We start from the raw sequence: 144,179 nt of genomic DNA on the forward strand, positions 1-144,179 counted from the left end.
GTTCATGCCCTAGAATGCAAATTAGGTATGGAGGAAGCATATAGGATAGATATAGTCTCTGCTCTCTTGAAGTCTGTAATCTGGTGGGAATGACTGTTTTCATGTCAGTTCATGTTTTCATGTCAGTTCATGTTTTCATGTCAGTTCGGTTCAGTTGCTCAGTCATGTATGACTCTTTGTGACCCCATGGACTGCAGCACGCCAGGCTTCCCTGTCCATCACCAACTCCTAGAGCTTGCTCAAACTCATGTCCATCAGGTCGGTAATGCCATCCAACCATCTCATCCTCTGGCGTCCCCTTCTCCTCCTGCCTTTCAATCTTTCCCAGCATCAGGGTCCTTCCCAATGAGCCAGTTTTTCACATCAGGTGGTCATGTAAATAAGTATAAATAATTGTACTTGGAACAAAATCCAATCTCCTTACCTTGCCCTGCCTATTCTTTTCCTCTACTGCTCATCTCCTTTCTCATTGAGCTTCGACCATTTGACAACACTGGCCCTTCCTCCCACACACCAAGCTCCCATCTCCCTCGGGACCTTCCACTTCTGTTCCTGGAATGCTCTCCAGATCTTGGCACAGCCAACTCTTTCTTGCCATTCAGGTCTCTTCATTTAGTTGCCACATGGTCTTTTCTGGTTTTGTCATTCAATTCCTCCAACTGGAACGTAAGCTTCATAAGAACAGAGACTTCATTAACCTCCAGACCCAGAGAGCACTTGTTACACACCAAGTGATAAATATATGAGCATATAATGAGTAAATGAAGTACCTCTTTCTGACATGGTTCTAAAATTGTATAAAATCATCCTTCTAAAATGTTGTAAACCGAAGCTCCAGCCCTGTCTCTTGTTCATCTTGCAATCCAAACCAAGGTCGGTGAATTGCAGGCCTACCCAAAATCTAACCTTGCCGACTCCTCGACTCTGAGCAAACAACATACCTCTGCCACACCTGATCTTCTGCCACATCTGAATTCAACGGATCCAGTCTGGTCTGACTGTGTTGCTTGTGTTTTCCCTCGGAGTGGGATCCTCAATTTCTGATTGCTTTTGCTTGGCTTCTGGAACAACTCCCCTCTCTCTCCCCTCCAAGGGAAGGGCCTTCCAGCCTGTTTTGCTGCACTCATGTTTTCAGCTTTCCTGGGCTGAAATATTGAAAACAGTTGCTCATTAATATCCCAGCTTTCCTGCTTTTCAGGAGAAACAATATGACAGAGATCCCCACGCATATTCGTTTTGAAAAAATGGTTTTTAATTTGAAAGTAAATGGATGCTGCTGGTCTGCAGGTCTTTTCACCTGCTGTGGTGTGTGATTAGTGAGGCCTTTTCTCTCTGGGTGGTGGTGCCAGCTAATGGACTCATGCATCCTCTGTATGTTTATTTATCTCAGTTAATTAAAATTTTGCCAAGTCTTCCTCACTGCCCTTGTGCATGGCAAGGCCAAGCATTGGCTTGTGGCACTGATCCAGGCTGGCAGGATGGGTGGGGGCAGCCATTCTATTAAATATTAACTGAAGAGGGCAATTAGGCCCGTGGGCTTCCACCCCTGGGGTTCTCCCGCTGGGAAGTCCAATTCGATGCCAGAGCTCAGTGCTGGTGGCAACTGTCCCCACCAGGCCTGAGTCAGCATCAGATGCAATTATTTGGAATGGTTATTTGACAATAAATCTGAACAGAATTCTGGGAGATGTCTCTTAAAAACTAGAATGAATTACATGCACATCTATCTTGAAAGGGGATGTTAACCATCATGTGAAACTCTATCTTATAAATGATGACGGAGTCAATTTGCCAGCATTAATTTTGAAGTGATGGGTTAGATTAAGGCTAGAAGAGTATCCCACACTTCAGATGTTATGAAGCTGTGCCTCCACCAGGGCTGAGGGAAGAGATTAAGAACTGAGTGGGCACTCAAAGCCTCTGCTGCCCCATTTTTGGAAATGCTCGCAAGTTCACCTTCTCACCAGCCTCCTCCCTTCAGTCACTGTTAGTTGTGTCCTAGCTTTTGAATCATTTCAGCAGGTTCCACGGCTGACAAACTAGGAATAGCACTCTCTATATGAGCAGAAGATGAGTTGAAGTCTGAAACCCCAGGACCTGTGAATGTGACCTTATTTGAAAATAGAGTCTTCAAAATGTCAAGATGAGGCCATACTGGATTGGGCAGGCCTGATCCAGTGACTAGTGTACTTATAAGAAGAGATCACAAGGACCTACTGTGCTGAAACTAACCCAACATTAAACATCAACTGTACTTCAATAAAAAAAAGAAGAAAGAAAATAAGAATAGATCACAGAGCCACCCAGGGAGACCACCGAGTGATGTGAGAGGTGCGGATTGCACTGATACATCTACCAAGGATCCAAGCTGTGCCAAGGATTGCCAGCAATGCCAGAGGTAGGAAGAAGCAAAGAAGGACCCTCTCGTAGAGCCTTTGGAGAAAGCAGCCTTTCTGACACCTTGATTCTGGGCTTCCAGCCTCCAGAACTCCAGAGAGGATAAATTTCTGTTGTTTTAAGTCACTGCGTTTGCAATACTTTGTTACAGCTGCCCAAAGAAACTTATACACACTCTCCTCCAGCCCCCATGCTGCCTGCCTCAGCCAGCTTGCCTCTCTGCTGGACCGCTTGATAGGCTTGGTCACCCTGGTTCCTTTCCCTTTCTGAGAGGTCTTATACAGTGAAATCCCAACAGCTAGTAGGTTTACAAAGTGGGAAGTCAGACTAAGAAGAAAACCTCATCATATCTCAAGTCTTGTGGATGACTCTTGAAACATCGTAGTCTGCCTTCTTGCCTGACTGGAGGTCAGTGAAAATAGTAAGATGGTTCATTGACAATAGAGGGTGTTGCTCTGCCTCAAGAGTCATCACTCTAAATTCAAGTCTCCCTGGTTGGCATCACAGATAGAGAGAAAATAAGATATTGGCATAAAATTGTACTGACCTCAGCACTTATTCTGGAAATTGAATTTTTATTTTCACATTCCTGACTAGCTCTTTGTCTCTTCTAAAATTTGAGTGTATAACAACAACAAAGTGCAGTTAGATTGAGAGTTAGGTGAGTTTCTGGTAACCAACCTATTGTTAGGTGAGTTTCCAGCAAACAAGATTCTATAATATTCTGCTGTAGCTGGGGGGAGGGATATTGAACTTGAGGTCAGAAAATTTGGACTCGAATTCTAGCTCTGCTCATCCTTACAACAGCCTTGCAAGGTGAGTATAATTATCCCCCAGTTATGCATGGCAGGATGGACTGAGGCTGCCCCAGCCCCTCTCCAAAGAGATACACTCAAGAACTAGAAGGATGGCTTCTGCTTGGTCTTTGTTTTGCTGAGTGGGGCACACCCACTGAAGGCAAAGGCGAACTACTCCCGACAACAGGGAGAGTTTTAAGAAGATATAAAGGTGAAAAGGAGAGAGCAGGAAAACAATTGACAGGGAAGAGGAATTTTGGAGGGTAGGTGGGAAAGAAATGTGTGATGCAAGCGCTTAAGCTCCAAAACATCCAAACACCCATACAATTCAACAAAAAATAAATAACCCAATCAAAAATGGGCAGAGGACCTTAATAGACATTTCTCCAAAGAGGACATACAGATGGCCAGTAGGCATGTGAAAAGATGCTCAACATCACTAATTATTAGAGAACTGAAAATCAAAACTATAATGAGGCACCACCTCATACCAGTCAGGCTGGCCATCATTAAAAAGTCTACAAATAACAAATGCTGGAGAGGGTGTAGAGAAAAGGGAATCCTCATACACTGTTGGTAGGAATGTAAACTGGTACAGCCACTATGGAAAACAGTGTGGAAGTTCTTCAGAAAACTAAAAATAGAATTACCATATGATCTAGCAACCCACTCCTGAGAATATACCCAAACAAAACCATAATTAAAAAAGACATATGCACCCCTGACATGGAAATAACCTAACTGTCCATCAACAGATGAATGGATGAAGAAGGTGTAGTACATACATACAGTGGGATACTACTCAGTCATAAAAAAGAATGAAATAATGCCAGTCGCAGCAACATGGATAAACCGAGAGATTGTCACACTAAGTGAGGTAAGTCAGAAAGGGAAAGCTAAATATTATATGATGTCATTTACATGTGGAATCTAAAATATGGCACAAATGAGCCTATCTGCAAAATAGAAACAGACTCAAAGAGAACAGGCTTGTGGTTGCCAAAGGGGAAGGGGGAGGGAGAGGGATGCACTGAGAGTTTGGGGTTGCATATGCAGGCCATTACATTAGAATGAATAAACAGCAAAGTCCTCCTGTACAGCATAGGGAACTATATGGAATAATCCTGTGATAAATACTCTTTTCCATAAAGAGTATTAAAAAGAATATATAAATATGTATATAACTGAGTCACTTTGCTGTATAGCAGAGATTACCACAACACTGTAAATCAACTATCCTTCAACTAAAATTTTTTTTAAAAAGGTGTCTGATGGAGAATTTGATTTAGTATCTATTATGCAGTATGTGTGTGGGCTTCCCCGGTGGCTCAGATGGTAAAGAATTCACCTGCAATGCCGGTTCAATCCCTGAGTTGGGAAGATCCCCTGGAGAAGGAAATGGCAACTGTGTAGTATGTGATCTGTGTCTTCTTCCCTATATCCCCCCCAAAAGATTTCTAGCTAATATGTTATTGAGTTGGATCTGGTTGGGCAGTAGGAATCTGATGAGGAACAAAGACTACCCATGAGGATTCAACTGTCCCAGGGCTAAAAGGGAGCTGAAGTTCAAAAAGTGCCTCACACAGGGTTTCACAGCCTCAGGTTCTGAAATCAGATCTGTCTGACTCCACACCTATGTTCTCTCCTATAACATACAGCTTATTCTCATCGTCAACTTGCCAAATTATTTCAAGCCCCAGAAGCAGTGCAGGCTGAAATTTTAAATATTTCAAAACTATTTATATAAATGCCCTGAACAACAAGCAATAATGACTTATTAATTACAGTTTTCATATGGCTAGACCTTTGCAGTTTTGAGACACAGCCTTCATTTATTGAGCGTTTACTCAGTGTCAAACCCTTCCCTGTGCATTTCATGATCTAATCTTCTGAGTAGGCCTGAAAGTAGACATTTTTATCCCTATTTTACAAATGAGGAAATATTAAAGAGTTACTAAACCAGGTTGCTGGTGAAAAGCAGCAGATCTAAGACCTAAACACCAAAAATCATGTAATTTACTTTTTCAATAGGTAACATATACACACAGTACAATGTTTACCAAGGAAAACGTCAACAGTGAAAAGTTATAGCCTCTCTCTTTACCATCCCCCAGAGACCCAGTTCCCTTTCCTGCAGCCTTATATTACCCACTCTGACCATTACCCACTCTGACCAGTTCTTGGGTGTCCTTCAAAGATATCCTAGGTATTTACACATATTTCCCTGAGGGTGCAGCCTTCAGGGAAAAAGAATGTTTGAAGTTAACCGGAGGAAACAGTGCCTCCCCTCAGCCCTCTCTAAGCTTCGGTTTTAAACTTCTGGAGCTCAGATACAATGGAGTACGTTTTTATGTTTTCCTAGGAGCCGGTGTTCTTGCCTGGAGAATCCCAGGGACGGAGGAGCCTGGTGGGCTGCCGTCTATGGGGTCACACAGAGTCGGACACGACTGAAGTGACCTAGCAGCAGCAGCAGCAGGAGCCAGTGAGGGATACAGAACAGAGCATGCGGTCTGGAAATCTGATAGGACTAAGTTCAAGTTCATGCCGAGAGCTGCTGACTTGACCTCGCTAAGGCATTTCCACACCTGAAAACAGAAGCAAATATCCCTACCTCCAAGGGCTGCTAGGAGGATAAGAAAATAAAACATCTGGCACATCAGACAGCCTTCCTCCCTCCCTCCTGAACAAGAGCCTACAGCTTTCTCAGTGCATCTTTAAGAACACAGACAAAAGGAAAAGCAAACTCCCCACATCTACGTGCAGTTTAGTGATCTGCTTTGACCCAATTCTACTTCAAAGCCTTTCCTTCTCTTTCCTACCTCCCACTACCTCCCACCCAGCTGCCAAGTATAGAGAATACATGAAAACTTAGGCCAAATAGGAACCTGGGATGTTAAAGCCTTTGAGAAAACAGCTGTTTGTTTGTTCATTTATCACCATACTTTTGCCCCTGTCTCAATTGATTACAAGAGTCTGTGGGAAAAATAAAAATCCTTTGTGCTTAAACTAGTCTACACAGGGATAGCCCACCCTTGGTTTCACTGCAGCAGCTCTGTGAAAGAGGCAAAACTGCGACTCAGGTATTAAATGCTTTGGCTAAGATGCGCAAGGCAGAAATGGGGCCAGAACCCAGGTCTTCACTGATTTCCTTGCCTTTTGGTTTCTCTAGTAGTTTTTTATGTATAATTGCTACTGTATTGGTTAGGATCCATTTGGCTGCAAGCAACCGAAAAGCCAAGCAACACTTGCTCATATAACTGGAAATGCAGAGGTTGGATGTCTTTGGTAGGAGCCAAGGACGGTGACTCTGTTCTCTCTGCCCCTCTCTTGTTTCTTTCCTCATCTATGTACTGGCTTCATTCTCAGGCTGGCTTCTCTCATGCCAAAATTATTTATTGCACTCCAAACACCACACCAACACATCACAATGTCCAGAGGGAAAAAAAGTCTCTCGTCGCGTCTGTCTTATAAATGAGGAAGATTCTTCCTAAGAGATCCCAACCAACAATGCTGTTGGGCCTCATTTTCCCAAACTGGAGCCAATCTTGTGGCAGAATCTGTCATACGTGCAGTCTCTCTGTCTCTCTGGAACACTCATCCTTTATTTGGACAAGGGTAAAATTTTAAGTCCCAAACTTCCCTGGTGGCTCAGTGGTTAAGAATCCGCCTGCTAATGCAGGGGACACAGTTCGATCCCACATGCCACAGAGCAACTAGGCCTGCATGCCACAACTACTGAGCAAGACAGGAGAAAGGAAGAAAAGTTAAGATGGCAGGAATAGAGGGGCAGATTAGTCTGGGCCCCAACGCGGGCCATCCTACGGCTGAGCCTCTCTCCCCTGCTCTCCTCGCCTCCTCCTATCTCTGCATATCAGTCAGCCTCCTCTTCCTGCCCCAGGTTTGATAGGTTCTGCTACTCCAGGAGTCCTGGACTTTCCCTCTCAAAATCTGGCCATGTTGCAGTAGATGTTGGTCTTTTAGGGGGTATCCATCATTCCCTTCAAGTTTAACTTCATAACATATATCCATGCACAAACTTGTACATCAGTGTTCTTAGCAGCATTCATCATGACAGCCAAAAGTGGAGATGACTCAAATGTGCATTAACTGATAAATGAGTAACTGAAATGTAGCATGTCCTTACAATGGAATACTACTCGGCCATCAAAGAAATGAAGTGCTGATAGATGCTGCAACATGGATGAACTCTGAAAACACACACTAAGTGAAAGAAGTCGACACAAAAGACCACATACTATGTGATTCCATTTATGTAAAAGGTCCAGAATAGGCAAACCTATAGAGACAGAAGGTGGATTAGTTGTTGACAGGGGCTTGAGGGGGAAGGTGATTACCAATGGATATGGTATTGCAACCCACCCAGTATTTTGCCTGGAAAACTTTTTGGACAGAGGAGCCTGGTGAGCTATACAGTCCATGAGGTCGTAAAGAGTTAGACATGACATTGTACTGATGTTGATAGTGATAAATTTCCTAATATTGACCATGCTATTGGTTATACAACGCTGTGAATATACTAAACCCCACAGAACGACACACTTCATAAGGGTGAATTTTATGGTACGTGAGTCATATTACAATAAAGGATTATTTAAAAACAAAAGAGCTCTGAGGATTTCTTGGTTCAGTGGTAAAGAATCCACCTACCAATGCAGGAGATGTGAGTTCCATCCCTGGTCCAGGAAGATCCCACGTGGAACTAAGCCCATGTGCCACAACTACTGAGCCTGTGATCTGGACCCAGGGAGCAGGAACCACTGAAGTCTGTGCTCCCTAGAACCTATGCTCCACAACAAGAGAACCACTGCGGTGAGAAGCCCATGCACTGCGATTAGAGAGCAGCCCTCGCTCAATGCAACTCGGGAAAAGCCTGTGCAACAACCCAGCACAGCCAAAAGTAAATAAATAAAATTATTTGAAAAAAAAAAAAAAAGAGCTCTAATCAAAATGCCTTCTGGTTTAAAAAAAAAAAAAATTGTCTTCTGGTGCAAGGAGCTCAAGGTGGGAAGGTGGCCTGGACTCCTGAGAAGACCACTACCCTGGGCTCTGGAGGGTTCAGTTCTCAACCCAGTTCTGCTTCTCGACAACCTTAACCTTCACTCCTTTGGACCTCAGTGTTTTCAGTGCTAACAAGAAAGGGCTTATAAGATCAGTGTTTCCCGTACTTGAGTCATTCATGAACCACCTTCATGATTATTATTATGTCAGCTGAAAGATCATTTACCTGGTTCTTTAAACAAATGCATTTTTTAAAACCTAGCATCATTCTAGACAAAAATATTTATAAAATCATGCATTTGCTGTGCTGGTTGCATTTTCCCAAAACACATTAAAATCAACATTAGGTGGTAAAGTTAGAAGTGTTCACTCCCCACATCACTGTCTGATTCCTACCACTTGGGGATCCGGGACTGGAGTCTTCAAGGCTCATCTGCAAATTAGCCCACTAGGAGGAGGACCAGGCCTTGCCTTTGTTCCTCTCTCAGCTTACATGGATTTTTAATTATTGCCTCTTAGGACATGGCCTTGTCCTGTGGCCATCCCTCGCTCCAGCTGTGGGAACTTCTAGTCAGAGAGGATGAAAGCTGTCCCAAGGCCACTCAAGGGGTACTTCCTGAGATACTGGGGATGGTTATAGTTAATTTAATCTTACAGAGTGGGGAGATGGTCTCAGAAGAGACAGGATTCAAATCCAAATCGTTTCAAAATTCCTGTATTCTTTATATCATAATAGATTATTGAGTCAGATAATTTGGGGTGGATGTAACTCTCAGTTGCCATTAAACCAGGCCCTACACATAACTGCCACCTTTGCCTAAGGGCTGGAACAGCACAGAGGGAATGGGACACTAATGTGGCTTCTGAGATGAAAACTATATCCATCAAATTTCTATCATTTCTCTATAATAGTAATAAACAGTAACAAACTCTGCTGTACTTCCTTCATTATATACATCCCACTAATATTTCCTTGTTCAAAATCCCTATTCCCCACTAGTCAAGGGCCATGTCTTTCTTATTCATTGCTGCTCTGAACACTGGACCCAGCATTTGGCACAGAGTAGGCCTGGCTCGGTGGTAAAGAATCCACCTGTCAATGCAGGAGATGTAGGTTCAATTCCTGGGTTGGGAAGATCCCCTGGAGAAGGAAATGGCAACCCACTCTAGTATTCTTGCCTGGGAAATCCCATGGACAGAAGAATCTGGTGGGCTACAGTCCATGAGGTCACAAAGAGTCAGACACAACTTAGCAACTAACCACACACAGGTCCCTAATAAGTTTCAACTATAAGTTCAACTCACTAATAGTCCCTCACCTCAAAGGCCCTGTAGCCTAGGTGCGTACGTTTGGGACGGGGAATGAGATGGGCCGAGACAAGCCCACAGGCAAGAGCAGGACTCACCGCTGTGTCCCAGCACTTGCACAGCAGGCAGGAGGGGGTTGGTACGGCCTTCAGTCGTGTACCATACATAGATCGACATGGATCCCACATCCTCTGCCATGGAGCAGACGGCTGCAGCCACCTAGTTTTGATCTGTCCAGATCAGAGAACAGAGCTGAGCAGTGATGCATTTATTCCACCCAACAAGTAACTGTTGACAGTCAACCCCATGCAAAGTCCTGTGCCAGGTACTGTGGAGGAGACAAATGCAACTCAGGCTTGCACTGAGTCCCATGCCAGGCTTCTGGGTACACAGATCCACCAGCCTAAGTCTGCCAATTCCTTGTGCGGTATTCTTTCCACAGCAGCACTGCCTTGCAAAGAGGATGTCTGAGCTGCCAGGACGAGGAGCATTCTTCCCTTCTGTATCCTCTGGAAAGATGAACCGGGGACTTCTGCACAAGGGTTCTACAGTGAGCCGGTGAGAGCATTCCTGGAAAAACAGGGCTTCTCCTATCCCAGGATCCTTCCAGTGGTGCCTGGGTCAGTATCTAGATGAGATGGAGAGGGGAAGAAGGACCTGCTCTCCGAGGTCTGGAAGAGGTCAGATATAGGGTTAGTACCGGGGCAGGGGGTGGGTGGGTGCAGGTATGCAGGGCCTGTGAAGTGCTGTGTTCGGGGGCTTCAGTGACCTGGGGCTTTTTGGTTGGTTCCTGTCAGGGGAGAGGGGCACTCCTTCCTAAGGTAACAAGCCCACGAACTCCTTCAGTAGCCTCTGCCCTTTTGGGACCAGCAATGACAATGGACCTAAAGGCTCTTTGTTTTCTGCGTCTGGCTCTCAGCATTCTTTCCCTAGGAGGTTTCTGCCCTTCAGGCTCCCAGAGAGCCAGGTGTGCCCTCCAGGATGAATATAGTGGCTCACCCCCTTGGGAGGCATTTCAGCTGCACAAGCTGATCAAAGATGAAGAACCAGGTAAAAGAGTTTCCAGGGAGTCCTAAAGGAATGATGGAATGGTTGATCTACATGGGATTTCTCAACCTTGGCACTGACATCTGAATCACATCATTCTTTGCCTTGTGTAGTGTAGAATGTTCAGCAGCTTCTGTAGCCTCTACTTACTACATGGTAGTGAGCAATTCCCCAGTTGTGACAACCAAAAATGTTTCAAATCATTTCCTATGTCCCCTGGTGGGTAAGATCGGCCCTTGATTAGGAACTACCGCTGTACAGGCTTCAAGGCTTCAGGTCTGAATCCTGGCTCTATCATTGGCTGCTGCGTGAGCACTGCAGTTTGTTTAATCCAGGCCTTAGTTTTCTTATCTGTAAAATGGGATAATAGTAATATCTATCTCAGAATATTGTTATGAAATAATATGTGTAAGGAATAGTGTCTAGCACATAATAACCACTCAATAAATGCTATTGTTCTCATCACCAGAAACCAAAAGCAGATAAAGTAGAATATCAAAAAGATTGTTCCATAAACACTTACTGTAGTACAAAATAAGAAATTTAATTAGTTCATTCATTTTCTGCCCTGCTTATTTCTGGAAAACTATTTGAAGCAGCTTAAAATAAAAGCACACACTCTATTGGGCAATTAAAAATTTTTTTTTACAACACAAGGGTAATTTTTATATTTAAAGAAATCTTACAGATCAATAAGTAAGCACTAACATCACTCAGATTGATGAGGACAGGACATAAAGCACAAAAATTTATAGGAGAAAATAACATGAAAAAGTGCTCAATAAAGATAAAACAATTTAAATACCAACCAAAAAACAACCTACTAAAAATGTCAGATTAATAGAGGAGGCAATGAAAGTGATAGTTTCATATATTGTAGTTAGAAGCATGACAAATTAAAATTGATTCAGAGATGAAACTTCTCTGGTGGTCCAATGGTTAAGACTCCATGCTCCCAATGCAGGGGGCATGGGCTGGGGACTAAGATCCTGCATGCCGCATGGCATGACCTAAAAAAATTGATTCAGAGATTAATACACTTTAAAATTGGAGGGAAAACTAGACAGGGGGAAGTTAATTTCATCAAGAACTCAAAATTGGATAGAGTATTCTCTTAAGCAACAAATAGAAATCCGAGAATCCTAGCAGCCACTGCAAAAATAAAAACATAGCCAAGAGAACTCACCACCAGGACTTCCAAGATCCATCTAGATTTACTTTACTTAAGTGAGTATAGTTCACCATCCAACCATCTTTCTTTTCCCAACTTCCAAATGAGATAAACTTTGTTCATGAAACCTAAGAGGAGCTTTTATCAAGTGAGTCTTAACACAAGGGCCTTGAGTAACAGAGTTAGATGTTTCAAAAGGAGTTCTGAGGCCATATAACATGTGCCTCAGCTAGAACAAAAATTCATCTCAGACACTACATACAAGTCTATGCCTCTGCTCCCGCCCCTCTTCACCTCAAATGCCTTCCCTGCATTTGCTTGCTCCTCTAAGCACAAGTTGGGGCTGGCAGGAGAAACAGGCTCTCTCCACTGCCTGCTCAGCTGGCCTGCAGGCCCCCTTCCAGGCTGACTACAGGACTGATGGCTAGGACATGCTGCTAGCTGCTGAAACCATGTTGATGGCTTGGCTCTCTGACTGTAGCCCCTCAGTGAAGGGAGGCCCACAGCAGAACCTGGCACTGGGGACAGCACTATAGCCAAACTCCCCCAGTGCTATTCTGAGTGAATCCCTGGGGACAAGAAAGCAGGGGAGGGACCCAGCTCTGTGTGTGGAATAAAAGACCTAGAGGCTAGGAGTGCCCCCAAGGCAAAGGAACACAGTCACCTGAATAGGACACGATGAAAGCAGCTCCTTCCCCTCTTAACCTTGCTGTGCCTCAGTTTTCTCTTCTGTAAAATGGGGATAATATTGACTCATGGGGTTATTGTGAGGATTAAGAGTTCTACACATGAAGTGCTTAGAGATACAGTGCCTGACACAGTAAACGTTCACTACTATTATTATTATTTTTATTGTTGCCCTCAGCAGTCTTCTGGGTATATCCTAGACTCAAGCAATATATCTCCTGGTCGGGCTCACAATGCAGGGAGGTGACAGGGAAAGATTTCTGAACCTTTGAATCACTGTAGCCCTCAGCCTGGGGACAAGCTCTGGGGCCAAGTACTAGATCATGATACACTGGAGGAGCCCTAAGCATGGAGGACTAGTCCAGTCCTACCACTTAACTAGTGCCCTGGTGCCAGAACCTAGGGCCTTGGGCACATGCTTGCTCTAGTCTGGGCCTCAGTTACTCACCTGCAAAATGAAGAGAAGGGACTCAGTAATTCCTAACTTTGACTATGCATCCACATCATTTCAGTTCAGTTCAGTTGCTCAGTTGTGTCTAACTCTTTGCAACCCCATGAACCGCAGCACACCAGGCCTCCCTGTCCATCATCAACTCCCAGAGTTTACCCAAACTCATGTCCACTGAGTCAGTTATGCTATCCAACCATCTCATCCTCTGTCGTCCCCTTCTCCTCCTTTCCCCAATCCCTCCCAGCAGCAGGGTCTTTTCAAATGAGTCAGCTCTTCACATCAGGTGGCCAAAATATTGGAGTTTCAGCTTCAACATCAGTCCTTCCAATGAACACCCAGGACTGATCAGATCTCCTTGCAGTCCAAGGGACTCTCAAGAGTCTTCTCCAACACCACAGTTCAAAAGCGTCACTTCTTCTGTGCTCACCTTTCTTTATAGTCCAACTCTCACATCCATACGTGACCACTGGAAAAGCCATAGCCTTGCCTAGATGGACCTTTGAGGACAAAGTAATATCTCTGATTTTTAATATGCTGTCTAGGTTGGTCATAACTTTCCTTCCAAGGAGCAAGCATCTTTTAATTTCATGGCTGCAATCACCATCTGCAGTGATTTTGGAGCCCAAAAAAATAAAGTCTGACACTGTTTTCACCATTTCCCCATCTATTTGCCATGAAGTGATGGGACTGGATGCCATGATCTTAGTTTTCTGAATGTTGAACTTTAAGCCAATTTTTTCACTCTCCTCTTTCACTTTCATCAAGAGGCTCTTTAGTTCTTCTTCACTTTCTGCCATAAGGGCGGTGTCATCTGCATATCTGAGGTGATTGATATTTCTCCTGGCAATCTTGATTCCAGCTTGTGCTTCTTCCAGCCCAGCATTTCTCATGATGTACTCTGCATATAAGTTAAATAAGCAGGGTGACAATATACAGCCTTGACGTACTCCTTTTCCTATTTGGAACCAGCCTGTTGTTCCATGTCCAGTTCTGTTGCTTCCTGACCTGCATACAGATTTCTCAAGAGGCAGGTCAGGTGGTCTGGTATTCCCATCTCTTGAAGAATTTTCCACAGTTTATTGTGACCCACACAGTCAAAGGCTTTGGCATAGTCAATAAAGCAGAAGTAGATGTTTTTCTGGAACTCTGTTGCTTTTTCGATGATCCAACAAATGTTGGCAATTTGATCTCTGGATCCTCTGCCTTTTCTAAATCCAACTTGAACATCTGGAAGTTCACGGTTCACGTATTGCTGAAGCCTGGCTTGGAGAATTTTGAGCATTACTTTACTAGTGTGAGAGATGAGTGCAATTGTGCGGTAGTTTGAGCATTCTTTGGCATTGCCTTTCTTTGGGATTGGAATGAAAACTGACCTTTTCCTGTGGCCACTGCTGAGTTTTCCAAATTTGCTGGCATACTGAGTGCTGACTTTCACAGCATCATCTTTTAGGATTTTAAATAGCTCAACTGGAATTCCATCACCTCCACTAGCCTTGTACATAGTGATGCTTCCTAAGTCCCACTTGACTTCACATTCCAGGATGTCTGGCTCTAGGTGAGTGATCACACCATCGTGATTATCTAGGTTGTGAAGATCCTTTTTGTACAGTTCTTCTGTGTATTCTTGCCACCTCTTCTTAATATCTCCTGCTTCTATTAGGTCCATAATATTTCTGTCCTTTACTGAGCCCATCTTTGCATGAAATGTTCCCTTAGTATCTCTAATTTTCTTTAAGAGATCTCTAGTCTTTCCCATTCTATTGTTTTCCTTTATTTCTTTGCATTGATCGCTGAGGAAGGCTTTCTTATGGCTCATTGCTATTCTTTGGAACTCTGCATTCAAATGGGTATATCTTTCCTTTTCTCCTTTGCTTTTCGTTTCTCTTCAGGACATCATAAAATGCAGATCCCCAGGCTGCAGCAAGTTTGGGAAAGGACTTTCCCAGACTTTGGGAGTCTGGAAACGGAGACGAGAATCTGCATTTTAATGAGCTCCTTGGAGAATCTGGTGTTAAGACATGTTGGAAAGCTATTGACTAGATAACCTTGAAGGCCCTTTCTGATAGTCACGTGCTAAATTAAAATGATAGACTCCTGGAGCAAAAGGAGATTGGAGTGATCCTACACCTTAGGGGCCCAGAGCAAGTGGCTGCTCGCCTGTGAGAGAGCTCCAGAAGAATAAGGGCACTAGTGCCCTTGGCGCTCTCCCAGGGTTTAACCACCCCCAGAGGTGAGAGGTTATACTTTCTGTCTAATCAAACATTCTGTCTTGGCAATCTGCCTCCCACCCTGCAGGTTTTGTTCCCGCAGCTGCAGAGCAGGGCCAGTTGGTGCTCTTCACCACAACCTGCATGACCTTGAGTGCTGCTTGAAGTCAGCCTGGTCCTAACAATACTACTGGGGAGATGGATCTTGATTTGGGCCCTTTCTCTCCATTCTTGCTGCCCTAGTTTATAGGCTGTTAATTCTTTTTTGTTTGGACCATATAACAGCTTCTCAGCTAATCTTCTGCCCTTTAATCTCTCCAGTCTTCAATCTCTCCCTCATGGCACCAAAAGTTATTTTCCTAATCCCAATTTTGGTTGCATTACATGTCCCACCCACTCTCCTCCATGCCTACCAATTCAAACCTTAATTCAGCCCATCATTCAAGGCCTTCCTGATTTAAAACCAAGCCACATTTTTGCTTTTATAGCTAACTGCATTTCTCTTCCATAACCCCCCTCTGGCCAAGAGTCATCTTGGGCTCCCACTGACTATCTTGACTATTTTTGACAGAAAGTTCCCCAAACTTGCATACTGTGGAACTCCACTTCCCCACTACTGCCTGTTTTTTGTGGCAAAATACTGACAACAGCTCATAGATACCAAGTGATTCATGGAACTCAGTTTGGGAAACACTCCCTATGTGCTTCTACCTGCTTATCAATAGCCTGACTCTGGGGTCTGCCCAGGTCTTGAACTCCAACTCAGAACAACTGCTAAGGTTGTCATGCCATCTGACATGACAGGTTTCTCTCCATCTGGCTGCTTTTGAACACCATCAAGGTTCTACAAAGACATGAAGCCAGAACATTATTCTGTCCCCATCCTTATTCCTCCTTTGCCTTCCTTCTTGAGCTGGTACTACACTTCCGCCCCCCCATCCCCACCCCGTGTTGAATTTCTCAAGGTCCATCTTGATTTACTTACATGAGCATAGGTGACCATTCCACCATTTTTGTTTTTCCAACTTTCAAATAAACAGCCTCCTCTTCTAATGAGCAATTTTAGCAGGTATATATCTGCCTTTCTTGGGGTTACTCTCCTTTCCCACATCTACAATGGACACTGTTGATTGATCACAGCACTTGCTCCCAAGCCCCAGGTGTGATGATGTAGATTCAGAATCCTTTTCAACACTCTTCCCCAAGCAGGTATTATCCATCAACCAAAGTTGGCATGCCAGTTGAGACAGTCCTACTTACCATCAGTGACCTAGTTGATTAAATAGCTAATGTGTTTACTAGAAAAGCTGTGTTGAGTTTCACTTTCAACTCTCTTATGGAAACTTAAACTAGACTAGTCTCTAGTTACATTCTATCTACTCTAGTCTTTGAGGCTGGAGGATCTGGGCTGTGGGAGAGGCTCTATTAGAAGTTTCATTTGGCATAAGAATTGAAATAAGATTGCCAAGGTCAGAAGGGCTTCAACTAAGAACTGTCTTGGGGCATTGTCTATTTCCCCTCTCCTCCTGCCAAGACCCACAGAAATGTCTGGTGAGCTGGCTGGTCTCTAGTCATTAAAAGTAGCACCCGAGAGGTTACAAAACAAATAATAAACTACCTCTAGAAAGATGAATCTCTGGGGCAGAGAACAATTGGAGATGCCTTTGATGTCCCTGAGCAGTGGCAAGGTTTTCAATTTGGCCTGAACCAATGGAAAAATCATCATTGGAAACACTGATATCTTTGGTCAGATAGCAGGCTGCTCCAGTTTCTTCTCTCTCCTCCACCCCCTCCTCCTCCTCCAAGCTGATCACATTTCCTTGGTGATTTTCATGCTTAGTCAGTAGGTCTTAGGGGACAAGTGTCAACTCCAAAGGGACCTTGTCCATATAAACTGCTGGGTACTAATGTTATCCTCTGTATGGTTTCTTCCTTCCTGTCCTCCTGCCAAAAGCGCTGATTAAACTACTACTATGTGCTATCTGGTGAGCCCCACTATGGAAAGCATTTGAACTGCAAATAGGAGTCAGCAGGGGAGGCTCTGTTGAGACAAAGATAATAGCATTGCACAGATCAGCAGAAAAGTGCATTTCAAGTTACGTTCTCTCTTCTTTAGATCTCAAAAGAGCTGTAACTGAGTGGGAGCAAATTGAGAGCCTGGCAGCTAGAACGCAGGAATTCCAGGGATTCCACAAAATCATGAAGACGTGAACATAGGGCGAATACAAAACAGTCTCAAATCCAGAATATAACTGAGAGAGGTCAGCAGAATACTTTCTAGCCTTTAATTGTTACCTGGGACTGGTAAATTGTTCTATATTAACTCTCTAAATCCCGACAATAATGCTCTGAATTAACTATCTCATTATCGTCACTCCAAAGATGAGAAATAGAGGCACAAGAGGTTAAACGACTTGCCCAAGGTCAGCAACTAGGAAGAAAGTGGTGGAGTCGGGACTTGAATTTATGTAGCTCTCATTGCAGAGTCCTAAACTACCTGAAATATGTACATTTAAACAACAAAGAAGGTTTGGAGTGGGATGGGGTGGATAATAACTGGATGGAGTTTTTGACCCAAAGATATTCTGTCAGTCAGAGAGAGAAGTTTGGGGGACTTTCCTTGTTTCCCAGGAAAGAATTCATCTTGCAGTGCAGGGGACACTGGTTTGATCCCTGGTGTAGGAACTAAGATTCCACATACTATGGAGCAACTAAGCCCACACATTGGCCACAACTAGAGAGTCCATGTGCCGCAATGAAAGATCTCTCATGACAGAACAAAGACCCCATGTGCCTCAACTAAGACCTGACACAGCCAAAAATAGGTTGTTTTTGTTTTGTTTTGTTGTTGTTTGTTTTGGCTGCGCTGTGCAACTTACAGAATCTTAGTTCCCCAACCAAGGATTGAATCTCGGCCCTCCGAAGTAAGAGAGTGGAGTTCTAACCTTTGGACGGCCAGGGAATTCTTGATAGAAGGGTTTTGATAGATGGGAAGCTCAGAGTGCCTAGCATGCCTTCACGCTTCTAAGGAAGGACTCACAAAGGCCAGTCACTCCTCTAGACTCACTCAGATCTGCTGGTGTGCCCTTGACAGATGGTCGACTGGGGCTCCAGGGCCTGAGCCAGATTATAGTGTTCATGTTCTTTAACACCAGACATGGAGACAGATCTGCATGGGTCCCTGTAAAAGCAACCTATATTTTTTACTAGAAAAACATGTGATGTAATTAGTAGTGCAGCTATGTTACTGGTTCTAGGAGCCTGAAACCCTGCTCTCTACCCTGGACTCTACTACCTACTGTCCCTTGATTTGGTTTCTACAACTGTAAATATTTATTCATTCAGTAAACAATTTTGAGCACTTCTCTGTGCCAAGTACCACATGCTAAACTCTGAAATCACCAAGTTGGATTCGGTAGTTGGCCCCCAAATATCTATTTACTGGCAGAGACAGACAGGGAAAGGGGTCTCAGGGAAGGCCACACTCTGGAGGGCTGCACCCTGCCCCTCCTCCCTGGGAGTCAGTGAGCAGCAAGTGAGATCACACCGCGGAAAGTGCTTGGTAAACAACAGAGGGTGAGAATGAGGTGTGCAGGGAGGAAGGAAGGGCTGTAACCCAGGAACTGTCTGCAGTGTCTGGAGACCTTGGGCAGGCAGCTGATCAAGAGTGCTCAATTTGAGGCTGGAAACCCGAGTGAGGCCTCCTGGATGCGAGGGGACCAAACCTGAAGCCCCTGAGTTGCTGTCCCAGCAGGCTGAACCCAAACCCTGCAACCTGGCCAAGCTTCTCTGGGCTCTGCCAGGCAGGAACCTAGACCCGTGTGATGTTGCCTGGGACTAGGTGCTTTTGTGGCATTGCGCCACCCACGACCTCTTCTAGGTGGTAGCTTGAACGTGACAAAGGGCAGGTCACCCCTCTATTGTGCAGCCCATGAAGCCCGACTCCCACGAATCCCCTTGTATAATGAATATCTCCAAGAAACAGGCCCTAGGTGACGCCAGTTACTACCATTCTCTGTGCTAACGCGCCACCTAGAGGTCATCTCTAGCTCAAACGATTGTGTAGGTTCGTCTCACCATTTGCCTCGGCCAGGAAAACGTGGAAAAGAAATGTTCAAAGGACTAAAAGGCAAGAAAACGGCAGGTAATGACAGGCAAGAATACCCCATCATTCCTGCACCAGGCCCCCTGTCACTTGCTGATAAGACAGCCAAGGGCTGAAATGTCTCAGCTTCTCACTGGACAGGGTTTCCTCTATGACTAGGGACCAGTGTGAGAATGTCATTGTACCTCATATACTCTAGATCCGAAGAGCAAACAGGCCAAGAAAACCCTCCAGTTTGCCCTGCAGCCTAGACCCCAGTCCATCTGCTCCTCCTCTCCTACCCCAAAGTTTAGACTCTCTGTCTAGCTTGGGAAAATAGTTTTTCAGCTGATGAGCCCTCCTCTTAGGAAGAGTTTGCTGATGCTGCTTACATTTCTGGGATCAGCTACCCTACGCTGAGCATGAACACATTTATCGTGGGCCATTTATTCAGAAGTAGCTAGATGAATCTACAGAGGCATCAAAGATAAGCCAATACTTCATAATCAGCACAGAGTTTTTTTTTTTTTTTCCTGAAGAAAATCCAAGCCAGATGGTAGTAGAGTATCAAGAAAAGTAAGCCAAAGCTCCCAAACTGAGCAAGGATCCCTTTTTTAAACACTCTTGCTTTAGGTTTTTCTCTTCAATCTTTTGCCAGACCTGCAATTTAGTTTCCTACTACTAAGCTTTTTGAATTCAAGTATAATTGGAAAACAAGATGCATAAAATATTCAAGCTCCCATTATCCATCAAAGTGTCCTAGTTGATGCTGCTTGGAGATGGCACTATGTGTAGTATCCATGGAATGCCCACAGAGCTTCTGGGCATCTTCGCCTGAAAGCAGCTTCTGGTCGTTCTTCAAACCAAGGACAATTCAAACATGGGGTAAACCCTGAGGAGCCTTAGGCAAACTACAATGATGTTTTGAATCTATTTTTAAAAAGCTATAGCTGTTTGTCATGGATAAAGTGCAGTCCACTGACTGGCCAAAGGGGCCAGAGGAAGTGAAGTTGAAATTTCCCTTCACCTATACTCTCAACTAAGGTGGATAAACTGAATTCCTGGGTGGTACAGTGGTAAAAAATCTGCCTACCAGTGCAGGAGATGCAAAAGACTTGGGTTCAGTCCTCTGGGTCAGGAAGATCCCCTGGAGGAGGTAATGGCAACCCACTCCAGTATTCTTGCCTGGACAATTCCATGGACAGAGGATCCTGGTGGGCTTCAGTCATGGGGTCACAAAGAATTGGACATGACTGAGCAACTGAACACACACACATGCTAGTTTGCTTCTCCTGGTAGCAACAATTCACTCAGTGCTCACAGCAACCTTGATGTGAGATCCTGAGATAAGTAGTGTTATCATTGCTGTCTTTCAGAGAAAGAAACAGAGGCTAAAAGAAACTGCATAATTTTCCTATAAGTGAAGTAGCCAAGATTCGAACTCAAGTGTTCTGCTTCCAGTTTTCCCAAGGTCAGCATCTCTCTTGGCATGAAGTCAGTGTATTAAGTACTGAAAAGAATGTTCTGAAAAACAATTCAGTCTGCCACAGATTGTTGCAAGAATTCTTATAGTCATCAGTACTACACAGTAAGTGGAATTTGTAGACCAAGGATGACCTTCATTCAGGGTCACTGGAGGTCAGTTCATACAAACCACTTTCTGGGAGGATCAATATTTCTCCAACAAAAAGACTTCCTTAGAGTTGGTTCCCACTTCATTCCTTTCACTTAAGCGAGACAGGTTCTTTGCCCCCTATAAAATCCCATGCAAGTGTTGTAATTATTATTCGCTGATAAAGTGAGTTCCCTCCTGGGGCTGGGAGACTGGGTGGGGCCACCTGGATGCAAGGGGACAAAACCTGAAGCTTTTAGCTCGCAATCTCAGCAGGCCAGGCCCAAACCTTGCAGCCCTGGCCAAGAATGAGGAACCACTAAACAATAACTGGAAGAAACAAAGACACAATAGGGACAGTGGTAAGAATGGGTCTCTGCGCCCAGAAAAACCAGTATTTCAGAGCTGGAATGGGGCCTCTGAGAGCATCTGATGGCATTCCAAATGCTCTCTTGGCAGATGATATCAAGACCCAGCAATTAAGCTACTTTCCAAGATCACATGGTCAGCGAGTGGCACAGCTGATCAGAATGTCAGTCCAATTGATTTCTAGCTAAAGCCACTTTTTCGTTTAACCATAGATTCAGGAGATTGTATCTTGTTTCTAAATAAAATCCAACTAGGAACCCAAATCTCTAGGGCTACCCTTGAAATGACTCTTGAGGGAAACTTGACATTGCTTATCTTGAGCTGTTTCAGATGGGATGGGATGGGGATGGGATGGGATGGGGAGCGCAGGGACAGGAGGGGAGGGGAGGGGCGGGAAGTGTTCTTGGGTGCCCATAACAATAGCTAATAGCTGGAGTTTTTCCCACAGTTTGCTGGGAACTGTGCTTAGTACTTTAAACGCATTGCTGCTGCTGCTGCTAAGTCGCTTCAGTTGTGTCCAACTCTATGCGACCCCATAGATGGGAGCCCACCAGGCTCCCCCGTCCCTGGGATTCTCCAGGCAAGAACACTGGAGTGGGTTGCCATTTCCTTCTCCAATGCATGAAAGTGAAAAGTGAAAGTGAAGTCGCTCAGTCATGTCCGACTCTTAGTGACCCCATGGACTGCAGCCTACCAGGCTCCTCCGTCCATGGGATTTTCCAGGCAAGAGTACTGGAGTGGGGTGCCATTACCTCCTCACAACAACCAGATATGGTAGGCATGATCCTTTCTACTTTACAGAAAATGAGAACAAGGCACAAGGCTTGAGCCTTCACAATGTGTAAGAGGTGAAGGCAGGACTAGAACAGCTCTGTTCTACATCAAAGACGGTGCTTCAACTCATCGACTTTAAAACCGTATGGTTAATGTAGGGCCCAGGGAAACTCAAAATTTTGTTGGTCATAAGAAATCCTCACATACCAGTCAGTTGTCCCTGGAGAAAAGCACAACTCTACTGAGCTTGAAAGAGGGTATTTCCACCATGGATGGCAGACGGGGTACTTAGGAATTTAGTTTTTTTGCTTCTTCTGCCCAAACTCTCTTACTGGGGCATGAGAGAAGAGTAGGATGAGCAATACAGAAGGGAACATTCAGGACTGGAGGTTTAGTGGAGACAGACAGGAAACAGGTTTGCTTTCTAAGCCAAGGTGTGCGTGCTAAGTCACTTCAGTTGTGTCCAATTCTTTGTGACCCTACGGACTGTAGCCCTCCAGGCTCTTCTGTCCATGGGATTCTCCAGGCAAGAATACTGGAGTGAGTTTTCATGCCCTCCTCCAGGGGATCTTCCCAAGTCAAAGGTATTCTAAAAGCCCACTCTGCCTTCAAGAGCTACAAAAGAAATTCTGTGCCATTCTTTCTATTATTTTTATTTTTCAAGCCCTCCCCTGCCTCCTCCCTACCTATGCCATTCTGTCACTTCCCTCAGTAGCCATTTCACTAACAAATCCTGCATCTGCTAGAATTTGAATTAGACACAAGGAAAGACTTCTGGGGAAAATGAACCAGTCACCTCTGTAAACTGGAAATTTACAGAGGGAGTAAACAAAGGGAGCCTTTATAGACTCCTTTCCTGGAGTAAGGAAAGTAATATACCCAGCCAGTTCTTAAGGGCTTCTCTAAATTAAGGCTGAAAGGAAGAAACACGGAGACTTTCAACAGGGGAAGACAAGGAGGTAGTTTTCAAACTTCTTTCCTCCTTGGGTATTAGTCTTTCCACCTCAAAGGACCTTCCAAAAATGGTACATATTCACAGGTAAGACAGGTGACTAAGGGGTCAGACAAAACTGGTGCTTGTGGAGGAGTGGGGCCCAGGAAGTAAAACTCCAGCCGACGGGATGCATTGCTTTTTCCCCAAACCTGCAATTCATTGTGATTTATTCTGTGCTTCTCCAAAAGTCAAAAGTCCTCATTAGACACTTGAGTCTTAACCTGAAGTTCCTCTTCAGTAAGAGCTCATCTGTGTGGTCCCCATGCCACCTCCAGATTACTCATATAAAAAACAGGGCCCTAGAAGCAGCAAATTCACTGTTTGATGATAATTGTATTCTCTGCACTAACTGTTCCTAGCATGGAACATATACTTGTGCACTTGTCTCTGGAGCTTGCCCAGAATAATAAATAATTCAAGCTAGCCTCTAGCACTGCCGACCTTAACAACATGCCTATTGTTTTTGAGAGAGAATTCACACAGCCTTTGATGGCACATTTAAAAAAGACAAAAATTAAACTACTTGATGTGGCATATGACTCAAAAGCAGCCAGTCATTCCACATATGGGATTCTACTTACTGATTTAAAAACCTGGCTTCTGCTTTGGAAAGAATAAAACAGAAGCTTAAAAGCACTTACTTCTAAATGCTTCAAATACCTTGTTTTTGGTTCCAGATGCTCTCAACATACAATCATTTATGCTGTAAACGTGTCACTTTTTGTGTTCTGGCAAGGCATCGTTCAGCACTGCGGTCACTGTTGCTGCAACTGCTGTGAGGTTGGCGATGTGCGATAGATACTCCAGAACTCCAAGCATGCCAGCCAGTGTTCACCGGTTTCATCTCCAGTCTGTCTACAGTGCATTTCAGTAGATAAAACATCAACTGGTGTCAGAGAAGCAGCAGCAGCTCAGTAGAAGACCATGGGCTTCGGATCATGTGACTACACAATTCACTTAGCCTGAGGTGTAACCTAAGTCTACCAACCTGGCTGGGTTACTGAAAGACTGAATTAGTTTGCTGGGGCTACTATACCAAAGACCACTGAGTGGGTGGCTTAAAGGACAGTTTATTTTTTCACAGTTTTGCAGTCTGGAAGTCCAAGGTCAATATGTCAGTGGGTCTGGTTTCTTCTGAGGCCTCTCGTTGGCCTGCTGATGACTGCTTTCTCACTGCATCCTTCTTGCACGTGGTCTTTCTTCTGTGCACTTGCAAGTCTGGTGCCCAGATTTCTTCTTGTTAGAAAGACACCAGTTATACTGGATTAGGGCCTACGCAAAAGACTTCACTTTAATATAATTACTCTTAAAGACCTTATACAGTCACATCCTATGGTACTGGAGATTAGGGCTTCAACATGTGAATTTGGGGGGTAGGGAAGTGGGGCACAGAACTCAGCCCATAACAAAGACTAAATGACAAAGTAAGGCCTTGATAAAAAGTTCATTTTTTCCTTTCTAGGCATGAGGTAAGAAATTGTGCTTTGAAATCATGAAGTGTCATTTTAACTCCTGCTTCTATTGCATGTTAATTATGTGAATTTGGCTAAGTTTCTTGTTTCAACAACTGTAAAAACCTCCTGCAGGGCTTCCCTGGTGGTCCAGTGGTTAAGAATCTGCCTTGTAATGCAAGGGTCCATAAAGATCCCTTCTGCTGTGGGGCAGCTGAGCCCCATATGCCATAACTAATGAGCCTGCGCTCTGGGGCCCGCACTCTGGAGCCCACACTCTGGAGCCCGTGAAACACAACCACTGAAGCCTGCGTGCCTAGAGCCCATGCTCCGCAAGAGAAGCCACCACAGTGAGAAGACTGTACACAACTAGAGAGTAGCCTCCTCACCCCAACTTAAAAAAAGCAGCAATGAACACCCAGCCAAAAGTGAATAAATAAAATTAAAAAAGAAAAACCAACACACCTCTTCAAACCACTGTTGTAAAGATGAAGTGCTGAGTAAGGGCTTAACAATACCTGAAAGGGGTAGGCAGAATATGTTTGCTAAAATTGCATTATTTGTTCCTAGCAGTAACTGATTAATGCTACCAGACCACCTTCCTTGTCTTAGAAACCTGTATGCAGGTCAAGAAGCAACAGTCAGAACCTTACATGGAACAACTGATGGGTTCAAAATTGGGAAAGGAGTAAGACAAGGCTGTATACTGTTACCCTGTTTATTTAACTTACATGCAGAGTACATCATATGAAGTGTCCCATGGATGAATCACAAGCTGGAATTAAGACTGCCACAAGAAAAAAAGCAACAACCTCAGATATGCAGATGATACCACTCTAATGGCAGAAAGCAAAGATCAACTAAAGAGCCTCTCGATGAGGGTGAAAAAGAGTGAAAATGCTGGCTTAAAATGCAAACATTCAAAAAACTAAGATCACAGCATCCTGTCCCATCACTTCATGGCAAATAGAAGGGGAAAAAATGGAAGCAGTGACAGATTTTATTTTATTGGACTCCAAAATACCTGTGGTTGGTGACTGCAGTCATGAAGTTAAAAGGCACTTTTGCTCCTTGGAAGGAAAGCTATGACAAACCTAGACAGCATATTAAAAAGCAGAGATATCACTCTATGACCTACATGTTTATAAAATACACATTGCTAACAAAGGTCCGTATAGTCAAAGCTATTGTTTTTCCAGTAGTCATGTGAGAGTTGAACCATAAAGAAGGCTGCGTGCTGAAGAACTGATGCTTTTGAATTGTGGTGCTGGAGAAGACTCTTGGGAGTCCATTAGACAGCAAGAAGATCAAAGCAGTCAATACTAAAGGAAATAAATTCTGAATATTCATTGGAAGGACTGATGCTGAAGCTCCAATATTTTGGCCACATGATGCAAAGAGCTGACTTATTGGAAAAGACCCTGATGCTGAGAAAAGATTGAAGGCAAAAGGAGAAGGGGGTGGCAGAGGATGAGACGGTTAGATAGTATCACTGACTCAATGATCATGAGTCTGAGTAAACTCCGGGGGATAGTGAAGGACCAAGAAAGCCTGGTGAGCTGCAGTCCATGGGGTCATGAGGAATCAGACATGAGTTAGAGACTGAACAACAGTGCTTCTTACTTGTCTCTTTTTGTCAAGAGCTTTGGAAACTGGCTTTGATGTTGGCCTATGACCTAAATAAACAAAGTGACCAAACTTGGCCTTAGAAATTTCAAGATTTCTTGATTGGCTGAAAAAAGCAGCAGAGGTGGCAGATGAAACATTCCCTATAGAGCCTTGATGACACAAGGCTTAGTGTATTTTACAAACATGTAGGTCATAGCAACGGGCTCTGCAACACAGACAGCTTCAGCACTGGGTTACAAGCTTCTAAATAGCTGAGTGCAAACAAATACCTTTTATAACTCAGCAGGACTATTACTTGGGCCCTAGTACATCACACTTCAAGGCAAAAAAACGATAAAATCATGGCATTTTTCTTCATTCCACCTAATAAGAGAAGAAAATGAGTGTGTTTTCCTATCAGGAATAAAGTAAAAATCAGCTTCCACTGTACATTTCCAGTCTAGACTTTGACCATATTGAAAGTGATCAATGCCCAAGTTTTTATTCCAATGTTTGTTAAGACTGTAAGCACTCTTCAGAACTGGAAAATATCACAGTGGGAAAAATCCTGAACATGAGTCAGAAGTTCTTAATTCAAATCCTGGCTCTACTGCCTAAAAGCTTCTTAACACTGTTTGATGATCTCAATGAGCCATTTTTGGTAACTACAAAAAAGTAGAGATTAAAATCCTCTGCCCAATCTACATCTTAGGAGTACTGTGTGAGTCAAACAAAATAATGTTTGTGGAAATGCCTCAAAGAATAAATGGCAGCAGAGGTGACGATGGGATCGGTATTATGAGGTTGGCCTTCAAAGAGTTGACAAACTCAAAAGAAATAGCCCCTAAAACTGTATAGCAAGGAGGCTAACCAGAATACTGACATTCTTCAAATATCTTATTAAAGATTTACAAGATTAGAAAACACAGTCTTCAAATTCTTGATGCAGAAAGCACTGTTTATTTTAGTTGCACTGGATCTCCACTGCTGTACACTGGCTTTCTCTAGTTGGAGAGAGCAGGGGCTACTCTCTAGTTGCAATGCGCAGGCTTCTCATTGCCACGACTCCTCTTGTTGTGGGGCACAGCCTCTAGGCACACAGGCTCAGTAATTGCGGCTCTCAGGCTCTGGAGCTCGGGCTCAGAAGTTGTGACACATGAGCTTAACTGCTCTATAGCATGTGGGATCTCCCTGGACTAGGCATCCAACTAAAGTCTCCCACACTGGCAGGCAGATTTTTTTTACCACTGAGCCTCCAGGGAAGTCCAGCACTCTTATTTTCTAACAAACTGTCAGATGTGTTTCTTTCCATCCACCAGGCATACAGCACCACACTGGGTAGCATAAGGGAGGAAGAGGAGAACCAGCAGTGCCTGCCTGGGGCAGCTCACAGTGCAGGCTGCACCCAAGGCAGGCTGGAGGCTGTGTGTGACTGTTAAACATGGCAGGAACTAGAGGAGAGCAGCTCTTCCCCATTTTAACTTGTACAGCTATTTGGAGACCCTCTCAAAAGGACCACAAACTTTAAAATGCACCATTTCATTCCTGTCCTTTAGGCAAGAAAAGACCAGAACATCATCATGTATTTTAGCTTTATTGAAGACATTACAGTAGACAAATAAGTAGACAAACACATGCTTTATAAAATATACATTCTCATGTGTGAGAAAATATAAATAGATACTAGGGAAGGGCCACACTGAATGACAACTTGGCTTATAATTCTCTTTACATACATCGAGTACCACGGCTGCTCAGACTGACATCCTCTGACAGGTAAAAAGGGAGAAGGGGAAAGGAGAGGGGAGAAGTCGTCTCTCAATGGATCAAGAGGGCACTTTATGTAGCCAAGATATCCAAGGAGCACTTGACCACCTGCTGATCAACTAGAGCTGACAAAAGATCACTTTACTCCTTACATTTGAAAACAGGTTCAAATCAAGCTGTTCCTTTACCTTCACCCCACCTGTTGGTAGAGATTATTAGAACTGCTAAGAAACACTCAACATACAACCTTGAGGGAGGAGGTCCAAGTATTACTCCTCACACATGCACATGTGCACACACACGCACACACACACGTCCCTCACTACCCACAAAATCTCCAGGTGATTCATGGGCTTTCAGGTGTTGTTAAGAGAAGTTTGTAACATCTCTCAATTCCGAACATGTTATTTTTGTCAACAAACCAAGCAGCTGTGAAAGAAAGGAACTGAGGAAAGGAAGGCGGGAAGGGAAGGAGAAGGAAAGAGGAAGAAGGAGTAAATTAAGCTTAACTGATGTTGACTTAGACTGTACTCCAAACAGAAAAGTTTTAGGTTAGAAGCAAGAGGGGAAAACATCTGCCACACTGAACTAGGAAAGAGACCACATAATGGAAAAATGAAACGTTACTAACAGGTTGCCTAGCAATCTTAACTCAACTTTCTGAGGTCCAATTGCTTCACAATTACGTCTATAATTTGCATCAGAAGCAAAATAAGAAATGGAAGATGTAGCATAAAGTGACAGCCAATTTACCTCTGTTACTTAGCCACTCTTTTGGCATTTCTGGGGCTACTAACATGATTAGAAGAGGCCACAACACACTTGGGTAAAACAGTGGCTACAAAACTGACCACCCCAATCCCATTCCCATTCCCATGGAGTCCCACTGACAAAAAAAGAAATGGTGGTGGGGTGGGGAATAAAAAAAAAGAAACAGGAATAAAATAAAAGAGTAAAAGGGTTATAAGCTGTAATATTTCTGTAATATTTTTTATTATGGTAATGCCATTTGGGTTAGGAACATTATAGATTTTCTCAAAAGAATAAGCCCAGTTTCATGTTTGCCATTATTAACACAGAACAGGCTCCTTTTGTCAACCAAAGAACATAATCTTTTAGTTAAAAATAAATTTTTTTTAATTATACAGTAAACTTACAGTATACAAAGGGTTCTAAAGGACGAAGATTTTAGACTGTCTGACTGCTTCTGGAGAATTCCAATGATAAAACTAAAAGAGGGTTTAAGTCATCTTGTCCGCATCCCATTTCAATACAGAAATTTCTCCAATGCTCTTAACAGATGATTACTTAGCTTCTGTGCATACTTCGCCCATGAAAGGCTGATTATTCCTACTGTCAGACAAATCTAATTTTTGGAGTGTTAGGGTATATAGAGTTACTGGCAAGTGTATATACTCTATTTCCCTGTAACTTCTGTCCCACTGATATGACCCCTGTCCAATGGAATAAAAAGAGTGCATCTCATCCTTGTTTCCTATGACAACCCTCTACATAACTAAAGACTTTCTCTCTCCTTCTTCTTAGGAAAATGGGTAAGATTCTTAAGTTGCTTAACATCTTATATGTTTCTTTTACAACCTCCCAATGGGCAACATGAAGGCAACTGTTTTTAAACATACTATTTACCTTACATAAAAAAACACATTTAAAGCATTATAAGATGGCACACTAGAGGGGACCGCACATTGGGCTGGGTTTCTGGTACTTCCTGTTCTACAGATTCACTTGCATCTAGGGAAAGCACATCAGAGGCTGAATGACAGAAAGCCAATGGGGTCCACTTGTAGATCTGTGGCAGGGAAGCTTCAAGTACAAGGAAAACATTTCTTCTTCTTCAAAGTAGACCTTCAGAATCAGTCTCAGAGGGGCACAAACAAATGAAGAGAATTTATGCATCCCTACTGATATGAAGGGGTAACTGGGTGGAGGACAGAGTAGTTCTCTCGGCATTTGTTTGCCTTGCTCTTACAACATTTCTGATTAAACTGGTGGCAGGCAGACATTACACCGCTGGCAAGAAACAATGACGAGCCACTAATCCTGTTTACGGCAGAGCATCTGCTTGTTCAAGAACATGCAATGATGAGAAATTTCAGGAATTCCACCCCCTAAGATTAGAATTTATTACATTTACTATTTTTAAGACCAGGGGTAGACTATCCCCATTTAATCAAATTCCTGACTAGTTTTTTAGGCAAGTGTTTTTATTTAGGAAAGCTAGCAATATCTGGGAGGACATCTCAACCAGCTGACACGACAGAGAACCCGGCTATAGAGGAGCAGCCTGACACCAGCAGCAGCAGAGGGACCACTGCTGAAGGAGAGGCAGCAACTGCAGATTTTAAGTTTTCTAGAGCACTGGTTTTGTCCTCTCACATGTAACAGCTGATGCTCTTTGCAGCCTTGCTCTAACTCCACCTTTTTCACTGAAGAAAGTCCCTCAGAATGTGAGTCAGAGTACTATAATTAGAAGAATGACCTTGAATACATTAGAAAGGTGAGTCGTACACTGGCCACATATTAGCAGTGGCATACCTCTCAACAGATTCAGACACTCTGGTGTGCTGTAACACATCAAGGGTAGTTCTCAATCTAATCAAGATTCTTCACGTTTACTGATACTGTTTTAGAAGCTGAAGGTTTTTTCTCCTCATGAAAGGTTCTTATAGCATTACTCTTGCTATAGAGGAAATAAATCTGGCTCAAGTCAGAGTAAGCAGCATCACTCCTGTTCTACTCTAACAAATATTTCATGAAAGCAGCTTTTTATTAGAGTAGATAATCCTCCTGATTCCTGGAGGGACCACAGATTCATAGAACGTTACAGCTGGAAAGGGCTTTAAAGCATCTAGTAAAACGTCATTTCATAAATGAAAAAGTCAGGCTGAGAAGTAAAGAGACTTGCCCTTGATTATACAACTTGTAAGCAGCAGAGCTAAAACTAAATCAGGTTTCTTGATTCTAAGTCAGCCCAGTACAAGCTACACTATTAATTCAACCTAGTAAGTAAGAAGAGGGATCCAAAACTGAAAGGAGAGGAAAATAGCGGCACTTAAGAAGTTCAAAATGAAAATGAAAGAGGCTATTTAAAAAGAAAAAGAAAAAAGAGAAAGACATGGTGGTATAAAACAGCTAAAAAAGTGCTGCTGCCTAAGGGACAAAAACTTAGGATTGAAAACTAATATGAAATTCAGCCAAACTTCCTGGCAAAGAGCTGAGAAATTACATAAAGTTTAAAACCCTTGAAATGTACAATGACTTAAAAATTGATATTTTCATTTAAGTGACTGAATTCATCTAGTACATAATTACTCCTCACTAAATTCAGAGGACAGAATCCGACAGCCTTTCTTTCTGAAAGCAGAAAGAAAGAAGAGCTTTAGTTCATTACACTTTATTACAGCACTAAGTCTTTTGTTAACATAAAGCTTTTTGCTATCAGAAATTCAAGAAAACGTTTTGGCTTAAATAATCACTTGTACAAAACAAGGACCATGCTGAAGTTTTATGAGTTTCTGCATGTTCTTCCCCAAAGCAATATTCCCTTAAGATATACTGTGCATTAGTAGAAGAGATATTAAACTGTTTAAAACAAACACACACACAGAGAAAAAAAGCAATCTTTGGTTTCCTCATCAACAAAGTACTTTGCTCAAAGAAGATATTCCCCAAACAAGTTTTCCTTTATCTGTGTGTATATGGCAATAATAAGACTACTAGTCTTTTGAAAGTCTTTTTATGCTAGAAAGATTATATTACCTGGCACTTGTAAACAGATGACAAATGATTAGATGTATGAATCTTTAGGTATCAAGAAAGTAGTTAATTACACCAAGATTGTGTTTGTGTGTATGCAATCACTAGGTACCGTGCTTCTATAGTTATTATACTTCTTAACAAGTATGTATTCAAAACTTGAAACAAAATCTTTGGATTCACTAAACCAAGCTGTACAAAATCTGTGGTCTGAGAAGCTGTTGTCAGTATTATAACTGGATATTATATATATAATTTTAGCATATCAAAAATATTTACATTGCAACACATATGATCAGTGAATACAAAAATTATTTATAAATGCACATATATTTACAATGAGACCCCTGGATGACAGGGACCAGAAAAGAGAGAGAGATTCACAAGAATACAAAACTCTTGACCTGGTAATAGCTGGTCAAGTCTGGGATTCCTGTCGACGACCTTGAATATCAAAGCCCCACTCTCAACTATACATTTAAAATCACTGCAGAATCGCAGGCACACTTCCCAGGGACCTCCAAAGTTATTTCTCTTCCTTGGAAGGCAAAACAAAATGGCGCTGTTTATTCAGGGTCATTCTGCAGGTTGAGACAATCCAATGTGTTAAGCAGCAAGGAGACTCTTCCTAAGAGGCTATGCACACCTGGGCACATCCCGGTAGAACCATCACAAAGCACTTTGTCCTTTATCTTCCTCTGCCCGGGTTGCACATTTTCTATTAGATGTACCCACTTCTGTCAACAGTTCTTACCCTTTCTTCATCAAGTATAAGCCAAACGAATGCCTGGCCTACCTTGGTGTGGTCAGAAAGAATTGCAGATGTAAGTAAAGCAAATGCTGACTTTGGGGTTTCTTCTGAACTCTGAGGTAGTAAATACAAAATCAACTAATCTGAGTCTGCTGAAATTGCATCCTAGAGTGAGTTTCATGTGCCCTCACTGCCATCACGAACGTTCCGAGTCCTACTAAAATCAAAAGTGTGGTCGTGCAACCTGTGACAGGGCGTGGGGCAAGTGGAACAGTCTGGATCACTCTCTGCCAGGCCCTTGTTTTGATGGAGTTGTGATGACTCAAGGACTGACTGCTGGGGAAAAGGAGGAGGAGGCATACCTGGTTCTCTGCTTATGTTCCACAGAGGCCGCTGCAAGGTTTCTGAAAATGAAAGACAGTAATAATTACCAGTGGTGAACGGAAGTTTAAATTTTCTAAGACCTAATTTTCTTCTACCCAAGTCTTCAAAGAAATAAAGATGCCCAATATTCCTAAATAAAAACGTTAAGATCAAATGTATACTTGCCATTTTTCTTTCAACAACCAAAAAAAGAAAAGAAAACAAAAACTGGAACTATGGTCTCTCAAACCCTTCTAACCAACAACCTCACCAATTAATTCCTGAAATCGTGCTATGTGTCATCTACTTTCACCTATTATTGGTGTTTCTGCTACTATAAAAATGAAAGCTTAAAACTCTTTATACACAGGGAAACAGACTAAAAGAGAATTAGTATCCAAACAGTAATGAAAGTTGCATAATACATAGAAAAAAAACATGGATTAAGCAGTCATTATATCGTTAAATAACAAATATCTATCTTTAAAAAATCATTTTAAAAATAACCATTCCCCTTCAGCTTCTAGCATGCCAGTAATTCTAAAAACAAAATAATAACCAAAAGCTGGTATTTTAAATCAGGTTATCTGTATTTTGGTTTAAAAAATATGCATTTCTCATTATTATTTACTGCAGTGGTGAGCTCTTTCCCCAGAGAACATTGACTGAAAATTATTATTAACTTCATGGAGCTGCATTTTGAAAAAGGCTAGCCCACCATTCTAGAAACGAACACTCAGAAATAAAAATAAGACCATGTGCAAAATAAGCTAGAGCAGGGTTTCTCGAGCTTTAATACGCATAAAATAACCTGGAGATTGTGTTAAAATACAGACTCTGGTTCACATGTTCTGCATCCCTAACAAGCTCCTAGGTAACACTAATGCTTTGAGTAACAACAAGCTACAGCACCCTAGGTAAGGAACAAGCAGCATACCAAAGCACTCTCATTTGCTGATTTCCTCACCTACAGACCAGATTAACAATATAGATAACCCCAAAGTTGGGGAAAGATACACTGTGTTTTCAGTTCTACTTAATATTTTCTGTGTGTACAGCTCTTCTAAGACATGGGGAAATGGAGTTAGTGTTGATGCCTTTCTTTCACAGGCACAGAACTTTAAAGATGAGACTAATAACAGGATATTTCTCTCTGACCTGTATGCACACTCTTCAGAAAACTTAGTTAAGAGAACAACAGAACACATAGCAAAAGTCCATGCTATTTCATTTATTCCAGCCAGAACCATCCCTGGAGATACCGCCGCACAACGCCTCCCACTGGAAACCTGCAGTGCCCAGCCCCACCCTGCTTCCAGTGCTCTTCCATTCCAGGCTGACAAGAGGGTGAGCACTGATGAAGAGCCTGGATGGGTAAGAAGACATACTCAGGAGTGCCCTTCATGGTCTAGACAGAGTTTCATTTGGCTTTGTTTTGATTTGCTTTACTGACAGGGTTGTTTCAAATGCCCCATCTTCACAATACAACCTGTGTTCCTCTTCCTCATCTGCACAATACAACTGAAAGCAAACACCTGCCACGTCATACTGACATTCAACATTTACCTGATAGAGAACAGCAACCAAATAAAATGTTTTTAACTCATAGAAGTGAAAATATTCACCAAATTATGCCCAAATTATTGTATCCTTGGTATTTCAGGTCTCCATTATTTAAATAAATATGGAAGAAAAAAGTACTGCCTATGTGAAACTTTTTATATAAACTTTTTCTGTAACTTTTCCTGAATCTTTATAAATAAGATCTTGCTACTCCCACAAAAACTGTTTTCATCCTACAACTTCAGACTTCTTTCCATAAAAATCTCTGGCTCTAGTTTATAACTAGCTAATTATTACAGTATACCAATTTGTTTGTTTCTGTCAAACGAGAGTGCTACGGACATGACAGAAGGAGAAGTCAAGTAGGGGAAAGCGAAAACAAGTCAAAACAACAAACAACACTGTGCCCTTTACCACTGCTCATCTGTGCGGAGGAAGGTTTCTTCTCATTTATCCTCTCATGGTTGGTGGGAAAGGCAGATCTCTCTCTATCTGCTGATGACACCAGGCCCTCCAGGGTAGTGGCATCTTGGGGAAGATGTGCCAAGTAAGTCTCTTTGGGCATCTGGACCATGAGGCTGGACAGCGTCTGATCCAGAACATCCTCTTCAGTGATATAGGTGTACGGACAGTATTCTCGGGTCCGGGAGTAGATGTTAGCATTGTCGTAACAATCTGAGCAGATAACTCGGGTGCCAGTACCACCTAATGACAACATGGGAAAGAAACCAAACATCCTTCAGTTCAGGACTCAGTTTTGCCAATCATTAGTTTTCTCCAACAATTGTCATCATTGTCATCACAGCGGGCATTTGTTCAAAACTTACATTATAAACATGATGAAGTTTCAAGGTCTTTCTGTGAATTAACTTATTTAATCCTTATAATATGCTTATGAGGTAAGTACTAATTATTATCGCTATATTATACACAGAGTAACTACAACACAGAGAGGTTGGGTAACTTGCCCAAAGATGTATTGCCCATTGGAAAGCTGAAACTTAAACTCTGGTCCTCTAACCAGAGTTTATTCAGCACGCATGCTCTTGAATAGTACATTAAATCATCCTTGTCCAGCCTGAATAAAGTCATGCTAAAATCAAGAAAGCCAAGATAAGGTTGGCACTGTGCTACAAGACACATGTTTGGCTTAAGCAAACTAAAGCAGAGAACAAAAAGCTAGGATGACTTCACTTCACAAAAGCCCCTATGACTTTCATGAGTCAAGAGGTTAAGCAACACTAATTGCTAAAAGGACTCCTAGAGAAAGTTTCTGACGGTCAAGGGTCCTGCCTGACAAGTGTGTGTTTGGTAGAAGTAAAACCTGAATAATGAGCTCCCTGGACCATTAAGTGTTTGAAAATTGAATGATAAAAGAAAGTAAGAACTAGAGAGTGAGTTACTTATGATCAAGCAACAGAATTGTCAGAATTGGAAAAGAACTGGAAGTAATTAAGTTTAACCCAGAAAGTAGTGTTATTTCCTACCAACTGCAAAGAGTAGAGGCTTTTAAGGACTTCGCTGTCAGTGCAGTGGTTAGAACTTGGTGTTTTCACTGACATGGCCCCCGGTTCAGTCCCTAGTCGGGGAACTAAGATCCTACAAACTGCTGAGTGCAGCCAAAAAGAAGCTAGAAATACCCTTCTTTCCATGGAAACTCTATAGAAAATCCAATTTGTGGATTTACATAGAAGTTCTAGTAACACCCAGTCTAAAAAAAAATCTCTGTAGAAATGAAACAGACCTTCCATTTGATTAGTACTTGAAGTACTACAGAGATTCATTCAAAGAATCTTTGAGAATCTTGAGATAAATGCTTTATAAAATAGTTGCTTTATTTTTAAAATGAAGAAATTAAAGCTCAGATTTTAAATAACTTGTTCATGACCACATGGCTGGAAAGAATTGAGTCAAACCCAATTCTATCCCTTAATTCTCCTCCCTGCGCTCTGTCACTCCCCATGGGAAGGGTGGAGTGGAGAAAAGTACTGTTGAGAAGTTAGATTCTTAATTATTAGAACTTAATTATTTTATATCTCTTAATTATTATTTTATATCTTAACTATTTTATCTCTCTCTGATGCTCTCCAATATATACTGAGAATCATCAATGCCCTTTAAACCTGAGTGAATGTCTACCTGTCAGCAGATAGAACAAACTTCCTGGACATGGTCTGAAGGTTGCTCATGCCTGAAAAGGATAAAAGACACCTGAAAGAAGTTTCTAGACCATCTCTCTCCCATAACAATACTTTGGTTTGGAAGCCTTTGCTGTGTTCGCCAATCCCTTGTTTAAGAATGTGTTCCTCTGGAGTAGGAAATGGCAACCCACTACAGTATTCTTGCCTGGACAATCCCATGGACAGAGGAGCCTGGCAGGCTGTGGTTCATTGGGTCACAAAGAGTTGGACATGACTTAGCACACACACAAGGAAATAATTACTGTATATGTGTCATTTTCTCTTTATCTGCTTATAATTTACATTTGTCATGTAGTAGATTAGCTAATGATATGGGTTGTAGAAATAGATCACCTAGGTTTGAATTTTTTCTCCCTCTCAATGATCACTAAGTGTAGTCTTGTATAAATGTCTTAATTTCTCTGTACCTCAGTCTTCTAATCGGTGCATTAGTGATTATACTGGTACTGAATACATAGATTGTCATGGGGACTGAGTCTGCAGATGTAAAAATATTTAAATGGCTTCTGATACATAGTAAACATCATTCAATATATGTTAACTATTTAAAAAAAAAAGAAAGAAAGAAAGTGTTCCTCCTGTCAAATGATTTTCTCCTCCATTAAGAGTCTAGTCAATTTTCATCCTATCTTGCATGGATCCAAATGTTTTCAATGTGTATCTTATTTTAAAATACTGTTTCAAGTTAGTGGGGAAGACTATCCACTGAAAACTAAACCCAACCAGGTAGACAATGAAGAGTGATTACCATCAGTGCCTCTGTGTAAATATCCATTGGCAGGAGGCATAAGTTGCTGATGACTGCCTGCCTCAGAGTTGCTGTAGCCTTCCTGTGGCTCAGACAGTGTTCCTTGGGAAGACAAGTAGCTGGGAATGTCTGCAGGCAGATTGAGTTCCTCTGTAAAAGAGACATCTGTAACTCTCAAATAAAGTTAAGTAATTTAGGTCAACATTCAGAAGACTATTTTGCAAATGTATTCTACTTCTGTACTAGTGACCAGGAAAATATATGTACCCAGGAACTCAAAAGCTCTTAGAATTTTCTCTTAAAATTATTTCTCATTAGAATTCTCCCCCAAGCTTCATTTTAAAAGTATTGGCAAAAGAAACAAAACCTAAGGTCTGAAATCCACAGATGCACTTTCACAATCTATCTGGCTGTATTGTACCTCTTCTCTCACAGGGCTTAAGGGTGAGTGAGAGGTGTCAAAGACTAACCGCTGTCAGAAGGACTCCACTCTTCCCCACAGGAAAATTACAAGAGAAATAAGCCTTAAGAATTAAAGAAAGAAGGTGCACTGCAACTGTTTATAAGAGCAAAGTCTGGGGGGACTGTCTAGAAATTCTTAAAATTATTCACTAGAGAGGTTCCATCACATCAAGGAAGTAGGACATTTTAACAGAAAAACTCTTCCTCTATCACACATAAAGTATCAAAACTCTTCACTACATTTTGACTCAGACAAAAGCCACAGTAGTTAACCGGATACCACTTACCTGTGTTTGTAATACTATAGTCTTCGTTTTTCCTTCTCATGTGGTAAATAACAATGACCCAGATCAAAGAGGTGCCCACTACACAGCAGACCACAACAATGATCACAATGCCGACTGTGGTCCAGCCATCATCTTCATGTCCAATGCTACTCTGGGAAGAGTCACAGTTGGGGGATGAAATCACATTTAGGTAAATGTGACCACGTTCTGTCCCAAGGGTGTTTGACATAATGCAGGTATATTTCCCAGCATCATCTAGCCCAGCATCTACGATGATGAGAAGCTGGTTGGCTGCAGCAAAGAAGTGCCGTTCTGTCACCAGCAAAGGTCCATCATCTTTGGTCCAGTTGAGGCGAGGGGCGGGACTCCCTCCAGCTATGCACTGTAATACTGCAGTTTCACCTCGAGTTACTGTCTTGTCCTCCAGGGGTCTAATAAATGAGGGTGTCTCTAACAGAAAGATACATTTAAAAAATATCAGGCAATTTTATCCTTAAAATTCTACTGAATTAGACTAATGAGGTTATGATGAAATAAACACTTTCATAAGCTCATGGGAGGATTAGAAGTTTTTCAGAAAAGCAAAAGCCTCAAAAAATCTAAATCTCCTCTTAGGAATTCTACCTAGAGCAAGCGATCCTAGGTGAAGAAGTCAAGATTCATATACAAAAAATGTTTATTACAAAATTAATTGTAATTTTTAAAGATGAAAAAATCTAGCAGAAAAATGAGTAATTTACAGTACAGTCACATATTTCATGAAGAAAATGACAATGTAACCCTGTGATATAATATTAAGTGGAAAAAAGTAGGTATATATAACCACATGAAGATGAGTATTTTTAAAAAGTCCAGAATATATCAAAATCTAAACAGGGTTTGAGTGACTTTCCTTTTTTCAAATTTTCTGCATATCTTAAAATTTTTAAACAATAAGTTTATTTTCCTGGTTACACAAGTAGTTAAACAAACCAATGCATTTTTAAAAACCCTAACATCTGGAAGCAAACAGAATTTGCCTCGATTTGAGCCCCATAAAGACAAGTGTTCTAATAAGAAAAAACTGGCTTATCAGGGGAAATCTACAGGGAAAAGACATTTTGCCAGAGCACAGGATTAACAGGAGCACACTGGAAGGAAAATAGGAAATCCAACCCGAAGACAGGTCTTTTCGTCTTTTACAAAATTTTTTTTTAATGAAGTAAGGGGGAAAAGTTAAATTGTCTCAAGTTCTCTGAAGCAGTATGACAAAAATTCACTATGAATCGTAGAAAAAACATATACATGAAGTAGAAAACTGACAGAAAGAAACAGAACAGGGTAAAGGGATTTGAATTTTCAATTCATGGGATAAAAATCTCCAATTCTGCCCTCAAAACTTCCCCAGATTCCAGTTAACTGTTCCACTAATATCCAAGCTTGACACATACCTGTATAAATTGGCAGAACAATGAAACAAAGATATAAGGATCCCAACTGAAATCTAACTTGAGATTTTTCTTGACATTAAGACCAAGAGTTGATCCACAATAAAAGGACTCCCACAGAAGTATGGATCCACAAAGCAGTAAACATACCTAACACGATGAGCGAGGCATTTGCTGAGAGACCGCCTGCTATATTCTGTGCCATGCAGCTATAGATCCCCATGTCTTCTATTTTCACATTGGCAATGAAGAAGACATCATCCTCAGGCATGACATGCATGCGTCTCTCTCGAGCCGCAGGAAAGTCAGTACCACCATCTTTCTGCCAGGAAATCTGCGGTGCAGGGTGCCCCTCTGCAGCACATTCTAATCTGGCCATGGCACCAGTGCGAATAGTTAGATCCATTGGAGTTTTCAGAAAAGATGGCATCTCTGTTCCAAAAAAGATCACCAAAAGATAGTGGGTGGGGAAAAATATACATACACACACACACACACGCACACAAGGGAGACTCTATTAAGCAAAATACCAACTGTTGTGCTGCTCCATTTCTTTGAGAAGACATGCTCTCTGCATTGACAATAAATACAACTTCAGAGGCCATCTTTTCTCTAAGAATCTCAGAGATGGAGTACAGTGATGACTAACTCTTCCAGAATGCATGACAAATCTACCTGATCTCCTTGACAGGGACAGAAAAAGCTGAGGCCATAAACTTTTCTGAACCCATATTTTAGCACTTAATATTTACTATTCCTTACTTAAGAGATGCATGATAAAAAAAAAATTTATGCCTTCAAACAGCTCATAAAACAGCCCAGAAGCAAGACACATGTATATCTTTTGGTTGCACAAAGCCTGAAGTGCTGTAGTTATTCAATCTAATAGGCAATAGACCAATCAAGCTGTTGTTTATTTTTTCAACAGACTCAATGAAAAAGAGCATTATTTTCAAAAATGGTTTCATTGACTACATTTAGACAATGATAATGATCAATGGTCCCAGAAATGTTAATACTCCCAGTTATTGGATGGCCCTGTGAACAGTGCCAGGAATACATTTTACAGTTTTCAGAGCAGAATTACAGTTCGAGAAAGAAAATGGAGAATTAAAAAAATTTTTTTTTCAAAAACACAAAAGAGAGTAGTTCATCTCCTGAAACCATGGAATTCACCTTTACCCCTCAGTCAAAGACTAATTAGGGACAGCAAGTGGGTAAATTAACAATCCAGCCTGTATACTACCATAATCCTAAAGACAAAAACAGTAAGGACCCTCACCCAGTATCAGGTTTAATGTAATCTTCTTGGTCAAAAGTTCAAAAACTAAACATGAAAAATCCTTCTAACTATAAAACCATCAGGGAGAATAGTTTCTTACCATTCACCGTCAGTTTGGCTTTATGAGAATAGTTAGAACCGAAGTGATTAGTAATGATACACTGATATTTTCCTTCATCTGTGAAATTCACACTGAAAAGGTGTAGGACACTAGTATATTCCAGAGCTTCTCCAGCCTGCTGCTGATAACGAACAAAATTCTCAATATCAGCATCATACAAGACTTCACTGTCTTTGCGCCACAGAGCAGACATGGGTGAATCACTGCTGCTCACCGCAGCGCATGTCAGAGTCACATTCACGCCTCTCAGAGCAACTGTGGTTTCAGGATGAGTTCTTATCTGTGGCTTGAGCAAATCATCTAAGAGGAAAAAATACAGGGCAAGAGCCAAGTCACTTAATTTATTTTTGCTTCTACAGATTCAATTTAAAATATATATATATAAAACTGTATGTTCTGTTGACAAAATGTCATAAGGTTGAAACTAGAACCCAATTCCCTTATTTCAACATGAGGAAAATGACGCCCAGAAGGGTCAATGACTTGCTCTAAGATAGATAAATCAGCAGCTCAGCCTGGAATGGAACCCAGGTTTTCAAACTTCAGGGCTTAGTATTCTTCCCACCCTCCCTTACTGTCACTTATGCTTAGAATGCACTATCTTAAGTATTACCAGTTACTGGCAAAAGCAAAAACTTAAATTAGAATTTTAAAACAAGCTTTAATTCTATTATGTATGTATGTATATGTGTTTGTGTATATATAACATATATAAAAATAGATATTATATTAATAAAACATACTATCTGAAAGTACTTTGTGCATAACTTTCAACTAAAATAGTGAAGAATTTCAAATATGTTGAAAGTCCAACTGAAGACTGGCTTAGGACTGGCTAATAAACTATAGATTCATAAATAATATGTTGTTGAATTGATTCAGAGAAGCAGGTATATAAATTTTTAATGAAATGTCTTTTACTCAGTAACATTTCACTGTGTCATATATAGGGTATGTTTACATTTAAAACTAAGTAAAGTCAGAAGGGCATTCATGGCAATGTAGCTAGGCTCTTTGCTTGCTTCCTTAAAATTTGTTTTACAAATTTTACAAATTTAAACTTAGTAAAAACAAGTTAAGTATTTTATGCACCTTAACTTCCAAATGTCCTAAGCATTTTTAAGTGATCTGGCAATATACAGGTATCTAAATGCTATCAGTAACACAGATACACTGATCTAAAAGTTCCATTGTGTAAAAGTTAAGAATTAACTACTTTAAAGGAAATGTAAGTGTAAAAGAAAAATCTCCAAAATGAGAATACAGATGTATACTTGAAATGGCGATTAAGCGTTAGAATTAAGATAACTCGTCTATAACAACTTGTCTATGTCCCCTCTTCTCCTCCAAAAAACTGCCAGACCTTGCTGTTCTGTCTTAAGAAAATGTATTAAAAGTAGAAAACGAAATTGGTACATCCATATATTGTTGGTAACCACATAAAGTAGTGCTATCTGTTTGAAAACGCCTGGGTACTTTTTCAAGATCTACTAAATATAAAATCATATTTTTGAATGAACTCATGAACAAACAAACTCATACTTTTTGATGCAGGAATCTTACTAGATATTTACTCTAAGGTTAACAATCCCCTAAAAAGAAAAGGCTTACATTCATGAAGATGCTATTATACTGACATTATTTTAAATGATTGTTTAAGAATACATAGAGGAAAAAAGACTGCCTAAGTTATATTAAGTCAAAGAACACAAAATTTAAGCTACAATTACAATATTAGAGAAAAAAGTAAAGAAATGGAAACAAGCTAGTGGGAAAGCATTCTACTTTACATTTTTTTAATTCTGTTGTTCAGACAGTAAGGAATAAGAAACAAAATTTAAAACAAAAATACAAACCACAGACAAAATCTTTCAGATCCACATTCAGGATGCTTTGCCCTGCAAGCCATTCAGGGTGTGCACAGCTTACATTCACAGAATGCTGAAAGTTATTATCAACCAGCCACTGAAGCAACCACTTCGAATGACAGTCACAGAGCAAACTGTTTGTGTTCAGAATCCTGTAGAAATAAAGAGGAAAATAACTGCTCTTTATTTTTCATTCCAAGTTTTTCCAGCATTATAAAGCTTACTACATATCTATTCAGATTTCTTGCCAAAAAAAAGCCTAACCTGACTCTAACCATAAGAAAACAAATTCAAGCGGTCAACCTTGTTTCCTGAAATAGGACAGTGTGATGAAAGACACTAACAGAAGGTGTTGGGGAATAAGGGTAAGGGATCTATTTTTAGTCTAAAGGAAACTAAAGAGTCATTACAATCAAATGTAGAGTGAGATACTTCATTAAGAAAATATATCTACAAGGGACATTTTTTGGACACTGGGGAAATCGAAGTATTGACTGCATATTAGATATTATTTTATCAATGTTAATTTCATTAGGTGTGATAATAGTATTGTGGTTATGCAAGAAAATAACCTTGCATAGGAAATTACATGCTAAGATATTTTAGGAGTAAAATGTCATGATGTCTATACCTTACTTTCAACTAGTTAAGCAAAGTTTTAGTATATATATGTATATGAGTGTGTGTAGAAAGAAGGAAAGGGATGGAGAGAAAGGGAAGGAAAAAGAAGGAAGGAGGGAGAGAGAAAAATACGTAACAAATTCAACAAATAGTTCAGAATTGATGAGTGCAGGTAAACGGAATATGGATGTTCACTGTGCCTTCCTTTAAATTTCTGAGGTCTAAAAATTTTCCCGAAGAAATTTGGGGAAGAGCTTACTATATATATAAGAACAAAGAGACAACTTTGTTGTGGAGAGGGTATAATTACTCTCAAATTATTTCATCAAGATTAAAAACATTTCAGCCCTATGGCAACATGTACTACAACTTAAACTAAGAAGCACTGAAAAATGGTTTGTGGTCATAATAGGCCTATAAAATACATTTGAAAAGTCAGCGTTTTCTTTTAATCACCCTTAAATATCCCATCCCCTTGGAACCAGGGAAAGCAAGTGATTTTGACAATATTATAACTGCTTTGTGTGCATCTCTAAACTCCTCAAGCAGTTTTACAGTTTGGTATAAAAATACCTAAGATCTGATTTCAAAGAAGTTTCAAACAGTCTTTAAGGGTACCCCAAAAGCCATATTTTATCAAGGGCAATTTTAAGTAAGCAGGCCAAAGACTACCTTCTGCATTTAAGAATTCTTATGCTATACACATTCATTCACAGAGAAATATCTGAGACTACTATATGCCAGGCACTGTTCTAGGCTGTGGCACCATCACCCTCTCAAAGCTTGTATATTTAGACTCAAGCAATAAACAAACAAATGCAAAGTAGAGTTACAAAGTTAAGTCCTATCAGGGAAAAACAAAGCTGGGCAGAGACAGAAGGAAAGCAGCTACCACTTTAGAGACAGCAGCTACCAGTTTAGATAAAGCAGTCAGGGAAAGAGTTTTTGAAGAGATGGCACTTGGGCAAAGACCTAAAAGAATCAAGAAAGCAAATCACGTGATCTGGGGTAAGAGTGTCACAAATGGAAGAAACTGCACAAACACCTTGAGGCCAATGCTTTGGAAAAGCATCTACCAGGAAAAGCTCCAGGAAAAGAAAGGGGGCCGCTGACGCCAGAGCACAGAAAGTGAAGGGACTAGGATGGAAATGAGCTCCAAGAGCTGGGCAAGAAGGACCAGGCCATGCAAGTGCTTTATAAACTTAGGAAAGAACCTGAGTTGTTCTTTTCCTACATGTGCTGGATACACTGGGAAGTTAAGAACAAAGGAATAATACGGTCTGATTTATGCTTTCTTAGGTATAATGTAAGCTGGCTCATGAGACCTGGACTCATAACCTACTTTCACTACTTACCTTAGACAAGATACTGAATGCCTCCAAAATCTGTTTCTTTTTCTGGAAAATGGGATTGAGAATGCCTACCTCAAAGATTGTTTTGAATAAAGCATTAAGCACAGTGCCTGGCCAGATACCACAGAATCCACATTAGCTCACTTCACTTCCACTTTGTTTGCATCTTTCCACTCTTCACAAGCTAATGAACCCTGTCTCGCCAAGGGAGTACACCCTGTGTTCTCTCTACAAGTATATGGAGATATACACATCAAATACTAACAGTGGTTGTCTTTTCAGTACTGAGGATTTGGGGTCTTTCTCTCCCTTGGTTTAATTATCAAATTTTCTACCATGATTATATAACTTTAATGCAAAACAATTTTTAACTTATATTTGACTCTCCCATCTCCCCTCAATATTTTTGCAAAGCACTGTGAAGGATACAAAAAAGTATCAAGAGATATTTTAATAAATGGTGATGTCAAATTCAGTATTATAAACATGACTTAAATTTAAGAGCAACTAAAGCTTATCAGTAAAAAAAAAAATCGGTATTAGAATTCCTGCATTAGCAGCCTATTGAAACCAACTCACAAAATTACCAAATGACTCTCTTAAGAATGAAACTACAGTATTTGCTTTCACCTACTATATAAATATATATAATTATATTTAGAATTAAAACTTTCTTGCTGGCCCTCAGATTATCACAACCGAAAACTGGTAATACTGATATACTGTTATGCAGTTAAGTTGTGTCTTTTCAAGTTCAAGTGGCCTTAAGAGAAATAACTTAAAGTATGTCAAGAGACCAAAAACAATAAAAAGGCACTGTAAAAATCTGGTAAAAAGTGACAAAAAATGATCTCTATATTTTAACTTTTGCTGTTATCTTTTTCGTCTCTTACTGTGTGCCAGGCTCTGTGTGAAACATCTTCTCAAAAGCTTTCTAAAGCATTTGTGGGGGGAATCCTAACTATTCATGGCCTATTAGGCCCTACATGATCAGGGCAGCTTAACTCTCTGCCCTCATTTCCTACCACTTTCCCCCTCGCTCTTGTCTTCCAGCCATACCCAGTGTGTCTGCTATTTTTCAAGCACAAAAAGCAAGTTTCTACTTCTGGGTCTTTTCACCTGCTCTTCCCTGAGCCTAGAATGCCCCTCACCCAGTATAAAATGCCTTGCCACTTCATCTCACTAAGGGCCTGGCTTTAAGGCTGTTATCTTCAGGAAAGACCTCCCTCACTATTTCAAATAAAAACCCCTGTCACTCTGTACCACCTTTGACCCAGTTTTTTCTCCAGAACATTACCTGATGAGATATTATATGCCTACTTGTTCGCAATTTATTTCCCTTTAGAATTCACTGCAACATGCTGTGAGGACAGAGGCTTTGTCTTATTCACTGCTGCATTTTTAGCATTTAGAACAGTATCCTACATAGCAAGTGACAATAAATATTTCTCGAACAAACAAATTATCACATTTTATCCTCACATAGCCCTGAGGACAGTGCTATTCCCATTTTGAGAAGGGAAACTGAGTCTTAGGCTAAATACATAGCAATAAAGAATGGAACAAGAATCTAAACCTAGACAGTTTGAACTCATATACTTCCAGTGTATCGCGAACTATATGTGGAGAATGACCAGTTTTTTAAATTCTCAATCTGTTTTGATCAATACTTTTATAAAATTCAACAAAAGTGTCAGAGTAATGTCAAATTGTTCTTAAAGTTTCTAAAACCGTGTGTTTGAATTTCTGTCCTTATCTCATCATGAATCCATTCTGAATTCACAGACCTCCCTTTGAGTAGCCTTCTGGCAAAACAAGATAAGTTGATATACCTCATTGATTCTCACCAGTGGCTAAATATTCAAATCACCAGAGCTTAAAATTAACAGCAGTGCCCAACTAACCACCCTTCCCCTGGGAAATACCCCCCTAGGAAATAAGAATAATTTTTTTTAAATCATGAATAAAAAATGGTTAAAATGATATGTATGTTTCTATCATAACTATTCAATAGTTTCGGAATTTTAGTAGTTTGAACAGATTACAGACATCCTTTCTGACCGTTAAAATGAAAGTGCTGTATCATCTCCAAAAAATTATGTAATATCCACCCCAAGGGAACACATGTCTCCAATAATCCAAAAAGGAACAGAAGGATAAACATCAAGCATGAGCAGTGGTGCTAAGGACTCTTTTAACTATAAGCAGCAGCAGCATAGGAAAAGACACAGAAGGTCTTGGAGTCACACACTCTGGGCTTTTCAATGTTGAGTTATTTTTAAATTACATCCAACTACCAAAATAACTGAATGTTACCATTTTCTTTTTTCCTGCCTGAATTGTGTGCTTTGGGAAATATCTGGGTCACATTCATCACATGTACACAACAAGCATGGATAACTAATTTAACTAATAACTAATAACTAATAACTAATTAGTGACAAAAAAGACTTAAGTTACTTACAATTCTTTCAAGCGAGTCTGGGAAAAAGCATTTTCTTGAATAGACATTATAGCATTGTTGTTCAAATCTCTGAAATGAAGAAAAATGAAACATTCCCAGTCACCATTTCTACCATTTCTGTAAGTTATATCAACACTTTAAATGGTCATGAAAACCTCTGCTAATAGCAAAGATTATTTATATACTAATCAAAATAAATGATAAATACTCACAGATGCTCAAGGGACTCAAGACCAATGAATGCTTTCTTTGTAACTGACTTAATCTGATTTCCTTGTAAGATTCTGAAATACAAACAAACCTTTCTAATAAAGCTCTCCACTAAACAAAATTAAGTTCATTAAAATAAACATTTACCTATAAAAAGTGAAAATAAGCTTAACATGCATGTTTAAGAAAGTTGTGAATCTTTATTATCAACCAATGCAAAGCATAGAATAAAGGTGTCTATTAACATGTTGGTGCTCAGTGAGGTACCTGTAAACAACTATCCCGACCACAGATAATGCTTGTGGTTTTCAATAATAAACTGGATTATACTCCCAGTTTCCCCCTTCTCAGCAAAAGATCATTCAGTCAAAGAAATTCAGGCAAGTGTGAAGCCTTGGAGACATTCTTAATGGAAGATCTAAAATCACACTTGAGAGAATTCTCTTTTGCTGGTTAAATTACTCATAAATCTCACATGATTAAAAAGATCACTGGTTCAATTGTGGTTTCAGTGCATTTCTTTTACTTAAATTGAAATTTTAGTTCCACAAATAACTTCTCTTTATGTGACCTTAGGAATGCTCTTTCAGAGAAAGTGCCCCACCACACACAGAAAAAAAAAAAGAGAGAGAAAGAAAAACAAACCAAACCACAAAAACGTTAATAAACAACAAAGCTTGTTCCTTTAGTGGATGAGTCAGAAGGCTGACTTTCTAGCCGTAGTAAATAGATACAATCTAATCACATTTACAACTGATTCTTGACCTTTGTAAACATACATAAATGTGAAAAATACATACAATTTAGTGAGACTTGTGAGTCCAGCAAAGGCTTCACTAGCATCTTCTATGGCCCATGAAATTTCATTGTTTCTTAAGTTTCTACAAAAATGTCAAGGATAGACAGGTTATTTTAGTCAGCATGACCATCACACCATCAGGCATCATCCTGACATAGCAATGCTAATTTTGACCCTTATATTAAAGGTTATTTATGATAAACATTCAATTCCTCTTTTTAAAGAATACTGAGATAAGCATGTAAGCGCTAATTCTCATAAGCTAAGAATTAAAGCCAACCTTGATAAATACATTAAGCAACCTGCTAAAAGTATTAATCTTTCTAGTTAATAGCTGTAACTGTGTTAGCATAGTAGAAATTAATCAAGGACCTACAAAAAGCAGGAGGAATTCAAGATGCAAGGTGTATGGCTTACCAATCTGATTTCAGACTGATGGGATTTGGGGTGACCCACACCTTCCCCTGAGACCTCAAACCTGACAAAAACTAATGTCAATAGAGAGCTTCACAGCTCAACAACAATTAAACATGACCCCTGGGAAGTAACAATGATATACCCATGTGCTAGAGCGATCACTCTGCTTTCTTTAAAAGAAAAAATACGCGTCTTTAAAAAAGTCGTTCTTCCATTCTCAGAAGGTGTAACTGCACCGCATCTTGTCCTCATGGAAGAAATCCAGTTAAAGATCTTTAGTCACTTTTGTTTCTTAAGTCATCTCAGAACAGAGCACAAAGCTTTCTGCTTTGTAAGACATACGTAAAGTTATGTGAATAACAGTAAGGAGATAGATCACTCTTCCCATTTAGCTATGTCTTTACTTGAAGTGAAAGCTACAAAAGATCATCTTATTTTACCAAAGAACAAACAACTGATGGCTCAACTCTGCAGGACTCTGCACTCCTCCACAGAACTCACTCACCAAAGTGAGTAACAAGTGTATCTACTCTGGCAAGAGCATTGATCCAAAGCCAGAATATTTCAGATCTGTTCCTAATTCTGCCTTAACTATCTTTGTAGCATTAGTTACTACTGCTGCAATTACTCTGCTAAGCTTTAATACTAAAAGCAATAATCAGTGCTGTACTGAAAGAACCTGTCTGCCATCCCATGCACTGCCAAAAGTCTACAGCTGCTTCTAATATAAATTCCTAAAGAAATAAATTCCTGAGATTGCACTGATCTAATTTAACCTCTGATAATGTAGAAAAAAAAATCATTTTTAATTTTTCAAGGTCAAATCTAAAGGAGGACTATTTCATTAAGTTAAAAAAAAAATCACACACACACTTGTGCACCCATAGACACCTTCACAAAATTATTTCTAAGTCCATTTATCAATTAACCCTGATGACCAAAGAGTCCCCTATTCAGGAACCTAACAATCTACAAATTCTACTGATTACTCTTACTTTATTATGCTCTATGTTTGAGATTACTGTATCTCATTAAAATATCTCTTCATTCAATTATATTCCATGATAAAGATAAAACATTCAACTTACAGAACCACAGAGCTGAAAATGCCTTTTGCAACTATCTAATCCTATGTCCATCCTTCACTGAACAAAAAGATAAAGAAAAAAATAACACCCAGGAAAGCTTAAGTGATTCTGTTTGTCTGGCAGTAAAGTAAAAAATCACACAAGCTTTAGTATAAAAAAGACCTGGGTTCTCTACTACACTGTTGGTGGGAATGCAAACTAGTACAGCCACTATGGAGAACAGTGTGGAGATTCCTTAAAAAATTGCAAATAGAACTGCCTTATGACCCAGCAATCCCACTGCTGGGCATACACACCGAGGAAACCAGAATTGAAAGAGACACATGTACCCCAATGTTCATCTCAGCACTGTTTATAATAGCCAGGACATGGAAACAACCTAGATGTCCATCAGCAGATGAATGGATAAGAAAGCTGTGGTACATATACACAATGGAGTATTACTCAGCTGTTAAAAAGAATACATTTGAATCAGTTCTGATGAGATGGATGAAACTGGAGCCGATTATACAGAGTGAAGTAAGCCAGAAAGAAAAACACCAATACAGTATACTAACACATATATATGGAATTTAGAAAGATGGCAATGATGACCCTGTATGCAGGACAGCAAAAAAGACACAGATGTGTATAGCGGACTTTTGGACTCAGAGGGAGAGGGTGAGATGATTTGGGAGAATGGCATTGAAACATGTATAATATCATGTAAGAATCGAATTGCCAGTCTATGTCCGAGGCAGGATACAGCACGCTTGGGGCTGGTACACGGGGATGACCCAGAGAGATGTTGTTGGGGGGGGGGGGGGTTCATGTTTGGGAACGCATGTACACCCGTGGTGGATTCATGTCAATGTATGGCAAAACCAATACAGAATTGTAAAGTAAAAAAAAAAAAAAAAAAAAAAAGACCTGGGTTCTAATCCTGGCCCAAACATTTACAAGGGATATGACTTTAAATAAATCATTTTAATCTCTCTGAACTTCAGTCCTCCCATATGGAAAAGAGCAATAATATCCTATACTCTGAAAGCCCTTGACCCATATCAGATCATTAATAAATGTTAGTTTTTTCTGTCCAAAATCATGCAGCAAATTGTTAACAGTAGCAGGTCTCCTGCCAGGGGTGTTCCCATAATACATCCTGCATTCTTCTGAATGAGAAGCGGTAGTTCTGGAATACTAGTATTATAGCGGAAGGTCAGAAGAGTAAGAAAATGTGCATTCTTGACACTAGCAACTGTGTATTATTCCACAGTAAGAGATGATCTGTTGTTTAGTTAACTCAGAATTCAAGTAAAGCTAAAATCACTAGAGATAAGTAAAATTTATGTATAGGGATACAGATAAGCAAGACTGTCTTGCCCCATGGCACAGGAGAGAAGAACTGCAAAATATTAACATAAATAAATTTGTAGATTCATTAGTTATTTTGCTTCACTGCTTTAAAAAAAAGTCAGCAAAAAAACCCCCAAAGGGACAGATGTACTTACAGTGTTTGTAGATTGGAAAGAAACCTAAATACACCATCAGCAATGTGAGTGACTCTGTTGTCCCCTAAATTCAATCTCTCCAGTAAGCTCAGACCCACAAAAGCAGATTCATCCAGACGGGTCAACTGGTTATAGGATAAATCACTAAAAACAGGAAACATGGTAAACAAGGTAAAGAATTCACTCTCTTTCAGTTCAACTTTCATATTCTTACTCTACTTACATGATAAATTTAGGGCTTTCAAACTTCTAATAAAAAGGGATATTAGATTTCATTACTAGCCATGGGAATGACTTATTCAATCTGCTCTAGTCTCACAGCCCCCCACTGAAATCCCATCCCACACTCACAGTTCAGACAGTTTTTGGCAGAACTCCCACGCATCAGGGCTGATTCTTTCAACAGCATTCTGGCTCACATAGAGCTGCTGTAACATTCGCAAGCCGTACAACCACCCCTTGTTCACTTCTGTAAGGTTATTATGCTCCAGTTCTCTGCAGAATTAGAGAAAGAAAGGAGGAAATATGTTTCAAACAAGGCACTGCAATGGGAGATTCCAAAATCTTCATTAAGGCTTGAACAGAGAGCCATACACTTTTGCTCAACCCAAGTGAACAAATTCTTTTCATAAATATGTTACTTTAGATTTAGTGCAAGAAAGCAGTGAGACTGTCTAAAACGTATCTATAAAACAAACTCACCGAAAGATATAGTATACCTGGTTCTACGTAAATTCTGATAATTTTCACCTACCAAACTATTAAGGAAATATAAACATTTTGGATGAAATGTTTGGAAAAATGATAACAAAAATACTGGTTAGATAACAAAGCTTAAAGTTTAACTTATTTCACAGAAAAGCTAAAATACTTTGTTATAATTAAAGTTACTATCCTAGCTGTTTAGCACTGAAAAGTCCAAGACTCCTTTCCTAACAATCTCCTATTCCAGTTCACAGTACTTACAATTCTTCCATGTTATCCAAGCCAAAAAAAGCTCCATCCTTAAGTTTGCTAATTCCATTCCGTTGCATTTTCAAAGATCTTAAGGAGTCAAGCCCTTGAAATGTGAGACCCTCCACAACTTTAATCCTGTTTCTTTTAAGTTCCCTTTAAAAAAAATTGTTTTACAGTCAGAAAACCGGTTTGCTGCTTTGCCCTAAAAATAATAAAAAGAAACAGACACTATAAGAAAAAATGATCTTCTTATAATCAATCTATTCAGTTACTCACAAGAACTGGAGGTGAGGTAGCTTGAAGATCTTGGGTGGAATCATGCTAATTCTGTTCCTGTTTAACTTCACCACTAATAAGGAACTTGACAAATTATCAAAGCAACCAGCCTCCAAGATGGTTATCCTATTATTACTCAAATTCCTAAAATGAACAAGGTAACGACAAAAAAATTTAATGAAACTAAAGAAACATTCTATCACCAGAAAGCTGCCCCAAGTCTATGACTGAGTCCCAGTTCTACCACTTAGCAACTGTAAACAACTTTACAAATCATGTAACTGCTTTTGTGCTTCTTCAACACAAAACAAGGGTAATACCTACTTCATTTGGGCTGAAACAGTGTGAACATGTTTTGTAAACTGTAAAACACTGCTGCTGCTGCTGCTGCTGCTGAGTTGCTTCAGTCGTATCCGACTCTGTGCAACCCCATAGACAGCAGCCCAGCAGGCTCCCCCGTCCCTGGGATTCTCCAGGCAAGAACACTGGAGTGGGTTGCCATTTCCTTCTCCAATGCATGAAAGTGTAAAGTGAAAGTGAAGTCGCTCAGTCATTCCAGGACCCTTAGCAACCCCATGGACTGCAGCCCACCAGGCTCTTCCGTCCATGGGATTTTCCAAGCAAGAGTACTGGAGTGGGGTGCCATTGCCTTCTCCATACATACTAATTATCATCATCACCACACAGAGTAAGCTGCTATTTAACAGACCACTACCATTTATCTTTTACAAAACTGTTAGCAAAACACTATCCACAATTAAATCTCAAAACTTGCCCTGGATACTTAATATTTTCTGTAAATAGGGTACTCTTTCTTCAAGGGCAGGGAAAAAACCCAAAAAATCTAACCTAGGTTTGTTTCACACAAGCAAAATCACAATAAACAACAGACATTATCTGGGTATCAATGAATAATAAGCATGCACTTCAAAGTAAATCTAGTTTAAACTCTTATTTTACTTACAGATATTTAAGCTGCATTCGAGGAAATGAAGATGTCTTGATTTCTGATATTAGATTTGAGCTGAGATCTAAAGTCTCGAGAGCAGGGTAAAACTGGAACACTTCTGCATTTATTTCTGGGATTATATTATGAACTCTACAAAACAAAGATTACATTGAAGCTATTGCCAGGGATCCACCCTAGAGCACAAAAATAACTACGGTTAACAACAAGGGTCCCTAAAACAAAAATAGAAAAACTGTGTACTATTCACAATTTAAGTAAAAGACCTGACATCTTATTTACTTACAATGAGAGGAGAGTAATATTGGAAGTTGGTTCTCCAAAATATGGGATTTCTGTTAGTTCATTATAATTCATTTTCCTGGAGAGGAGGAAAAATAGATTTAAATATATAGTGAGGGAAATGTTACTTCTCGAGTTCTAGTTTCTAGCTAATACATATTCTTTAGAATAGATGCCACATTTGGAAAAAAGCCTATGACCGAGAATGAGTCAGACGAAATGTATTCTACTGAGAAGCTAAAATTTTAATTAACAAGTTTTCCTAGTATAGAACTATAATTTGATACCAACATTTGAAAGGTTAGGAAATATTTTGCAACACTATATATTTTTAATTCCCAGCAAGGTTCTTTCAATAGTTATATTAGTTATTAAATACAGTTTTAAAATAAACACACACAAATTTTTTTTTAAGTTACTCAAAGTTAGGGAAAGCTGTTTGAGACCACAGACCTAACAAATTATCTCAGTTGTTTTAGTAGCAAATCTAATGCAATCACATTTCACCAACCTGGTTTTCAACCTAGAATACAGCAACCTCAACATCTAGAATACAGAAAAGAAGCCAGGAGTAAAATGCCTCCAATCAACCAAATGAAGTAACGAGGTCCATGCAATATATAATAAAGCTCATGTACTTCCCACTGAGCATTTTCCTTTCCTCAGGGCCTACTCTTTCAGCTAATAAGCTTGTTAATTGTTCATTCAGTCCACAGCAGATTAGAGGTGGTCAATTTGAGGCAGGGAAGAAGAGAATGCAGAAACAATGAGAGCACGAAGTACCCTTTGACACAAAGATATTCAAAAGAAAAACTCATCTGAGATTCTGGGAGTGTTTACTTGTGCCTCTGAGAATATCACAATGCAATAACTACATTAATAATATTTTAGAAAATCCTCTCCAAAAACTACGTAATAATACATTTCAGAACTAAAGGAAAAATGCCAATGAAGTAGAATATTGAATTACATTAAACAACACACTTCTATTGATACCAAAAATATTGTATTTCATATAAATTTACTTCAGACATGACACTCCCACCTCAGACAAGTCAAAAGGTAAAAATTAAATAAATTTACACAACAGAATTTTAAGGCTAAAACTCTCGCAAAAATATATATATCCACACACACACATCACTCTAAAGAGGGGAAAAATCTTACTTTAGGGCCCTTGGAAATAGAATAGTATTTCTATGCAGTTTACAACTTGAAATCATCAACTCAATGGCATAATACCCAAAGAATTTGTGATAGTAACAAAGCTAAACATAAGTTTAGGTTTTTAAACATATTTTAATCTAAAGTTTCTTTCCTTCAAATTTTTTTTCTTCTTTGACATTTTTGGACTGAATATCCTGCAATTCCCAATTCAACAAATCACCTCAAAAATTTAATGTAAATTTAAGTAAATAAAAATAACTTACACTTCTTGTAATGTCTGAGACTCTAAGCTGATGTTCCAGTTAGACAACCGATTATGACTCAAATCCCTAAATGGGGGACAAAAGACCATTCTTAGGTTAATGTTGGAAAGCACACTTAAAGGAAAGAAAAAACAATGAAACTAAAACAGGAATCTAAAAGCACTATCAAACATGAATCTGAGCAGCACAGATTAAAAAATGTTTACAAAGGATGAATAAAAATTCATCTAGATTTCAAAATAGCTTTTTCAGTTTTATTGAGGGCTTTCTAATTTTTGTTTTTACTCACTAGGAAATACATTCCTGTGGTTCAGTAATCAAGAAGTTATAAAAGAATGTATAAAAAAAAATGTACAGTAAAAAGTCTCCCACACTTTTCTCCAGTCATTCAACTTTCCTCCCCAACATCAACAAGTGAATTTAATACCATTTCTTTTATAGCCTGTCAGATATACCAGAAAAAATTTATACAAATGGTAGAATAATTTACACATTATTTTGCCTCTTGCTTTTTCCACTTAACAATATATCTTGTAGATCATTTCAGTGAAATGGTTTCTTCATCCCTTCTAGTGATTATATTATAATTTTTTATTATGATGCACTATATTCTATATACTTTTGAAAGAAATACACATTTTAAAGTAATAAAAATATACACTTCTAAAGTAGTATAAAGGTCACATATGTATTACACTTTAACTATAGATAAACTTGAAGATGGACTGGATTTCACTAGTCAAGACAGCAAGTTTCTAGTTTAGAATTGAGGGTGACCACATCCCTGACAGAGATGCAGTCCTCCTTTAAAAAAAAAAGGGGGGGGGGGAATCTAGCTTCAGAGAAGGGAAATTCATCTCACTACAAGTTACCTTAATGGTGATGACAGCAGTGGCAGCAACACCTAACATTTATTAAGTGCCATGCACTCTTCTATACAGTTTATATGTATTAACTCTCTAAATCCATACAACAACCTTTTGAGGCAAATACTTTTACAATCCTCACTTTCCCAACACAGACACAGATGGAAAAATTAATAATGCGGCAATCCAAGGTCACACAGCTAGTAAGTGAGGAAGTTGTAATCTTGGAATTCCATCTCACTTCTTGTATTCTTGAAATTCCATCTCACTTCAATCAGATACAGCAGAGATTTCAATGATATTTAGTCATGAGTCTAAATATTTAAATAGGCTTAAAAATTCACCTTGATGCTTTCTGGCATCTTTTCAAGGCTGAGATGGAATCCAGCCCACACAAGCTGTCTGCCCAAGAGATGTATTATACACTACAATATGGTTAGCAATGGGGCACACTAGAGACACATTACAGATCACTTTATCTCACTGTGCCACCATGGGCCGCTGACAGATGCATGCAGTTTGAACGATGTCTCTATCACAGCAGAACAATTTGTTCTCAGCTAGATTCCTGTCTGTGCATCTGTAAAACCTAGCCACTTTCATGTAAGAGCCTAATTTACACCATAATGTAATTAAGGCTAGATCCAACCATCACTTTTTCACATAGTTTTAAAGCCTTTTTCATACAGTTCTAAAATCTATATTCTAAGATATATGGCACCATATATCAGCTCAAAGACACTCATGAATGGAAGGATGTGCTGGAAAATGTTAAGAAATAAAAATATGAATTCACTCCACATAAAAATCTTATATGCACTTTCTTTTATTTAATTTTAATTGGAGAGTAATTACTTCACAATATTGTGATGGTTTTTGCCATACATCACATCGCCATGAATCAGCCACGGGTATACATGTGTCCCTCCATCCTGAACCCCTCTTCCGCCTCTCTCCCCACCCTCTGGGTTGTCCTAGAGCATTGGCTTTGGGTTCCCTGCTTCACACATCAAACTTGCACTGGTCATCTATTTTATATATGGTAATACACATGTTTCAATGCTATTGTCTCAAATCATCCCATCCTAGCCTTCTCCCACAGAGCCTGTTCTTTACATCTGTGTGTCTCTTGCTGCCCTTATGCAGACACTTTCATCCAATTCACACGTGTTACTGAACAATAAACACAGCATTTCATATTAATACAAGCGAAAAGATATTTATTTACTGTGGTGCTTCAACTAAAGGAGAAATTCAACTGTTCTAATTAAAGTTAGATACTCCATATTCTGCTTCAAGGTGGCTGGTCTGGCAAACAGAGAGCTAACATCATCTGTATAGTAGGCTACCATAGTATGATTTAATTCTATATCTCATGCTTTCTGGAAATTAGGTTTTTTTTACTTTTACAGATTGAGGGCTTTCATTTAATCAGTGCCTCTAATGCCTTTCCAAACCCTAATCTCCTTGACAGTGTAACTTTTGGCTGTACGATCCCCTACAGTTCTCTCATGGATGTCAATGATGACCAGACAATCAGTTTTAAAGAAAACCATTATTAAAGAAATCTAGAGCAATCAAATGAAACTCAACTTATATATAGTATAAACCACTATGTATTCAGTATCAGTGAAAACTGTCCAGTGTCTTGACTGGAGTAAAGAATAATTTTCTCTGTATGTTTGAAGAACCTCTAAGGATTTTCAGTGGAACACAAAAGATACCTGAAAAACTCTGGAGCCTCTCTACAGACTAATGCTGTCTTAAGAATATATGCCTCATAGAACCCCATATAATGAGGCTCTCTGGACTTTTCTGCCACAAATCCACATAGTACAGATTAAAAAATACAGCAAACTGAAATTCACTCCCCGAAGTAGTACTATTATATAAAGCAACTAGTATAAATCATACATTGCTACTGCTAAGTCACGTCAGTCGTGTCCGACTCTGTGCGACCCCATAGACGGCAGCCCAACAGGCTCCCCCGTCCCTGGGATTCTCCAGGCAAGAACACTGGAGTGGGTTGCCATTTCCTTCTCCAATGCATGAAAGGGAAAAGTCAAAGTGAAGTCACTCAGTTGTCTCCGCCTCTTAGCGACCCCGTGGACCGTAGCCCACCAGGCTCCTCCATCCATGGGATTCTGCAGGCAAGAGCACTGGAGTGGGGTGCCATAAATCATATAAATCAAATAGCTGCTCTATCAAACTATCAGGTGTGTAACTACAATTATATGGATTGATCTGATCATCAGATATTTATGCAATAAGCATTTACCGAACCATATGCCAGGTACTGTGCAAGTGCTAAGGTTACAACCACTGTCAACTTTAGTTATCTTTTTGTCTTTTTCAAAAGCAGCATTTATAGTACTCTGCGGAGTCACTTCACAAGAGTAAACACGAATTCAATATCAACTCAACTACTACCCTTCATGGAAAAGGTGTAAATTAACTTTTTTATATCTTAATTTCACTCTGGCATTTAATGTTACATGGGCATGTGAAGGGGCTTCCCAGGTGGCAATAGTGGCAAAGAACCCGCCTGCCAATGAGACATAAGTAGATGCAGGTCTGATCTCTGAGTTGGGAAGATCCCCTGGAGGAAAACGTGGTAACCATTCTCCAGCCTGGAGAATCCCATGGACAAAGGAGCCTAGTGGGCTATATGGTCTATGGGGCTGCAAAGGGTCGGACACAAGTGAAGCAACTTAGCACACCCACAGGCATATGGAGGTGTGTGTGCATGCATGCACACGTACATATACACACACACACACACATACTTGCTCTCCATAAGCATGCCTTCCTTTTTTTTTTTTTTAAAGTACTCCAAAAAGTCCAAAGAAGACAAATTTGAAGACTTCAAATATCAGATATAAAACCCTTGAGATTAACAATCTGAGTAATTTTGAAAATTAAGGTCTCTCACTGTCCTTGCCAACGGCCAGTCATTAATTTCGTTCAGTTCAGTAAACTAACGCTAGCTTGTTTCTCAAGTGAAAGTCCTAAAATGGAGAGCTGTCTTTCCAAGAGTCACCCCTTGAAGCATCCTTAAAATGCACTTAAATAGGTGAAGCAATTTAATGCCTCATAAACATGACCTAAAGAGTCTAGCTTTCTAACAGTCAATAATCTTTATTTTTTAACAGCACTAATATCTGAATATTTACTGATATGATATTTGGAGAAAAAAGACCTGAGCAAAGGCCTTAGCTCAGTGTGATACTCAGCTCTCACTCATGCTAATCTACCAGGATGTAGCTGTAATAAAAGATGAATTATTTAAGTTCTTGATATCATGTGGAGCCAGAGGTGCCACTAACGCAGCAATTTAGCATCATCAGGGTGTAAATAATTTATAGGATGTGCAGGGTGATCACAACAGTTTGAGGAGAATCAAGTCCTGCAAGCTAATTGCAAAGAAGTCCTGGAGCACTGGAGACACTGGAGTTTTCTTCTGTCCAGTCATATATGTACAGTTTAGAGCCATCATCAATATCTTTTGTTTTTCAGAATATGTCGCACTAATAGTTCTGAACTGTGAACTTCAATAATAACAAAATTTCTGATAAAGGGGCTCTTTGCAAAAGTTATAAGATAGTAACAATATATATTAAGTCCAATAGTTTGAGTATGACAATGCTTTATGTACTTATTCAGTATAATTCACTCTTTTTTTCTGTAAATGGAAATCCCTGTTTTGCTAATTAGAGTGTATCCAGCATAATTTACTTTAAAAATAACATTCAGGATTATCATTTTGGTAAATTATAGCACTATGATGTAACAGGCTGATGTTCAATCAGCCTTAAGGGCTCTTGGAGCACACTAAAGACAAAGACTCCTAAACAGCTCAAAATGCTGTCTGCTTATAGGTTTACTTTTCCTTTACCACTAACGGCTGTACACAAAAGCTATCCCTTCTTGGAATTGTCAGTCTTCCTGTCTCTGACAGTACTACTTGCCTTTTTTTCTAATTTGTTGCTTCTTATCAACTATCATAGGCTAGAAAACCCAGTGCCTGTTAGAACTGTAACAGGAGTAAATGAGATAGATGTGTGTGAGAGTATGACAATCTCCTTTACAAATAAGTGCTTCCTGGAAGCATTTTTCCTTTTTTTGGTGAACTGTCAATCCTAAATGAAATCAACCTTGAATATTCGTTGGAAGGATTCATGCTGAAGCTCCAATACTTTGGCCACCTGATGCAAAGAGCGATTCATTCGAAAAGACCCTGATGCTGGGAAAGACTGAAGACAGGAGAAGGGGATGACAGAAGATGAGACGGTTGGATGGCATCATCACTGATTCAATGGACATGAACTCTGGTGAACTCTGGGAGATGGTGAGGGATAGGGAGGCCTAGGGTGCTGCAGTTCATGGGGTAGCAAAGAGATGGACACAACTTAGCAACCGGACAACAAAAGGCATGGCTGGAGATATTGGGCAAATATCTTTTAGTATAAATAAGACTGTATTATGGCATGAAACATAATGCTACTCCAAATTAAAGTTTCCATCCTTCATTTGCATTACTTATTTGCAATACATTGTGTAACACTTTTTATATGAATACAAAAAGTTGAAGGTGGTAGGAAAATGGGAGCATTAACTTCAAGAATACGAGGCATATCTTTTCTTCCATTATCTTTCTCAGGGATCTTAATGACTGAAAATACTGCTTCATTGTGGGGACCAAACAACAAAACAAAAAATAAAAATTCTATAGTTACATTTAAGAATAGAGTTTCTGCATGCCCAGTCTTTGTACCTGGGGCAACTCATTTAACCTCTCTAAACTTGAGTCTTATCTACCATTAAATAAGGATACAACCTCAGTGGATGGCTCAGATGATTAAAAGAATACAGATAAAATGTTTAGAATACAGGTCAGTGTGTAAACAGTAGGTAATTACATAATTGTTGTTCAGTCACTCAGTTGTGTCCGATTCTTTGTGACCCCATGAACTGCAACATGCCAGGCTTCCCTGTCCATCATCATCTCCTGGAGCTTGCTCAAACTCATGTCCATTGAGTTGATAATGCCATCCAACCATCTCGACTTCTGTCGTCCCCTTCTCCTCCCGCCTTCAGTCTTTCCCAGCACAACGGTTTTTTCAAGTGAGTTAGCTCTTTGCATCAGGTGGCCAAAGTACTGGACCTTCAGCTTCAGCATCAATCCTTCTAATGACTATTCAGGGTTGATTTCCTTTAGGATTGACTGGTATGACCTCCTAGTTGTCCAAGAGACTCCCAAGAGTTTTCCCCAGCACTACAGTTCAAAAGTATCAATTCTTCAGCGCTCAGCCTTCATTATGGTCCAACGCTCACATCCATACACGACTACTGGAACAACCACAGCTTTGACTGTATGGATCTTTGTAGGCAAAGTAATGTCTCTGCTTTTTAACATGCTGTCTAGGTTTGTCATAGCTTTTCTTTCAAGGAGCAAGCGTCTTTTAATTTCAGCTGCAGTCACAATCTGCAGTGATTTTGGAGCCCAAGAAAACTACATTTGAAATGGAATGATGGTTCAACACTATCACCTCTTCTAAGTATTTCTTTTTTCTATACAAAGGCATAATACACTTCCCAAGGTAAAATCTTTTTTTTTTTTTTTGGCTATGCCACAGAATGTGGGATCTTATTTTCCATCCCAGGCATAGAACCCTCTGCATTGGAAGCACAGAGTCTTAACCATTAGATCACCAAGGAAGTCTTGGGAAAAATTTAATTAACTGGAACTACTCCCCTAAATTAGTTTATTAAAGTTAATAAACTATATATTGCTTCTGAATTCCATTTCATGAGAAAAATACAACTAATAAGGCAGTCCACCAAAGATTTGGTCAAATTATTCAGGTAAAAACCTACATCACAAGGGCTTCCCAGGGGGCTCAGTGGTAAAGAATCCACCTGCCAATGCAGGAGACGTGGGTTTGAGCCTTGGGTGGGGAAGATTCCCTGGAGGAGGAAATGGCACCCATTCCAGTATTCTTTCCTGAAAAATTCCATAGACAGAGGAACCTGACAGGCTAAAAAGTCCATGGGATCTCAGAGAGTCAGACACGACTGAGCAAGAAACCTATATCACAAGATGTTTTAGAATAACCCAGTAATACTTCGAAGAATCCATTCTACATATATAGCCATATAATTACTAAGAGATACCTACCAGTAATGCTGAAGAATGCTGAAGCTGAACAGTTCTATGAACACCTACAAGATCTTCTGGAACTAACACCCAAAAAGATGTCCTTTTCATTATAGGGGACTGGAATGCAAAAGTAGGAAGTCAGAAACACCTGGAGTAACAGGCAAATTTGGCCTTGAAGTACAGAATGAAGCAGGGCAAAGGCTAATAGAGTTCTGTCAAGAGAACACACTGGTCATAGCAAACACCCTCTTCCAACAACACAAGAGAAGACTCTACACATGGACATCACCATATGGTCAACACCGAAATCAGACTGATTATATTCTTTGCAGCCAAAGATGGAGAAGCTCTATACAGTCAGCAAAACCAAGACCAGGAGCTGACTGTGGCTCATCATGACTCCTTATTGTCAAATTCAGACTCAAATTGAAGAAAGTGGGGAAAACCACCAGACCATTCAGGTATGACCTAAATCAAATCCCTTATGACCATACAATGGAAGTGAGAAATAGATTTAAGGGCCTAGATCTGATAGATAGAGTGCCTGATGAACTGTGGATGGAGGTTCATGACATTGTACAGGAGACAGGGAGCAAGACCATCCCCAAGAAAAAGAAATACAAAAAAAGCAAAATGGCTGTCTGAGGAGGCCTTACAAATAGCTGTGAAAAGAAGAGAAGCTAAAGAGAAAAGGAAACAAATATCCATTTGAATGTAGAGTTCCAAACAATAGCAAGGAGAGATAAGAAAGCCTTCCTCATAGATCAGTGCAAAGACATAGAGGAAAACAATAGAATGGGAAAGACTAGAGATTTCTTCAAGAAAATCAGAGATACCAAGGGAACATTTCATGCAAAGATGGGCTCAATAAAGGACAGAAATGGTAGGGACCTAACAGAAGCAGAAGATATTAAGAATAGGTGGCAAGAATACACAGAACAACTGTACAAAAAAGATCTTCATGACCCAGATAATCACGATGGTGTGATCACTCACTTAGAGCCAGACATCCTGGAATGTGAAGTCAAGTGGGCCTTAGGAAGCATCACTATAAACAAAGCTAGTGGAGGTGATGGAATTCCAGTTGAGCTATTTCAAATCCTGGAGGATGATGCTGTGAAAGTGCTGCACTCAATATGCCAACAAATTTGCAAAACGCAGCAGTGGCCACAGGACTGGAAAAGGTCAGTTTTCATTCCAATCCCAAAGAAAGGCAATGCCAAAGAATGCTCAAACTACCACACAATTGCATTCATCTCACACGCTAGTAAAGTAATGCTTAAAATTCTCCAAGCCAGGCTTCAGCAATACGTGAACCGTGAACTTCCAGATGTTCAAGCTGGTTTTAGAAAAGGCAGAGGAACCAGAGATCAAATTGCCAACATCCGCTGGATCATGGAAAAAGCAAGAATTCCAGAAAAACATCTGTTTCTGCTTTATTGACTATGCCAAAGCCTTTGACTGTGTGGATCACAATAAACTGTGGAAAATTCTTCAAGAGATGGGAATACCAGACCACCTGACCTGCCTCTTGAGAAACCTGTATGCAGGTCAGGAAGCAACAGTTAGAACTGGACATGGAACAACAGACTGGTTCCAAATAGGAAAAGGAGTACGTCAAGGCTGTATATTGTCACCGTGCTTATTTAACTTCTATGCAGAGTACATCATGAGAAATGCTAGGCTGAAGGAAGCACAAGCTGGAATCAAGACTGCCGGGAGAAATATCAATAACCTCAGATATGCAGATGACACCACCCTCATGACAGAAAGTGAAGAAGAACTAAAGAGCCTCTTGATCAAAGTGAAAGAAGAGAGTGAAAAAGTTGGCTTAAAGCTCAATATTCAGAAAACTAAGATCATGGAATCCGGTCCCATCACTTCATGGCAAATAGATGGGGAAACAGTGGCTGACTTTATTTTTGGGGGCTCCAAAATCACTGCAGATGGTGATTGCAGCCATGAAATTAAAAGTCGCTTACTCCTTGGAAGGAAAGTTATGACCAACCTAGATAGCATATTGAAAAGCAGAGACATTACTTTGTCCACAAAGGTCTGTCTAGTCAAGGCTATGGTGTTTCCAGTAGTCATGTATGGATGTGAGAGTTGGACTATAAAGAAAGCTGAGTGCTGAAGAATTGATGCTTTTGAACTGTGGTGTTGGAGAAGACTCTTGAGAGTCCCTTGGACTGCAAGGAGATCCAGCCTGTCCATCCTAAAGGAGATCAGTCCTGGGTGTTCTTTGGAAGGACTGATGTTGAAGCTGAAACTCCAATGCTTTGGCCACCTCATGCAAAGAGCTAACTCATTTGAATAAGACCCTGATGCTGGGAAAGACTGAGGGCAGGAGGAGAAGGGGACGACAGAGGATGAGATGTTTGGATGGCATCACCGACTCAATGGACATGGGTTTGGGTGAACTCCAGGAATTGGTGATGGACAGGGAGACTTGGTGTGCTGCAGCTCATGGGGTCACAAAGAGTCAGACACAACTGAACAACTGAACTGAACCAGGAAGTTACTATAATAGCAAAACCATAAAATAAAAAGAAATCTAAATGTCCATTAAAACATGATCAATTAAATAACTTATGAAAGTTCCATACAATGGAAATCTCTGCAGCCAGTAAAAAGAACAGCATCAGGAATATAGTCAATAATATTGTAATAACTTTATGGAGACAGATGGTTATCATGGCACCAGACTTATCATGGTGATCACTGCATAATGTCTGCCAAGTGTCATATCATTATGTAGCACACCTGAAACGAACATAATACTGTATATGTCAACTGTATATTTTAATTTAAAAAACAAAAGAATAAGAGGTATTTATACATCGTACATAGAACACCATTGGGGAGGGTTGCTTACAGAAAAGTGAGGACCTCCAGGAAGGTTCCACCAGGGGGCACCTCCTAGGACTGCTGCTGCCACTGCCTCTACCCCTGAGGCAGGCCACTGCTAACCCATGCCTCCAAGAGAGACCTTCCAACACCAGCAGCAGGAAATGAGTGCACATCCTCCTACTCCGCCAGCTTGAAGTAACGTCCCATGAAATCATTAAAGAGATACTGGCCCCTTGTGTTCAATGTGGCATTATCTACAATAGCCAAGATGTGGAAACTAAGTGCTCATTGATGAATGGATAAAGGAAATATAAGAATATATGTATATGTATGTGAATACATATATACACACATGTATCTGTATTCATACATTTATATATGTTATATAATTATATTTATATATCTGTATTATAAACATACATATATAAATATTATTTAGCCACAAAAATAAAAGAATCCCTGTGATTTGTGCCCCCCAAAAAGGAAAAGCCATATATGTAAAACTCTGTGGAAGTACACCCAAGAAACAGTTAACAGTGAGCCTTCCTTACCACTTTTTATGCTCCTGTACTTTCTTAATAGTTTACCAGAGGAAAGTATTATTTAAAAATAAACTCACACACAAAATCTTTAGCCCAAGATGTGACTGGGAAAGATTTTAATTGTTACTTTTCAAAGAGATTAGGAATCTCCTTCAGAATAATGTCCTAAATTGACCCAATGAGGTTAATTATGACACTGGACAAAGGAAAAAATAATAATCAGATTTTTTTTGTATTCTTAATTAGTAATATACCTCAGAAAGAGAGTGTAAAATACATATATACTAGACTTAGTTTTTGGACTGACTTATGAAACAGTGAATTGCACCTTATATCCCGGTATCTGGCGCTCAAATTTCAAGCCAAAGAATAGCTGAATTTTTAGTAAGCAGTACAAAACCATGGCATACTAATCCCATGCTTTTATTTTTATTGGATATTAACTGCTTTGCAATACTGTGTTTCTGCTGTACAACGAAGTGAACCAGCTATATGTATACATATATCCCCACCCTCTTGGACCTCCCTCCCACCTCCCCTCACCCCACCTATCTACGTCATTGAAGAGTAATCCCATGTTTTCTTTATTTTTTTTCCATTTACTCAATAAAATAAAAAATCATTCAGCAACAGCAGGACAAAGGCTGTTGCGTATATATGAAAATATACAGAAAGGTAAGATATGTTCCATCATCGGTTTCTGGGTATCAACTGGGTTCACATCTGTGTATCAGACTATTTTATATTTGGACAGACTATATTTTATTATATTCAGTTCAGTTGCTCAGTAGTGTCCAACTCTTTGCAACCCCATAAAACACAGCACGCCAGGCCTCCCTGTCCATCACCAACACCCGGAGTTCACTCAAACTCATATCCATTGAGTCGTGATGCCATCCAGCCATTTCATCCTCTGTTGTCCCCTTCTCCTCCTGTCCCCAATCCCTCCCAGCAGCAGGGTCTTTTCCAATGAGTCAACTCTTCACATGAGGTGGCCAAAGTACTGGAGTTTCAGCTTCAGCATCAGTCTTTCCAATGAACACCCAGGGCTGATCTCCTTTAGGATGGACTGGTTGGATCTTCTTGCAGTCCAAGGGACTCTCAAGAGTCTTCTCCAACATCACAGTTCAAAAGCATCAATTCTTTGGCACTCAGCTCTCTTCACAGTCCAACTCTCACATCCATACATGACCACTGGAAAAACCACAGCCTTGCCTAGACGGACCTTTGTTGGCAAAGTAATATCTCTGCTTTTCAATATGCTATCTAGGTTGGTCATAACTTTCCTCCTATATTAGGTTGGTGCTAACATAACTTTGTGGTTTCAGATGATGAATTTTAAATCAGTATAACTAGGCTCAAACATCATCTTTATTAATTAAAATAGGAACCATTATCTTCAACATATTTTTGCCAACAAGAACTAAGTTTGTTTATTCCTGTAGCATAAAAATGCATGCTTTGCAATTTGACACACTCTTGAAAACATCCTGCTAATTGTAGAAGCAAAAAGCTGTCAAGATACTTTACGAAGTGGTAGTCGGCTGGTGAGAGGTCAAATGAGTAGGATGGATGAGGCAAAACTTCATAGCCCAACTCATTCAACTTTTGAAGCACTGGTTGTGCAACTTGCAGCTGGGTGTTGTCGCAGAGAACTGGGCCTTTTCTGTTGACCAGTGCCAGTTCCAGGCACTGCAGATTTCAGTGCATCTCATCGATCTGCTGAGCATACTTCTCAGATGTAAAGATTCTGCTGGGATTCAGAAAGCTGTAGTGGATCAGACTGGCACCAGTGACAATGACCTTTTTTTGGTACAAGTTTGGCTAAGTGCTTTGGAGTTTCTTCTCATGCCACAATCCGATCAAGAAATGGTGCGTTGTTGTTGTGTAGAATAAGATGACACTTCAAAATGACAACTTTTTCAATTTGCAGTCAGCTCATGAGGCACCCACTTACTGAGCTTTTTCACCTTTCCAATTTGCTTCAAATGCTGAATGACTGTAGAATGGTTGATGCTGAGTTCTTCAACAACTTCTCATGTAGTTTTAAGACAGTCAGCTTCAATGATCCTCTCAATTGGTCACTGTCAACTTCAGACAGCTGGCCACTATGCTCCTCATCTTCAAGGCTCTCATCTCCTTTGCAAAACTTCTTGAACCACTACTGCAACGTATGTTTGTTAGGGAGTTCCTGAGCCACAGGCATTGTTGATGTCGCAAGCGTCTCCACTGCTTTACAACCCATTTTGAAGTCAAATAAGAAAACTACTCAAATTTGCTTTTTGTCTAACATCATTTTCCTAGTCTAAAATAAATATAAACAGTAAATACAAGCCATTAGTAGAAAAAAGAAAAAGCGAGAAATGTGTATTAAAATTATATATAATATAACCACATTTATTTAAGAATGTATTCCAGTATCAAATGGCAAAGCTCAATAATGAAAAATTGGAATTACTTTTGCACCAACCTAATAATTATTAAGTTACTGTAAAGATTTTGGGAAGTGAACAGATATGCATTAAGTTCAATATAAGTTATCTTGTCACAATATTGGCAGAGAAGGCAGGTCTAATCAAAGCCAAGCATCAGCTGGTTTCTCATTATTAACATAATCCATCATTCCTTAATACTCACGTAGCTTAACCTGGCACCAAGTCTAGTATCTCCTCAAATATGCCTAATTATGCTCAGGGTTGGCTATGCTTTTCAGGCTGCAATCTGCCAAGATTTTGATTATATAAGTAGGATGTCAGAGTGATTTTGAAAAGGAAATACAAAAAATAAAAACATATAAGAGAAATCCAAAGTTAAGAGGCATTTAGCAACAAATTTATTTACACCACACTTCATTAATGTTGCACTGTTTATGGTTTAACTTTTTAACTATCCATCACTACTAGTAATTCTGATAGTTATTCCAGTATTTAAGTTTATTACAAACAACATAGTTACAGTCTCTTTTCGGGGAAAAGTTGGGGAACAACAAGAGAAGCAGAGGAAAAGAAGACACACACTTAAAAAAAGGTTTACAGCAAAGTAAAAAAAGCTTGCATTAAATATTCTGGTTTTTATTCCAAATATGAAATGAATAATTTGGATGGAATCTAATTACTTAAATTGCTTTTGTTTTTTTATTTGTACCAGCGGAACATCTTAACATTTCTGATGACTGGAATAATACAGAATAAACAAGCTGTGTCATTTAGTTTGGCATAAAAAAGAAAATAAAACATACAAATGCATTCAGTTTTTTTTTTTTAACATTTTTGCTAATCATTTAATATGATTTGTTTCCTCTACTGCTTAAATGCCAGTTCTCCATTACGATTAGAGTCTTTAATAAAGAAAGTATACTACATAAAATGTCATGAACCTAAGATGAGAGAAATGTATTTTCTAGCATGAGAAAGCCAAATGATTATCTTAATGTACAAGTAATTCTTTGATTATTCATGCACTGATTATATTATGTTGTATATAAGGAAATGCAAAATACTTTTAATATAATGAAACATAATTAGGACAACAATCTCTATAAAAGTTTCTTCCAAAGCATAAAGGATTTTTAAAGAATTAAGTAAAGCACAGATCTTTCAATTAACATTCAGTAAGCAACAACCATTTCTGGTTCAGCGGTTCTTCACCACCACTATACATCAGCATTACCAGGGAATATCTAAAACACTGATGCAGGGGTCTCCTTCAGACCAATCAAAGCAGAATCACTGGGGTATGAGACCCAACCACTGGTATTGTGCTAAGGTTCTCCAAGGAGTAGTCTAACCTGCAGCCAGGGCTGAGAACCACTGTGCTTCTCCAGAAATCTAATACCCAAAAGGATGCTCTGCTAAGATTCTTTCTTTTCCTTTCCTCGCCTTACAATAAACCTGTCAACAAATATTTGACACCTACCATATGCCAGGCACTGCACTAAGCAGCACAGAATAAAACAGGCATTAAAGGAGTTATACAATCCCTCTTGGAGTTTACAGGATCACTTTAATATAAAGTCTCACTGACACCAAAATGTCACTAAACAGTATTCATTATCAAGATGAAATTCCTATAAATCCCTATTTGTACCACAGGAAGGTAGGATAGAAAGGGTAGAAAAAGGGATAGATGCTTTTCTAATTAATTCACCTCTGTTTTGCTTATTTCTTTTAATAAGAATATACGCCCTTTTATAATTTATGCATGTTTTCTAAAATTAGATTTTAAAAGTGAGGTCTTAGATAAACACAGCAAGACATACTAGTAGATTGTTGAATAGCTCCTTGGATATCTCACTAGAGAAGAGAGTCAGGAAATAGGTTTAGGTAGGGGAGTCTATGGGATTCCCAGATAGTGGTAGAGGTAAAGAACCTGTCTGACAATGCAGGAGACATAAGTGGGTTCGATCCCTGGGTTGGGAAGCTCCCCTAGAGGAGGGCGTGGCAACCCACTCCAGTATTCTTGCCTGGAGAATTCCATGAACAGAGGAGTTTGGCGGGCTACAGTTCAAAGGGTTACAGCAAGTTGGACACAATCAAAGAAACTTCGCACGTGGGGGAGTCTAGCAAGGTAAAATGACCCTAGGTTTCCTTACCACTGTTCAGCAGTAGCCTTGTCTGTCTTCATCTCTTAACTACTGTTTCCTTGCCCAGCAAGATCTTGTCAAAAAGACCAAAGGTCAAAGATAAAACTCCTCAAAGATATACTGAGCACACTACTCTCCTCTTTTCAAGTGGTTCTAACACCTAAAAGTAAGTGCCATTCAGGACAAGGGAAGCAGTGGAGGCAAAGTTAATATTAAGAGAATCAAATTATACAAAGAAAAGCAATTAAACCAATATGATTTTCCCCTACCAAATTAACAAAAAAATAATTTAGATGATGATAATCAATGCCAGGGAAATTGTGATAAGAAAGGCACTCAGTGTCAAAATGAGTTTATATGGTAAATCAAAACAGCAAGGAGGGAGAGGAAAGTCTTCTTAAGTGAACAATACAAAGAAATAGAAAAAAACAATTAGATCTACTAAAGATCTCTTTAAGAAAACTGGAGATACCAAGGGAACATTTCATGCAAACACAGGCACAATAAAGGACAGAAATGGCAAGGACCTAACAGAAGCTAAAACGATTAAGAGGTGGCAAGAACACACAAAAGAACTATACAAAGGTCTTAATGACCCAGATAATGTGTTCCCTCACCTAGAGCCAGACATCCTGGAATGCAAAGTCAAATGGACCTTAGAAAGCATTACCACAAACAAAGCTAGTGGAGGTCTTGGAATTCCAGATGAGCTATTTAAAACCCTAAAAGATGATGCTGTTAAAGTGCTGCACTCAATATGCCAGCAAATTTGGAAAACTAAGCAGTGGCCATAGGGCTGGAAAAGGTCTGTTATCATTCCAATTCCAAAGAAAGGTAATGTCAAAGAATGTTCAAACTACTCTACAATTATGCTCATTTCACATGCAACCAAGGTAAAGTTCAAAATCCTTCAAGTTAGGCTTTAATATGTGAATCAAGAACTTCTGGATGTAGAAGCTAGATTTAGAAAAAGCAAAGGAACCAGAGATCAAATTGCAACCATTCTTTGGATGACAGAAAAAGCAAGGGAATTCCAAAAAAACATCTACTTCTGCTTTATTGACTATACCAAAGGCTTTCCCTGTGTGGATCACAACAACTGTGGAAATTCTTAAAGGGATGGGAATACCAGACCACCTCACCTGCCTTCTGAGAAATCTGTATGCAGGACAAGAAACAACACTAAGAACTGGACATGGAACAATAAACTGGTTCAAAGTTGGGAAAGGAGTACATCAAGGCTGTATATTGTCACCCTCCTTATTTAACTTATATGCAGAGTACATCATGTGAAATGCCAGGCTGGATGAAGAACAAGCTGGAATCAAGATTGCCAGGAGAAATATCAATAACCTCAGACATGAAGATGTCACCACCCTAATGGCAGAAAGTAAAGAGGGCCTCTTCATGAAGATGAAAAGGAGAGTGAAAAAGCTGGCTTTAAAACTCAACATTCAAAAATCTAAAATCAGGGAGTACTGCACTCCCTGGGGTCACAGAGTCAGACACGACTGAGTGACTGAACGAAAGAATGTATATGAAATCCAATTAATCTAGTCCAGCAGTGGTTCCCAACTACACGATGAAGTTTCCACCAGTCAACAAGAAATGAAAATAAAGTCAAGGTTACAGGTTTTGCATAAAGCTAAATATACTTAATCTACAGAATTGCCCTTAACTCTAAAATCATGTATTTCCTAATTTTTTGATGCTATCATGACCACCAGTCCAGTTCAGTTGCTCAGCTGTTTCCGACTCTTTGCAACCCCATGAACTGCAGCACACCAGGCCTCCCTATTCATCACCAACTCCTGGAGCTTACTCAAACTCATGCCCATCAAGTCGGTAATGCCATCCAACATTCTTATCATCTGTTGTCCCCTTGTCCTCCTGCCTTCAATATTTCCCAGCATCAGGGTCTTTTCAAATGAGTTAGTTCTTCCCATCAGGTGGCCAAAGTATTGGAATTTCAGCTTCAGCATCAGTCCTTCCAGTGAATATTCAGGACTTATTTCCTTTAGGATTGATTGGTTGGATCTCCTTGCTGACTAAGGGACTCTCAAGAGTCTTCTCCAACACCACAGTTCAAAAGCATCAATTCTTCAGCACTCAGCTTTATAGTCCAACTCTCATATCCGTACATGACTACTGGAAAAACCATAGCTTTGACTAGATGGATCTTTGTTGGCAAAGTAATGCCTCTGCTTTTTAATATGCTGTCTAGGTTGGTCATAACTTTTCTTCCAAGGAGTAAGCGTCTTTTAATTTCATGGCTGCAATCACCATCTGCAGTGATTCTGGAGCCCCCAAAAATAAAGTCTGATGCTGTTTCCACTGTTTCCCCATCTATTTGCCATGATGTGATGGGACCAGATGCCATGATCTTAGTTTTCTGAATGCTGAGTTTTAAACCAACTTTTTCACTCTCCTCTTTCACTTTCATCAAGAGGCTCTTTAGTTCTTCTTTGCTTTCTGCCATAAGGGTGGTGTCATCTGCATATCTGAGGATATTGCTATTTCTCCCAGCAATCTTATTTCCAGCTTGTGCTTCATCCAGCCTGGCACTTCGCATGATGTATTCTGCATATAAGTTAAATAAGCAGGGTGACAATATATATAGTCATGATGTACTCCTTTCCTGATTTGGAACCAGTCTGTTGTTCCATGTACAGTTCTAACTGCTGCTGCTTGACCTGCATACAGATTTCTCAGGAGGCAGGTCAGGTGATCTGGTACTCCCATCTCTTTAAGAATTTTCCACAGTTGTTGTGATCCACACAGTGAAAGGCAGATGTTTTTCTGGAACTCTCTTGCTTTTTAGATGACCCAACAGATGTTGGCAATTTGATCTCTGGTTCCTCTGCCTTTTCTCAATCCAGCTTGAACATCTGGAAGTTCATGGTTCACGTTCTGTTGAAGCCTGGCTTGCAGAATTTTGAGCATGACTTTGCTAGCATGTGAAATAAGTGCAATTGTGCAGTAGTTTGGACGTTCTTTGGCATTGCCTTTCTTTGGGATTGCAATGAAAACTGACCTTTTCCAGTCCTGTGGCCACTGCTGCATCTTTCAAATTTTCTGGCATACTGAGTGCAGCACTTTCACAGCATCATCTTTCAGGATTTGAAATAGCACAACTGGAATTCCATCACCTCCACTAGCTTTGTTTGTAGTGACTCTTCCTAAGGCCCACTTGACTCTGCATTCCAGGATGTCTGGCTCTAGGTGAGTGATCACACCATCGTGGTTATCTGAGGCATGAAGATCTTTTTTGTATAGCTCTTCTGTGCATTCTTGCCACCTCTTCTGCTTCTTTAGGTCCATACCATCTTGTGGCATAAGATGGCAGAGTAGAAGGATCTGTGCTCATCTTCTGCAAGAACTCCAAAACTACAACTCACTACTAAACAACCATCGAGTGGAGAATGCTGCTGCTGCTGCTAAGTCGCTTCAGTCGTGTCCGACTCTGTGCGACCCCAGAGACAGCAACCCGCTAGGCTCCTCTGTCCCTGGGATTCTCCAGGCAAGAATACTGGAGTGGGTTGCCATTTTCTTCTCCAATTCATGAAAGTGAAAAGTGAAAGTGAAGTCGCTCAGCCGTGTCCGACTCTTCAACCCCATGGACTGCAGCCCACCAGGCTCCTCCATCCATGGGATTTTCCAGGCAAGAGTACTGGAGTGGAGTGCCATTGCCTTTTCCGCAGCAAGACAGTAGGAGGGGTGAAATCACATTTAGAATCAAATCCCATACCCGCCAGAGACACTCAAAGAGCTCAAACAAACCCTGGGCACACCAGGACCCAGAGATCCCACAGAGACTGAGCCAGCACTGTGCTTGAGTGTCTCCTGCGAAGGTACGGGTCAGCAGCAGCCTGCCATGGGGCAGGGGCTCTGGGTGCAGCAGACCTGGGTATGGCATAAGCCCTCTTGGAGGAGGGCACCATTAACCCCATCATAGAGCCGCCAGAACTTACACAGGACTGGGGAAACAGGCTCTTGGAGGACATAAACAGAACTTTGGGTGTGCCAGGACCCAGGAGAAAGGAGCAGTGATCCCATAAGAGACTGACCCAGACTTGTCCAGGAGTCTCCTGTGGAGGCATGGGTTGACAGTGGCCTGCTGCGGGGTCCGGGGCACTGAGTGCTGCAGTGCATGCATGGGACTTTTTAAAGGTCACCATTATCTTCATCTCCACCACAGTTTGGCATCAGGTCAAACAACAGGGAGGGAACATAGCCCCGCCCTTCAAAAGAAAATTGGATTAAACATTTACTGAGCATATCCTTGCCCATCAAAACAAGACCCAGTTTCCCTGTCAGTCACTCTCATCAGGAAGCTTCCATAAGCCTCTTAACCTTATCCATCAGAGGGCAGACAGAATGAAAACCATAATCACAGAAAACTAACCAAACTGATCACATGGACCACAGCCTTGTCTAACTCAATGAAACTATGAGCCATGCCATGTAGGGTCACCCAAGATGGATGGGACATGGTGGAGAGTTCTGACAAAATGTGGTCCACTGGAGAAGGGAATGGCAAACCACTTTAGTATTCTTGCCTTCAGAACCCCGTGAACAGCATGAAAAGGCAAAAAGAAAGGACCCTGAAAGATGAACTCCCCATGTCAGTAGGTGTCCAAAATGCTACTGGAGGTCAGTGGAGAAGTAATTCCAGAAAGAATGAAGAGACTGAGCCAAAGCAAAAACAACACCCAGTTGTGGATATGACTGGTGATGGACATAAAGTCCAATGCTGTAAAGAGCAATACTGCATAGGAATCTGGAATGTTAGGTCCGTGGATCAAGGCAAGTTCAAGTGGTCAAACAGGAGATGGCAAGAGCGAACATCAACATTTAGTAATCAGTGAACTAAAATGGACTGGCATGGGTGAATTTAACTCAGATGACCATTATATCTACTACTGTGACCAAGAATTCCTTTGAAGAAATGGAGTAATCATCATAGTAAACAAGAGTCCAAAATGCAGTACTTGGATGCAATCTCAAAAATGACAGAATGATCTCTGTTCATTTCCAAGGCAAACCATTCAATATCACAGTAATCATGACCACAGACACAAATAAATGTTGCAGAAGAGGGGTTCTAATGCCCTTACTTGAAACAAATAAAAAATTGACTAACACACCTGGTCCTTCAATTTTGTGTATGGGGGGTGGTAGAGGTGTAAAATCAGAACAATGTGATACAGCCCTCGGCACTCATGAAGAATCCAGTCAGTTTTTAAATAAACAAATAAAATTTAGAAGTTTCTGACATACAGACGCAAAGACAGTATCTAGGGAATTCTCTGGCAGTCCAGTGATTAGGACTCGGTGTTTTTACTGAGGGGCCTGGCTTCTATCCCTGGTCAGGGAACTAAGATCCTACAAACCAAGTAACATGACCAAAAAAAACCCAGAACCTGTAACTGGTACAACCACTATGGAAAAAAGCATGGAGAGTCCTTAAAAAACTGAAACTAGAACTATCATATGATCCAGCAATCCCACTCCTGGGCATATATCCAGAGGAAACCACAGTTTGAAAAGATACATGCATCCCAATGTTCACTGCAGCACTATTTACAACAACCAAGACACAAAAGCAACTTTAATGTCCACTGACAGAGGCATGGATAAAGACAATGTAGTACATATACCCAGTGGAATATTATTCAGTCAAAAAAAGGAATTAAATAATGCCATTTTCAGCACCATGGATGGACCTAGAGATCATCATACTAAGTGAAGTATTTATCATACTGAATCAGATAGAGAACGGCAAATATCACATACTGCTTATATGTGGAATCTAAAAAAAGAAAGTACAAATGAACTTATTTACAAAACAGAAAGAATCACAGACTTTGAAAACAAAACTTATGGGAGGGAAGGATAAATTAGGAGTTTGGGATTAGCAAATATACACTATATATAAAATAATCAAAAAGGACCTACTGTACAGCACAGGGAACTCTACTCAATATTCTGTAATAATCTACATGATAAAAGAACCTGAAAAAGAATAGATATATGTATATATATATAATGAATCCTTTTGCTGTGCACTTGAAACACAACACTGTAAATCAACTATAAAATAAAAAATTTTTATAGACAGTACCTAATAATAAAGTTTCTGTCCAGGAAAAAAAATTTTATCTTTACTCACCCACACAATGCTCCTAACACCAGATATTTTGGGGTTTCCCCCCGACACGAACCAATTCTCCAAAACCCAATGGATATCCTGCAATTAAATTCTGACACTAACTAGAGTGAGTGCAGACCCCATAAGTTAAGGGTTTAGTCCCACAAGACTGCCCCCATCCCCACTTCAGACACCAATCACAAACAGAAGGTCCCCATGTTACCCACAACTTCTGTCTGACTTGGCTACAAACTGGAGGTTTCCATGACCCCCTCCTTGGATTCAAACACCTGCTAGAACAGTTCACAGAACTAAGGAAAACACTTATGTTTACTAGTTTACTATAAAATAAGAAAATATGATAAAAGACTCAGATAAACAGCCAGATGAAGACACACACGGGGAGATCCAGCAGGGTCCAGTGCAGGAGCTTCAGGCCCCGTGGAGTTGGGATGAACCACCCTCCCAGCATACCTACCAGCAGGTGTGTTCATCAACTCAGAAGCTCTCTCAGCTCCATACTTTCAGGATTTTTATGGAGGATTCACCACACAGGCATGATCAAGTACTACCTCCATCTCCACCCCCTCTCCTCCTTCAAGAGGACGGAGGGGGGCGGAGGAATACAGCTGAAAAGTTCCAAGCTTCTAACCACAGCTTGGTCTTTCTGCTGACCAGCCCCCATCCTGAAGCTATCTGGGGCCTACCAACAGTCACCTCATTAGGTCAAAAGACACTCCTGTCACCCAGGAAATCCCAAGAGATGTAGGAGCTCTGTGTCAGGAATCAGGGTCAAAGAACAAATATTAGACCAGTAGGCATTCCAAATACTCTTTTCACTTTGGAAATCACAGGGGTTTCATCTCTGTGCCAGGAACCAGGGGCAGAGATCAATTCACATATTTTCTGTATTTCACAGCCCACACTCTTGGTCTCTGGCCAATCCCCTTTACAGCAAAATGACACACAACTCAAAAAAGACACTGGCACATTGTTAGAATCCCAGTCAGTCAGTAATAACTGGATCATCTGTCATCACATGATATGAAAAACAAATTTCCAGGCAAGGCCACTTGGGTTTGCAGGCTTCCAGTTAATCTTGTCAGGTTCCAAATGCAAGTATGGTCTAGGCAAACATACAATTTCATTCCTTTAGTTGTCTGGTGTAACTGAACTAAGATATGACATCATCTACTACTATGAGCCCTTCTGAGGTGTTAATATTGGATTTCTCTCACTGTAACAACCCATTTATTTCCTTATCTTCAGCTCTTCCAACCCAAACTCTTCCAACTTTAGAAGGAACATCAGGTTCAGCCACTGTGCTGATCTAGATAGCAAACAGTAATACTAGTTTAGCAAGTTCCTCCCCTTCAACCCACTCATTCATTTAGGGTAAGGCTACACAGGTACAGAACTACGGGGCTATTTCTACCACCAGGCAATACAGAGACCTTCACTGTTGACCTCAATTTCGCGAGATGGAATGAAAGCATAACACACCCCACTTAGGAACCTTGACCCCAAATTTTAAATTAGAGTTAGTTTCTTCCTTAAGAATCATCCATTTCCAGCACTTATATCTGCAGCCCTGGTCCTGGTAATCACTGCATCAAGCAGGTGAAAAAAGCTGATATGATATGGAGAAGAAAAAAAAAGTACAGTTATTACACCAGCACTCTTCTCCCTTGGTAAGAATTGCATAGTCATTCCATACCCTCTTCCCTAGACTCACTGAAAGAGAACTCTACAGAGTACAGCCACTCCTTTAACCACACGCCATGCTGCGAGTACATTTTGACGGCGTATAATAAGCCAGCCCTTCATGTCTTCATCTCCCCCCATCTTAAATGACCAACGTTTTAACTGCCCATTCCAGTTCTCCATCAAACTAGCACCCTGAGGAGGATCTCTCTGCCCACTGTTGGGACATTATGGACTATAAGGTATATTCTTTGGTCTGAAGAGATGATGGTCAACCATCCAAACTGGTACAATTATCTTCTCTTCTGGTTAATGGCAACCCACTCCAGTATTCTTGCCTGGAGAATCCCATGAACGGAGGAGCCTGGTGGGCTACTGTCCACGGGGTTGCAGAGTCGGACACGACTGAGCAACTTAATTTTCACTTTCTGGTTCTTTTAAAGCACCCTTGAACATTGGCATCTACCATCAAGTAAACAAAGCCTGGTCCAGAGCCAGTGTCTACTCTATCAGGACTCATTTGTAGCCCCTCAGGCCTATCAGCACCAGGCTCACTTACCAGCTATGTTCAAGCCTTTCCACCAGAGCAATCTGACATAACCATCTGCTGTCTCTGTCTCTTTCGCTTGAAGACAGAACATTATTCTGTCAATGATTACCATCATTTTGTGCCTCAGGGGTACGAGAGAATTGTCTATAGATTCAGACTATCTCTGCACTCCTGCAGTATCCCCATATCCACTCATCCAGGGACCCAGGTGGCACCTCAAGAAAGCACATAGGTATATTTGCTTATTGATCCTATTCACCTCTGAACCTAAAAGGGGCTTCTCCTGGTGGGCATCAAGAAAGTCCTACTTAATGCACCCTTCAAATTTCCACAGTAATTCCCACAGAGTTCTGCCCCTTAAGGGCATCCCTTACATAGGCCAGGTTTTCACTGCTCTTCTGCCTGACCATATGGCCTGGCCACAAGCCACTGCCCATGAGTCACACTCAAACACAGGGTTTTTACCACTGTTCAATTCTTACTCTAGGAAAGAAGATGACTCTAGGAAAACAGCATGCAACTCAACCCATTCAGCTAATGTCCTTACCTTCTTCAATCAGTGGTGGCCTTCCAAATAGGATGCTGTCCATTCACCTTGCAACTGTCATTCAAAAACTAAGCAACTCTTTGTTGGTCAGTTATAGGACACTGCTAGGTGACAAGAGAACCCAGCAGCTCCTCACACAGTTCCAGAGCCAGTCCTAGGGGAAAAGAGGCTCCCTACTCTTTAGGATCGCCTCCTCACATTCCCCCGGCAGTATGATCCTGTGTAAGCCATTTCCACTTTATTGCTCTTCTGGGCACTGCCCTCCCCTGGAGTGTTTATCAGACATTATGCAAGACATCATGACTATTTCATATTTCAAGATTACTTTATGAGTTTTAGTCATAGTGGCAGTTTCAATTAATGTGCAATAGCAAGCCAAGGTCCATCTCATTGGCTCCCACTTAGCAGGTCCAATTAATATTGCTTGAAGGGTAGATTTACATGCCTTCTGTTTTATGATACTATGTGGTAGAAGAAACATTCCCTGATCAGATACAATGTCCATCCTCATTATATAATCAGGTAAAAGTCTGATCAAACATACCATTCTCCTACAAACTTTCACCTTACATTCTTAACTGTAGCCTCCACTAGGGCTGATATTAACAGGTTTTCATTTTATAATACTAAGTAAGGGAAGCAATCCCCATCCAGATGTAACACCCATTCCCATAAAATATTCAGATAAAGGAGATACAGCTTTTTTACATAAAGCCTGTTTAAACATTCCTACTTTCATAATCCTATCAACCCTTATGTTTTTATGTTCTCAGCTGCATCAGGTTTCACAAATGGTTTTGGAACCACAGGACAAGATAGTCTCCTATCAAAAACTCCTGGGAAATTCTCTGCCTTCTGACCATTATCCACTCTACTGCAAAAGGTTTCAGGGTACTCCCACCATAGGCTGAGCCAAGGGAACCTGGTCCTCTTTGTCAATTTTTTTTTTCTTTTCATCCATGCCGCAAGGCATGCGGGATACTAGTTCCCCGACCAGGGTGCAAACCTACACTCCCGGCAGTGGAAGTGGGAAGTGTGGCATCCCAACCACCGGACTGCCAGAGAAGTCCCCCTTAGGGTCAATTTTTATCCCATTTAATCTGCCTAACCAATGACTCAAGCATTTGCTGGTCACGTTTCTCACTGCAATCTCAGTCTTTGCACTTTTAGACTTCTTCAAACTAAACAGAGCGGATTCAAGGCCCTTTACTCTTCCGGGATCAGGAAGAGGTCCCTTCAGCCTGCCCAGCCTTGGATAGTGCAGGATCAAAGCCTTTGTTTTAACCCCACTAAAGTCCATTTTATTCATCCCATTTCTTAAAAGTCATCTTAAAGCCTTCCATTCTCCATTCTGCTTTCCATGGGTTGCATCCCATGATTGTTCCCTATTTCCTTTGTTTTGCTAAAAGTATTTGCTTTATTCCCTACATTTCTAAAACCTGTTTAAAAATGTTCGCCTTGCTAAAATCAGTTCCTTGACTCTCTCCTTTGCCTTTCCTCATTATTACTAACCTAATGTTTTTATTGGCATCTATGTAAGATCCCTTGTAGCTCAGTTGGTATAGAATCTGCCTCCAGTGCAGGAGACCTGGGTTCAATCCATGGGTTGGGAAGATCCCCTGGAGAAGGAAATGGCGACCCACTCCAGTATCGTTGCCTGGAAAATCTCATGGACAGAGGAGCCTGATGGGCTGCAGTCCATGGGGTCGCAAAGAGTCAGGCACGACTGGGCAACTAACACTCACTCACTTATGTAAGATCCAAAGGGCAAGCTGAAGCAGCAAATGCAAAAGGCTTCCACATCTGTCCCTTGGCTTTGCATCAGTAAGGTTATATGGGGTGCCCATATAAGAGCTCCCCCTCAACCACAGCATTTACCAGGGACTGGGTAACAAACATATTCAGCAGGTGACTATCTCAAATATCAGAAAGATAAACCCGCATGGCTTATATATGAAACACACTGTTTGCTTTCACTTGATATTTATTGGAGAAGGTGGGCAGTCCTCTTTTTCAGGCATAAAGAGACCTTACAGTGGCTTCTGTCCATTAGGGTGGCTGTTCCCTCAGGAATAAACTGCTTTGTGTCTGAATCACATATGGCCATCAGTGATTGTTTCATGGTAAGCTGTGGGTCCTTCATCAACTCAAACGTGCTTTTTCCCATTGTAGCATCTAAAACCAGATACTGCGCCTAAATTAATTACTCCACAATCCATTATAATAAAGGTTCTTCAGGGTATTCCTTGGTCTTCAGTAAGCTGGTATTACTGATCCACAAAAGCAAATGTCTTCTTCACACTATACTCCCTGATTTTAGTAGTTTCTTGATTTTCCTCTCCTCCCACCCTGACTACATTCTTGGTGACCAGAGGTCTAAGAGGTACTTTCTGCTGTCCTTGCATAATTTTTTCCTTGGTGGGCAGCTTTGTGCCAATGACCAAAACTCTGACTTAGTGAAATCTGACCTTGGTCCAACATCACGGTCTGACTCAGGACTCGCTTTTGATTTCAATTTTAGCTCTTACTCATTATATTACAAGGAGAAGGCAATGGCGACCCACTCCAGTACTCTTGCCTGGAAAATCCCATGGACAGAGGAGCCTGGCAGGCTGCAGTCCATGGGGTCTCAAAGAGTCGGACACGATTGAATGACTTCACTTTCACACACTGGAGAAAGTGAAAGTGAAATCGCTCAGTCGAGTCCGACTGTTTGCGACCCCATGGACTGTAGCCTATCAGACTCTTCCATCCATGGGATTTTCCAGGCAAGAGTGCTGGAGTTGATTGCCATTTCCTTCTCCAGGGGATCCTCCCAACCCAGGAATCGAACCCGGGTCTCCCACATTACAGGCAGACGCTTTACCATCTGAGCCACCAGGGAAGCCCACTGCTTCACCTCATTGGAGAAGGAAATGGCAACCCACTCCAGTGTTCTTGCCTGGAGAATCCCAGGGACGGAGGAGCCTTGTAGGCTGCTGTCTGTGGGGTCACACAGAGTCGGACACGACTGAAGCAACTTAGCAGCAGCAGCAGCATTATATTACATTATTTCAATGTCAGCTATTGTAATTTGGTTATCACAATAACCAAGAGATTAAACATTTCACCTTCTTGTTAGTTTCCATGTCCTTATGCATCCAGTAGACCAACATGCTGGGAATTGGATCCATCTCTAAATTCCATTGGTAACTTTCACCGTTAGTAACTGAGAGCAGCAAAGCTGCTGCTCCATACCATGGGTGACCACATGCTCTCCCAGGAATCAAAGGTTCTGCATCCCTGCCTTTTATCCTTTCTCTTCCCAAACCATGTTTCCATGAGCCAGGTCCATTCTAGCAAGTCTCAGTCCTGTGATACCAAATGTCCAGGAAAAACCCCCTGTGCTAAAAGAAAAAATAATCAATGACACTTGTTAAAACCTGGTAAGAAAGACTTTATTCAAGGTGATGCAGGTTATCTCTATGAGTACAGGGGCTAAAATGATGAAATTCTGCTGTGGGGGAAGAAATTGAGCTCAACTCCAAATACTGCATGGGCTAATACAAATTCATAGCCATGAAGCAGAGTGGACAGACAAGGTCAGTGGATGGAAAACCGGAAACAAGGGTAAGGGGAGGTTCTGGCTAAACAGACCTAAGTAGATTCTTGCTGAAGACGATCCATGGTGATCAGACATCACCTGAGAGGTGGTAGAAGATGAGAAACCAAATCACAGGTCAAGGGTGATCAGATATCAGGGGTTTATTGCTAAACTGACTTAGCAGGATTCTTGCTACAACTGTATTTTACAAGGAAGTATACAGATGAGCCTAGTAGAAGGTGGTTCAGGAGTCCGATTAAAATTTAGTCAAAGAATCTTTGTCAGGCCCCTTTCTGTTCAAGGAAAGGAAAAACATAAGTCTATTTTCTCATTCAGTGGTCTTTTGCTCATTAAGGACCAGGGTAAACCTTATGTGGAGACTTGGCTTTAGTGGATATTTGCTCAATGGTGCCAGCAGTCAAGCATTTAATAATGGCAGTTTCTATGAAAATAAAAGAGAAACCAAAATTAATAGCTAGAGACCCAGTTTCTCAACCCAGACACAGCCAGCTGGCATTCTTAGATTTGAGCTTGAAGCATCTTTTAATGGTAGAGTGAGGATGGCAGTGGTCACCTGAAGAAGCGTCCTGGTTTGCAGTTTGAATGTCTCTGGTGATGGCACTAAGTGTTCAGCAGGCACAGAGGTTGCCCATATGCAAGGTGTCATGGTCTTTTCTTTCAAGTTTATACCAAGTCATCCAGCTTCATCTTGCACAGTTTCAGGAAAAGGGATGCCACGTCAGGAGGGTAGGAAAAAAACTGGACACATCAGTTTGGAGCGTCACAGCCAGATATCAGAGGAAACCAGAATTGAGAATGTGGTAAGGACCGGCCAATATGCAAGACAGAACTCACAAGACTGCACTACAGTTTTATAGTGAAATAAAAAACTTTCTCTCTACAATCAACCCTTTACTTCTTGCTTACAAATTCTGATCTCATTAGATTTGTCCTGATTATTTACATAACTGCAGCAGGAATAGTGACTGATCATATAAGTAGGCCATATAAGAAACTTGCTGAAAGAAAACTCAGATTAGGCTTTTAAAAGCCTCTTGAGGCTAGGAAGACAGCTCAGGAAGTAGCCACCAGACTTCATCTCCCACTCCTAAAGATTCAGGTGAATTTTGCTTTTCTGGGGTCCCCAAGATATCCTAAGGGTCCTGAGCCAGCCCAGAAGCAACTTTCCTTACTCATCTATGAGGTTCGGAACCCCATCAGCCAGATACCAGGCCAGTTTTCCCAAGAATACTGGTCCATGAACTCAACCTTGGTAGCTTAAACCAGACTCCATACACAGTTCACTCTTAAATATAACATTTCAACCAAAGCCATGGTAATATATCAATCATTTCCAAGTTGGATCCTGTTACAAGAGCATATTATTGAACTTATTCAAATTACTACATTGTCATGAAAACAAGAATACTAGCTAAAAGTTTCTGAATTCTGGAGGAACGAGGTAGGGAGAAAAAGTAACTGTTTCTTCTTTGTTCACAAAGGTATTACTGTTGTAAGCTATACATAACACAACGGAAAAGAAAAAGGTTATTTAAATTTGAAGAAAAAAACATTGAAGAACCAGCATTGCTTCAAATAAAGAGTGATAAAAAATTATAACCATTCTCATTAGTTTATCAGTCTGATGTAATTAATTCTTATTCGACTTGATCTTGGGTTAACAGTGTTATCAATTCATCAGCTTCATTACTTCTGGAAATTCTGAGTCTTGTGGCATGGCCTTCCTGATGCCATCATGGAGCATTCTTGCCTGTGGCTGACTGTTTGTACTTTCAGAGAAGGAGAGTAAAACAACAACTTGTTCATGAATGAAAAAAGACTTTAAATGGCTATGATTAAAGTTCTGATGAAGAGTTCATTTGATAAGGAAAATTATTTATCTCTGTGGCATACAATACTTCAACCTAATAACCAGACAGCAAGGCTATTTCATATCTCTATGAACTTTGTAACTTTTCTGAAACACCTACATTAGTAACTTATATCCATACATGTATAACCTAAGGTTTGTCCTCATTTATTTACTATGCTTCTCATGTAATTTAAAATATCAAATAAACCTAATTAGTTTAACATATCCTTTTACAAGGTGAGAGACACAACCTTTGAGATCTTCCAGGGACCCTCTGGAAAGTCTCAAAGTTAGTTTGAAATCAAACAGATTCCATTCAGAATTTGATTCTGTGAGGTTAAAAATATCAAAAAGCTTTAAAAATCTGACTAAGATCACAGGTCATTGTGAAACAATACTTAGTTATCCATTTAAACAAAGTGAGAAAAGATTTCAAAGGCAAATACAGAAAGTCACAGTTGCTTAAAAAAAAAAAAAAGCTCTTCTAATAAGAGAAAACTCAATTTTTTAAAGTAATCAAAGATTTGAAAAAGACAACATGAAGTATAGGAAATTATCTTGGTAAGATACAAAATCTTTGTTTCCTAGAAAGATTACTTAGAAGGCAAAGGCACAGGAAGGACTTCCCTGGTGGTCCAATGGTTAGGAATCCACTTACAGGGGACAAGCATTCTATCCCTGGTCCAGGAAGACCCCACATGCCCCTGGGCAACTAAGCCCATGCACCACAACTACTGAGCCGATCTTAAAAGGAGCAGATCAATAATCCAATAAAACTCTGGGATTCTAGTTTTGCATCAGGAATACTTACGTAATTGCTCATTTATCTCTAAGCCAATTTGAACAGACCTAGATTTTATAAATTAATTTGGTAATATCATCTAGAAGTAAAAAAATTCACGTATCTACAACATATATAAGGACCTACATAAACATACACACAGATTCTAAGAGATCTCAGTTTTCACAGGAAAATTTTAGTCATAAGTTAGTAAACACAGAAATATAAACTCACTGGTTTACATAAAATAATAACCTCTTGTATTTTCACTGTATTTTTATGTGAGTTGTGTTTATGGCAAATGGGACAAGTTAAGGTTATCTGTTTACTGATTTTGTACAGACCACCTTCCCTTGCCCTGATATGTAATCATATGGAGACTATGGACCAAATTTTTTAGGTGTTGACTGAGGAGATATCAAGAGACTTATCTGGATGTCTCCAAAACCCATTCAACTGCTGAAAACACCCAGAGTATTTCCAATTAGCCTTTTTCTTTTTCAGTTGTTTTTGGGAGTCCTTAAGTTCCTTTATAGTCTCCAGTGGAGAGCAGGTGGTCCAAAGTTCAAGTGACTATAAAGATGGAGGTGGAAAAAGGTTTGGCAGGGTGGACATGGGGATGAAGGATGAAGGGATTTTGAGGGAGACATATCCCAGGTGGCGCTGGTGGTAAAGAACGGGCCTGCCAACGCAGGAGACATAAGAGACATGACATGGTTTCAATCTCTGGGTGAGAAGAACCTCTGGAGAAGGGAACGGCGACCCACTCTAGCACTCTCGTCTGGAGAACCCCAAGGATAGAGGAGCCTGGCGGGCTACAGTCTCTGGGATTGCACAGAGTCGGACACAACTGAAGTGACTCAGCACGCACACATGTCTCATAGGATTCAAGAGAATTGGAAGGAAGACTGAAGGCGGTGAGAGTAAAGGAGGAGCAGAAGCAAAGAGAAAGGAGAGGGCTTAGAGGAGCAAGTGTAAAAAGATCTCAAGTTTCCCAAAGAAGTCAGTGAAATTCCACATTATCCTCAATAAAAGCATGCCAACTAGAATGGACGCAGACAGAGTCAGCAGGGATTCAAGAAGGGGGTTTGGGCCATCTGCTAAGTTCTCATGGAAGAAGTAGGACCCGAGAGAGAGAGGCCTCACAGACAGCCAGGAGGAAAGATTTCCAGTGTAAGGAGTCAAGAATAATCCCCACTCAGGAAAAACAGAGCCAGGAAGAAGAGATTTCCAGGCCAGTAAGTACGGTTCAAACAAAGAAGCCTAGGACTCTAACTGAGATTTCTTACAAACACAGAACCTGGGACTCTAACCCAGCCTATATTTATCTAGGACTCTATCCCATTTTCTGGAGCACACAGTTGACCTCTGAACAAGATGAAGGTTAGAGGCACCAACCACCTGCAGTTAAAAATCCACAGGTAAGTTGTAATTGCCCTCCAAGCATGAGGTTTCTCTGTATTCAAGGTTCTGCATCTGTGGATTCAACCAACCATGGACCATGTAGTACTGGAGTATTTATTTACAGTTCAGATCCATGTTGTTCAAGGTCAACTGTACTCAGACTCTTAAAAATCTAAATCTGTCCTTACCAGCTTCCACAGATGTTTGTCCGGTGCAATGGTTCAGGAGTCGGACTCACCAATGGATCCCCGATCAACCAGTCAGGAGTGAAGGTAAAGACTTCAAAGGTATGCACTTAGGGTCCTGGGTGAGAGGTCCGGGGGTCCAATGATGAATCTGATCCTATCCCGAGTTGTGGCACCACAAACTGTTAAAAGGAAAAAAATATTCAATGATACTTGTTAAAGCATGGTAAGGAAGACTTTTAGGGATGAGGCTTTCTCCATATAGGAACCACTGCAAAGAAGTTTTGAAGTTTGGAAAAAGAGATTGGGCTTAACTTTGAATACTCCAAGAGAAAACTCACAGCTAAGGAGCAAAGGAGGGTTGGTGAATGGAAAATTACTAAGAGTAAACATCAGGGTAAGGAGGTTTTTAACTAAATACCCAACAGGATTCTTGCTGAAGACAGGCCAGGGTAATCAAATATCACCTGGAGGGTGGTATAGGTGGAGGAATCTGATGAGACACTGAGGATGCGGGAGTCCCACTACACTGACTCAGTCGAGATACTGCTAAAACTACATTTTACAAGAATGTGCAGAAATGGTCCAAGATAAGGTTCAGGAGCCTGACTAAAATTTGATCAAGCAAAAAATTTTTGTCACTGGTTTTTTCCTTTACTCACACATACAGTACTTCTGACACCAGATGTGTGCTTTCCCCCAACAATAACCAATCCTTCACCAGCTGGATATCCTGCAATTCAATTCTGACACTAACTGGCATTACCGCAGACCTCACTACTTCAGGGCTCAGTCCCACAAGACGGCCTCCCACTTCAGACACCAATCACAAGTCCCCACATTGCCTGCAACTTCTGTCAACCTGGTATAAACTGGAGGTTCCCAAGACCCACCTCTCTGGATTCAACCACCTGCTAAAGCAGCTCACAGAACTCAGGAAAACACTTACTTACATTTACTGGTTTACTATTTAATAAAAAATGTGATAAAGGACACAGATAAAGACATACAGAGGGTGAGATCCAGAAGGGTCCAGTGCAGGAGCTTCTGTCTCCATGGAGTTGGGATGCACCACCCTCACAGCATACCACCCAGTAGATGTGTTCACCAACTTAGCAGCTCTCTGAACTCCATACTTTAGGACTTCTATGAAGGCTTCATCACACAGGCATGATCAAATACTACCTCAATCTCTAGCCCCTCTCCTCTTTCAGGAGGATGGGGAGGGGAGATGGGGCTGAAAGTTCCAAGCTTCTAATCACGGCTCAGTCTTTCTGGTGACCAGCCCCCATCCTGAGGCCATGCTGGAGACAACTAAAAGTCACTTCATTTGGTCAAAAGACATTCCTATCACCCAGAAAATCCTAAGAGATGTATGAGCTCTGTGTCAGGAATCAGGGTCAAAGGCCAAATACAAAAATGAAAGGCGCTCCTAGTTCTCCTACCACTTTGGAAAATTACAAGGGTTTCAGGGGCTCTGTGTCAGTAACTGGGGGCGTTTATATTAAGTCAGTAAATCATGTCCAACTCTTCGTGAATCTATAGACTGTAGCCCGCCAGGTCCTCTGTCCATGGGATTTTCGCGGCAAAAATACTGGAGTGGTCCTTCCCAACCCAGGGATCGAACCTGCATCCCCTGCATTGGCAGGTGGATTCTTACCAGTAAGCCACCTGGGAAGCCTGTAACTGGGGACAGATACACATTTTAGAACCCAGGATTAATGAATTTTGTCTACCAACTTTCTGATGACTACAAGTTAGAGCATTTGAGTTTGAATCATTAATCATTTAAAGCACTGCATGTGTTTGAAAGATTCAAAAATACATAAACCCACGTGCACTGGTGGTTTCATAGCTGAAAGCAACTGATTTTTTAAAAAATGTTACTCAGTTTTAACAGCACAATCCCATCTTTTAATATCCTAAGAGTTCTTTTGCTAATGTAAGACTTCCATCCAGTTACATTTCTTCAAGAGAACTGCTCTCCAAGGCATTTCACTTCAACTAAAAATGTCAATTTCACTAGAGGACACTTAAAATTTTTGAATTTTATTTGGCTTTGGGCAATTTGTCTTCATTACACAAAAATCAAACCTCGACACAAAATAAATGTATCCGTCATGAAACTATTTCTAATTATTATCTACCAATGGATGAGCTTGAAAAGTAGGCCACATTTATTTCAATTACAGCTAAATGAAGTTGTGTTGTTTTTAAACCTGCACCAGATTTAGTCTGTCATAATCAGATAGCTGTTTCAAGAATTTCTTACGAAAAGGTACTTGTTGCATTACTAAGATACTATGCTAGATTTAATTCAGACTATGCTGCACATTGATATAAATTTTTACCTTTTATCTGTGTCAACAGAATCAGAATTATAAAACAACAGAAAACACAGTATTACACTGCAGATCTATGACAACATTTGGTTGTTAAAATTAATTTCCTCAAGGAATTTACGAGGTAGCTTTCTTTCCTAACATAACCTATTTACAAATGTATAAATGCTTTAACCACTGCAAAGAGAGCCGTTCTATTTGTATTCCATTTTTTTTATTTTGTTAATTAAAAGAATTTTGTTTTCTGTCAAACAACCAGCAGCCCCTGGAGCTATTTTTAGTCACTCCTCAAGCTATTTTTCATGTGTGTGACAGGACTTTTTTCAGAGATGACTCTATTAGAAGTCTGTCAATTAATAAATACATTGTTCAGTTAGTGGCAGGAAAATAACTGTATATTAGTGGTTAAGAAGCTCCATAATTGCAGCATTTAATACCTACTGTTGTTCCTAATGCCATCAGGCTGACTCAGACTAATGAACTCTCCAGGTGCCACTGTCTAACACAGGCCTGTCAAGATGAGCACTCAGCGGTGGAGTCTCCAGAATTCATCCAACCATTGTACTTGCTTCTTATACATAAACAAAGAGTACTGATTTTTAGGTTATTTGCCACAAGGAAATGCACATCACTTAATTCTGTCAAGGATAAGCCTTCTTCTTTACAATGACTCTTAAAGTAGAACAAAAATGTTATTTATAAAAATGCTTGTTCAAGGTAGTACTGGATGTAGTAACACATGAAGTTTTAACCCAGTTAAATATCAAAAACAGCACAAAACCTGCCAAAACGTGAACGGCAGCCAAAAAAGAGTAGGTAAGTCTCTATGATAAGGATATAAAACCACATACCTGGGGGTCATTCAAGCTGATGCATTGGAAGATGCAGCCCAAAGTGGCCGAGGAGCCCCAACCATTCAGAGTCAATGCCGGTGCCCAGAACCAGTGAGCCCTTAACAACATCCCCGCCCCAACTCCTCCCAGCCCAGGAATCACATACTCCCTGGTCCCAAGAATTTTAACTGTGGTCTTCATACAAGTCTCCAGAACCTTAACACCAGGATTTCAGGCTCCCACCATCCTCCCCAAAAGTTCACAACATCGCAATGGCATTTCCCTTCAGAACTTAGGCTCCCCGGCCGCACCCTCCGGCCAGGTATCTCTTTCCTGCCCCTCTGGGAGCTGGAGCACCCACCCACTCTCCCCGCTTTCCTTTGGTCCCCGCCCAGCAACTCTACTCACAGGCTGACGGCATCGGGGGGCAGCGAGGTCGACAGCGCCCGCCAGCTGGGCGCTGGTAGTTTCCTGCGACTGCAGTCCAGCAGCGGGATGCGGCAGGAACAGGGCACGGGGCAGAGGCCTGCACGGGCGGCTGGCAGCAGCAGCACCACTGCCTGAGCGAGGAAGAGCAGCCGGGAAAGCAATCTTGACCCACACTCCAGCAGCGGCTCCTCCCGAACGCCTTGGGGCGCCGGCGCCATTTTTCCCTACTCCCCACCCCCCCGGCCTGGACCCAGCGGAGAACAGCAGCCAGCTAGGAAAAGCAGCTCGGCGGAGACGTCTGGCGGTGCGCGACCACCCAGAGAAACGGCTGTCGCCTGTACCCTCTAAAGGCAGGCGAGGGGCGGATAAACCACGATAGCGGGGGCGGCGGCCGAGGACACAGAACACAGACCCTGTGGTCAACGCTGCTTCGCCCCGCCCCACGACGCAACGTCTTCACGCACAGGAGCCAACCAATCGGTGCCACAAGACGAGGCGCGTCGGGGCGGGACTCCACGAGGGGAGGTGTCGGAGACAGCGGGCTCCTTAAAGAGGACTTTAAGGTGTCCAGAGCTTAGGCCCCTGGAGTTCCACTGCCGTTTTTCCGCTGGAGGGCGCAGTGGCTCCTTAGGAGGGAGTGAGAGCAGAAGCGCTGAAGTCTGAAGTCTTGATTTGTGATTTATCCGCTATGGGACTAGAAAAGGATCTTTAATCGTCTCTGGGCATCAAGTAAGGGGAATGGCGGAAGAGGCGCCTCCCGAGTGGCAAATACTAAAGGGGTGCGGGAGCTTTCATGAGCCCACTGGACTCCAGAGCCAAGCTTGGGCCTCCTCTGCGAGTCCTGCTCAGCCTATGGCTCCTGCAAATGCAAGGCAACTCCCAGTCTCCTAAAAGGAAGCTCCTTCGGTTGGTGGACTCTTAAGCTCGTCAGAGCAGACAACCTGTTTATTCATCTGTATACCTCCAGCTTCTGTTCTGTCTTGGAGTTCAATAAATGTTGATGGGGCCACACTTGCAAGGCATGTATTTAAGGAAAATACTCCTCTTTCCTCTGATTCGGAGAATGCTGTTGTGTATTTACACTCACTCTCACAGAAGCAAGCAGAACATATAGATAGAGACTGTTGAACTGTCAACAGAGAAAAGGCTTGGGTGTGGAGGAATTTTTTTATTCTAAAGCAGAGGCTGTGGAAAACGTAACAAGAACAGTGAAGTCTGGCCACCTTGTTAGTGTGAATTCATATGACCAAGGCACAGTAAGGCGAAACAACCTGAAATGTGAGACTTTGGAGAAGGGAAAGGTTTATTGCAGGCTCATGCAAAGAGACTGGTGGCTCAGGCACACAAAAAAAATCCCCCAGCTCCTGAAGGGTTTTAGTAAATAAGTAGGTAAGTGTTAGTCGCTCAGTCGTGCCCATCTCTTTGCGACCCCATGGACTGCAGCCCACCAGGATCCTGTGTCCATGACATTTTCCAGGCAAGGATACTGGAGAAGCCATTTCCTTCTCCAGGGGATCTTCCCGACCCAGGGATCGAACCCAGGTCTCCCATACTGCAGGCAGATTCTTTACCGACCGAGCTACAAAATGGCCAAGTGAGGGAAGGGGTCACAGAGTTTGTGATCAACTCAGGCACAGTTCTCTGATTGATTGACAGTGAGGTAACAGGGTGGTGTCACCGGCGTTAACTTTATCACTCCTTCAACTCCAGGAGGCCTGGGGCTATGTGCTCCAGGTCATCAAGTAGTTAATATCTTCCATTTGGTGGTGCCTTTTCACATCTGAGGAGATACCCCACATTTGAGGAGATAACCCAAGTCCAAGGGCAAAGGAGAAGCCCCAGCAAGATGGTAGGAGGGATGAAATCGCGTTTAGAATCAAACCCCATACCCACCAGAGACACTCAGAGGGCTCAAACAAACCTTGGGCACACCAGGACCCAGATAACCCACAGAGATTGAGCCAGAACTATGTTTGAGTGTCTCCTACAAAGGTATCAGTCAGCAGCGGCCTGCTGCAGGGGAGGACCTCTGGGTGCAGCAGATCTGGGTATGGCATAAGCCCTCTTGGAGGAGGTTGCCATTAACCCCACCATAGAGCCGCCAGAGCTTACACAGGACTGGGCACTGGGCACTGGGCACTCTTGGAGGGCACAAACAGAACCTTGTGTGCACTAGAACCCAGGAGAAAGGAGCAGTGACCCCCACAAGAGACTGACCCAGACTTGCCCATGAGTGTCCAGGAGTCTCCAGCAGAGGTGTGGGTTGATGGTGGCCTGCTGCAGGGTTGGGGGCACTGAGTGTAGCAGTGTTGCATGGGACCTTTTGAAAGAGGTTGCCATTATCTTCATTCTCTCCCATAGTTTGGCCTCAGGTCAAATAACAGGGAGGGAACATAGCCCCATCCTTCAACAGAAAATTGGATTAAAGATTTACTGAGAATGGCCCTGCTCATCAGAAAAAAAACCCAGTTTCCCCCTCAATCAGTCTCTCCCATCAGAAAGCTTCCATAAGCCTCTTATCCTTATCCATCAGAGGGCAGACAGAATGAAAACCACAATCACAGAAAACTAACCAAACTGATCACATGGACCATAGCCTTGTCTAACTCAGTGAAACTATGAGCATGCCATGTATAGCCACCCAAGATGGACGGGTCATGGCAGAGAGTTCTGACAAAACGCAGTCCACTGGATAAGGGATTGGCAAACCATTTCAGTATTCTTGCCCTGAGAACCCCATCAACAGTATGAAAAGGCAAAAAGATAGGACCCTGAAAGATGAACTCCCAGATTGATAGATGCCCAATATGCTATGGGAGATCAGTGGAGAAATAACTCCAGAAAGAATTAAAAGACTGAGCCAAAGCAAAAAAAACACCCAGCTGTGGATGTGACTGGTGATGGAAGGAAAGTCCGATGCTATGAAGAACAATTTTGCATAGGAACCTGGAATGTTAGATCCATTAATCAAGGCAAACTGGAAGTGGTCAAACAGGAGATGGCAAAAATGAACATTGGCATTTTAGGAATCAGAGAACCAAAATGGACTGGAATGGGTGAATTTAAATCAGAGGACCACTATATCTACTACTGTGGGCAAGAATCCCTTAGAAGAAATGGAGTAGCCATCAGAGTCAATAAAAGATGCAGTATGGTTGCAATCTTAAAATGCAGTATGGTTGCAATCTTAAAAACGACAGAATGATCTCTGTTCATTTCCAAGGCAAACCATTCAATATCACAATAATCCAAGTCTATGCCCCTACCAGTAATGCTAAAGAAGCTAAAGTTAAATGGTTCTATGAAGACCTACAAAACCTTCTAGAACATAGAAAAGATGTCCTTTTCACTATAGGGGACTGGAATGCAGAAGTAGGAAGTCAAGAAATACCTGGAGTAACAGGCTAATTTGGCCTTGGAGTACAGAATGAAGCAGAGCAAAGTCTAATAGACTTTTGTCAAGAGAACACACTGGTCATAGCAAACACCATCTTCCAACAACACAAGAGAAAACTCTACACATAGGCATCACCAGATGGTCAATACTGAAATCAGATGGATTATATTCTTTGCAGCCAAAGATGGAGAAGCTCTATACAGTCAGCAAAAACAAGACCAGGAGCTGACTGTGGCTCAGATCATGAACTCCTTATTGCCAAATTCAGACTTAATTGAAAAAAGTAGGGAAATCCAATAGACCATTCAGGTATGACCTAAATAAAATCCCTTACAATGGGAGTGACAAACAGATTCAAGGGATTAGATCTGGTAGACAGAGTGCCTAAAGAACTATGGACAGGGGTTTGTGACACTGTACAGGAGACAGGGATCAAGATCATCCCCAAGAAAAAGAAATGCAAAAAGGCAAAATGGTTCTCTGAGGAGGCCTTACAAATAGCTGAGAAAAGAAGAGAAGTGAAAGGCAAGGAGAAAAAGATATACCCATATGAATGCAGAGTTCCAAAGAATAGCAAGGAGAGATAAGAAAGCTTTCCTCAGTGATCAGTGTAAAGAAATAGAAGAAAACAATAGAATGGGAAAGACTAGAGATCTCTTCAAGAAAATTAGAGATACCAAGGGAAGTTTTCATGCAAATATGGGCACAATAAAGGACAGAAATGGTATGGACCTCACAGAAGCAGAAGATATTAAGAAGAGGTGGCAAGAATACACAGAAGAACTATACAAAAAAAATCTTCATGACCCAGATAATCATGATGGTGTGATCACTTACCTAGAGCCAGACACTTTGGAATGTGAAGTCAAGTGGGCCTTAGGAAGCACCACTACGTACAAAGCTGGGGGGGGGGGGGTGATGGAATTCCAGTTGTGCTATTTCAAATCCTAAAAGATGATGCTGTGAAAGTGCTGCACTTAGTATACCAGTAAATTTGGAAAAGTCAGCAGTGGCCACAGGACTGGAAAAGGTCAGTTTTCATTGCAATCCCAAAGAAAGGCAATACCAAAGAATGTTCAAACTACTGCACAATTGCACTCATCTCACATGCTAGCAAAGTAAAGCTCAAAATTCTCCAAGCCAGGCTTCAACAGTACATGAACCGTGAACACCCAGATGTTCAAGCTGGATTTAGAAAGGGCAGAGGAACCAGAGATCAAATTGTCAACATATGCTGGATCATCAAAAAAGCAAGATAGTTCCAGAAAAACAACTACTTCTGCTTTATTGACTAGGCCAAAGCCGTTCACTGTGTGGATCACAACAAACTGGAAAATTCTTAAAGAGATGGGAATACTAGGCCACCTGACCTGCCTCCTGAGTAATCTGTATGCAGGTCAAGCAGCAACAGTTAGAAATGGACATGGAACAACTGACTAGATCCAAATCAGGAAAGGAGTACATCAAGGCTGTATATTGTCACCCTGCTTATTTAACTTATACGTGGAGTACACCATGAGAAATGCTGGACTGGATGAAGCACAACCTGGAATCAAGACTGCCGGGAGAAATATCAATAACCTCAGATATGCAGATGACACCACCCTTATGGCAGAAAGTGAAGAAGAAAGAACTAAAGAGCCTCTTAATGAAAGTGAAAGAGGAGAGTGAAAAAGTTGCTTTAAAACTCAGCATTCAGAAAACTTAAAATCATGGCATCTGGTCCCATCACTTCATGGCAAATAGATGGGGAAAGAGTGGAAACAGTGAGAGACTTTATTTTGGGGGGGCTCCAAAATCACTGCAGATGGTGACTGCAGCCCTGAAATTAAAAGATGCTTGGTCCTTGGAAGGAAAGTTATGACCAACCTAGACAGCATATTCAAAAGCAAAGACATTACTTTGCCAACAAAGATCCATCTAGTCAAAGCTATGGTTTTTCCAGTAGTCATGAATGGATGTGAAAGTTGGACTATAAAGAAAGCTGAGTGCCAAAGAATTGATGCTTTTGAAGACTCTTGAGAGTCCCTTAGACAGCAAGGAGATCCAACCAGTTCATCCTAAAAGAAATCAGTCTTGAATATTCATTGGAATGACTGATTCTGAAGCTGAAACTCCAATATTTTGGCCACCTGATGTGAAGAACTGACTTATTTGAAAAGACCTTGATGCTGGGAAAGATTGAAGGCAGGAAGAGAAGGGGATGACAGAGGATGAGATGGTTGGATGGCATCACTGACTCGATGGACATGAGCTTGAATAGACTCCGGGAGTTGGTGACGGACAGGGAAGCCTGACATGCTGCAGTCCATGGGGTTGCAAAGAGTTGGACATGACTGAATGACTGAACTGAACTGAACTGAACTTTCGCATATGTAAAACAACTCAGGAAATGTGCATCAAATAATGTTATCTTGGTACCTCAGAGAGGAGCTAAAGCAGAAGATATGAGGGAAGGCCTCATAGGGTCCTGCTTGATTACAGCCTTATATTCATTCAGCCATATATTATACCCAATATTATAAATAGACGTTAAGAATAATAGTGATAGTCCACTTACATTTAGTGCTTTTATGCTCTTCAAGGAGCATTTACATCAGTTACATGGTCTGATCTCTCAACTACTATGAAATTGGCAAAATAGTTACTACTGTTGAGGAAACAAGCCCAGAGAGGTTAAACTAACTTAGCCAGAAACAGAGGCAAGCTGGCATGACTATGGATTTTCTGACCTGTAAATTAAAAACCTGAGCAGGTTAAAAAGAATGATAATGCCTAGGTCATAGAGTTGTCCTAGAAACTAATAAAGATCAATCTTCCCATGGCAGGTTTGGAGTCACAATTATGGTTTTAAGGACCTTTTTCTGTTTCTTAATATTGAAATATTTCTTGGACTCAAGGACATATCCAATGCTCCAATCCAAACTAAACTTAAAAAACCAAGACAGCAGAGTGAAACTTGCTCTCAGCCTCACTTCCCTGCTGTTGAGAATGCTTAACAACCTCAACTAAGAAACTGGGCCTATGGCAACCCACTCCAGTACTCTTGCCTGGAGAATCCCATGGAGGGAGGAGCCTGGTAGGCTACAGTCCATGGGGTCACAAAGAGTTGGACACAACTGAGTGACTTCACTTTCACTTGCACCACAACTAGAGAGTAATCCCCTGATCATCACAACTAGAGAAAGTCTGAGTGCAGCAATGAAGACCCATCACAGCCAATAAATAAATAAATTAAAAAAAAAAAAAGAAACTGGGCCTAGAAAAGAGCTACACACACACACACACAAACACACACAAAACAATGAGGCGTCTTAGTACCACTGTGCATTATAGTGTCAAAGCTTCCCATGGACCCTTTAGATGTACTAAAGGGCTCTCTATCCAGTGTCTTTTCCAATAAGTGGTGCAGATCACACCCACAAGGTGTCCCTCCCAGCTCTTAATCTCTGCACATTATTTTTTCCATTTTGATAGCACTTACATGTACCTTATATATCTTTCTACTCCCATATGGACTAGCACAGATACTGCCACATAATAAACATTCAATAAATGTTTGATAAATGACTAGATGATGAGATTACACTCTACTTAATAAAGTTATCTAAACATTTTTCTGGGACTTCCCTGAGGGCTGAAGTAAAGAATCCACCTGCCAATGCTGAGGACATGGGTTCGATCTCTGATGCGGGACAACTAAGCCCAATGCCTCCTGAAGCATGCATGCCTAGAGCCCATGCTCCACAAGAGAAACTACAATGAGGAGCCTGTGCGCCACAACTTGAGAGCAGCCCCAGCTCACACAACTGGAGAAGGCCTGAGCACAGCAGCAAAGACTCAGCCCAATCATAAATAAATTAAATAAATAAATCTTTAAAAAAAATAAAATAAAATTTTCCTTTTGAAACTGTCTTAGTACAAAAAAAATCCAAATAAAGAGAATCACAGTATAACCCCCCACGTAGCTTAATAGATTTAGCAAATGCATGTTTTTAATAAAGAGTTTAGTGATTCGCTTCTCAATAAAAATGGAATAAAGCTGTGTATTCATTGCTCTAGGAGTATCTAATTAATCCTTGGGTGCCAAAGTACCTGGGCAGAGTTTTTAGAGTTCAATGTGATCTCTAAGCAGAGATAACTCAGTTCCAGACTCCTAAATAAAACAGGTTGGGATTCTTTGGTAGTCCAGTGGCTAAGACTCTGAGCTTCCAATGCAGGAGGCCCACATTTAACCCCTGGTCAGGAAACTAGATCCCACATGCCATGACCAAAGATCCCATTTGCTGCAACTAAGACCTGGCACAGCCAAATAAATAAATATTTTAAAAAAGAAAAATAAAACTGCTTACTTTGGATACCTTGTTCCAGACCTTTGTATAACACCACCCCATTAAAATTTAGCTGCCCCATCTTCCATATCTATCTCCCATTACATCTCCCCTTGTCTCTATTTCAGTACAGAGATATATGTACTGAAATAACTATAAGGCTTTTCTTCTTTGACACACACACACATATATACTAGTATATGATATATGATATAGGTCACATATACCCTATAAGATACATGTAAATATCTACTATATGAGGTATATCATCTATGGGTGTGCTAAGTCACTTCAGTCGTGTCCAACTTTTTGTGACGCTATGGGCTGTAGCCCGCCAGGCTTCTGTGTCCATGGGATTCTTCAGGCAAGAATACTGGAGTGGGTTGCCATGCCCTCTTCCAGGGGATCTTCCCCAGCCAGGGATCAAACCTGTGTCTCTTGTGTCTCCTCTATTGGCAGGCAGGTTCTTTACCACTGGTGCCATCTGGGAAGCCTGAGGTATATCACATATGTGTATAAAATGTAATATTCCAGACATATTCATTATAAAAACTCTTCACCAGCTTGGAATATGTGAACCTCCTTAAAGTGATAAAAGGCATTTACCAAAAAGCAACAACAAACTTCATACTTAATAGTGAAACATTAAAAAATATTTATTTCACATTAGGATCAAGATAAGGATGCCTATCACCGTTTCTATACAACAGTGTACTAGAGGTTGTAACAAGTGCAGAAAGAGGTCCTAACAGATACAAGCAAAAATATTAAAAGTACAAGGATTTTTAAATTGAACTATACCTGATTTACAATAATATACATTAGTTTCAGGTGTTCAACATAGTGATTCAATATTTTTATAGATTATTTAAAGTTATTACAGGAACTTCCCTGGTGGTCCAGGGGTTGGGAATCCATCTGCCAATGTAGGGGACATAGATTCAATCCTTGGGAAGAGTCCACATACCACTGGCAACTAAGCCTGTATGCCACACCTACTGAGTAGGCATGCTGCACCTGCTAAGTCGCTTCAGTCGTGTCTGACTCTGTGCGACCCCATAGACGGCAGCCCACCAGGCTCCCCTGTCCCTGGGATTCTCCAGGCAAGAACACTGGGGTGGGTTGCCATTTCCTTCTCCAATACATGAAAGTGAAAAGTGAAAGTGAAGTCGCTCAGTCGTGTCTGACTCTTCACGACCCCACGGGCTGTAGCCTACCAGGCCCCTCTGTCCATGGGATTTTCCAGGCAAGAGTACTGGAGTGGGGTGCCATTGCCTTCTCCAATGCTGTAACTACTGAAGCCCAAAGCCCACACACAGCAATAAAGGCCCAGCACAGCCAAAAATAAATGAATACTTTTTAGCGTTATTACAAAATAATGGTTATATTTCCCCGTGTTGTACAATATGTCTTTGCTGCTTATCATTTTACACAGGGCTTCCCTCATAGCTCAATCGGTAAAGAATCTGCCTACAACGCAGGACACCCAGGTTCGGTTCCTGGGTCAGGAAGATCCCTTGGAGAAGGAAATGGCAACCCACCCTAGTATTCTTGCCTGGAGAATCCCATGGACAGAGAAGCCTGGCAGGCCACAGGCCACGGGGTTGCAAGAGTCGGACACAACTTAGCGACTAAACAACACCAACAACAAATCCCATATGCCTATCTTGTCCCTCCCACTTCCCTCCTCCCAATGGTAACAACTAGTTTGTTCTCTATATCTGCAGGTTTGTTTCCTTTCTGTTATATTCTTTAGTTGGTTAATTTTTTAGATTCTACACACAAGTGATAACATAGAATATTTGTCTTTCTCTGACTTATTTCACTAACTATAATACTCTCTAGTTCCATCCACCTTGTTGCAAATGGCAGAATTTCATTCTTTTTTATGTCTAAATAATATCCCATTGTATGGATATACCACTTCTGTGTATATTCATCTGTTGGTTGGCACTTCAGTAACCTCCATATCTTAGTAATTGTAAATAATGCTGCAGTGAATATTGCAGTGCAGGTATCTTTTCAAATTAGTGTTTTGTGGGTAGTTTTTTTTTTTTTTTGTTGTTGTTGTTGTTGTTGTTTTGGATAGATACCCAGGAGTAGAATTGCTAGGTCATATGGTAGCTCTACTTTTAGTTTTTCGAGGAACCTCCATACTGTTTTCCATAGTGCTTGCACCAGTTTACATTCTCACCAACAGTTTACATTCCCTTTTCTCCACATCCTTGCCAACACTTGCTATTTGTGGTCTTTTTGATGATGGCCATTCTGACAGGTGTGAAGTGATCTCATTATGGGTTTGATCTGCATATCTCTGATGATTGTCAATGCTGAGCATCTTTCCATGTGCCTGTTGGCCATCTTCATGCCTTCTTTGGGTAAATGTCTACTCTGATCTTCAGCCCTTTTTTTTATTGGCTTGTTTGTGGTCTTTTGGTATTGAGATGTATGAGCTGTTTATATATTTTGGATATTAACCCCCGGTAGTCACATCATTTGCAAATATTTTCTCCAACTCAGTAGGTTTTCTTTTCATTTTGTCAATGGTTTACTTTGCTGTGCAAATGCTTACATTAGGTCATTAGTCCTTTTATTTCTGAGTTTATTTTTGTATATGGCATAAGGAAATTTTCTAATCTCATTCTTTTACAAGCAACTGTCCAGTTTTCCCAGCACCACTTATTGAAGAGACTGTCTTTTCTCCATTGTATATGCTTGCCTCCTTTGTCATAGATTAATTGACCGTAAGGGCATGGGTTTATTTCTGGCTCTCTATTCTGTTCCTTTGATCTATGCATCCCTTTTTTTGTGTGCCAGTATAAAGACATAAGGATTTTAAAAGAAGAAACAAATTAACCTTACTCACAGAGGATAAGAATGTCTGAAGAAAAAAATCCAAAAAAATCTTCAGGTAATCTATTGGAACCAGCAAAAAATTCCAACAAAGTTGTGCCTACAAGATCAAAATACTAAAATAAATATTGTTCTAATAAGTCAGCAATAATAAAATACAATTTTCAAAAGATAGCACTCATAATAGCAATAAAAATGAAAAGATTCTTAGGATAAGCTGAGAGGTACCTAGATCACACAGAGAAGTGCAAGAGAATACATATGTAGCAAATATTATAAAACATATTGAAAACCATTTTTAAAAGACCTAAGCAGATGGAGAGTTTTTATTATGCATTTACACTGAAAGAATGGTTGTTATAAAGATGTCAATTCCCCCAGGTCAGTTTGTAGATTTAATACAATCTCCTCAAAATTCCCAAATGTACATGGTATTGCAACGGGAAAATAATAATGAAAAAAGTCTCGTATATATGTGCTTGCTTTACCAGATTTCAAAATAGGTTTTAAAGTAGTAGTGATTAAAAAGTGTAGTATTGGGGGGGAATTCCCTGGTGGTCCAGTGGTTAGGACTCCACACTTCCACTGCAGTGGGCATGAGTTTGAACCCTGTTTGGAGAACTAAGATCCAGCATGCCTCACAGCAAGACCAAAAAAAAAGTGTAGAGCTAATTCAAATCGACACATGCACCTCAGTATTCATAGAAGCACCATTTACAACCATTAAGATACAGAAGTAAGGTAAGTGTCCATCAGCAGATGAATGGATGAAGAAGATGTGTCTGTATGCAATGCAATAGTACTCAGCCATAAGAAGGGAGTGAAACTTTGCCACTTCAAACGACATGGGTGGACTTGGAGGGCATTATGCTAGGTGAAGTAAGTCAGACAGAGAAAGACAAATTCTGTATAATATCACTTACATGTGGAATCTAACAAGTAAAACATATTCATGAATACAACAAAAAGAAACAGACTCACAGATATAGAAAACGAATTAGTGGTTACCAGTGGGGAGAGTGAAGGGGAGAGGGACAAAGTAGAGACAGGGGATTAAGACGTAAGATGTCATGGAAAAACCTGAACAAAATTTCTGGCTAACCTAATACAAAAATCAATTCAAGACCTAAAAATGAAAAGCAAAATCAAGACTCTTTTAGAAGAGAATAGTAAAGACTCTCTTTTTCACTTGAATACAAAATTATATCTTAAAATGAAAAAAAAAATTCATAAATACAAGAGTAAATTTTAATACATTATAGTAAATTTGAATTTACAAAAGACACCACAAAAAGATTTTTGCAACATTTTAACTTCTGCATGTGGGCCACATGAGAGGGAAGTGAAACTTCATAAAAGACCCTTTTTATATTCCCATAGTCTTGCAAACAGTCCTACTTACATTTCTGTTTTAATTTAGTCACCTTTCTACATTGCAATTTTTTTTTTCAAGTTATACACAAACATATAGCTTCAGTTCTTGCATTTCAGCAAGTATCAGCATCACCTGAAGGGCTTGTTAATGCTCAAATCCCAGAGTTTCTGATTCAGTAGGTGTGGGTTGACACTTGAGAATTTCCTTTTCTAACACGTTCCTGGGTGATGCTGAAGTAACTGGTCCATGGGCCACACTTTGAGACCTACAGTAAAGTCTGTCTGACACAGTACATGTGTTTTTGTGGTTGTGGGGAATTAGGAGACAAAGCAGTGAACGAAAATGTGGCACTCTCCACCTTCACCTTGGGCGGAGGCCAGCATGGAAGCTCATAATTCTAGGTGGCGAACAGGAGTGCTGACAGGGCAGCAGGTAGGAGCCAAGTGTCAGGGGAATGAGTTTGACTTGAATTCCCTTTTCCCTAAATATATGCCCGAACAGGTAGGTATGATGTAACTGGTTGAGAAAGTAACTTGGCTGACTTCCCATCAAACCATGCCCCCTCCCCATGAGCTCCTACCCCCCAACCCTCACTGTCCCCGCTTCCTCATCCTCAGAATAAACTCTAGTCTCACACCCTGATGGTAGGAGGGAGGGTGTTAAAAATGCTGACTCCGTTGTGTACCCAACAAACCAACTGTCCCTGGGCTGCTGGAACTTCTGAGGTAAGCTGTTAATCCATTTTCTTGTTTTCAGCTAGTGGGGCCACTCCCCAGGTCTGCTCCTTTATCCTTCCCGGGTTGGGAGGGAACCCACTCCCACTCTGGATGAGGCACTGCGTGTGCCTGCTAAGTCACTCAGTCGTGTCTGACTCTTTGTGACCCCTGGCGAACTATAGCCCGCCAGGCTCCTCCATGGGGATTCTCCAGGCAAGAATATTGGAGCGGGTTGCCATGCCCTCCTCCAGGGGACCAGAGGATCTTCTGGACCCAAAGGTTGAACCCGAGTCCCTTACCTCTCCTGGATTGGCAGGCGGGTTCTTTAGCACTAGCGCCACCTGGGAAGCCTGGGTGAAGCATTAGTGACGGTTTAATGGGTCCTTGGGAACCTGGGGGTTTGCATATTCTCAGCAATCAGCAAGAGCAGTCGTGCGTATCTGGGCCCTCCAGCTTGACTCTGCTCACCAGCCTTCCAGGCCTGGAATGCACCCACAAACTCTTCAGCTGACTACAAGCCCAGGGAACTCTGTGTGTGTGTGTGTGTGTGTGTGTGTGTGTATGGCAGGGGTTGTGTGAGAAAGTGTGCGTGCATGTGCACGTGCCCGGAGGGCAGCCGAAGGCCAGTGCACAGAAGAAAGCTAAAGGCTTCCGGCTAGTCATTATCTCCAGGCCAGAACCTTCCAGTCCCTGAATGGGACTCTTCCAAACAGTCAGACTCTCTCTGTATAATGAAGTGCTCCCTGATTATCCTGATGATGTACCAAAAGACTAGGGCCCAGGATGATCCATCTGCTGCCAACTCTGATTCCTTGTTCAACTCCCCCATGGAAATGAGGGTGTCCCTGCAGCTCCCCTTCTGCCTCCCATCCCCAGTGTGATGCCATCCCTAGAGGACCCTGCTCCTGGGGGGGTTGAACTGAGGACAATAACAGCAGTTTATTAATTGGACTAATGAGAGGCTTAGGCAGGGAGAGAGAGAGAAGCTGGGAGAGTGAGAAGGAAGGTGATAAACACAGGAACATCTACAGCACAGCAGTTCAGGACAAGATTTCAAACTGGAACCAGCAACTCACTTTCTCTGTACCTGGGGAGTGCGCAGGCAGGGATTTGAAGGATGGCTTTACAAGCCTCACCCTTTTTATAGGGAACATGGTCATTTTCATCAGCAAGTTGTACCATCCCATGTCCTAAAAGCCTGTGCTCTGGGCACTTTATTGTTTGCTTGTTTGTTATTAATATTTATGTGGCTGTGTCGAGTCTCAGTTGCTGTACACAGGATCTTCCATCTTCCTTGTGGCATATGGGATCTTAATGGCAGCATGTGAACTCTTAGTTGTGGTGGGTGGGATGTAGTTCTCTGTCTAGGAAATTGGACCTGAGTCCCCTGCATTGGGGACACAGGGTCTTAGCCACTGGACCACCAAAGAAGTCCCTGCTTAATTATTTTAGGAAAATTATTTCAGTTATTATTCCCAAGAACCATATGAGATGGGAATTCCTTACATTCATTTTTCCCCTGGAGAAGGAAATGGCAACCCACTCCAGTATTCTTACCTGGAAAATTCCATGGACAGAGGAGCCTGGCGGGCTGCAGTCCGTGGGGTTGCAAAAAGTCGGACACGACTGAGTGACTGAGCACACACCTCAGGTAGGTGGCGAACAGGAGTTTTCATTGCCTCCCTTAATCTCTCTTTGCTCCAAGCTCCTGCAGGCATCTTACCTAAAAGAAGGCTAGCTGCAGAAATGGTGAGATGTCATTATTGTCTAGTGGAAACTACAGTTTGACATAGAAGATAAGGATAGCCATGAGCTTTAGTCTGTGGAGCTGAAGCCTAACCAAGCAAGCCTAGGGGATAAATTTCCAGGACCTGGAGCTAGAAGCTTATATTGGATACAACTGCAAGGGTTCCTTCAGGACAAGCTAAATCCGGCTCACTGCCCTCTCCAGGCAGAGGTTTGAGGGAGTTGCTAACAGCATGAAGTTTTCCTCAACATCTTAAGATCTTAAAAAAAAAAAAAAATGTTTTGCTGTCCACAAAGCTGACAGGATAATCTGCACTGGTAGCTGTGTCCTTCCTGTTTGTCCTTCTGAAGCAGTTCCAGCTGACCAGCCACTGGGAACCTGCTGCTTAAGCAGCTGGTAATGGACTGCAAAAACAACATGAGGAGGGCCTGGCAGGCAGGGGTCAGTGCCCTCCCGGGACTGAGGGCCTTGCCTTGCTGATAGGAGCCAAGGAGTAGAGACAGGGGAGCGCAGTGGATGTGTGCATGTCTAGCTGCCTTCTGCTCTGGGCTTCTTCTTCTTCTTCTTTTTTTTTTTGCAAAAAATAAGAAATGCTTCAAGTCAAGTTCAAATCATATGGAAGAATACAAAGTATAAATTGAAACTCCTCTTCCCAGATCTCCCATTCACAACTGCTATTTGCTGTCTATCTTTTCATATCTTTTTCTGCCAAATCTTGGCATACCTATAGCTTACATTTTTAATTTTTTATTATCTAATATAAAATGGGAGGGATATGTTGACCTTCAACTTGATAACAAGCTTTCCAAAATTCAATACCAATTCACCCTCCTACCAAGAGTGTATAAAAGGGTCTATTTCCTCCCATCCTAGCCAACAGTGACTTATTTTGTAGTAAAAAAAAAAGTGCTAGTATGTAAACTGTAAAAATATCTCTTCCCTGGAGGTCCAGAGGTTAAGACTTCAAGCTTCCACTGTAGAGAACTTGGGTTCCATCCCTGGTCAGGGAACTAAGATCCCACATGCTGCATGGTTCAGCCGAAAGTAAAAACAAAACCAAAGAAACCTCTCCCACTTTTTTCCTTTCCTTCTGTCCTTTCACCTGTGCTGTGCTGTAGTAAGTCTCTTCAGTCGTGTCCAACTCTTTGCGACCCCATAGACCCACTAGGCTCTTCTGTGTAGGAGTGAGTTGCCATGCCCTCCTCCAGGGGATCTTCCCAACCCAGGGGTTGACCTGAGCCAGTCTCTCTTATGTCTCCTGCATTAGCAGGCAGGTTCTTTACCACTAGCACCATCTGGGAAACCTGTCCTTTCACCTGCTTTCTATTAAATTCACAACCTCTGACCCATGCACACTACAGAATTCCAAAGGTTTGTCAGCCAATGAAAAAACAAAGGGAGAGGGATTTTATGGCTCATCAACTGGCATACACAGAGATGCAATCCTCTGTAAAAGGTGATGTCAACCCATCACCTATATTAACTAGAGTTCAAATGTACAGCTCTTTGACCGACAAAAACAAAAATATGTTCAAGACTTCTTGCTAAGTTTGGGATCTCATTTGATCATCAGATAATCATGCAGTTTAAAAAAGCAAGCGTTATTTCCCTATTTTAGAGATGATAAAAAGGAGACTGACAAATTTGGGCGATGTGCCTAAGGTCACAGTGCTAGTCAAAATACTGCCAAATCAGTATTCTCCCTCTTATGCTACATCCACAATTTTTGTATTTGTGTAAATAAAATATAGGTGTGTGTGTGTATGAACAATAAGTGCACAAAGTGTAATTTGTGAGCACATATTTTGATCACACCCTGTTTTATACCAACAGACATACACTAGGTATAATCTCTATGTGTATAATACTGATACAATGTTTATAAAATGTAGTAGATTTTATATATATTGTGTTCAGGAGACACTAAGAGGTGGTTTAAAAATAAAACCCCACCCAAATGTCACTTGGCAAGCCCTGACAAATTCCTGACAAAAGTATGTCAAGGACTACAACGTGGCAAAAATAACAGTGCTGTATGTTACATGTGTAAGTTATTAAGAGAATAAAGCCTAAGAGTTCTCATTACAACAAAAATTTTTTTCCTATTTCTTTAATTTTGTACCTATATGAGATAAAGAATGTTCACTAAACTTCTTGTGATAATCACTTCATGATATATATAAATCAAATCCTTATGCTATAACCTTAAACTTATACAGTGCAATATGTCAATGATATCTCAATAAAACTAGGAGGAAAAAAAAGTATGTCAGAGACTCAAAAGAGTCGAGAAAGGAACTCTAAATAAGATCGCTTACAGTCACAGTTCTGGAACAAACGATGTGTAACAGGGGTTAAGTGAATGGAATTTTGGAATCAGATCATCTGGATTCAAGTCCTAACTTAACCACATGCTAGATGCATGACCTTGGACTACCAAGTTCAGTTCTCTGGGCCTCAGGTTCTTCATCTGTGATAAAGAGATAAAATTCTCTGATAGGATTGTTATTGAGAGGATGAAATGAGATAATACAATGAAATATCTTATAAGTCTTATAAGGAACATATAAGTCTCAGGAAGCGTAGTTATTATCAATTCTTACATGTTTGCCTTTATTCTTCTTATTATATTCAACATAGTTCAGCTGTACAAAGAACTAAGCTTATGACGGAAGAAGTGGGAATAACGAAGATTAGCATAATGATTCTCTATTGCTGCCCTGGCTGCTCACTAGAATAATCATCTGGTAAGCTGAAAACAAACTACTGATGTCTAGGCCAATGAAATCAGAAACTCTGAAGGTGTTGAGAATCACACCTTAAACAGAGGCTGCCATGAGTGTGAAGATTTGGAGGCTACTTAAAATCCATGAATGAGGTTATATGAAAATCAAGGATTTAGGGATGTCCCAGAAGGCTATGGCACCCCACTCCAGTACTCTTGCCTGGAAATCCCATGGATGGAGGAGCCTGGTAGGCTGCAGTCTGTGGGGTTGCGAAGAGTCGGACACAACTGAGCGACTTCACTTTCACTTTTCACTTTCATGCATTGGAGAGGGAAATGGCAACCCACTCCAGTGTTCTTGCCTGGAGAACCCCAGGGATGGAGGAGCCTGGTGGGCTGCCGTCTATGGGGTCGCACAGAGTCGGACACGACTGAAGCGACTTAGCAGCAGCAGCAGCAGCTGGAGGTCCAGTGGTTAAGAATCTGCCTTCCAGTGCAGGGGATGTCGGTTAAAATCCTTGGTCAGGGAACTGAGATCCCACATGCTGCATGGTATACCCCAAAAATTTAAAAATAAAAAATAAAACAAGTTGCCTCTGAACTTTCTAACACCATGGACTGATAAATTCCTTTGTTGTTGTCGTTCCGTCACTCAGTCGTGTCCGAATTTTGCGACACCATGGACTGTGGCACACCGGGCTTCCCTGTCCTTCACCATCTCCCGGAGCTTGCTCAAACTCATGTCCTTTGAGTCGGTGATGCCATCCAACCATCTCATCCTCTGTTGTCCCCTTCTCCTCCTGCCTTCAATCTTTCCCAGCATCAGGGTCTTTTCTTGATAAATTCCTCATTCAAGTCTAGTTTTTCTGTTTGAAAGCATCCCAGAAAAGTATTTCTTATTTAGGTAGCAATAACAATGGACAAGGAATGCCTAGTGTTTCTTCCTATTTCACAAGAAAATAACAAGTATTTTGCTAGAGCCTCTTCCTTCCCTTTCTAGAACCCATAGCCCAAGGTAGGCTTCCCTAAGCAAAAGCAAATAAACAGTAAACAGAGCAAAAACTCTTCTTTCAAAGTCATAACCAATTTGAACTCAGGTCTCTTGAACCTATGGCAAAAGTCTTAGGTTCTCCTTGTTAAGTTGTCGAGGGGCAGTTACACCAGCATCACCACCACAGTTCGGACCCCAGTACACTGCTCATACACTTTCCATGACTCCTCAACACCCCTTAAGGACCCTTAACAAGCCGCCTCGCCTCTATCCTCATCTCCCTCTGCACTACCCTATTCTCTCTTCAAACTATTTGCTATTCTCCAAATCCAGTATGGGGTTTCCCAGGTGGCGCCGTGGTAAAGAATCTGCTTGCCGATGCAGGAAGTGCAAGAGGTATGGGTGGGTTCAATCCTTGGATGGGGAAGATTCCCTGGAGTAGGAAATGGCAACCCACTCCAGTATTCATGTCTGGAAAATTCCATGGACAGCGAAGCCTGGTGGGCTACAGTCCATGGGGTGCAAAGAGTCAGACACGATGAGCACACATGCAAACCCAATATGCTTTCATGTTTCATTCGCCAATACCTTATACAGGAGCAGTTCCCCTTGTTGCCATATTCTTTCCCTCCTCCACATGGCAAATCCACCTTCAAGGTGCAAGTCAAAGGCCACTGCCCCCATTTTTCAGAGGCAGGGCAGGGAGGCTTTCTTTGGTCTTTTTGCTACACTCTGTTGTACACACCTTCACCATAGTGCTTCTCACATGCTAGGGTCCAGTGTTTCTGTGCCAGTCTTCCCCACGTGGCCATGGCACCTCAAGAGCAGGGCTTCTGTCTTTTTTCATTTCAGTATCCCTAAAGAGGCAGTATAAACTGGTGGCTCGGTAAACTGGTTTTAGAGGGAGATTGCCTAGTTTAAAATCCCAGCTCCTCCTCTTATTAGCTCTGTTATCTTGGATAAGAGAGTGTTCTCTGCCTCAATTTCTTCATTGTAAAATGGGGATTTAAAAATAATATCCATATCATAGATGACTATTAAAATTAAACAAAGTCCTCTGGCAGAGGGCTTTGCACAGGATAGCTATGACAATGATTACAACCAACAGCAAAATTAGTACCATCCCAGTCCCTTGCATGTTCTAAGCACATTGTTGAAAGTAAACAATAGGGACTTCCCTGGTGGTCCAGTGGTTGAGAATCCACCTTGCAATGCAGGGGATTCTGTTGGATCCCTGGTCTAGGAACTAGGATCCCACATGCCTTGGGGCAACTAAGCCCATGCAGCACAACTAGAGAGTCTGTGCAGCAAAGAAAAGTCCCAAAGGATGCAGTGAAGGTCCCGAGGTCACAACTAAGACCCAACGCAGCCAGATAAATAACTTTTTTTCTCCAGAAAGTGAACAATAGTCAGATTTCTTAAAGACCTTTAATTTAATCCCAGAGAGGCAGAATGCTATTCTCTGATTACTGCTGAATCCCAAAGACTTTGACCCCAAGGGAAGAGGAATGTGAGGCCTCTGAGGGAGCTTATATAGCTCAGCCTTTGCAGTTCTAGTAATTAGGCCACCTCTGAACAGCTTCTTACAGTGGCCCTTTTTGTTCTGCATGCAACCATTTTGAGGTCTCCCCAAATCCATTAATTTCTGGGCTCAAAACCACCTGATTTTTTTTTTGGCTTGTGTGGTCTTATTTTTCAAACATTTAAGTTCCTTTTTTTTTTTCATAACAGCACAAAAAGGAGAAAATAAATTATCACCTCCCTAGTCCTAACTTAAGAGGTAATTATTGCTTATTGCTTCCTGTATTTCCTTTCACACTCTTTTTTTTTTTTTTTAGTTTCAGCTTTAATTGAGGTTTAACTGACAAATCATAAACTGCCTTTAGTTAAAGAGTATGACTTGGTGAGTTTTAACACATGTATATACCTGTGAAGCCATAACCATGATCAAGATAATGTACCATCCATGGCTTTCCCTAAGTTTCCTTCTGTTCCTTAGTAATCCATCCCTCACTCCCCCACTCCCCAACCCTGTCTACAGGAAACCACAGATCTGCCTTCTATCACTATAGATTAGCTTACATATTCTAGAGTTTTACATAAATTAAATAGGACAAAAAGTACTCTTTTTGTGGGGGGGTGAATCCGGCTTATTCCATGCAATATAATTATTTTATAATTATATTTTATAATTATCCACCATGTTATTGTATACATCAATATTTTGTTCCTTTTTATTGCTGAGTAATAGTCCATGCTATAGATAGGAGAAGGAATTGCAACCCACTCCAGTGTTCTTGCCTGGAGAGTCCCAGGGACAGGGGAGCCTGGTGGGCTGCCATCTCTGGGGTTGCACAGAGTCGGACATGACTGAAGCGACTTAGCAGCCGCAGCAGTAGCAGCAGCGATATATTTATCCATCCATTATTGATGGACATTTGAGATATTTCCAGTTTTTTTCTATTACAAATAAAACTGCTCTGAATGTTTGTGTACAGGTCTGTGTAGACATAAAAGCCAGTCTGACTTGAACAACTGTTAAAACAACAACAGCAACAACTGTGAATGATAGTGATAACACGTGGATTGAACACAGATCTGACAGGCTATCCCACACATATGTTTAGCCACCATGCATGCTACCTTTCAGAAGAATGACCAGGTCAGTGCGGTCCTAAGTTAAACTGTGCCTTAACACAAATGGTTAAAGAGTCTGAGTCTGCATTTTCAAATATTTTTCAAAAATACTGTTTCTTTTTAGTATGTTTAGCTAATATTTGCATAAAATCCTAAGCATCAAATTATCTAAACATTTACAAACAAGAATCATTGAGTTGCCTGCAGACTTTGATTTCACCAGTCCATGTTCCCAAGTTCCCACCTTATACAGACCCAACTCAAACACCATCACTTCTGGGAAGAATTTGGATAGGCACCAGTCATCCTGAATACACTGTGCAAGAAATTGAAACACTGACAAGAAACTCCCTCAGGGTAGGAATTTTGATCATTGCCATATTCTAGCACCTAGAGCCTGGACTCTCTCTCACACACACACACACAAACAAAAAAAATTTTTCTCTAAGTAGCTCATTTCATTTTTGGAAAGTTCTAATGATTATAAAGTCTTTCCTTACATACAGCAGATATTGACTATACTTTTTGTCTTAATCATGCCCTCTGGAGCCAAGTTTTCCACATGAAACTGGAAAATATTTGAAAATACAGACCTAGACTCACTAACTATTTGTGTTAAGTCAGAGTTTAACTTAGGACCACACTGACCTGGTCATTCTGAAAAGCAGCATGCATGGTGGCTAAGCATATGTGTGGAATAACCTGCCAGATCTGTGTTCAATCTAATTATAGCTGTGTGATATGGCGCAAATGTTTACTCTTATTATGTCCCAGTTTCTTCATTTGTGAAATGAAGATAGTAAGAGCTATCAAGTAAGACTGTTGCAAGGATTAAATGAGAACAGTGTTATTATCATGGAATATCCTCCTGTTCTTTAAAGATTTGCCTAAATGAACATCCACCAAACCACATACAAGGCTCCAGATATGGCCACTCCAGGAAGAATTTCTTTTATTTTTTGTCTGTTTTTAGTAGTCATGCTAAAAAAAAATGAAGATCCCCTCCCCTCAGGGTTTTCCACAGGATTTTCTTTAGAATCATTCATTCAAAATCTCATACCTGTTCAATCTGTTTCTAGACTTAATTACAGGATGCAATATTCTCATTGATTTGGGGTAATTATTCCAAAATAACAAAATCTTTTTGAATCTTGGCCCTGTTAGCTAATTCATTAGATACTGTTCCCAAATTTGTCATCTACCAATTTGATAAAAACACTTTCTAAAGCCCTTGATAAAAATACCAAGGAGGACAGGACCAAAACCCTGAATCAGTTCACATTGACATGAGCTGTTTAACCCATACAACCTAGCATACCATATTAGAATCTTGTCACATTTTTCATCATTTCCATAATAATATCAATGAACTCTGTAAATGTCTTGCTAAAATCAAGATAGAGTGAAACTATTGCATCGCCCGAATTCACACATCTAGTAACTTTATCATAAAATAAAATAGACAATTTGATAAGAAATATTCCTAGAAAACTCATTCCAAGTGATAACATCTGTCTTTATGAAGTATCAATATAACTATTTAATACACTATCCTGAGATTTATTTTTTCCTGTGATCAATATCCTGCTACTGAGGTTCTGAAATCTGCCCCTTTCTCATTTATGGAATTGATATTTTCATGTTTCTTCCCTTCTGACACCCTTTCATTTTGCCATAACTTCTCAAGGGTTCTTTTAAAGTTAAAATATTTGTAACTTTATGCTCAAAGATAAAAAATTGCTGGTAGATCCATGATACCATCAACAAATTATTTTACTACTATGGAATATAATTCCCTGGGCCTAGAAATTTTGGGGGCACTCTTTAAAAGAATTTTGGGAGGAACATTTTTTAAAAGCTCATTAACCAGCTCCTTACTTGCTCTGACTTCAATTTCTTCACAGCATTGTTCGTGTCTTTATACTTGCTACACTAGACCCTTTTACCTTACAGTGGCTGCGTGTCTGGAGTTTTGGTTTCAGTGCCTCTTTAGTGTGAAAAAGAAAAAACAAAACAGCCAAATCAACAAAAGTCAGTCCTGGCCCACACTCGTCCTTATTACATCTCTCCATTAATTTTAAAGGTGACAACTTAAAATTCATTCATCAGGTATTTTGATGTATAATTTTTGAACCTTTTGAATTACTTGCATTTAAGTAAATATAAAAGCATATTAATTTCTAGTGATATTTCAAAATAACCATGAATGATTTTAGGCTATTTGTTTACCCTCTCTGTGCTTCAGGCTTTTCATCCATGAAAATGGGATAACAGTACTGTCTTCATAAGATTATTGTGAGGATTAAATAAGTTTGTATATGTCAAGTACTCAGAATAGCATGTGATACACAGCAAGTATTATCTGTTGTTTCCTTGTTAGCCCAAGGCGTGCATGTGTGTAGTAGACATTACTGAACACTTGAGGAGACATTATTTCTTCCCCAAAGCCTCCTTGCTTATCCAGTTTTCAAACCCCCTTCCCCTTCCTTTGACCTCTCAGAAACCTGTTCCCCTATCTCTGCTATGCAAAACAACTGACCTCCTCACCAGCTAACTCAACACTAGGCCTTCTCTACAAAGACAGACTCCTGACTGTGCTCTGCTAACCAGTGAGCTTTCTCCCCAGAGCCAACCTTTCAGGGCCACTTAGAGAGCTCTTTTCTCTTCGTACTCCCCAAGAGCCCCTGGGAGAATCGGGAATTAAGATAGAGGTGCATTTCCCTATCAATATGTATTTTGTCACCTTCCTTAAAAGAAAGAATCTGTAACAATGAATTATCAGTCCAAACTGCAATTTTAATTACTGAGACTTATAACCATTTTAGATACATATTTTAAACACATTTTAAAATACACATTTTGAACACATTTTAATATGTTTAATATGTTAATATTCTATTAACTTCCTTATGCTTGTGGCTCTGACAGAAAGGATCTCCCTGCAATGCAAGAGACACAGGAGACAGAGTTTTGATCCCTGGGCTGGGACGATCCCCTGGAGGAGGGCATGGCAACTCACTCCAGTATTCTTGCCTGGGAAATCCCATGGACAGAGGAGCCCGGCAGGGTACAGGCTACGGTCTACGGTCCATGGGTTTGCAAAGAGTGGGACATGACTGAGAGGTTAACACTTTCATTTTCAAAACACACATTTTAAACGTATCTTTATATATTCTGTTAACTTCCTTAATATGAAATGTCATCAGTGTTTTGCTTAGGTCTTGATATTTTAATTAGTCTGATGTCACTGAAAAGTGAGGTTTTGAAAACTCATCTGGGTATCCTAATTCTGAGGAGAAAAAAGTCAAGAAGGATGTAATTGGCTCGTTCACCCACAGATACAGCCCCGATTCTGCCTAAGAGGGGAAGGAAATCACAAGAAGAACTTGAGGGGTGCTGCTTCCTTGGTTTCAGTGAATGACCAGGCATCTTCTCCTCCACTCTCTCAAGTTCCCCCAGTTGCTATTTCTCCCTCCAAGCAAGGACCTGGCCAGACCTGCAGGAGCCGCCTTTTCCTAAACAATTCCAAAGGGGACGGGAAGGTCTCCAAGGAGATACTGGACTTCCCGCCACTAAAGGCAGCTGGGGGCTAGGTGGTAACGATAGCTTACGATGAACGATGTCGGATTCATGATCTCTGGACCAGGCTTGATCACTCAAGAGCTTTTGTGTAGCAGAGTGTCATTAAAGTAAGAAAAAGGACAGAGAAAGCTTCTGACATAGACATCAGAAGGGGGACAGAGAGTGCCCCCCTCACTAGTGTTAGTGTTTTTAAATTAGTTATTACAATAAATCAAAAGAATGCATTAAAGATCTTACTAGACTCAGTCCCATAATTTACATTTTAAAATAACAGGATTAGCCAGAAGGTTTTCAGGAAGGAGAAACTGTCCTCAAGCAGGATACATTGTTGTTATATAATCCGTAGTTTAAACTGAGTTGTTTGTTGTGTCAGTTTTGGGCTTAAAGAAAAAATCATTTTATGTGACTAAGGAGTGTAGAGGAAAAGAAAGATGTTTGCCTTTCCTTCTCCTTAAGAATTCCAGCCCCCTATCTCTGCTTTGAGAGCCCCAGACCCATTTCTCCTCCTCGGGGACCCCGGACTTCTTTCAACCTGCCTAGGAATTGACTCTCTCAATAAGTAGAAAATTAAAAGATGAGACTAAACTACAAGGCATGTCAGACCAGTTATGTCTGATTATGCAACCCAAAGTGTCCCAAGACTTCATTAGCCCAAAACTATAAAGTCACACCTCTCTAATATACATGTTACCATGACTCCAGGACTGCAAGGAGATCCAACCAGTCCACCCTAAAGGAGATCAGTCCTGAGTGTTCTTTGAAAGGGCTAATGTTGAAGCTGAAACTCCAATACTTTGGCCACCTGATGCAAAGAGCTGACTATATTGGAAAAGACCCTGATGCTAGGAAAGATTGAGGGCAGGAGGAGAAGGGGACAACAGAGGATGAGATGGTTGGATGGCATCACCGACTCAATGGACATGAGTTTGGGTAGACTCTGGGAGTTGGCAATGGACAGGGAGGCCTGGCGTGCTGCAGTTCGTGGGGTCGCAAAGAGTCGGACACAACTGAGCGACTGAATTGAACTGAACCATGACTACAAGTCGTCTTCTCTAGAATGTGAGTAGCTGATTCCCACTGGATCTCAGTTTTCTTTCTTGTTTGTTTGTAGCAGGAATCACAGAAGAAACCCAACATGATCCTGGCATTTGCAGGTTTCCTCCCCAAGTACACTTGCCACCTTTGCTGCTGCTCCACATCTCCCAGACCACGAGATGCCATCCGGGGACTGGACTGTCTCCTCCCTGATGCTGGATACTGCTGCTGCTCTCCCCAAGGCGTATCTCCCCAACATGGACATAAGCTTCATCCTTCCCTCCCCAAAGCACAGAGAAGACCAGCATGTGAGTGTCAAAAAAATGTCTGACCGAAGATTTGAGTCTCACGAGAGGCATGACACTAAAATGTAGAGACACCTAAACTGGAGAGGACATACCTCAGCTTTCTGAATTTGTTAGTCCACACACTCACAAGGGGAGCCTCTACCAGAGCTGGCGCCATGGCCTTCAACTTGTGCAATCACACAGAGCCCCATGCTTACCAGGGCCCCACATTAAATGTTCTGCTGTTGCCATCTTTCTTTGTTTGTTTGTTTTGGTTTTTTAAGTAATTTGTGTTGGAGTATAGTTGCTTTACAATGTTATGCTTATTGTTTCCATCTTGAAATTCTTAATACAGTTTTGAACAAGAGGCCCTGAGTTTTCATTTTGCCTTGAGTCTTGCAAATTATGTAGCTACTCACACTCTCTACTTTTTAATTGAGATATAAGTGGCATATATAGAACAGTATATTTATTTTAGGTATACAATATAATGATTCACTATTTGTACATATTGTGAAAAGATCTCCACAATAATTCTGGTTACAATTCACCACCATATGTTGTTACAATCACGCCCTCTATGAACCATTACTCTCCCAAACTCCCGACCTGCCTACGTTTGCAGAGACTAGATCACTCTCACCACCCAAAGTGTTTATGATAATGCCCCTGGTACCTGGAGTTCTGGGCCAACTCCAGGCACAAAACTGCTCCAGAGATCCAACCTTACCCACAACAAAGTAGATTACTTATGAGGGATGAAACTGTCCGCCAAGTACCATAACCACAAGGCAGCGTATAAGGTGCTTTGACTTTAATATGAATAGATAACCAGCATATATCCGGGGGTCATCCAAGTGTGATTATCTGAAGATCCAGACAGGGCTTCCCAGGTGGCGTTAGTGGTAAAGAACATCCCTGCCAATGCAGGAGACATAAGAGATGCATATTTCATCCTGGGTTGGGAAGATCCCCTGAAGAAGGGAATGGCAACCCACTCCAGTATTTGTGCCTGGAGAATGCTATGGACAGAGGAGCCTGGCAGTCCATAGGGTCGCACAGATTCGAACACAACTGAAGCAACTTACAAAAGATATTTGGTCCCAAGCAGACCAAAAACTGAGGAGGGCAGGGCAACCCACTCCAGTATTCTTGCCTGGAGAATCCCCATGGACAGAGGAGCCCGGCGGGCTACATTCCACCACAAAGAGTAGGACACTACTGAGCAACTAAGCACAGCACAGACCAAAAACCAAGCAAACAACCAAAAGTTTACCTATGACTTGGTTTTGTTGAAGGGTTTGGAACTACACAGACTTACTGTGCACATGAAGATGTTTTGGGGAAAAGCCAGAATGTTCCGAGATACCAGAACATTTTGGAAATTTTGCTGTTCTCATTTCACCCCTACCCTTCGTCTCCCATTGTTTCCTTCTCCTCCCTTCCTCCACTCCACCTTAACCCCTTTAGGGCAGTTTAAGTAACTTTCTAGACCAGACCCTCATGGGATCTCCCCAGCAGGAGTCCTACAGTCTATAGAAGTTCTAAGACTTGGAGATACAGGGTTGATGGTCTACTGGTACCCAGCTCCAGTCACAGCTGGGAAGTAGCAAAAACAAGAACCTGGAGGAAACGGGTCACTGCCCGTGCTTGGCAGGAGCAACTGCTGTGCCTGAGCTTTTATTCTGGGAACAAATCTTTGCTCTCTTCACCAGTGACCCACATGACCCATAATTCCCAACAGCAATAAAATGGGGCAATAAAGAAGGGCTGATTCCACATTTGCAGGGTAAGTGTTCCCTCGTAAGAGAAGATGGAGAGACATAATGCTTTCATGGAGACAAAAGGAAATGAGAGATTCTGAGAAAATGAGATTTTTCGAAAAAGTCTGAAGATGGAGAGACATAACGCTTTCGTGGAGACAAAAGGAAATGAGAGATTCTGAGAAAATGAGATTTTTCGAAAAAAGTCTGAGGCTTGACTGACTCCCCCAAGATGCCCTCACGGGGCGGGGGGAGGGGGAGTGCAGGAAACTTCTTATTTTTGTAATCCCTCTTCCTATTTTAAACACCCCTTCTTTTCCTTTCAAGGTGAGGTAATGGGGAATGAGTGTCCACTGAGCCAAGTCAAGCTGAGAGCTTGGAATCATGGGAGCCGGCAGAGATCTTGGCAGAACTCGGCTATTTGTTGAATGGGTCCTGGAAACACGCACTGAATTGGCTTCTGCGTCCTTCCTGCAAACAAGATTGGAACAAGATTCATCTACTGCCTGAAGTGGTGACTTTGTGACCTCTTGGCCTTAGTCACGTCCTCTCTCCCACCCCAGCCCCAGGGACTCTCTCTTTTCCTTGGCTGCCCCAGAGTGCCAGAGTATTATTTATCCGTTGGCAGCAGAGGGCGATCTGTCCCTGGAGAATGACCGGGTCAGCTCCCGCCTCTCGCGCGCACCCAGATCGCTAATGACTTGCAGCTCCATCAACATAAAGCTACCTCTTCACAAAGGAACATTGTCACTAAGCATTTTCCTTTTCATTCGTGAAAGCTCACTGCCTCAGCTAACCCCTTCCCCCTCCCTCCTGCCTTCAGGCTCCCTCGCTTTCCTCTCCCAACCTCTGGGAAGCAGCAGGAAATGAACAAGGTCCACAGTGGAGAAAAACAAATCCCAGGGCCCTGATGAGGGAAACCACAGGGAAATGACCAAGTGGCATTAGCAGCTATAGGCAGCTGTGTGTGTGTGTGTGTGTGTGTGTGTGTGAGAGAGAGAGAGAGAGAGAGAGAGAGCCAGAGAAGGAATGTGTGTGTGTATCCAATACAAGTACTTGCTAAATTTCAGTATACAGAAACATCATCTGGAGAGCTTGTTAAAGCGCGGCTTCCTGGGCCTCACCCAGGAATTCTGATTAGTAGGTCTGGAGAGGGGCCCAAAATTTACACTCTTCATACTCCCAAGATATTTTCATGCTGCTAGTGGTAGATCACATCTTGAGTAGCACTGTTGTACACCAAATGCAGTGAATAGACTACAGATCTGAGTTAGGGGCTTTTCTGAATAAAATCCTGATAGGGTGAATTCCCCTAGAACAGTCCAGATCCTTCCAAATCCAGGCCAGAAGATCTTATCGCTCAGCCTCCTGACCTTGCCTCCCCTTGGAAAAGGATCAGAGACTTTATCAAGCAGAGCATTGTTTGGAGGGGGATGAGTTCAAATAATAGGCTGGTTCTCTATTAACTGTTTATCTCATCCCCCAAAGCAGGAGAACCCCACAGGCCCTTGCTTCACAGTAGGCAGGGAATGGAGATTCTGTCTGCATGCTGTATCTACCACGGCTGTGTTCAACAGCTTGTGGCCCAGAGGCCTCTGACCCCTACCTTTAGCATCCTTCAAACTTCTCTATAGTTACAGAAGTTTGTGGAATAAGCTGGTTATTCTCCAGATAGCTGAGCACCCAAAGACACTTAGAGTGTTTTAAGGAGAGCCACTGGCTTCTGTTTCTGCACCAAAAGATAACAAGACAGAGAAAAGTATAGCAAACCCAGTCCTAGTCCTTAAGGAGCCCATAGGCTAATTGGAGAGAAAGAAATGTAATATGTAAGAGCAAACGTACCAAAATGAGCAGAGAGATAGCAAAACAACAACAACAACAACAACAACCTTGAAGCCATCAGAGGAAAGGGAAGTCATCCTAAAATAGAGAGACTGCCCTGAGATGGGAAGGGTCAGTATGAGTTCACCAAGGAGACAAAAGGTCAAGGGTAAGAGCCATCACTTGGGATGGGAAATGCTGAAATATAAAAGGCATGCTGGGATGAGGGTCCTCTTTCAGAGCACCTGGTATTTCAGCCCACTTTGGGCATTTATCACCACTCCGGAACCAAAAGGGAGACCAAATGGGAAGATTAGTTTCACAAACTCCTGTTAATAACTGTCAGCAGGAAGTACTTTCCCTGCCAAGACCTTCTCTCTGCCCGGGAAGACACTGGTTGGGGGTGGGGCCGATCTTCCCTCGGGAGGCCACGGTGCGAGCCAGAGGAGATCGATGGGTCTAGAGGACTGATGCTCAGCTTCTTCGCGTGACCCTTTACTTGGCTCTGGCAGCTAAAGGGCTAGCAGCTGGCTGTGCCAGGCTTTAGGAGATTAGCAAACGGGCAGAAACCACAAAAGAGCCCAGAAGATCGGTTTGTGAGCACAAGAAAGCCACTCCCAGTGACTCCAGAATGACTCAGGAAGATCACGAAGGAGAGGTCATGTTGTTTAAAGACCCTGGCGGCTGCTGCTGCTGACTCGCGTCGGTCGTGTGCGACTCTGTTCGACCCCGTGCGACCCCACATACGGCAGCCCACCAGGCTCCTCCGTCCCTGGGGTTCTCCAGGCAAGAACACTGGAGTGGGCTGCCATTTCCTCGGAGTAGGGAGCAAAGAGCCTTGCTTGGTTACTGCTACCATGACCCAGTTTCTTCCCCTGGGCTCATGAGGGGGTCCAATTAACATAGAGACCCGCGGGGCTGCTAGGGGTTCCAGCATGGTATACCCCTCTAAGAAGGGTATAGGACCACGGATAGTTTTGAAGGACTCAATTTCCAGGCCCACTGTTTTCATTCGTGTTCTTCCATAAAGTTGGCGTGCCTCAGAGGGCGTCTGCAACCCTCGTTTTCTTTTCCTATCTCTTTCGCAACTGCCCTCTTGCCATTTTACAGGGGAAAAAAATTTACCTCTCCCTCTTCCCTAATCCTGTTAAATGATGCATTCATTGCTCTAGGGTATAAAATCCTCTGGGACTTCAAAGGGACAATCCCACAATTATTTTAATCCAAGGAACCATAAACACCTCCCCATTTTTTCCATCTCCCGAAGAGACAAATTCCCAATAAAATTTCACTTCTTAAGAAGTGAAATAATGCTGACATTTCACTTCTTAAGAAGTGAAATAATGCTAATTATAAAGATTTGTAATATCTGTTGTTTTGATAAATGTACTAGTAACAGTACTTTTTTTTTTAATTAGAAGCTTCTGTCATTGGAAATACTTTTAAATGAATGTCAATTGATGTGTTTTTTTCTGACAGAAAAGTATGTATAACAGAGAATTAATAAAATACTTTGTTACCAAATTATATTAAGACAAGGTTGGGACTTCCCTGGTGGTCCAATGATGCAAGGGGCCCAAGTTTGACAACTAAAAGATCCACAGTCTGCAACTGAGACCCGGTGCAACCAAATAAATAAATAATACATTAAAAAAATTAATTTCATTTATTTTTCTGCTTGGTCTTCATTGCTATGTGGGCATATATAATCATATTTTTTTTTAAGGAAAAAAAAAACTGCGCGAAAGAGGGATCAAAATATGAGTTCAGGACTTCTCTGATGGTGCAGTGGATAGAACTCTGCCTTCCACACAGGTTTGATCCCTGGTTGGGGAAGATTCCACATGCCACATTGCAACTAAGCCCTCAAGTCACAACTCATAACTCTTTAAGCTTACAGTGACAAATGTTAGATGTCAAGTTTAAAATGTATATAAAGAGGGCTTCCCTGGTGGCTCAGTAGTAAAGAATCTGCCTGCCAAGCAGGAGACTCAGGTTTGGGTGGGAAGATGCCCTGGAAAATGAAATGGCAACCCACTCCAGTATTCTTGTCTGGAAAATCCCATGGACAGAGGAGACTGGTGGGCTACAGTCAGTTGAGTCACAAAAGTCAGGCTCAACTGAGTGGCTGAAAAAGAAAAAAATGTACGAAGAGATACAGTTGTTCATACCTCCTTCAGAAAGATACAGGAGCAAAAACATTTGAGGATTCTGGCTCTAGGCTATAGACATTTTCAGAGTGGGAACTTAGAAGAGCTGTGACTCAGCACCATTCCAATACTCTTCCAGGGCGGGGCCAGACCAATCTTCAGCTTTCTCCTCAGCCTCTTTCACCCCAGCTCCCAGCAACCAATACCAATTAGTCACTTTGAAGTCACACAGACTCCGGGCGTTTGCAGACTCAGTCACGTACACAAATACCTCGGTACCCTGGGGCAAGGTATTTAACTTTTCTGTGCCTCAGCTTTCTTCTAATATATAAAATGAGAATAATATTTACTGCTTCTTCCATTTCTACTACTTTTTCTACTACTACCACTACTTTTAAACGTACTCATTTAACAGAAAAAAAAAAAAAGGAATGAGACACAGAGATCAAGCCAGATGTCAAAGGTCATCTGATTGGTCAGCTGCAAAGAACTGAAACCCTGGGAAGCCAGGATTTGGCCCACCCACCTCTAATTTCCAGCTGTGACTCAGAGTTTGCTAGAGAATCTGGAGCAAAGGTTCCTAACACCTTTTCCTGACACAAGCACTGAGAACAATCCATTCTTTCACGGGTTTCGGCTAAGCATTGTCCAGAAGCATCCATAGCCACAATAGGTAGCCAAAAATTATACACAAAGTTTTCTTGTCTCCTTGTCCTACGGCTGGACCCCCCAATCACAAAACAGATGTAGGTACTTGCTTAAACCTCCTATCATTTCTCATTTGTCCATTAAATGCTAGAAATCTTAGATGTTAAGAATCTAATAACTAGGAGGGACTTTAGAAATCAGACTGTCCTTGCTTTGTGGCCCAAACCCTTCCCACCAGTCATTCTGCACTAGAGTTTCAAAGACCCACTTCCATCTCTCTCTAGTTGGATCTCCTTGATGCTGGCTGGCCTTAATACCCTGAAACAAAGACAGGTGATTGGAATTAGTGGGTAATGAGAGAGAGGCACTTTTGACTCTATTGACCAGTGATTCTCAAGCTTTTAAAGCTCATAATGCCTCTTGATTAAAAAGTAATCATAATAAATACTGATATAGTCCTTTAATGTGAATTGAAACAATGTTTGGGATTTACATACGTGTTTTGAATTTATACTTATCTGTGTCCTTGGGAAGATTCAGGATGCTGCAGGGAATCATCCCACGTCTTTACCCACCCCACGTGTGTCTAGACCCCACATTCTGACACTGACACGCACTTCTTGGCTCTGTGTGGGGTTCATGCAACTGACCAACAAACATGAATTGAAAGAGGTGTGAGCACATGTATGTGGGAGCATGGGGATGGGATGGGGGGAGTTGCCAAGAGGGAAGATGAGTTATATATAAGTAGAGGAGAAGAGTAGGGGTGGGGCCAGAAGGAACAATTTATGAAAATACCACGGTTCTTCCCAACTCATTAAATAAAAGTAACAGACAGGTCAGAGATTTAAGGCTCAGAAGGTGGGAAGGGCCCAACTGCACAATCTTGTAAAGGATTTCTATTTTGAAACTTTATGGTGCTCTTCTGTCAGTTCCTCCTGTTCTTATAGTCTGTTTACTGTTGTAAACTGTCCTGATCTCTCTTTAATTCTTGCCAGTTCCTCGTTCCTCTCTATTAGAGTAATTACATTGCAGTCCTGCCAAATTCACACAGGTTAAGATTAGAGGGGCTTCATTTATCATACAATCCAGTTTTCTTTTTAATTTTTGACTGTGATGACACAGTAAGAAGCACATTTTACACCATGACCTAGTACCTCTAGTATACATAATTATAGTGTCAGTGGCTCAGTCGTATCTGACTCTCCAACCCTGTGGAGAGTAGCCCACCAGGTTCCTCTGTCCATGGGATTCTCCAGACAAGAATACTGGAGTGGGTTGCCATGCCCACCTCCAGGGTATCTTCCTGACCAGGGATCGAACCCAGGTCTCCTGCATTGCAGGCAGATTCTTTACTGTCTGAGGCACCCAGGAAGCCTCTGGTATATATACAATGTAACCAAAACCATGTTTTATGAAACAATCCTTATTTTACCCAAATCATTACACTCTGGTTTCAATTTTATTGCCAGTCACCACCCACCAAATTGATAAAATAATTTACTAATGAATTACAACTCACATTTTGAAACACAGACTCATTTTACAGATGAACAAACCGAAACAAAAGGAAAACCCAAATCACCACTCCCATCAAAACCAAAGTTAGAACTCACAACTTTTTTCTTGCAGGAAGCTAGCTAGATGTGACTATGAACAAAAGGTTTGACTGGAATGGGAGAATTTTCAAAGTATGCTATTTTGGTGCATGAAAGTCTTGTCCATTTTTGTGTGGGTTTTCTGCCATTCTCAATTATTCAGTGCCAGATTGAAGAGACCTAGTAAAAGGAGAAACTTTGATGAATTGGGAATGCTAAATGCATTTTGTTTCTTTTTTCCTTCCTTCCTTTCCTGTTAACGCACAGAACCTCTACTGCCTATCTCTGCCCGGTAACTGAGGTAGAAACTGTTACCTCATCAAGCAGAGCAGGGTAGCGGGTAGGGACCGGGAGAGAAGTGAGGCTGAGAATGAGGACAGAGATGAATGGAATTTCCTCTTCCCCTCCCTCCCTTCCTCTCTCTCCCTCCCCCTCTCTCTCTCCCTTCCCCTCTTCATTCCTTTCATGAGCAAAGTGTTCTCAAATGCTTATCATATACCAGGTCTTCCACTACTATACAAATAGAGTGAAAAAAATCTCTTGAGAAACAAATGGTCTGGCAAGGCAATCAACTTGTAATCAATGACTGAGAGTGTTACACAGAGGTGAAGACAGTGTTAAAAGGAAGTTTGAGCCCCTAACCTACAGTATTTGGAGAGGTGTTAGGAAAGATTTCCCTGAGGAGGGGTGGCTGAGCTGACTCTAACCAAATGAAAAAGTAAGGAAGGCAGCCTCAGTCAGAGCCTCTGACAGTCTTGCTATTTTCTTACATTAACACATAGGATTCCTAATTTCAGGGAAACCTAAGAAATTGCATTAATGTTCAGCTTCGATCTCTGGATAATACTTGTACTGAAGAGAGAAAGATATCTACCCCCTCCTCCCCACTCTATTCCGCACCCCTCCCCCACAAACCAGTTCTCTGTTGGGCAGGAAAAAGATACCGCGTGCACACCTATCTTGCCCATTCCCTGAGTTTTGAAATTGGTTACAATGGAGGCACATTGTTTTTACACTCTCTGAAATTAAGGAACTCAGAAATCCAGCAAGAATATCTATTGAATATACAACTGTTTTCATTACTTGGGGATAATTTATAAAAACAAAAACACCCCCTGCCCAACACAATAGCCTTGCTTAAGAGGCGCTTACACTAGTGTTGGAGAACTAGCCCTCCACCCCCACCCCATTCCTACCCCCATCCCCCAACATCCCCCACAGAGATTGGAGAGATAGGGTCATTTGTTTGGATAAGACCCTGGCACTATAGCTCAACATCTGGCCTCACTAGACCCTTGAAGTATCAAGCTTCCAACCCAGCAGATCTTGGAAAGAGAAATATTAAAAACAGAAATAAACAAAACTGGGGGGAATTCCCTGGCAGTACAGTAGTTAGGACTCCACACTCTTACTGCTGAGGGCCCAGGTTCAATCCTTGGTTGGGGTACTAGGATCCTGTAAGTCACCCTGCACAGCCACACACACCCACAAACACATCTTGTCTTAAGATCTAACTTGAAACTAAGCAACTTAGCACATTCTTGGTGATTCTTATGTTGCAAATAATTATATTTTGCTCTAAAACTGATCGAGATGATGTTAGAAAAGCTAAATGAAAAATCCTGACAATTTGGTGACTTCACCAACATTCTCTCTTCCCAATGGATCAGCAAATTCATTACGGTTGTTTCTGTTTTAGATGAGCACTATCATCTACTAAAATTATCTGAGGTCATTCAAGTTTAATTCAATCATTATTTCTTAGCAATAACAGATTTGAAATTCCAAAAGAAGGTGTGAATTATGCAAATTGTTTAATTCTGAGGCCTCTTTAATACAAGATGGTAGCTCTAAAGACTTTGAATAAATGGGCCTTCATTTAATGCTTATTATTATTGAGAATTTTTAAAACTTATATCCTTGTGGACTTAAAAAAATATTCACAACCTAAAAGTGGAGAAAAGCAAAGGAGAAAAGGAAAGATATAAGCATCTGAATGCAGAGTTCCAAGAATAGCAGGAGAGATAAGAAAGGCTTCCTCGGCGATCAATGCAAAGAAATAGAGGAAAACAACAGAATGGGAAAGACTAGAGATCTCTTCAAAAACATTAGAGATATCGAGGGAACATTTCATGCAAAGATGGGCTCAATAAAGGACGGAAATGGTATGGACCTCACAGAAGCAGAAGATATTAAGAAGAGGTGGCAAGAATACACAGAAGAACTGTACAAAAAAGATCTTCATGACCAAGATAATCAGGGTGGTGTGATCACTCACCTAGAGCCAGACATCCTGGAATGTGAAGTCAAGTGGGCCTTAGAAAGCATCACTACAAACAAAGCTAGTGGAGGTGATAGAATTCCAGTTGAGCTATTTCAAATCCTGAAAGATGATGCTGTGAAAGTGCTGCACTCAATATGCCAGCAAATTTGGAAAACTCAGCAGTGGCCACAGGACTGGAAAAGGTCAGTTTTCATTCCAGTCCCAAAGAAAGGGAATGCCAAAGAATGCTGAAACTACTGCACAATTGCACTCATCTCACACACTAGTAAAGTAATGCTCAAAATTCTCCAAGCCAGGCTTCAGCAGTACGTGAACCATGAACTTCCTGATGTTCAAGCTGGTTTTAGAAAAGGCAGAGGAACCAGAGATTAAATCGCCAATATCCGCTGGATCATTGAAAAATCAAGAGAGTTCCAGAAAAACATCTGTTTCTGCTTTATTGACTATGCCAAAGCCTTTGACTGTGTGGATCACAATAAACTGTGGAAATTCTGAAAGAGATGGGAATACCAGACCACCTGACCTGCCTCTTGAGAAACCTGTATGCAGGTCAGGAAGCAACAGTTAAAAATGGACATGGAACAACAGACTGGTTCCAAATAGGAAAACGAGTATGTCAAGGTTGTATATTGTCACCCTGTTTATTTAACTTATAGGCAGAGTACATCATGAGAAACGCTGGGCTGGAAGAAGCACAAGCTGGAATCAAGATTGCCAGGAGAACTATCAATAACCTCAGATATGCAGATGATACCACCCTTATGGCAGAAAGTGAAGAGGAACTAAAAAGCCTCTTGATCAAAGTGAAAGAGGAGAGTAAAAAAGTTGACTTAAAGCTCAACATTCAGAAAACTAAGATCATGGCATCTGGTCCCATCACTTCATGGGAAATAGATGGGGAAACAGTGGAAACAGTGTCAGACTATATTTTGGGGGGCTCCAAAATCACTGTAGATGGTGATTGCAGCCATGAAATTAAAAGTCGCTTACTCCTTGGAAGGAAAGTTATGACCAACTTAAATAGCATATTCAAAAGCAGAGATATTACTTTGCCAACAATGGTCCATCTAGTCAAGGCTATGGTTTTTCCAGTGGTCATGTATGGATGTGAGAGTTGGACTGTGAATCAGGCTGAGCGCCGAAGAATTGATACTTTTGAACTGTGGTGTTGGAAAAGACTCTTGAGAGTCCCTTGGACTGCAAGGAGATCCAACCAGTCCATTCTAAACGAGATCAGTCCTGGGTGTTCCTTGGAAGGATTGATGTTGAAGCTGAAACTCCAATACTTTGGCCACCTCGTGTGAAGAGCTGACTCATTGGAAAAGACTCTGATGCTGGGAGGGATTGGGGGCAGGAGGAGAAGGGCACGACCGAGGATGAGATGGCTGGATGGCATCACTGACTCGATGGATGTGAATCTGAGTGAACTCCGGGAGTTGGTGATGGACAGGGAGGCCTGGTGTGCTGCAATTCATGGGGTCGCAAAGAGTTGGACAGGACTGAACGACTGAACTGAACTGAAAAGTGGAGAATTAGGTTTTACTCAGTGGGAATTTTTAGGACTTAAGCCTGGAGGCAGCATCTCAAGTTATCCTGGGAAACCTGCTCTGAGGAGCCAAGAAGAGGAGCCAGGGGCTCTCTAGAAGACTTGGAATGAAGTGCAGGTAGTCAGAATATCAAAAGATGATTGTTAAGTAAAGAAAACCAGACAGTCCAAGTTAAGGAATTTAGTGCTTTTCTTTGTATGGGAAGATGTAAGAATCTGGGCTCACTGAAATCATTCTTTTGATATGCTATCTGGGGCCAGTATCTTATATTTTGACATCACAGTCAGCCTAGGGAGTGACTGCAGGGAGTGGCAGCAAGGAGTGGCTGCAGACTGATGGCTGGTAGGTGGCAGGTATTTTCTTTTCTGAGTTTCCTTAGACTCAGGGGCTCACCTTGGTGGGCTCCAATCTCTGATGACTTTGAAATCCTTTGTTAGTGATATGGCAGGAAATATTCCACTTCTCACCCTCTCATATATATAAAACAATCCTTAAAAAATTAGCTATTTTATTTCAGGAGACTCAGAAGTTATGCAGGCAGTGGGAAAACCAGGACTTGAAATCCAAACATGCCTCCCTTAAGAATCCACGATCTTTCCATCCTATCATACTGCCTTCTCAACTGAACCAAAGGAGGCTCTAACTTAGTTAATTCACCAAAAGCTAAAAGCATCATTCTCAAGGCAGGAGAATACTGAGAAAAATCTCTCTTCCCCTTAACTTCTCCTTCCCTCCCTTTCACCATCCCTTCCTCCCTCATACTTCAGGTGCCCCACTCTCTTCCCTTTCTTAGCTCCCTTCCTATCAAATCTTAGACAGTGCCAGACACTCAAGCAACAGAATTTTCACTACTATTCAGGGCACTACACTGAGGCTCCAAGGAGACCTGACAATTCCCCTGTTTCAAATAAGCCTAATAGAAATTGTCAATTTTTTTTAGGTCACTCAGATTTCTTTGTTTTTGTCTGAAGTCCCATCAATTCAACGTAGGAGGTCTGGTTGTCTTCAGTGATATGGAATTAATTAAAAAATGACATTTGTCTGGCAGGCTAAAATCTTTCCACCTGAGAGCTATTTAGCATTGAAAATATTAGGGCTTTGCAATTTAATCCACAGTAACAAAGCAAAGTCAAGTGGGCCTTAGGAAGCATCACTACAAAGCTAGTGGAGGTGATGGAATTCCAGTTGAGCTATTTCAAATCCTAAAAGATGATGCTGTGAAAGTGCTGCACTCAATATGCCAGCAAATTTGGAAAACTCAGCAGTGGCCACAGGACTGGAAAAGGTCAATTTTCATTCCAGTCCCAAAGAAAGGCAATGCCAAAGAATGCTCAAACTACTGCACAGTTGCACTCATCTCACACACTAGCAAAGTAATGCTCAAAATTCTCCAAGCCAGGCTTCAGCAGTAATGAACCATGAACTTCCAGCTGTTCAAGCTGGATTGAGAAAAGGCAGAGGAACCAGAGATCAAATTGCCAGCATCCGTTGCATCATTGAAAAAGCAAGAGAGTTCCAGAAAAACATCTGTTACTGCTTTATTGACTATGCCAAAGCCTTTGACTGTGTGGATCACAACAAACTGTGGAAATTCTGAAAGAGATGGGAATACCAGACCATTTAACCTGCCTCCTGAGAAATCTGTATGCAGTTCAAGAAGCAACTGTTAGAACTGTACATGGAACAACCGACTGGTTCCAAATCGGGAAAGGAGTACATCAAGGCTACATATTGTCACTTTGCTTATTTATGCAGAGTATATCATGAGAAATGCTGGACTGGATGAAGCACAAGCTGGAATCAAGATTTCTAGAAGAAATATCAATAACCTCAGATATGCAGATGATACCACCCTTATGGCAGAAAGTGAAGAAGAACTTAAGAGCCTCTTGATGAAAATGAAAGAGGAGAGTGAAAAAGTTGGCTTAAAACTCAGCATCCAGAAAACATGGCATTCAGTCCCATCACTTCATGACAAATAGAAAGGGAAATAATGGAAACAGTGACAGACTTATTTTGGGGGGGGGCCTCCAAATCACTGCACACGGTGACTGAAGCCATGAAATTAAAAGACGCCTGCTCCTTGGAAGAAAAGTTATGACCAACCTATTTTACCCACAAAGGTCTATCTAGTCAAAGCTATGGTTTTTCCAATAGTCATGTATGGATGTGACAGTTGGACTATAAAGAAAGCTGAGCACCAAAAGATTGATGCTTTTGAACTGTGGTGTTGGAGAAGACTCTTGAGAGTCCCTTGGACTGCAAGGAGATCCAACCAATCCATCCTAAAGGAAATCAGTCCTGGATATTCATTGGAAGGACTGATGCTAAAGCTGAAATTCCAATACTTTGGCCACCTGATGTGAAGAACTGACTCCTTTGAAAAGACCCTGATGCTGGGAAAGATTGAAGGCAGAAGGAGAAGAGGATGACAGAAGATGAGATGGTCGGATGACATCACGTACTCGATGGACATGAGTTTGAGTAAGCTCTGGGAGTTGGTGATGGACAGGGAAGCCTGGCATGCTGCAGTCCACGGGGTCACAAAGAGTTGGACATGACTGAGCGACTGAACTGAACTGAACAAAGTCTTACCCTGATGAGATCAACTCCTTCAGTAAACATTCAAGCAACAGTGGCTTTGTGTTGCAGAAGGGTTCAGGTTGAGGAACTAAAATCCCATGGACAGAGGAGCCTGGTGGGCTGGGGTCACAAAGAGTCGGAAAGGACTTACCGATTAAACAACAACATCTAGGTCCACAAGCAGTGGTTAAGATTATGGGCAGAGAGACGTCATTCAAATTCTGACTCTGTCACTTGTTATGGACTATTGACCAAATTATTGAACTTTTCTATGCAGTTTTCTCACCTGTAAATAACAGTAACTATCTCATCGGATTGCCAACTGAACGCAATGAGATAACACATGTGAAATACAAGATATATAATAATGTTCAATGAATGCTGTCTTGCATTTTTCTTTAAAGGATCATAATCAAAGCTTGGCTTTTCATTATGACACAGGTACATCTTCTCCTCCCTCATCTGCTTATCAATTATTTATTTACTTATTTTTAACCCTCTGAATTAAGTGGATGTCCTAGATTGATGTTGAAAAGTGGTTAAACAAAAGCAGAAAGAAAGTTCCAGTCTTTCCATCCTGAGTGAGGACTATGGCTGGCCATAGCAGAGAGGGCATTTGGGCTGCTGGCACAGAGAGGAGGAAGAGGAAAAGAAGAAATAAAGCCCCTGTTCTCAGGAAGTGTAGTTAAAGTTGCTCTGTCGTGTCCGACTCTTTGTGATCCCATGCACTATATAGTCCCTGGAATTCTCGAGGCCAGATGAGGAGCCAGGAGTCATGCTTGGAAAAGAGAGGCTCACCAAAACCGAATTGGGCTAAGAGAAAATGCTGAATATGTAAGTGCTAGAAGGGAAGTTCTTCCTTTACTGCATGTGATGCAGAGATTCATTGTGGGTCAGGGAAGATTTTTGTGATGCTCTGCCATCACCCTCACCTGTTCCTTTTACCCCCATGCTATCCCTGCCCACCCTAGCCACCACAGTAATTGCCCTAAAGCACTACTTTATTTTCATCTCTCCTCAACTAAATATCTGTGACACCTACAGGATTAAGTATAGACTTCTTCCTTTTTTTTTAAAGATAGATTTTGCATCTCCAATATGAATCCAACTTACCACCATGGCTCCCTGACATGTACCAGATTGCTAACTCCTTGTCCTCTGAACTTATCCTGAGCTCGGCCTCCTCTACATCTTTCTTTATTCTTTCTTCTCTACTCAAGAATGTCCTCTTGTTATTTCCTATCTCAGGGCTGCTTCTTCCTTTGAAACTTCCCCTGAAGTGAAGTGAAGTGAAAGTTGCTCAGTCATGTCCGACTCTTTGCAACCCCATGGACTATACAGTCCATCGAATTCTCCAGGCCAGAATACTGGAGTAGGTAGCCGTTACTTTCTCCAGAGGATCTTCACAACCCAGGGATCGAACCCAGGTCTCCCGCATTGCAGGTGGATTCTTTACCAGCTGAGCCACAAGGGAAGCACAAGAATATTGGAGTGGGTCAGTCAGTCAGTTCAGTCGCTCAGTCGTGTCTGACTCTTTGCGACCCCATGAATTGCATGTCAGGCCTCCCTGTCCATCACCAACTCCCGGAGTTCACTCAAACTCATGTCCATTGAGTCAGTGATGCCATCCAGCCATCTCATCCTCTGTCATCCCCTTCTCCTCCTGCCCCCGATCCCTCCCAGCATCAGAGTCTTTTCCAGTGAGTCAACTCTTCGCATGAGGTGGCCAAAGTACTGGAGTTTCAGCTTCAGCATCAGTCCTTCCAAGGAACACCCAGGACTGATCTCGTTTAGAGTGGACTGGTTGGATCTCCTTGCAGTCCAAGGGATTCTCAAGAGTCTTCTCCAACACCACAGTTCAGAGCATCAGTTCTTCAGTGCTCAGCTTTCTTCACAGTCCAACTCTCACATCCATACATGACCACTGGAGAAACCATAGCCTTGACTAGATGGACCTTTGTTGGCATAGTAATATCTCTGCTTTTGAATATGCTATCTAGGTTGGTCATAACTTTCCTTCCAAGGAGTAAGCATCTTTTAATTTCATGGCTGCATTTACCATCTACAGTGATTTTGGAACCCCCCAAAATAAAGTCTGACACTGTTTCCACTGTTTCCCCATCTATTTCCCATGAAGTGATGGGACCAGATGCCATAATCTTAGTTTTCTGAATGTTGAGCTTTAAGCCAATTTTTTCACTCTCCTCTTTCACTTTCATCAAGAGGCTTTTTAGTTCCTCTTCACTTTCTGCCATAAGGGTGGTATCATCTGCATATCTGAGGTTATTGATATTTCTCCTGGCAATCTTGATTCCAGCTTGTGCTTCTTCCAGCCCAGGGTTTCTCATGATGTACTCTACATATAAGTTAAATAAACAGGATGACAATATACAGCCTTGACGTAATCCTTTTCCTATTTGGTACCAGTCTGTTGTTCCATGTCCAGTTCTAACTGTTGCTTCCTGACCCGCATACAGGTTTCTCAACAGGCAGGTCAGATGGTCTGGTATTCCCATCTCTTTCACAATTTTCCACAGTTTATTGTGATCCACACAGTCAAAGGCTTTGGCATAGTCAATAAAGCAGAAACAGATGTTTTTCTGGAACTCTCTTGATTTTTCAATGATCCAGCGGATGTTGGCGATTTGATCTCTGGTTCCTCTGCCTTTTCTAAAACCAGCTTGAACATCTGGCAGTTCATGGTTCACGTATTGCTGAAGCCTGGCTTGAAGAATTTTGAGCATTACTTTAGTAGTGTGTGAGATGAGTGCAATTGTGTGGTAGTTTGAGCACTCTTTGGCATTCCCTTTCTTTGGGACTGGAATGAAAACTGACCTTTTCCAGTCCTGTGGCCACTGCTGAGTTTTCCAAATTTGCTGACATATTGAGTGCAGCACCTTCACAGCATCATCTTTCAGGATTTGAAACAGCTCAACTGGAATTCTATCACCTCCACTAGCTTTGTTTGTAGTGATGTAGTGACACTTTCTAAGGCCCACTTGACTTCACATTCCAGGATGTCTGGCTCTAGGTGAGTGATCACACCATCCTGATTATCTTGGTCGTGAAGATCTTTTTTGCACAGTTCTTCTATGTATTCTTGCCACCTCTTCTTAATATCTTCTGCTTCTGTTAGGTCCCTATCATTTCTGTCCTTTATTGAGCCCATCTTTGCCTGAAATGTTCCCTTGGTATCTCTAATTTTCTTGAAGAGATCTCTAGTCTTTTCCATTCTGTTGTTTTCCTCTATTTCTTTGCATTGATCGCTGAGGAAGGCTTTCTTATCTCTCTTTGCTATTCTTTGGAACTCTACATTCAGATGCTTATATCTTTCCTTTTCTCCTTTGCTTTTCGCCTCTCTTCTTTCCATAGCTATTTGTAAGGCCTCCCCAGACAGCCATTTTGCTTTTTCACATTTCTATTCCATGGGGATGGTCTTGATCCCTGTCTCCTGTACAATGTAATGAACCTCTGTCCATAGTTCATCAGGCACTCTGTCTATCAGATCTAGTCCCTTAAATCTATTTCTCATTTCCACTGTATAATCATAAGGGAATTCATTTAGGTCATACCTGAATGGTCTAGTGGTTTTCCCCACTTTCTTCAATTTAAGTCTGAATTTGGCAATAAGGAATTCATGATCTGAGCCACAGTCAGATTCCGGTCTTATTTTTGCTGACTGTATAGAGCTTTTCCATGTTTGGCTGCAAAGAATATAATCAATCTAATTTCGGTGTTGACCATCTGGTGATGTCCTTTTGTAGAGTTTCTTCTTGTGTTGTTGGAAGAGGGTGTTTGCTATGACCAGTGCGTTCTCTTGGGAAAACTCTATTAGCCTTTGCCTTGCTTCATTCCGCATTCCAAGGCCAATTTGCCTGTTACCCCAGGTGTTTCTTGACTTCCTATTTTTGCATTCCAGTCCCCTATAATGAAAAGGACATCTTTTTTGGGTGTTAGTTCTAAAAGGTCTTGTAGGTCTTCATAGAACCGTTCAACTTCAGCTTTTTCAGTGTTACTGGTTGGGGCATAGATTTGGATTACTATGATATCAAATGGTTTGCCTTGGAAATGAACAGTGATCATTCTGTCATTTTTGAGATTGCATCCAAGTACTGAATTTTGGACTCTTTTGTTGACCATGATGGCTACTCCATTTCTTCTAAGGGATTCCTGCCCACAGTAGTAGATGTAATGGTTATTTGAGTTAAATTCACCCATTCCAGTCCATTTTGGTTCGCTGATTCCTAGAATGTCGACGTTCACTCTTGCCATCTCCTGTTGAACTACTTCCAATTTGCCTTGATTCATGGACCTAACATTCTAGGTTCTTATGCAATATTGCTCTTTCTTGCATAGGAATAAAGAAGAATATATTGCAGCATCGGACCTTGGTTCTATCACCAATCACATCCACAACTGGGTATTGTTTTTGCTTTGGCTCCATCCCTTCATTCTTTCTGGAGTCATTCTCCACTGATCTCCAGTAGCATATTGGGCACCTACTGACCTGGGGAGTTCCTTTTTCAGTATCCTATTATTTTGCCTTTTCATGCAGTTCATGGGGTTCTCAAGGCAAGAATACTGAAGTGGTTTGCCATTCCCTTCTCCAGTGGACCACATTCTGTCAAACCTCTCCACCTCTCCGTCTTGGGTGGCCCCACACGGCATGGTTTATTTTCATTGAGTTAGACAAGGATGTGGAGTAGGTAGCCTATCCCTTCTCCAGCCGATGTTCCCAACCCAGGAAATGAACTGGGGTCTCCTGCATTGCAGGCGGATTCTTTACCAACTGAGTTATGAGGGACTTCCCCTAATCCTATTTCCTCAACATTCCCTCATTTGAAATTTATCATTTGCTGCCTGAGGTTAAGGTTCTTTATAATTCCCCCCCCCCCCCCCCCCCCCCCCCGCGTTTTTTAGATTGTTAACTCCTTAAGGGTAGGTGCTCTGGATGGTATTCCCTGCCAGCACTTAATATGTACTTTAGACAAGATTGTTGAAGTAACACATGCTGGAGAAGGTGTGGAAAAAAGTGAATTCTCTTACACTGTTGGTCAGAATATAAGTTGGTGCTACCAATACGGAGAACTGTATGGAGGTTCCTTAAAAGCTAAAAACAGAGTTCCCATATGATCCAGTAATCTCACTCCTGGGCATATATCTGGACAAAACTATAATTGAAAAAGATACATGAACCACTATGTTCATAGCAGCACTATTCACAACAGTCAACACATGGAAAGAACCTAAATGTCCATCGACAGATGAATGGATAAAGATGGGGTACATATATAAAATGGAACATTACTAAGCCATAAAAAAGAAGGAAATAATGCCATTTGCAGTAACATGGATGGACCTAGAGGTTATCATAGTAAGTGAAGTAAGAAAAACTAATACCATATGATATCATGTGGAATCTAAAATATAGCACAAATGAACTTATCTATGAAATATAAACAGACTCATAGACATAGAGAACAGACTTATGGTGGCCAAGTGTGTGGGGGATGGAGCAGGAATTTGGGATTAGCAGATTCAAACTATTATATTAATATATATGATGGAGAAACTACGTCCTACTATATAGCACAGAGAACTCTGGTCTGTGATTGGTCTGTGATTGAAAGTGAGCAGGCACAGAGGCCTTTCTGTCTCCCATTTCTTGTAGGCAAGAACCCAGCCTCCACGATCTTCTCTGAGTTGCAAAGGGCAGATTCGAACAGTTGCTAATCAAGTTATTGTTGTTGTTTAGTCCCTAAATTGTAACTGACTCTTTTGCTAAGCCATGGACTGTAGCCTGCCAGGCTCCTCTGTGCATGGGATTTCCCAGGCAAGAATACTTGAGTGGGTTGCCTTTTACTTCTCAGGGTATCTTCCTGACCCAGGGATGGATTCCATGTCTCCTGCATTGGTGGGTGGATTCTTTACCACTTAGCCCTCTGGAAGCCCAACATCAACTGTACTTCAATTTTTAAAGAAAGAAATGATTATTGAATGGAGTCAAAGCTGAATAACCCTTCTTTCCCCACAAGACCTTATTCATATTTATTCTCCAAACAACACCCAAACAGAATTGATTACAAAGCAGAAAACAGGTTTGAAGAATGAAAACTCCCAGAGAGGGTTTCAGGGTGGGAGTAGAACAGAAGGAAATCTGGTGGTAATTCTGCTTGTCATTCTTCTGTCTGTTTAGTCTCTCTCATCTCAAGGCTATGGTGACAGCCTGGAATGAATTGAATCCTGAATAGCAACTGCAGGTCTGCAGGCCTGGGATGAAGTACCATGTCTCTTTAACTCTTTCTGGAGAGAATTCTAAAAAGGTGGGAAAAGAGAGAAAAAGGAAATTTAGTCCACAGAGAACTGCAATGCCAAGACCACACACAGTTTTAAAATTCAATGCTTTCTTTCTCTGAAGATATCCAAGTCGGTTTGTCTCTGCTGTTTTTCATCATATAAATTACTTTGCTTGAAGGGCAAGTGGGAGTAAATATAGCAGCAGTATCTCTGATGTAACATTTACTGACCTGGCTTTGACACGTCCTTGACATTGTCCTTTAGAAAAGAAAGAGAAAAAGAGAAACTGTCTCTGCTACTGTGTATAAGAGAAACTCCCATTCTCAGCCATCATCCGAGTATGGGAGACTGATAAATATGAAGAATAAAAATGAAAAAGTGAAAGATGCTGGTAATTTGTCAGCTTTCCTGTGTTTGACCGTCCCTGGCAGGTGGTCCAGTGTCAGAGACAGTCAATCAGCAGTATTTACCAAGGTGGGGGTAGCCAGATGCTCATGCTGGAAAACAAGCACAGTTCAAGTTCCCATTCTAAACCTGCATTTTAAAAACATCCTGCCTGAAAATTTTGTAGGTTACCGAGTCCCATTTTCCCCTTACTCTTTCCAGTCTCTCTCTTTTTTTTCCTTAAAGCAATGACTTAAGGATATCAATGATGAAACTTTACTTTTTATAGAGCTGGAATACACATCTAAAAGAGAATTGTGGGACTTCCCTGATGGCTCAAGAAGAATCCTCCTCCCAATGCAGGAGACTCGGGTTCAATCTCTCTGAGAAGATCCCACATGTCTCAGACCAACTAAGCCCAATAGCCACAACTATTGAGCCTGTACCCTAGAGCCTAGGAGCCGCAATTACTGAAGCCTGAGCACTCTAGGGCTCATGTTCCACAACAAGAGAAGCCACTACAATGAGAAGCCTGAGCAGCGCAAGTAGAGATTAGCTTCTGATTGCCGCCACTAGAGAAAAGCCTGTGCAGGAATGAAGACCTAGAATAGCACCCCCACTCCAAAAAAAATTAAATAATTGTGGCTCTCTCTGAGGAGAAGCCTGGATAAGTGGGTAAGTTCAGGGTTGGGGGTGGGGAGGAGGGCAGAGGGGAGAACAGCCCAGAAGTCTTTTCTCTATGCTTTCTGATTACTTTACAATGAGAATATTTAGTGAATTACATTTTCTTTTTTTTTGTTCAGGCCACAAAGCCTGTGGGATCTTAGTTCTCCTAGCTGGGATCAAAGGGTCTCTGGCCTTGTTCTCAAACATTGAACCATCAGATAAGTTCCCCATGTGTAATTTTTTTAAGTAGGGAAAAGGACAGAAAGGATGGATTGGGAAACAGTTCACCTGTGATTTATACATGAAACTTCATTTGGACATATTATGAACTCTCAGTTAACCCCAATAAAATATGCTTGGTAGATTAACTGTGATTATCTTACTTCCAATGTCTAGCATATAGTTTCAACTCCTTTTGTTTTTTAGTTTTGCACCTAATATAAAATTTAAATTATGTACCACATGAAAATATATTATTTATTATAAATACATACATATACGTGCTTCTGTCTATCCATTTATGTTTATTAATTACTTTCTTAAAAAAATATATTTATTTATTTGGTTGCATTGGGTCTTATTGCGGCATGTATGGTCTCTTGTGGTGCACTGGCTTAGGACTCTTCCTCGAGACATGTGGGATCTTGGCAACCAGGGATCAAATCCATGTCCTCAGCATTGGAAGGCAGAATTTTTAACCACTGAACAGTTACTGACTCCAAACTCCCTCTGCTCACTGCAGGACTGGCCAATGAATGAGAGAGGAGATGTTGAGGCAAGGTATTCGACTTTATTCAGGAAGCTGGTTGACCAAGAAAATGGCAGACTAACTCTCAAAATAACCATCTTATCTGGAGCTGGATGTCAGGTTCTTTTATAGATCGGAGATGGTGGGGGGAGGTGGCCGTTAACCTTGGAAATATCTCCTAGAATGGCAAGCCTCAGGCAGGAAATGTGTTAATTTCTTCATTCTTGCCATCTAAAGGGAGGACAGGGTTCTGAACAAAGGCACTTTAGTTTACCAGTCAGGCAGAAGGGCAAGATTCTCTGAGACAGACCATTATGTATGACTATAATAACAAAAGCAACAAAAAGCAAGTCAAAGAAACAATTCCAACATGGAGTCAGAATTGGCTTTTCCCTGCAACAGACCACTAGGGAAGTCTCTACTTTCTTGTTTTCTTGATAAGATAGAAATAAGAGAGCCTTGTGATGGTACTGCTGGCAATGCATTCCCACTGCCACCCCCATTTTAAGACCACCGGTCAAATTAACAGAACAATGCTGTTCTAGGAGTTAATGTATACATTAATGTAAACAGAATAGCTCATGCAGTGCCTGGCATAGGCTATTTGCTCTATAAAATATAAAAATTGGGATCCTTTCTTTCTTCCCCCTTGCTCATGGAAAAGGACATGGTTGAAACAAAAGAACTTCACTTTGTAAGCTTCTGGCCTAGGAAAGTCAGAGCTAGGGAGGGTTTGATATTATTTCACCAATCCCCCTCATCTTAAGACAAAATTGCTGAGGGCCAGGGCGAGTTGCTGTTTAATAAAGTTTACAAATCCTCTGAATGGCAATGCCAGGTGTCTTTTTCTTCCTTTTTTTTTTTTTTTTAAATTTTTGGCTGCACCTAGCAGTTTGCAGGATCTCAGTTTGCTAGCCAGAGATTGAACCTGGGCCACAGCAATGAAAACTGGAAATCCTAACCACTAGGCCACCAGGGAACTCCCCCAAGTGTCTCTTTTATTTCTTTATCTTTTCCCTGTCAAGTGTCTTAATGTACTCTTCTAAACTTCCATGTGTACCTCTGGCTTATTTCTAAACTACATGACTGAGCGACTTTCACTTCACTAATTTTTGGGTTAACTGTCTTCTCTCTTTCCTCATCTTAGTAGGGCTAAGTTTAAAACTATGATCTTACACTTTTATGTGCTATGGGAGGAAAACTTCACAAAAGCTAAAAATACAATAAAAGCTTTAAAAATTAATTCAGGTGACTAAGCTCAAGGCATCCTGGCTTCTCCCATAGCATAGTATGTATACATAGTGAACAGCAGGTAGGGCTTATTATTATTGTCATCATCCTCATCATCCTTATCATCCTCATCAGTGTGGCTTTCCTGTAAGTGTGCATAGGTTTTCAATGATATGTTTCAAAGGTCTAAGCAGCTTCTCTTGTCCTGAGTGAGAGACTGAGCCAGCATCCAGGTGGCTTCTAAGAACAATATCTACCCGACAAGTCCGGTGGCTTTGCCTTGCTGAGCCCAGAGAAAATGTTGGGAAGGTCTGGCAGAGGGAGCTCCCAGCCCCCAGCGTGATGCCTGGGGCAAGCTCCTGGAAAAGTTTACCTAATTTCCACCTAGAAAAACAGAGCTCTCCTCTGGAATTCAAACACAATTTAGAGAGGACAGAGAAATTCACAGCCTGGGGCCCAAGTCTGCCTGGTGCCAAAACAACCACAAAATTCTGCTTCACAGCTTATGAAGCACTATGAGAGGCAGGGGGCCTGAGTCACAGGCAGGCTTTACAAAGTTCACCAAGTCTCATTTTACCAATTTAAAACAAAACTGGAAATAAGGTAAAGACGAAGGGAAAGACACTAATAGGATTTGAGAGCCCAGTTGTCCTAGACAGCAGGTATATTGACATTTCTTATCTCAGTTTCACAACCTCCCTGGAAAGAAGATTCATCGCTTTTTTTTTTTTAACTGAAGCTCATAGGCCAAGCAGCATGCCCAGGTTTACAGAGCAACCAAGTGGCAGAACCAAAAAGTGAGTCTAGGCCCTTTGAGCTCTAACCTTGTGAGTGCACCTTCCTCAGCCCCACATGAAGCAACCAAATTCCAGAGCGTTTTATGAGCACCCTGCTGAAGGTCATGCAGCTAATAGCAGCCAGGGCTGGCGTCTGCCTGTAATTCAGTTGTTAGGCTTCAGGTGGTTAGTCTGTGTTTAGCAAGATGTCTTGTTTCCTGATGGGAAACAAAGATGTGGTGAAAGAAAAGGAGACCAATACATAAGCTGACTTGTTTAGATTAGTTAATTTGGGTTGGAGGTGTAGTTTGGAGGGAGAGGGCCCTAAACTAAAACATCACATTATGAAATTACCGATCAAATGAAGAAGTAGGAATAAAATGAAGTAAATCCAGGAGCCCATGCTGACCAGAAAACAAAACCAAATTTCTCTTCTCAGCCTTAATCAAGTCTTTTTTTTAAATTGGAGTATAATTGCTTTACAATGTTGTGTTACATTCTGCTGTACCACAGCATGAATCAGCTGTATGTATATACATATCACCTGCCTCTTGCGCCTTCCTCTCACCCCTCCCTTAACCAAGTCTTTAAAACAACTTATATTTTTGAGTGAAATGATATATTTCCATAATAAAAAAAAAATCAAGAGATTCAAAATATGAAAAGGTAACATGAAAAGTCACTTTCCCCCCCTCCTCTGAGCCCTTCCCCTGCCCGCGCCCCTCCCCCTTTCTCCACAGCTAGCCTGGCCACCACAGAGGATTCAGAGACCTTGACTCCACCTAAACACAGAGGACTCTAGGTGTTAGGAGAGAATGCTCTTACAGGGTATCAACTGCAGAAAAATGCACAACCTAAAATTTTTGAGTTGTTTGTTTCAAAGATCTTATTAGATCTTTGAACAGCAGACTGGTTCCAAATAGGAAAAGGAGTACGTCAAGGTTGTATTTTGTCACCCTACTTATTTAACTTCTATGCAGAGTACATCATGAGAAACGCTGGACTGGAGGAAGCACCAGCTGGAATCAAGATTCCCGGAAGAAATATCAATAATCTCGGATATGCAGATGACACCACCCTTATGGCAGAAAGTGAAGAAGAACTAAAGAGGCTCTTGAGAGTGAAAGAGGAGAGTGAAAAAGTTGGCTTAAAGCTCAACATTCGGAAAACTAAGATCATGGCATCCGGTCCCATCACTTCATGGCAAACAGACGGGGAAACAGCGGAAACAGTGGCTGACTTTATTTTTCTGGGCTCTAAAATCACTGCAGATGGTGATTGCAGCCATGAAATTAAAAGACGCTTAATCCTTGGAAGGACAGTTATGACCAACATAGACAGCATATTAATAAGCAGAGACATTACTTTGCCAACAAAGGTCCATCTAGTCAAGGCTATAGTTTTTCCAGTAGTCATGTTTGGATGTGAGAGTTGGACTATAAAGAAAGCTGAGCGCCAAAGAATTGATGCTTTTGAACTGTGGTGTTGGAGAAGACTCTTGAGAGTCTCTTGTACTGCAAGGAGATTCAAACAGTCCATCCTAAAGGAGATCAGTCCTGGGTGTTCATTGGAGGGATTGATGTTGAAGCTGAAACTCCAATACTTTGGCCACCTGATGTGAAGAGCTGACTCATTTGAAAAGACCTGGATGCTAGGAAAGATTGAGGGCAGCAGGAGAAGGAGACGACAGAGGATGAAATGGTTGGATGACATCACCGACACAATGGATGTGGGTTTGGGTGGACTCTGGGAGTTGGTGATGGACAAGGAGGCCTGGCATGGTGCAGTTCATGGGGTCACAAAGAGTCAGACATGACTGAGCAACTGAACTGAACTGAACTGAACTGAGTACTACAGCCCGGGAGACAACTTCTCAGAAAACTGAGGAACTGTTCCGAACAGGTCAAGGGAGAGCCGGGGTATATGAGATTTTTATTGTTTTTTTGTTTGTTTAAGTTTGGTTTTGGCTGTGTTGGGTCTTCATTGCCGTGCAGGCGTTATTCTAGTTGCAGCAAGCCGGGGGGCTACTGTATAGTTTCAGACCTCAGGCTTCTCATCGAGGTGGCTTTTCTTGCTGTGGAGCAAGGGCTCTAGGGCACATGGGCTTCAGCACTGTGGCTCCTGGGTTCTAGAGCCCAGGCTCAAGAGTTGTGACACACCGGCTTAGTTGTATATTCTCCTGCATTTGCAGGCATATTCTTTACCACTGAACTACCAGGGAAGCCCCTGTTTTTCTGTTTTGTTTTAATATTTATTTGGCTGCACCAGGTCTTAGTTGTAGAACATGGGATCTTTGATCTTCACTGCAGCATGTGGAATCTTTAGCTGTGGCATGTGGGATCTAGTTCCCTGACCAGATATCGAACCCCAGCACTCTGCACTGAGAGTATGGAGTCTTAGTCACTGGACCGCCAGTGAAGTCCCAGGGCATATGAGTTTTTTTGCTGGAAACATGTAGTCAAACATCAAAAGATTACTGCTAATCACAAAGAACAGATATTACAAATTGATGATTTTAGCACTCTTCTATTTTGGAAAGATGCAAGGATCTGGGTTCATTGAAGGTACTCCTTAGATATGCATCTTAACTAAGGCCAATATCCAAGGCACAGAATGCTTCCTGTTCTTGATCCTGAATTCCCCTCAGGGCACACCTTCACTGCTGCAGTGGGTGGAACTGGGATGGCTGGAAACACTTCCTGTTCAAAATGATGTGATTTGAGGAGTGGGTTAAGGCCCAGTGCTTTGTCCAAAATATATCTCCACTGGCCTGGTACCACATTCCCCTTTAACCTAGTCGGAAATTCCCCCAAGTGAGGGCTAATCCTCATGTTAAGCAAGATGAGTACATTACTTCTAGAACTACACAAGAATAGGGTAACTCTCAAACTACATAATTTTGCCTAAGTTATTCCTGTTTATCAACCTAATTCATATTCTCTGGTTATTTTGTTCTCTCTATTTTCTTCTTCAAAAGACCTTCACCAAGGGGACTTCCCTGGTGGTCCAGAGGTTAAGACTCTGTGCTTCCAAAGCAGGGGGTATGGGTTTGATCCCTGGTAGAGGGACCTAAGCTCCCGCATGCTGCATGGCCTGGGCAAAAACAAAACAAAAAGATCCTCAGCGAGGCAAATACGAGTTTAGGATTTTAAATATAATAGATTTCCTCACATTTTCCAAGAAGCCAGCTTGACACAAACTAGATTTTGCTTATGGGTGAACCGTGAGGGATTTATGATCAAGGCCTTCCTCCCCTTCCAAGTGCCTGGTTACTGACCTCACAGGAGCATAATTTAAGAGGACCTTTTACCTTCACTCCCTTTTTACCAAATAAAACAACAAAAAGAAAAAGGTGAGGACATTGTCTTAGGCTGCTACTGATAGGAGAAATTGAAACCGCACACCCTGGCCAGGCACCACAGTAACCATTTGCATGAGCTATTGTAGGACAGGAGATCCTGGTAAGGACACAGAACTAGCCAGCACCAACGAGAATTCAGGAAAGCTCAAAAGGAGAGACTAGGCACCAGTCAAAATGTCCTCCCAGAACCCTTCTCGCTGGAATCCATCTTGGTTGAGTGATGTGCACACCACCAGGAAGGACCCTGAGTCAGAATGACTGACAAGGTGCAACCCAGAAAGGAAACTAATTTCATCACCATAAAACCCAAGACTGTGAC

The 144,179-nt window shown here is 41.3% G+C and overlaps 1 protein-coding gene and 1 long non-coding RNA gene across 2 annotated transcripts; both read right to left on the reverse strand.

Annotated features, from left to right (window-relative positions):
- Nucleotides 1–29,329: 29,329 nt before the first annotated feature.
- On the reverse strand, nt 29,330–91,333 carry LRIG2 (leucine rich repeats and immunoglobulin like domains 2). The gene is made up of 18 exons (XM_040231016.1): nt 90,308–91,333; nt 54,947–55,012; nt 53,521–53,595; nt 53,232–53,366; nt 52,268–52,411; nt 52,001–52,144; nt 51,386–51,529; nt 51,035–51,178; nt 48,041–48,121; nt 47,243–47,314; nt 47,031–47,099; nt 42,582–42,745; nt 40,705–41,025; nt 39,473–39,754; nt 37,896–38,345; nt 37,147–37,296; nt 34,612–34,902; nt 29,330–32,675 (listed from the first exon to the last, which is right to left on the reverse strand). The coding sequence occupies exons 1-18, from the start codon at nt 90,544–90,546 to the stop codon at nt 32,449–32,451; spliced, it is 3,198 nt and encodes a 1,065-aa protein (XP_040086950.1). The 5' UTR covers nt 90,547–91,333; the 3' UTR covers nt 29,330–32,448.
- Nucleotides 82,314–87,820, reverse strand: LOC120856068. Its single transcript, XR_005719380.1, has 2 exons — nt 86,778–87,820; nt 82,314–83,240 (listed from the first exon to the last, which is right to left on the reverse strand). It is a non-coding gene; the product is annotated as an uncharacterized LOC120856068 (long non-coding RNA).
- Nucleotides 91,334–144,179: the final 52,846 nt, after the last annotated feature.

Source organism: Oryx dammah, unplaced genomic scaffold, assembly GCF_014754425.2.
Source record: "Oryx dammah isolate SB20612 unplaced genomic scaffold, SCBI_Odam_1.1 HiC_scaffold_28, whole genome shotgun sequence".
NCBI classification, from domain to species: domain Eukaryota; kingdom Metazoa; phylum Chordata; class Mammalia; order Artiodactyla; family Bovidae; genus Oryx; species Oryx dammah.

What these genes read in the sequence shown, in the direction of transcription:
- LRIG2 (XM_040231016.1), bottom strand. Translation starts at nt 90,546, where the DNA reads ATGGCGCCGGCGCCCCAAGGCGTTCGGGAGGAGCCGCTGCTGGAGTGT. An exon ending in CGAATGCAGCTTAAATATCT is followed by an intron (nt 52,412 to 53,231) that starts GTAAGTAAAATA and finishes TGTTCATTTTAG; the next exon opens with GAATTTGAGTAATAATAGGA. An exon ending in CAGACTCGCTTGAAAGAATT is followed by an intron (nt 42,746 to 47,030) that starts GTAAGTAACTTA and finishes TTATTTCTACAG; the next exon opens with GATTCTGAACACAAACAGTT.